General features: G+C 42.3%; 1 long non-coding RNA gene across 2 annotated transcripts; it reads left to right on the top strand.

The window, feature by feature from the left end:
- Positions 1-66,329: 66,329 nt before the first annotated feature.
- On the top strand, positions 66,330-136,531 carry LOC140908609 (uncharacterized). Of its 2 annotated transcripts, none has more exons than XR_012157931.1 (4): positions 66,330-66,529; positions 67,477-67,576; positions 119,679-119,735; positions 135,926-136,531. It is a non-coding gene; the product is annotated as an uncharacterized LOC140908609 (long non-coding RNA). The 2 variants fall into 2 exon arrangements; XR_012157932.1 differs by having other exon boundaries at positions 67,477-69,106.
- Positions 136,532-144,179: the final 7,648 nt, after the last annotated feature.

Below are 144,179 nucleotides of genomic sequence, written 5' to 3'. Positions count from 1 at the left end.
ATGGGCTCTGTTGGACTGTTAAAGAAGGCAGTGTCTCCAGGGAGGAAGCCTTAGTGGTATGGCCCCATACCAGGGCTGTGGGAAGGTAAAAACTGTATACCCCAGAAGAGGTTTGTTTGTTCCATCTACAGACAGTTTGAGAGACTCGGCCACAGGGCTGAGTCACTGAAGACCCACCGAAGAAACCATAAACCAAGGGGGAGCTCTCACGAGAGACGGGTGACAACCCCATTACAACCTGCCACAGGAGCAGAAGGAACAGTTTCAAACCCTCATTAACAGAAGGCCAGACAATTGTCAGTATGTGTGTCCACGCCTCACTCAATGCCTCCAACACAGTTGCACATTCCATGGTGATGGCAGTGTCATGCGTCAAACTTCTTGGCTGCAGTCCTCCAGCCTCCCCTGGGAGGTACAAAACACTATCAAGGACCTTCCCTTTGAGGGGTCTAAATTATCCAGTGATGCCACAGTCAGGTTCCTTCATTCACTTAAAGATTCCCAGGCAACACTATAATCTTGGGTTTCAGAGTAACAGCCGTGTTAGTCTGTATTCGCAAAAAGAAAAGGAGTACTTGTGGCACCTTAGAGACTAACCAATTTATTTGAGCATGAGCTTTCGTGAGCTACAGCTCACTTCATCGGATGCATACCGTGGAAACTGCAGCAGACTTTATATACACACAGAGAATATGAAACAATATGATGGGCTATCACCAGCAGAAGAGTGAATTTGTGTGGGGGGTGGAGGGTGAGAAAACCTGGATTTGTGCTGGAAATGGCCCAACCTGATGATCACTTTAGATAAGCTATTACCAGCAGGACAGTGGGCTGGGAGGAGGTATTGTTTCATATTCTCTGTGTGTATATAAAGTCTGCTGCAGTCTCCATGGTATGCATCCGATGAAGTGAGCTGTAGCTCACGAAAGCTCATGCTCAAATAAATTGGTTAGTCTCTAAGGTGCCACAAGTACTCCTTTTCTTTTTACTATAATCTTGGGGGCATCTATATACCTGTGACAGAGAGAAACTACAATAGATCCCAGATGGCTCAACACTCTCACCCTGTCCACTGCCAGCCACGAGACTGGCTGAACCTCCCAAAAAGAAGATCAGAAAGGGCCATCCTCTACTGTGACCCCCCAGTCAGTAACCTCTTCAAAATGACCATTTTGAGACCTTGGGTGAGAGTCACAAACAATCTTCCACTCCAGATTCTATGCTGCACCTATCCCCTCTCCATCCTTATGGGGATCATTTCTCCCATTTTCTACCTTACTGGGAACTCATCACCTCAGACACATGGATCCTGGAGGTGTTTTCCACAGGTTGCACTATCCAGTTCAGGTCCTTTCTGCCCCTCCTCCCCATTCCCTTTGAGGGACCTGTTTCACAAAGGTCTCTTGAGGCAAGAGGTACAATCCCTCCTAACTCTAGATGCAATCAAAATTGTTCCACTGGACTTCGTTGGAAAAGGTTTCTATTCTGAGTACTTCCTGCTTTCAAAGAAAAATGGAGTGTGAAGCCCTATTCTGTACTTCAGGACTTTGAACACCTTTGTCCACACTCAGCAGTTCAGAACAGTAACCCCATCAGCTATAATTCCCTCCCTAGATCTGGAAGGACACTTATTTTCATATAGCCATGCACCCTTCCCACAAGCATTTCCTACATTTTATGTTGGGCAGGAACCACTACCAGTATCATGTCCTACCCTAGGATTTTCCACCACCTCAAGGATCTTTACCAAAGTCCTCTCAGATGTCACAGCCCAACTTTGTCAGATGGGACTAATTGTATTTCCCTACCTGGATGATTGGCTCCTGAAAGATCACGCTTTTTCTGAGGTACAGACAGCAACCAGCATGGCAAGATCTCTGTTCCATTCCTTAGGCATTTGCCTCAGTGCAGAAAAGTATACGGTCATACCCACTCAATGTATAAACTTCATTGGGGCCATTCTAGACTCCTTCACTGCCAAAGCATACTTACCCCTGAATAGGTTTGCTACAATGTCCAGCCCCATTTCAATAGTAAGACAAAGACCTCAAACCCCAGCAAGGGTTTGCCTGCAACTCTTGGGCCATATGGCAGCCTGTATGTTTGTGATACCCTTAGCAAGTTTACACTCCTGGTATCTGCAAGCATGGCTGAGAACCATCCACCCCAACAAGCACAGTCTATCCAAGTGGATGTCCATACCTCAGAGGGTGTCTGATTTTCCTAAAGTGGTGGAAGGAGCCACAAAAGCTATGCGAGGGAGTTTCATTCTTGCAGCTTCCTCCCACAGACGCCTCCATGATAGGCTCAGACACACACTTCCAGAATTTGGGCAAATGGAGGCATTTGTGGGAGTACAAACAGTCCTGCTTAATAGTAGAAAATCCATGACAAGGAAAACCTACCTGCCTACTTGGAAACACTTCCAGGCCTGGTGCAGCCGGCCTCTTGAGTTCTGCATGACACACATTCTTGATTACTTGCTAAACTTAAAAAAACACAGGATTATTGCTGAGCTCAATCAATGTTCATCTGGCTGCCATCATAGCCTTTCACCCCTCCATTGAGGGGTTTGCAGTCTTCACTCACTTGACCACTACAAGATTTATTAAAGGCCTGTTCAACCTTATTCCTCTTGTCAAGGAGTCTATTCCACCATGGGACCCCAACTCACTGAGGAAACCCTAATTTGAACCTACGGGGAACTGTTCTCCCCTTCATATGTCCCTCAAGACCTCGCTCCTCATAGTCATCACCTTGGCCAGGCAGATAGGGGAGCTAGGACCCCTGATGGCTTACCCACCATAGCAGGTATTTTATTGTGACAAGGGGAGACATCCTTGCTTCCTACCTAAAGTTTCTTCAGAATTCCACATTAATCAGGAAATTCACCTACCGGTGGTTTATCCCCAGCCCTCCTCTTTAAGAAAAGAAGTGAGCCTCCATACATGGGAAGTGTCATAAATATAAAGGGAAGGGTAAACACCTTTAAATCCCTCCTGGTCAGAGGAAAAACCCTTTCACCTGTAAAGAGTTAAGAAGCTAGGATAACCTCGCTGGCACCTGACCAAAATGACGAATGAGGAGACAAGATACTTTCAAAGCTGCGGGGGGGTGGGGCAAAGGGTCCTCTCTGTCTGTGTGATGCTTTTACTGGGACCAGAGCAGGAATGCAGATCAGAATTCCTATAAAGAGTTAGTAAGCAATCTAGCTAGATATGCGTTAGATTCTGTTTTGTTTAAATGGCTGATAAAATAAGTTGTGCTGAATGGAATGTATATTCTTGTTTTTGTGTCTTTTTGTAACTTAAGGTTTTGCCTAGAGGGATTCTCTATGTTTTGAATCTGATTACCCTGTAAGGTATTTACCATCCTGATTTTACAGAGGTGATTCTTTTATTTTTTCTTTAATTAAAATTCTTCTTTTAAGAAACTGAATGCTTTTTCATTGTTCTTAAGATCCAAGGGTTTGGGTCTGTGTTCACCTATGCAAATTGGTGAAGATTTTTATCAAGCCTTCCCCAGGAAAGGGGGTGTAGTGCTTGGGTGGATAATTGCGGGCGGGGAGGAGACGTTTCCAAGTGGGCACTTCCCCTGTTATTTTTGTTAGTCACTTTGGTAGTGGTAGCATAAAGGTTCAAGGACAAAAGGTAAAACAGTTTGTACTTTGGGGAAGCTTTTAACCTAAGCTGGTAAGAATAAGCTTAGGGGGTCTTTCATGCAGGTCGCCACATCTGTACCTTAGAGTTCAGAGTGGGGAAGGAACCTTGACAGGAAGTAAGAAGGGCCTTTTACCTCGACAGGACTAAGTACTTCAGGACTTCTCCTAGGCTTTTCATCTTGATCACAGAACTAATGAATGGGCATCTGATCTCTACACAAAGGTTGTCCAAATGGGTTTCAGGATGCATCTTAACTTGTTATGACACTTCAGGGACTTGTCCCCTCCTCAGGTGAATGTAAAACATTCCTATCTCAGCTGTTTGCAGAGCAGCCACCTGGTGTTTGGTGCACACATTTTCCCAGCACTAAACTATCATACCTGCTTCCAGAGCTGATGTGGTTCTACAGTCTGTACTGAGTCCCCCTCCTCGGCTGTAATTGAGGGACAGCTTGTGTTTTCCTGCAGTGGAGCACCCATAAGGACACTACTTGAAGAAAGAGGAGAGGTTACCTTGTACAGTAACTGCAGTTCTTCCAGATGTGTGCCCCTGTGAGTGCTCCACTACCCGCCCTCCTTCCCCTCTGCCTCAGAGTCTTCTAACTGGACTCCCATGGTTGAGAAGGATCAGGAGGTCTGCCTTCCTTCCCCTCCCCCTACCCCAATATACCTTCGTACTACGGCACAAGGATATCTAGTGTGCAGAAGTGGACCCACAGATGCTGCTGAAGAAAATCCCCATTCAAGAGTCTACAGGTGCAATAACGTCCTGGGGTGGAGCACTGAGAGGGAGAACTCCAGTTACTATACTAGGTAAGTAACCTCTCTATCTTTTCTTTCTAAGGTGATTCTGTGTTAAGTATTAACGTGTTATTTATGATCAGTCCAGAGTGTCTCCTGGAGAGCAGCAAGGTGTCAGTACAGAGCGCCAGTTTGAGTGACTCATTTTGTATTATTCTGGGTACAGGCTGCCTGTTTTTTCTTCCTCTGTCAAACCAGCAAATGGTTAAATAAAAAAGAGAAGCTGCTGGAGATGAAGAAAGCAAAGGAACTTGCAGCATAACAGCAACAGTCTTGGTGATAATCCAGTGGCATGACACAAACCCCAAGAATATCGTGGACCTAAATCTGAGCAGGTTCTGGAAGAGGCATCTCACCTAAGATTGGAGAGTGGGACGGGGTCGGGGGGGAAGGCAGAGTATAAAATATCCTGAACAAAAAACGTATGCGAGGGATCACTGTCTCTTCACCCACCTCTTACCCTTTCTTTGTTCTCTTTCTCCACCCCTGCTCTACTGACAAAGGGCTAGACTTGTTTCTTTGGCACTTTTATCCCCAAGTGAGGGTTGACGAGTAGCTGCACTGTCCCAGGAGGAGCCTTGGCTCAGGGAGGCACAGTTCCACCTGTGCACCTCTTTGCTGTGTAGGGGAAGAGCGAGAATTTAGCTGAAGCCCTTGCAAGGGTGCAGTTTACTTCCTCCCAAGCTCTGCCAGGAGGCAAGACTTCCCCGTCCCTTCCCACCCATCTGCTCTGGGTTGAGCATCTGGAGTGCATAGCTCCTGGATCTAAGATGTGTGTTGCCCTAAAGTGGTAGCACTAGGGGTCTTTCTGCCCTGCACAGCTAGGTTAAGGCTAATCACTAACAATTTGGCCTTGAATTTTTGAAAGGTGAAGACTGAGAGCTGAATTGCAGTATTGACAACCCCAACCCCACTCCCACCTGCACTCCTTCACAGCATTGAAACACAATGTGAGGTTGATTTAGAATTAGAGAAATGGAAAGCAGCGGTTTAATAGCTCTAGAATTTGTGTTTGTTATTGTTTTTCATTAGAGACAGTGAGCTTTGCTCTTTGTACAGCAAATAGGGATAATCCCACCAAAAACATACAGAGCCATCTCTGCTGCTCATCTGTTCAGTATGGTTCATTTTCATCAGGTATTAATTTACTTTTTTTCCATTTAAGAACGCCGATTTCAATATTTTAAACTCAAAATCAAATGTCCAAATACACATTTTAGGACCTTAGCAGTTTAAATCAATACCATTTTATGTAAATATTCCCTCTCCCTTTCCCCCAAGCTTCCATGTCTCCACGTTAGGGTCTGACTTCCAAAGTAAGCACAAAGCATTGATATAAAAAGCCATATGTCTTAACTTGGAATATTTATAAGTGGTTTATAGTACCCTTTGTTCTATTGTATCTGGCTGATCTTTGTTATTTTTACAGCAAGTAATCATTTTAAATGTAAAATGATGTATTAAATTCAAGTATCATGATGACTGATGTGTGCTTTGATGGCTTTTTATTCTAAGATGTGCAGAATAATAATTCTTTATAATATGTCTCTCCACAAGAATTGCTTATTGTATTTATCTGGTCTTGAACATTTCTATAGATGTTATTTTATGACTGTACAGGGAGCTAAAAACCTGGTTCAAACTAAATACTCATACCATCAGCATTAACATATTTTTGGCAAGCTCTAGCTCTCTTAAGTATTTCTGGCTAAATCCAAGGTTTATGCCTGAATGTCAGTTTCAGCTTTTGTCTCAAAGCATAACCTTCTCCCCTGTTTGTACTGTTCACTTACTGGTATTCATAGATTCTTAGGCCAGAAGGGACCATTGTGATCATCTAGTCTGACCTGCTGTATAGCACAGACCTTAGAACCTCCCAAAAAATGTTTTAGGAAAAAACACCCAGTCTTTATATGAAAATTGTCAATTATGAATCTACCACAACCTGTGATAAATTGTTCCAGTGGTTAATTATCCTCACCGTTAAAAATTGACACCTTATTTCCAGTCTGATTTTTTTCTAGCTTCAACTTGCAGCCATTGGATCATGTTATACTTTTCTCTGCTAGACTGAAAAGCCAAATATTATTAAATATTTGTTCCCCAAGTAGGTACTTGTAGACTGTAATTAAATCACCCCTAAACCTTCTTTTTGTGAAGCTAAATAGATTGAGCTCCATGAGTCTATTACTGTAAGGCAGGTTATCTAGTCCTCATGGCTCTTCTCTGAACCCTCTTTGATTTTTGACATTATTCTTAAATTGTGGGCACCAGGACTATACACCATATTCCAGCAGCAGTCATTGCACCAGTGCTTAGTACAGAGGTAAAATAACCTCTCTGCTCCTATTCAAGATTTCCCTGCTTAGGCATCCAAGGATTGCATTAGCCCTTTTTGGCCATAGCTGCACACTGGGAATTCATATTCAGTTGATTATCCACAATGACCCCAAATCTTTTTCAGAGTCACTGCTTCTCAGGATAGAGTCCCCCATTCTGTGAGTATGGCCTATGTTCTTTGTTCCTAGATGTATACATTTACATTTAGCCATATTAAAACACGTTGTTTGCTTGCTGCCAGTTTATCAATCAATCCAGATTGCTGCCTATCACAGATCTGTCCTCTTCATTATTTTCCACTCCCACAATTGTTATGTCATTTGCAAACTTTATTGGTGATCATTTTATATTTTCTTGCATGTCATTAATAAAAAAGAATAAATAGCATAGGACAAAGAACAGATCCTTGCAGGACCCCACCAGAAACACACCCACTGAAAGATGATTCCCTATTTACAATTACTTTTAATTCATTTAATGTGTCATGTTAATTTTGTATCATTACAGTTTTTAATCAAAATGTTGTGCAGTACCAAGTCAAAATATATTACATTAACACTATTACCTTTATCAACCAAACTTGTAATCTCATAAACAAATATCCAGTTAGTTTGACAGTATCTGTTTTCCATAACCCCAAGTTGATTGACATTAATTATAAAACCCTCAATAAATTTTTTATTGAGTCTTGTATCAGCTGTTCCATTTTCAATGACAGGCCTATAACTACCCGGGTCATCCTGTTTACCCTTTTAAAACATTAGCACAATGTTTGCTTTCTTCCAGTCCTCTGGAAGTTCCCCAGTGTGACCCAGGAACTGCTTAGTGCCAAGTGGAAAAGGGCAAAGATGGGATACACAGAAGTTACAAGAGTTTCCCAAGTCTGGTATTTACATTCTGGCTCACCAAATGAGTGTCATGTCAGGCCTCAAATTAAAGCCAGTGTCACACTGGTGATCTGTCTCATTGCAAAACATACGTATTGATACATGTAGGGAGTTAAGTATATACGCTGAAAACTATAAGTTCAGTGTCAAGGGACTGGTCATCAGTAAAGATGAAAAACAGGTTTCCTGTCAGAAAAGAAATGTTTATGTAGGTGGCTGCTTACATGGAAATTAAATATTGTAAAGTTCACAGTGGGTCTCCTACCACCAGTCTGAACTGAATGTTAATGAACGATTGTGAGAACTTCAAAGAAAGAAACTGACAGGAAGAGGAAAACAGTGGCAGGTAGGGGAAGATCCCTATTTCAAGGTGTACATCAAAAGTTTGCTCTACTTTTGTTGGGACAAAGAAGATGGCCAAGCATCCTTCACCTAGAAAGTAAATGGACAGCGTGTTTACTTAATGAAAGAGTGGTCTCAACCTAGCTTGGTTGAAAATGCTGGAGAGCTTTAGGTAAGAAAGGGTTCTTTAAATAGGGGGGGAGGGGTTAACCTGTTAGTTAAGTCTCTAGAAAGCAGACTACAATTTTGTTATGTATGTAACCCTTTGATTCCAGTATTCTTACTTATTATAATTGAATCTCTGTTTTTGATAATGAACCTATTCTTGTTTCCATTGTAAATAATATTTGGCTCAGTTCTGTGGTGTTAAGCAAAGCGATGATCCTAAGTTGAATCATACAAGCTGGTGTATACTGTTTCTTTCGGAATGGCAGGCCTGGTAATTCTGTGAGTGTCCAGTGGACAAGGGGCTAGATTCCACAAGGAAAACTCTGAGGACTTGAGAGTTGGTGTGTCTACTGCTACCTGTAAAAGGGAGCAAGGCCTGTGGAGACCTGGAAGTCAGTGTTTGTGCGGCCAGAGGCTGGGGATTTCAGGAAGCTGATCCACAGCAGACACAGACAAGACTTCCTCATGCTAAGGACAGGTATCTGTGAGGTGCCTCACAACTGTGGGTACCCCTGGGGAATGTTATATCTAGTGCCCAAAGGCTTATTGAAAATCAACATTAACAGCCCAGCAAGATTCTCAGTCAGCTTTTTTAAAACTCTTGGATGCAAGTTATCTGTCCTGCTGATTTAAAAATATCTAACTTTTAATAGCTACCATTTAACATCTTCCTGAGACACTAGTGGAATGGACAGAGTGTTATCATCATCAGATGATATGACCACATAATCTGTTTTTTCCAAATACAGAACAGAAACATATATTGAACATTTCTTCCTTTTCTGCATAATTATTGATAATTTTATTATTTCCATCTAGTAATGCACCATTACCATTATTAGCATTCTCTTTTTGTTAATACACTTTAAAACACCTCCTTATTCATTTTAAATCTTCTGGTCATAGATTTCTCCTTGTGTCCCTGTGCTTCCATTATCAATTTTCTACTGTTCCTAGTTTCTGATTTATATTCGTTGCTAGCAACTTACCCTTTCATCCATTTGTTATGTATTATTTTTATAGCTGTCTTCACCTCCCCTCTAAGCCAGATTAATTTTTTAACCAATATAGTGTTGTTCCTTGATTGTGGCTTTTTGGGGATATTGTAAAGTTTTCATAAACAATTCCCAATTATCATTCATGTTATCCTGATTAAATTCTTCCGCTCAGCTGATTCGGCTCATAATTGTTTTTAGCTTTGTGAAAATGTCCCTTTTAAAGTACCAAGTATATATGCTACTGGTCTAGATTTTATTCTGTTTGCACATTATAAATGTGATCAAGTCATTATCACTTGTACCTAAACTACTATTAATTTTTAGTTCTATGATCTGTCAAGATGAAGGCTAATATAGAAATCCTCTGTGTTGGCTGCAACACCTTTTGAGTTAGGAAATTGTCATCTATAATATTTAGAAATTCCAAGGATGTTTAGTCCTGGCAGCATGCAACCTCCAGCATATGTCATTCAAAATGAATTTCCCCATGATCACATAGCTTTTTCACCTACACATTATAGATAGGTGCATGAGGAGCTGGTCATCCTTTTCCCTAGAGTGATTTGCTAGTCAGTAGCAGACACCAACTAATAACTCACCTTGTGCTTTATCTGTTAGGACACTGATCCATAAGCATTCAAGAAAATTTTATTCCAAGTTATCGGTGACTAGAAAATAGGTAACACCATTTTGACACAGAGTGCTACTCTCCCTCTCCTTTTGCCCACTAAATCCTTTCTAAATAGGTTATGAACATTGGCTTTAATATTCCAATCATGCAACTCATCCCCCCAAGATTCAGTAATATCAACTAGATCAAATTTATGCTCATAAATGAGAAATTCCAATTCTTCTTGATTGTTACCCGTCTCCTAGCATTGGTGTATAGACAAAGAATTTCTTCTCTTCATGCCCTTTGGTTCCTTGATTAATTTTATTCTCAACATCTTGATTTTGTGCTGTTTGCTCATATCTTCCCTGATTTTATCCTTCCTTTTTGTTATTAGTTTAACACCCTCCTGACTACTTTAGCCAGCCTGTCCCTAAGGAGTTTGGTTCCCTTTCTACTTAAGTGGAGGCTATCCTAGATAAATTCAATAAGGAGCATGTGACTGTCAATTCAAGAAGAGTGTGTGTGTATGGGAGGGGGAAATGTTATGAGGTTTTTGAGAACCAAGTTCAGATACCAGACAGGAGTAGGAACTTTTATCTGTGGGAAGAGATTCCCCAGACCTTTGATGAATCTTGTAGTTGTGGAGTGAACAAATAGAAAAACCCCCTTGACAGTAGTATGAAAGGCTGTTAGGGCTGACAGATGAGCCTTGATTGAACTAAGGGGCAAACCTGATTTCTTAAGCTGTAGCAGATACTCTAGGACCAGTGGAAGTGGGGTATATTCAGGCACAGCATTGTGGAATTCACGCCATGGGCAAATCTTATCTACTTTTGAAGGTAAGTAGTTCTGGTGGAAGCTTTTCAACTATTTATTTAATAGTATGGGTTATACCTTTGCAGAGCAGGATGACTCTAGCCCCACGAAACATCAAGGAACCACACATTGAGGCGAAGAATTCCCAGATGACCAGTATCCTGGGAAAGGAGCTGAGGAATGGTTGGGAGATCTATTGGAGGACAGAGAGCTAGATGAAACAGATAAGGGAGCCACACTTGCCTTGACCACATCAAAGCTATTAGAATGACTCTGGCCCTGTCCTGCTTGATCTTTTTATCACCTTGAGGATGAGAGACATCAGAGGGAAGTCATAAACAGTCTGCCCATCAAAGGCAGGAGGAAGGAGTCCCCCAAGGAATTGGGACCTAACTGACCCCTGCCATCTCCCTGCCCCCAAGAAGTAGTTTTTTGTTTGTAGTTATGGCAAAAGCTGTACTTCTGGAAACCCCCAAGTCTGAAAGATTTCAACCAGAACCTGGGGATCAAACGCCTACTTGTAGTCTTTGGAGAAGCACCAGCTGAGCATGTTGGCTGTGCCATTCTGTATGGGCTGGGTAGATACATTACTGAGATCCTTATATGATGCTTTATGCACCAATTCCACAACTTTATTGCCTCAGCGGAGGAGCAGCAGGATCTCATCCCTCCTTGCCAATTGATATAAAACATGCAGGCCACATTGTCTGTCATGACTTTGATAGAGCTATGTCTAATGAGAGGAAGGAAATGAAGACAGGCATTTCTGTCCACTCTGAGCACCAGAAGATTGATATGGAGGGTGGTTTCTTTGGGTGAACACCTGCCCTGTGATGTCAGAGAGCCGAGATTCACCCCCCATTCTAAGAGAGTGGCATCCACGGTCACAGTTACTGTTGGGGCTGGTCGAACAAAAGGCACCCCCATACCCCTACATTATGATAGACCTTCCACTAGTCTAGGGAATGTTTTACTTGCTGGGGAATCAACACTTGCTTGTCTAGACTGTGTCTGTTTTGTAAGTAAACTGTTTTAAGCCATCCCGGAAACAGCAGAGGCATAACCTCATATAGCTCTGTCACAAAAGTGCAAGCTGCCATGTGACCCAGAAATTGAAGACAATTCTTAAGAGGTCTGGGGCCTGTTCTGAATCATGTTGACAAGGCTCAATAATGTCTGGAATCTGTCCATGGGGAGAGATGCCCTGGATGTCACAGAATCCAGGGAGGCCCCTATGAATTGTACGTTCTGACTGGGAGTTAGTGTGGATTTTCCTACATTCAGCTGAAGACGTACGTCCAAAACCAGAGAAAGTATTGTCCTCATAGTGGACAACACATCTTGGTAGGATCAAACTAATCATTAGGGTACAGGAATACCACGATAGCCTGACAATGGAGATAAGCAAGAATGTTCAAAGGCCCTGTCTGTAATGGCTGGAGTCGAGGAGAGGCCAAAGGGGAGCACCCAATACTGAAAATAATACTGGCCTATTACAAATTAAGGGAATCCCTTGTGAAATGGGTGTATCGCTATATAGAAGTATGTGTTCTGGAGGCTGAGGGCTCAAAACCAATCTCCTGAATCTAGAGAAAGAGTTATAGCTGCCAGAGTCACCATCTTGAACTTCTGGGATCTCACAAATTTGTTTAGGAGTCTCAGATCTTCAATTGGTCGTCACCTCTGTTCTTCTTGGGTATGAGGTAATAGTTTGAATAGAAACTCTTTCCCCTGTGCTGAGCAGGTACCAGTTCTATTGCTCCTAAACAAAGAAGGGGGGTTATTTCCTGCCTTAGCTGGAGCTCATGAGAAGGGTGACTGAAGAGGGATGGGAAAAGGGAATGAGGAGGAGGGAGGAAGATAAAATGGATAGTGAGCCTGAAGATTATTACTTCCAGCATCAATTTGTTTGAGGTGGTATGTTCCCATGCATGTTGGAAATGGAAGAATTCATTTCCAATTGGGGGAAGGTGGGCAAAACAGTGAAGCTGGAAGACTAGTGAGAGAGAAGAATTTGAACCCTCAACTGTCCTGTCAAACATGGCACTTTGATGATGATGCCTGTTGTGAAGCCACATCATTTGGGTTAGAGAGTTTCTTTCTCTTGAGCCTATGTCTCTTCCTGGGAGGTTCCATGGGTCTCTGGAATCCAGAAAATTGTATAGGGTGGAATCTTTGGATTGTTTGCAATCTGCTCAACTTCCATTTGTTTGCAAGAGTGCAGATGCCTAATGAGCATAAAATGGCCCTGAAATCCTTAAGGGTATGTAACGACTCATCAGTGTTCTCTGTAAACAACTTTGGTCCACCAAACAGGAGATCCTCTACTGTATTCTGGAATTCTCTGGGGAAGACAGACATTTGTAGCCAGGAAGCCCTATGCATCACCACTGCCATAGAAATGGAACAGACCATGGTGTCTGCAGCATCAAGAGCTGCCTGCAATGACGTTCTTGCCAGTACTTGTCCCACAGCAATAGTGGCATGGAATTGTTCCATGGAATTGTTTTTGATTTGAAGGAAGGTGTTCAATAAACAAAGCAAAGTTCATGTAGTTGGTGAAGTTGTATTTGACCATAAGCACTTGGCAATTTGCAATGTGGAATCTCAGTGTAGTCAATGAATAGGCCTTCCTCCCCAGGAGATCCAGGTGCATTTGGTCTCTGTTATAAGGAGTGGATTTATCACAGTGTGGTTTGCCCCCACTTGTTCACTGCGTCAACAACCAGAGAATTGGGAAGTGAGTGAGAGATGAGTAATTCAGAGTCCTTGATGGGGACATCAGCCCTCTTACAAGTGGGTGTCACTATAGAGGATTTGCCATATGGTCTTTGTGAGTTCCAGTAGAGCCTTGTTAATAGCGAGGGCAACTCTAGACAGTGTGACAGAGGGCAGAATGTCCAACAGAGTGGGTTGGGATTCTCTGACTGCCTCAAGAGGTCAGCTTGCCACCCAATTAACAAGGTCCTGGAACTGCCGAAAAAAATGCAGCAGTGAGGTTCCTCATTACCCAATGAAATCTCTAAGCTGAAATCACTAAGAACCAGGCTCAGTAGTGGAACCTCGGAACATGGCATTTCAGCAAAGGCAGTGGCAAGCACAGGCAGCAGTGACAGTGAGGAGCTATGACAAAGGCGGAGACATCACTTGACAGCTATCCCCTGGTGTGGGAGGAGAACCCACCTGAATGCACTCCTGGACTCTGGGACTTTGCTGACCTTGGACAATAAACCGTGAGTGGGATGCAGCAGAGAGAAAGTGGGTGTGGCATGTTGGAGATATTTATCCATTGCGCTTTCACACTGCACGGTGGGAAATTGAAGCAAGGGACTATTGCCCAAGATAGAGTGGGGCGAGTGTTTACTTATTGGTTGCGTACTTTTGAATCATTGTTTGTGTGTTTTTTCAAACAAATGTTGTGTTCCCTCTCTTTATAAAAATTTTCTTTTGTTATACATAGATTCAGTGTTTGCGAGTGAGAAAATATTGCCTCTTAGAGGTGCCTGGGGTAGTGTCAATGGTGCAAGTATAATGTTATGGTCCAGTATGCCATACCGGTAAGATATTTATAGCTGATATGGCATACTGGAAAGACACAGGAGGAGCCCGCCCCCAGCCCCGCCCCCAGCCCTTCCACTCTCCTGCATCTCCTGAGTCCTCCTGCCTGGGATCTCTACAGCAGAAGTCTTCGGCACAGCAGGAGGAGGACAGAGCCCCCACCCCAGGTAACATGGGGTGGATGTGGATCATGGGGAGGGGACGGGGAAAGTGTGGGGGCCCCAGGGTGGGGGCCGAGAGGAGTCACGTGTGGGGGTCATGTGGGGAGGTCATGTGTCCCCTCTTTGTATCACTCCCACGAGTGCAGCGTACCAGAAAAAAATGATTTCTACTTGCACCACTGAGTAGTGTTTAGTTTTCCCAGATTTCTGGGTGGAGACAGGAGCTGGTTCTCTTTTGAAGTGTTCAGAGGAACACCTAGATATTGAACCCAGCCCTTGTTGCTGCAGATACCACCTGGCAGAAGGATTATAGATGTTCTTGGCAGCTGCATGTGTTGAACACCTTAAAAAATCAAGGCCTAAGCGCTCAAGTTATGGGCCTAAAACCCAAGTCACTCAAAATCAGTGGACTTTGAAAATATAGAGAGGCAAGGAGGGTGAAGAAATATTTTTATTGGACCAACTTCTGTTGGTGAAAGAGACATGCTTTTGAGCTTACAGAGAGCTCTTCTTCAGGTCTTCTTCAAATCTGAAGCTCGAAAGCTTGTCTCTGTCACCAACAGAAGTTGGTCCAATAAAAGATACTACCTCACCCACCTTCCCTCTCTCATGTCCTGGGACCAACACTCTACAACAACACTGTAAGCAACTTGAAAACATTTGTCTAACTAATTCGACTAAGGCTACAGAGGGAGTTTATATCAGCAGTGGGACTAGAGTGCTCAACTAGAGTGCTAGTTTGTTATCGTCTCTCTCACTACTGAGCTGTTTCCCACCCTTGTGGCCAGAAGTTGCACTGGCTGTCCCACAGAGAAGCTGGCTGGGTAGGAACTTGCATTGGCCCGAGTGACATCAATGGCTGTCTTCACAGCGCCTGTTTGTTTCCAAACAGTTTTAGGAAAAAATCCCAGTGACAGACTTTTAAACATAGCCATTGCTTTAGATTATCACATTCATCTTCACTAGCAAAAGGACTAGAAACTTCCTGTTTTAAAAATACAGAGGATGAGATTGTCCACTGCATTTCTCACAATCCAGGGGTGTGGGAGTGGAAGTGTAGCCACATGTTTTGCAAGCCCCATCAGGCCAACTCTGCTAGGCCTTGTCTACACTATGAAATTAGGTCGAATTTATAGAAGTTGGTTTTGTAGAAAGCATTTTTATACAGTCGATTGTGTGTGTCCCCACACAAATGCTCTAAGTGCATGTAGTCGGCGGAGTGCATCCACAGTACAGAGGCAACCGTCGACTTCCGGAGCGTTGCACTGTGGGTAGCTATCCCACAGTTCCTGCAGTCTTCGCCGCCCATTTGAATTCTGGGTACAAATCCCAATATCTGATGGGGCTAAAACATTGTCGCGGGTGGTTCTGGGTACATATTGTCAGGCCCCCCTTCCCTCCCTCCCTCCGTGAAAGCAAGGGCAGACAATCATTTTGCACCTTTTTTCCTCGGTTACCCATACAGACGCCATACCACGGCGAGCATGGAGCCTGCTCAGCTAACCATCACCATATGTCTCCTGGGTGCTGGCAGACATGGTACTGCATTGCTACACAGCAGCAGTGAACCTTTTGGCAGCAGATAGTGCAGTATGACTGGTAGCCATCGTCAACGTAGTCCAGGGTGCTCTTTTAACCAACCTCGATGAGATCGGGGCGCCTGGGCAAACATGGGAGTGACTCAACCAGGTCATTACCCTTTTAAGTTTTGTCTCATGGTGATTCAGTCTTGCCGGCAGTCCTACTGCACCATCTTTTAATGAGCAGCCAAGAGATGATGATGGCCAGCAGTCATACTACACTGTCTTATGCTGAGCACCCAGGAGATGACGATGGCTAACGGTTGTACTGCACAGTCTGCTGCCAGCAAGATGTATAAAGATAGATGAAGTGGATCAAAACAAGAAATAGACCAGATTTGTTCTGTACTCATTTTCTCCTCCCTTCCTCCTTCCCTCCGTGAAATCAACGGCCTGCTAAACCCAGTTTTGAGTTCTATCCTTGAGGAGGCCATTCTGTTTCTCGCAAAGCCACCCTTTGTTGATTTTAATTCCCCGTAAGACAATCCTGTAAGCCATGTTGTCGTCACCCCTCCCTCTGTCAGAGCAATGGCAAACAATCGTTTTGCGCCCTTTTCCCTGGATTGCCCAAGCAGGAGCAAACACCACAGCATAGCAAGCATGGAGCCCATTCAGGTCACCGCAGCAGTTATGACCATTGTAAACACCTCGCACGTTATCGTGCAATTTATGCAGAACCAGCACCTGAAAAACCAGGTGAGGAGGCGATGGAAATTCAGTGATGAGGACATGAACACACTTTTCTCTAAAACTGCGTTCCCCCGCAATTTGGAGATCATGGTGTTAATGGGGCAGGCTCGTGCCATGGAACACCGATTTTGGGCCCGGGAAACAAACACAGAGTGGTGGGATCGCATAGTGTTGCAGGTCTGGGATGATTCCCAGTGGCTCCGAAACTTTTGCATGTGTAAGGGCACTTTCATAGAACTTTGTGACTTGCTTTCCCCTGCCCTGAGGCACAAGAATACCAAGATGAGAGCAGCCCTCACAGTTCAAGAACGGTTTCTTCAGGTATGTTAGCAACAAGAAGAAAGTCAAGGAAAGTGTGGGCCCCTTACTGAATGAAGGAGGCAACCTAGTGACAGAGGATGTGGAAAAAGCTAATGTACTCAATGCTTTTTTTGCCTCTGTCTTCACGAACAAGATCAGTTCCCAGACTACTGCACTGGGCAGCACAGCATGGGGAGGAGGTGACCAGCCCTCTGTGGAGAAAGAAGTGGTTCGGGACTATTTAGAAAAGCTGGACATGCACAAGTCCATGGGGCCGGATGCGCTGCATCCGAGAGTGCTAAAGGAGTTGGCGGATGTGACTACAGAGCCATTGGCCATTATCTTTGAAAACTCATGGCGATCCGGGGAAGTCCTGGACGACTGGAAAAAGGCTAATGTAGTGCCAATCTTTAAAAAAAGGGAAGAAGGAGGATCCGGGGAACTACAGGCCAGTCAGCCTCACCTCAGTCCCTGGAAAAATCATGGAGCAGGTCCTCAAGGAATGAATTCTGAAGCACTTAGAGAAGAGGAAAGTGATCAGGAACAGTCAGCATGGATTCACCAAGGGCAAGTCATGCCTGACTAATCTAATTGCCTTCTATGATGAGATAACTGGCTCTGTGGATGAGGGGAAAGTGGTGGACATGTTGTTCCTTGACTTTAACAAAGCTTTTGACATGGTCTCCCACAGTATTCTTGCCAGCAAGTTAAAGAAGTATGGGCTGGATGAATGGACTATAAGGTGGGTAGAAAGCTGGCTAGATTGTCGGGCTCAACAGGTAGTGATCAATGGCTCCATGTCTAGTTGGCAGCCAGTATCAAGTGGAGTGCCCCAAGGGTCAGTCCTGGGGCTGGTTTTGTTCAATACCTTCATTAACGATCTGGAGGATGGCGCGGATTGCACCCTCAGCAAGTTTGCAGATGACACTAAACTGGGAGGAGAGGTAGATATGCTGGAGGGTAGGGATAGGATACAGAGGGCCCTAGACAAATTGGAGGATTGGGCCAAAAGAAATCTGATGAGGTTCAACAAGGACAAGTGCAGAGTCCTGCACTTAGGATGGAAGAATCCCATGCACCGCTACAGACTAGGGACCAAATGGCTCGGCAGCAGTTCTGCAGAAAAGGACCTAGGGGTTACAGTGGACGAGAAGCTGGATATGAGTCAACAGTGTGCCCTTGTTGCCAAGAAAGCCAATGGCATTTTGGGATGTATATGTAGGGGCATTGCCAGCAGATCGACGGATGTGATCGTTCCCCTCTATTTGACATTGGTGAGGCCTCATCTGGAGTACTGTGTCCCCTTTCAGGCCCCACAAGAAGGATGTGGAGAAATTGGAGAGAGTCAAGCGAGGGGCAACAAAAATGATTAGGGGACTGAAACACATGACTTATGAGGAGAGGCTGAGGGAACTGGGCTTGTTTAGTCTGCGGAAGAGAAGAATGAGGGGGGATTTGATAGCTGCTTTCAACTACCTGAAAGGGGGTTCCAAAGAGGATGTATCTAGACTGTTCTCAGCGATAGCTGATGACAGAACAAGCAGTAATGGTCTCAAGTTGCAGTGGGGGAGGTTTAGGTTGGATATTAGGAAAAACTTTTTCACTCGGAGGGTGGTGAAACACTGGAATACGTTACCTAGGGAGGTGGTGGAATCTCCTTCTTTAGATATTTTTAAGGTCAGGCTTGACAAAGCCCTGGCTGGGATGATTTAATTGGGGATTGGTCCTGCTTTGAGTAGGGGGTTGGACTAGATGACCTCCTGAGGTCCCTTCCAATCCTGATATTCTATGATTCTATGATGATTCACAAGCGAGTGGCAATAGCTCTGTGGAAGCTTGCAAAGCCATGCAGCTACTGGTCAGTTGGTTATCAATTTGGAGTGGGCAAATCTACTGTGTGAGTTGCTGTGATGCAAGTAGCCAACGCAATCATTGATCTGCTGCTATCAAAGGTAGTTACTCTGGGAAATTTGCAGGTCATACCAGATGGCTTTGCTGTAATGTGATTCCCTAACTGTGGTGGGGCTATAGGCAGAACGCATATCCCTATCTTGGGACCGGACAACCAGGGCAGCCAGTACATACGTACTTTTCAATGGTGCTGCAAGCACTGGTGGATCACAAGGGACGTTTCACCAACATCAACATGGGATGGCTGGGAAAGGTTCATGATGCTCGCGTCTTCAGGAACTCTGGTCTGTTTAAATGGCTGCAGGAAGGGAATTACTTTCCAGAACAGAAAATAACTGTTGGGGATGTTGAAATGCCTATAGTTATCCTTGGGGACCCAGCCTACCCCTTAATGCCCTGGCTCATGAAACTGTACACAGGCACCCTGGACATTAGTAAGGAGTTGTTCAACAATAGGCTCAGCAAGTGCAGAATGGTGGTAGAGTGTGCATTTGGATGTTTAAAGGGTTGCTGGCGCAGTTTACTGACTCACTCAGATCTCAGCGAAACCAGTATTCCCATTGTTATTGCTGGTTGCTGTGTGCTCCACAATCTCTGTGAGAGTAAGGTGGAGACGTTTATGGTGGGGTGGGAGGTTGATACAAATCACCTGGCCACTGAATACATGCAGCCAGACACCAGGGCAGTTAGAAGAGCACAGCAGGAAGCGCTGCGCATCAGAGAAGCTTTGAAAACCAGTTTCATGACTGGCCAGGGGACTGTGTGACACTTCTGTTTGTTTCTCCTTGATGAAAACCCGCCCACTTGGTTGCCTCTAAATTCCCTGTAAGCCACCCGCCCTCCCCCCTTGATCACAACTTGCTTGCAAAGGAAATAAAGTCACTATCATTTAAAAACATGTATTCTTTATTAATTGATTGTAAAAATAGGGAGATAACTCACAAGGTAGCCCGGGTGGGGTGTGGGAGAAGGGAGGGAGGGAAGGAAAAGGCCACTTTAAAACTTGTTGAATGACAGCCTTCAGTTGCTTGGGCTGTCCACTGGGGTGGAGTGGTTGGGTGCCCGGAGTCTCCCCCCTCACGTTCTTGAGCATCTGGGTGAGGAGGCTATGGAAGTTGGGGAGGAGGGAGGGCGGTTAAGCGGAGGTTGCAGCGGCAGTCTGTGATCCTGCTGCCATTCATGAACCTCCACCAGACGCCAGAGCATGTCCGTTTGATCCCGCAGTAGCCCCAGCGTTGCCTCATGCCTCCTCTGATCTTCCTGCCGCCACTTCTCCTCACGTTCATTGGCCATTTTCCTGTACTCTGCTATTGTGTCCCTCCACACATTCTGCTGAGCTCTGTCAGTGCCGGACGACTGCATGAGGTCAGAGAACATGGCATCGCGTGTGTATTTTTTTCGCCTCCTTATCTGAGATAGCGTCTGGGACGGAGGAGGGATGCTTGAAACATTTGCAGCTGCTGGAGGAAAAAAAGGGAGTGAAGTATTTAAAAAGATACATTTTACAGAACAATGCCTATACTCTTTCATGGTGAACAACACTATGCACGTTACATAGCACATGTGATTTTGGTACAAGGTCGCATTTTGCATCTTATATTGAGTGCCTGAGGCTTTGGTGTTAGAGATCACACACACACAGTTCTGGGCAACAGAATTCGGAAAGCCATAGTCTTTCAGCTTCTGCAACCTTCATAACAGCAGTGCCCTCCTCTCCCATACCAAACAAAGCCCGTTGAGTTGGCCATTTAGTGCTGCGGTTTTCCTGTTAACGTGTGGCAGCAAAAAACAAACTAACCCCCTCCCCACATCTAATTCTCTGGGATGATCACTTTATCCCTCCCTCCACCGCCTGGCTGGTATCAGGGAAGATCCTTGCTAGCCAAACGCGAACAGCTCAGTGCCAATGCCCCCTCCATCCACCATGTGGCTAACTGCGGGGAGGATTTCTTTTCAGCCACAGGCAAACAGCCCAGTACGAACTGCCACCTCTGAATGTCCCCTTAATTAAATTCCCCTATTTCAGCCAGGTTACCATGAATGATATCACTCTCCTGAGGATAACACAGAGAGATAAAGAATGGATGTTGCTTGAATGCCAGCAAACACTGGGACCATACACTGCCAGGCTTTGTCATGCAATGATACCAGATTACTTGCTACGAGCATGGTGTGGTAAAGTGTCCTACCATGGAGGACGGAATAAGGCTGCTTTCCCGAGAAACCTTCTGCAAAGGCTTTTAGAGTATCTCCAGGAGAGCTTCATGGAGATGTCCCTGGAGGATTTCCATTCCATCCCCGGACACGTTAACAGATTTTTCCAGTAGCTGTACTGGCCACGGATGCATCCCAAGTCCTCAGGGCTACTTAATCATTAAAAAACACTTGCTTTTATAACATGTATTATATTTTAAAAGGTACACTCACCAGAGGTCCCTTCTCTGGCTTCGTTGGGTTGGGAGGGTATTTCAGTCAGGGTGAGAAAAAGATCCTGGCTGTCGGGGAGAATGATGCGCTGTGTGCTCTCCCCAAGCTTGTCCTCCTCCTCCTCACCTAACCCATCTGCAAAATCATCAGGCATGGCAGAGAGTACCCCATCATTGGAGTCCATGGACAGGGGTGGGGTAGTGGTGGGCACCCCCCCCCCCAGAATTGCATACAACTCAGCGTAGAAGTGGCATGTCTGGGGCTCTGTCCTGGAGTGTCCATTTGATTCTTTGATTTTCTGGTACGCTTGTCTGAGCTCCTTAAGTTTCACGCGGCACTGTGTTGGATCCCTGCTGTAGCCTCTGTCCCTCATGGCTTCTGAGATTTTTTGAAATGTTTTGTCATTTCGTCTTTTGGAACGTAGTTCTGATAGCACGGATTCTCTCCCCATACAGTGATCAGATCCAGTACCTCCCGTTTGGTCCCTGCAGGAGCTCTTTTTCGATTCTGGGACTGCATGGTCACCTGTGCTGATGAGCTCGCCTGGCCAAACAGGAAATGAGATTCAAAAGTTCCCAGGGCTTTTCCTGTACACCTGGCCAGTGCATCCGAGTTCAGAGTGCTGTCCAGAGCGGTCACAATGGTGCACTGTGGGATAGCTCCTGGAAGCCAATACCTTCAAATTGCGTCCACACTATCCCTAATTCGAAACAGCAATGTCAATTTCAGCGCTAATCTCCTCGTTGGGGAGGAGTACAGAAATCGGTTTTAAGAGCCCTATATGTCAAAAAAATGGCTTTGTTGTGTGGACGGGTGCAAAGTTAATTCAGATTTAATGCTGCTAAATCCAACATAAACTTGTAGTGTAGACCAGGCCCTAGAAGTGCTGTGGGGCAGTATTTTCACCTTGAAGGGGCAGATCCTGTTTGTCAGAGACTGGCATCAGCTGTCTAGCTCTCCACCACCAGTGAGATGGCATCTGTGGTACAGGGTCTTTGAGGTGGGGCGGTAAGAGGGACCTAATAGGAGGAGTCTCTGGGCTCCACGAGGGCTCAACAAAGTGTTCTGAAGGATGAAGTGACGTGAATCCAAGAACAGTTAGAAAAAAACTGAGATAAGGAATTGTAAGGGGAAATATAATGCCCCATGTTAGTGTCAAACCTGTGACAAATGACAGTTGAATTGTCTAAAAGGTATGGAGCAGGGATGCAATAAAACTATAGCGTTGTAATGCCATGCTACTTCTCGCAATGTGACGTGCCAGATGTGACATGCTGAGTGGGCTTTAAAGTGGAGTGGAATATCTTTCTGGTCAGCTCCAGGACTTGCTATCACTGCAGATATCAGACACTGTTTGAGGGAAAGATTTTATGATGGGAAGGAAATAGCAGACAACACAATTTGCTACGTCGGGTTTATTTGGGGGATAATAGAGCAAGTCTTTATTCTGTTTGTCTCCTTATTGTTGTAACCGAATGAAATCATCTCTAAAAAGCCTGTCGCACTGAGGCATTTCCTGATGCTAGAGACCTTTGCTGAACCTAGACATTCTGTTCTGAATAAAAATAAATCATAGCCCTTGCTCCCAGTACATAGATCAAAGTGAAGACGGCATCCATATGGATATATTGGCAAGCCACTGTTTTCCAGGTGTCACTGTATTCTTTCTCAGTTCCTTTGGGCGGCTGTGAGCTAGATAATTATATTACAGAACAATAACCACACTGAGGACCAGTAGTCAGGGTCAGCAATGGTTATGCAAATCTTGCACAGATTGATCTCACACAATGCTTCACTGGCTTTATGTACCAGCTGGACCTAAACTTTTCCCCACAAAGCAATGGAACAAAATCCCATTCATTGATTTGTCCTTTGAGGTTAAAAAAAGAGTGCCAGCTGCACTTTCATTTTTACAGCACATTTCTTTTCATCATCAAAATGTGAGACAGCAGCAAAAATTATATATGGGGGAGTGGCAGCTAAAAGATATCTCATGAATTTATCACAAATGGGGGGTGGAATTATGGGGAAAAACAGAATTGTTCCATATAAATGCTGTCATAAATAGAGCATTCGTTTTTGGTTTCTGATTTGTTTCAGTTGTGTGCAGTGAAAAGAGAAATAAAATAAACAAAAAGAAACGAGAAAAAAACCCCACAGTTCAGTAAAATATTAAATCCTTTTGATCATATCCTAAAATAATATTTTACATCTGACCGTATATTTTACTGCTTTATGTTGTGAGAAAAACAAAACAAAGGAAAGAGAAACAAGCCATAGGAAGCAAGGGAAAGATGACATGCGAAGAGTGGCGTGGCATACAAGAGAATCACCACATGAAGCCAGGAAATTGTCATCAAGTAGCAATGACATTGGTCTACAGTTGTCTCCAGCACTGTTTCACCATGTCTATCAGAGTACACATACCTCCCCATGATGGCTTTGCAGCCTGATTCGAAGCCCACTGAAGTCAATTAACAACAGTGGGCTCTGGGCTCTCGTCCATAATGATGCAATGACATAGCAGAAGTATCATGTATCGGGGGGTATCCGTGTTAGTCTGTGTCAACAAAAACAACAAAGAGTCTGGTGGCACCTTAAAGACTAACAGATTTATTTGAGCATAAGCTTTCATGGTTTTTACCCATGAAAGCTTATGCTCAAAAAATCTATTAGTCTTTAAGGTGCCACCAGAAGTATCATGAGGTCATAAGTTAACTTTGTTCTGAAGAACAAAATCTAACAGGTTCCAACCCTCACAAGGAACTCTTTTCTCTGTTAATGATAGGAAGGTTTAATTGACAGTTTGCAGTAAAAACTGAATTCATTGATCACTTATTAAGAGGTGCTAGTGAGGGCTCAGGTAGAAAAGCTTATGATTGCAGTGGTTAAGGCTGTGTTTAGAAGAGTGAGGGATCTCAGGGAGCTGTGAAGCTGCTCTTTTATATATAACAGAGCATCTGAACTCCCTTCTTCAGCTGCCACCATGGAGCTTCTTGGTGGATTCATGATGCTGTGTCTGCGTTTGGAAGAACTGAACAAATTTATCCTGATGTTACATCCCATTGACAGTCTTGTAGCGCTTGACAGTGTGAATGAATGTCCATTTCAAGTTGTTACTTTATCAGTGTGTATGCTCTGGTGACATCAAAAGATTTTATGGTTCTTATAAACACATACATACATATTACATCGTTTATATGCGTACAGCACAATGACATTTGCTTATTGTAAAGATTGCAAGTTAAGTCCAAATTATAAAACTAGTTTTGTCCCCCCTCTCTGTCCTGGATTTACTGTAATTAACCTGCTAGAAAACTATTTCTTTCCTTCCTCCCAAAAGTAGAACTTCTCCACTTTCCCCTCCAAAATTATGCTGGACCAATGTCCCAGATTACAAGAGCAACAGTGCTTCGACACTAAAAAAAATCATGTTTTTAATGTTTATTGTCTCATACCCCTGAAGGGGTAGAGATGGGACGTTTAGCCCCTGGATTCCCCTTTCCCAAGAAGTTCAAGGCTGGGAGTATGGACATCTGACTTCTCTTCCCAGCTTTTCCACAGAAGTCCTGCATGTCCCTGTTCAAGTAAGTTAACCTTTCTGTACTTCAGTTAACTTTAGACGCTCAGCTGTGACTTTGGCAGCAGTTTGTGGCCCAGCAGCCGATTTCAAATTTATTTTATTTAAAAAAAAATACAGGATCTGGAATGCAGATTAATGGAAAATGGGTTAAAAGTGGCTGAAAAGTCTTCAAACCGTCACTAAGATATCTGCATGAAGTGAAGCTTGCAGGTATAGAATCATGGAAATATAGGGTTGGAAAGGATCTTGTGAGGTCATCTAATCCAGTCCCCCATGCTGAGGCAGGACCAAGTACACCTAGACAATCCCTGATGGTATTTGTCGAACCTCTGTTCTTAAAAACCTCCAATGATGAGGATTCCACAACCACTCTTGGTAACCTATTCCAGTACTTAACAATCCTTACAGTTACAAAGTTTTTTCTAATATCTAACCTAAATCTCCCTTGCTGCAGATTAAGCCCATTACTTCTTCCCTACCTTCAGTGGACAATTGAGAACAATCACTGTCCTTTTTAAAACAGTCCTTAACGTATCTGAAGACTTACCAGGTCCCTTCTCAGTCTTCTTTTCTGAAGACTAAACATGCCCAATTTTTTAACTTTGCCTTGTAAGTCAGATTCACTTAATCTTTTAACTTTTGTCAGGTTTCAGAGTAACAGCCGTGTTAGTTTGTATTCGCAAAAAGAAAAGGAGTACTTGTGGCACCTTAGAGACTAACCAATTTATTTGAGCATAAGCTTTCATGAGCTACAGCTCACTTCATCGGATGCATACTGTGGAATCTTCTGCAGTTTCCACAGTATGCATCCGATGAAGTGAGCTGTACCTCACGAAAGCTTATGCTCAAATAAATTGGTTAGTCTCTAAGGTGCCACAAGTACTCCTTTTCTTTTAACTTTTGTGTTGCTCTCCTCTGGAATCTCTCCATTTTTTTCCATACCTTTCCGAAAGTGTCACAGTCGAAACTGGACACAATACTCGAGTTGAGGCCTCCTCAGTGCCAAATAGATCAGGCCCTTTCCATTTACTTCAGATATCGTTGGCTCAGTAAGGGTTCCATATGCACAGCTTTGGGCAATTTAAATGTTATCTCCATTAATAAGCAACAGCTACAAAAATGTTTTTCTCGTTAACCACGTTCGCAGAATACCTTGTATTTTATGAAGGAGAGATGCAAGTCAGAGTAGGTTTATTACCAGGAAAGGATATCATGAGCTCTTTGGCTTGAATGAGAAAAATATGAACTATTTTTGAGATGTGTATTTCAAACATGAACAAAATATGTTTTATTAGGATTAAGCTTTTCTAAAATTAATTATTAGATTTATGTCAGACTCCCTGGCCACAATACTGCCTCTGGCTCCAATAGTTTGGGCTCTGGCTCCTCTGTGGCATTCTATAGCAAGGGGCTTCTGCAGGTCCTTATCCCTGATCTAGGCTTATATCAGCAAGAATTTTAAGCCAGCTTTAGCAAACAGGTACTACTCAGCCAGAATATTAATATTTATCAGATGAGTCATGTGATTTTTATTTTCTTTACATGGGGTCATTCTTTTTCATAGACAGCAGAGTTATTGTCCATTCTCACTGAATAAACAGTATTTTTAGTCTGTTATCTCCCATCATTATTGTAATGTTACTTGATAAAACTAAATGCTTTATTTGTTCGGCAGAGTGACAGTGTATTTCCTTAACAACACAACATCATTGTGTGCCTTAGGAAACAGCTGCACAAGCCAGTAAAGTGATGACACATACTTGGAATTTTCTCCATCTCTCAAACACATTTTGATGAATATCCCATGAAATGAATAAAAGCTATCTGCTGTAAATGTCAGGCAGGTGCTATCCAGCTGCACACCAAACATGGAAAGTCTATTTCATGAGAATCTATCTACTGTATCTATCTCCATCCTGTACTGTATCTACTCATCTAAATCTTTTCTATCCCATCTATCTAAATGATATCTATCTAATTAATTAATCTGTCAGATTTGTTTTACTTCCTGCTTCATGACTGTACCATGCAAATCCTTCTTTCAAGAATATAGAGAATAGTTCATTTTGTAGACTCAGTGATGACTGGAAATACCCACTAAGGGATATACAAAAGAGCTCAGCTCCCATTTAGGCACTCCATTAAGTGGCCAGTTTTTCCAAAATGCTCACCCCAGTGGGCGTTGAGCTGTCTTGAAAAACTGACCTAAGGGCTCAAGTACTTCTTATGCATGCCAAACTCTCATGGACTTTATGGGAGCTTTGCCTGTGTAAGGAATATAGGACAGGGACTGAAGAGGAGTTTTTAATCCCTTCTTCCTCCAGTTACTGTCAAAATTATTGTGTTGGTCTCAGTCAGCTCGCAAGCAAATATTTGTTTACTTCATGAAATCTTGGTATTAAATGTGATGGTCTCCGTGCAGGCAGGACAGGGACAGAATAGGTATGGTGTGCCATCCTCTGTCTATACGCCTGCATTTTCTACTGGCTGGTGAGAAGTGGTTAACATAGATGGAAACAGTTTGCCTGAAGAGCCAAAGAGAGCAGCTTAGCCAAGCCAGTGAGGGAAAGGGAAGCTTCCCATTGCCTTCAGCTGAGGAAAGGAAATGTATTCATTGCCACTCGGCAATACTTTAATCATTGCTGGTGATATATGAAAATGAGTAGGCAAAACTGACACACACAGGTGTGCTCAGAGTCCACTTAAAGGAATGAGAAAGACCATGTTGTGTCTAACTCCAAGAAAGGTAGGCACCATCCACCCACCTCCCTGATGATTCTCACTGCCATTTGGGGGACATTTACCCAACACCCACCTGCACTCTACTTGTTCTAGCACATCCTCTGTAGCCGTAGTGACGTAGAGGCCATAACACCAGCTGATAAGTAGGAGAGTTATTTTATTTGCCTTAGGTGTCAGGAAGAAAAAAATCCCTATTACTGTAGTCTGGCAATGAGGGAAGAGGCAAGTTCTTCACTTTCCTGGAGATGATGTGGTGCAGAAAACATAGCCACTTCCCTGCCATTCATGCAGAGTGTCTACAAAAGGTTGGGTGTTTGTGGGAAAGCCAGTGCTTAATTTATGCCAGGGCTGAGCCCCGGCACCTCTAGACTTGGCAGTTCATAGCACCGGCACCTCTGGGCTTGCTGGATCAGTTATGAAAGTAGAAGAACTGGTTGAGCCCTAGCATATCTTTCATTACCAGTTAAGCACTGTGGAAAGCGGCATTCACTCTCAAGTGCTACGATCCTCCTCTCTTCTTCCTAATACCTGTGCAAATTGGAAAAAAACTCCATTTTGTCCAGTGTAATTATGTGTAAAATCAGCATAAGTGACAGCAGAATCAGGCCTTGAATATTTACTGTTCAGTCTACCTGTGACCTGATTTGAACCCAGATATCCATGTCTAGTTGGCAGCCGGTGTCAAGTGGAGTGCCCCAGGGGTCGGTCCTGGGGCCGGTTTTGTTCAATATCTTCATAAATGATCTGGAGGATGGTGTGGATTGCACTCTCAGCAAATTTGCGGATGATACTAAACTGGGAGGAGTGGTAGATATGCTGGAGGGCAGGGATAGGATACAGAGGGACCTAGACAAATTGGAGGATTGGGCCAAAAGAAATCTGATGAGGTTCAATAAGGATAAGTGCAGGGTCCTGCACTTAGGACGGAAGAACCCAATGCACAGCTACAGACTAGGGACCGAATGGCTAGGCAGCAGTTCTGCGGAAAAGGACCTAGGGGTGACAGTGGACGAGAAGCTGGATATGAGTCAGCAGTCTGCCCTTGTTGCCAAGAAGGCCAATGGCATTTTGGGATGTATAAGTAGGGGCATTGCCAGCAGATCGAGGGACGTGACATTGGTGAGGCCTCATCTGGAGTACTGTGTCCAGTTTTGGGCCCCACACTACAAGAAGGATGTGGATAAATTGGAGAGAGTCCAGCGAAGGGCAACAAAAATGATTAGGGGTCTGGAACACATGATTTATGAGGAGAGGCTGAGGGAACTGGGATTGTTTAGTCTGCAGAAGAGAAGAATGAGGGGGGATTTGATAGCTGCTTTCAACTACCTGAGAGGTGGTTCCAGAGAGGATGGTTCTAGACTATTCTCAGTGGTAGAAGAGGACAGGACAAGGAGTAATGGTCTCAAGTTGCAGTGGAGGAGGTTTAGGTTGGATATTAGGAAAAACTTTTTCACTAGGAGGGTGGTGAAAAACTGGAATGAGTTACCTAGGGAGGTGGTAGAATCTCCTTCCTTAGAAGTTTTTAAGGTCAGGCTTGACAAAGCCCTGGCTGGGATGATTTAATTGGGGATTGGTCCTGCTTTGAGCAGGGGGTTGGACTAGATGACCTCCTGAGGTCCCTTCCAACCCTGATATTCTATGATTCTATGTGAAAAGCCTGTGAATAAGCATATTGTGCTAATTCTCTTCCTTTCCCCTGACTAGAAAAAGTACCCAGAAATTGGGAGTTTCTAACTCTGACAGTACCTTAAATGCAGTATTTATCTATCTAGTAATCCCAACTCTGATCTAATCTATCTAATCTGTCCCCATCACTAGACTTTTACAATCTCCAGGAATTCTGTGGATTAAAAGAAATTGGGCTCCTACCTATAAGATTAACCAGGATCCTTACAAATGTTTTGTTGCCATTGACTATTTATACTGAGGAAGTTTTGTCTGGCTGCAGTAGTTTAGGGCTGTTTTTTGAAACCTTCCATAGGAAAAAGATTACAATTATTTCAATCCCAGTACAGCTCTAGTATATACCTAAAGCACTTGTTAGCTCAAATAGCAAGGCTTTCCTAGCTGAAATAATGCAATGAAAAAACAATGGGTTGTTTTTCCCCTGGGGGAGTGTGAGCAGGGTGGTAGCAGTAAGAGTCCACCTTGGCAATTATGGGTTAGGAGAGTCTGGAGCCTCCCACTACTCCAGGTTTCAACCTATGGGCCCTCTTGAGAACCATCAGGCAGGAGTCCACTACCACTGTTCCAGTTAACATTCTCCCTGGGACTCTTCCTATTGCTCTGCCCCACCTTTGAGGTGTGGTGTGGCTGGCAGTTGTCCCTGGTGACCTCATCCCTGGGTCTCAGAAGGGTAGGGAGTCTAGACTCTGTGCAGCAGATCTATCTCTGGGAATACCTTCCTGGCATACTCCCTCTGCAGGAGCAAGTGCAGGTCTATCTCCAGGCACCACTCTGCTGTGTTTTTAAGTCCCGCCTCCAACTGGAGTGTGCCCAGCAGACCTGCAGGGTTCCTGGCCCCAGAATTGTTTCTGTATCTTTAACTCTCCAGTGTGGGTGGGGTGTATCCATGGTATCTCAGGGAGGTAAATGTCTGATGAATGAAACTGATTTATCACTGTGAGTTATCACAGGCACTGTATATAATATATAATATCCTGTAAGTGGGACAGAGAGAAACGTTCTTGACTGAAAAGCCTCATAAACTAGGGTAACCAGATGTCCTGAGTTTAAAGGTTTATTGGGTAAAGTCCCAATATTTGGGGCTTTGTCTTATATAAGTGCCTATTACCCTCCACCCCCTCTCCCGATTTTTCACCCTTGCTATCTGGACACCCTATCGTAAACTGAATTTGTTATGTCCTCCAATGTGTATCAGTTACATGAAAAACTCCTCTTCTGTGTGTTTAATTCATTACTTCCCCGCTCTCCACTCTCTCTCTTAACACACACACACAGTATGTGTGAACACACACACACAGTATGTGGCCAGTGCAAGCTGGTCTCCATATTGGAAGAGAAGGTTCAAGGTCTGGAGCAACAGGTATCAACCCTGCGTTGCATAAGAGAAACTGAAGATTTCCTGGACAGACGTCAGGATATGCTTCTACAGGCACAAGGTTCTGAAGATTCGGAGCAGGCTGCGCAGCGCGGACAAGAGGACGGTGAAGAAATCTGGCAACATGTGACCTCCAGAAGAAGAAGGGGGAATGTCCGTGTACGAGCAACGCGGATACAGGTAAGTAACCGTTTTCATGTTCTCTCCACAGGTACCATTGCGGGGAGTGGCCCAGATGATACGTCTGGGGGAAGGGAGCAGAAGGAGACTCCACCAGTTGAAAAGGATGAGATGCACTGTCCTAAGGTTGGGGGTTCCACTCTCAAGAGAAGGAGGCGGGTGGTGGTGGTCGGGGACTCTCTCCTCAGGGGGATTGAGTCATCTATCTGCCGCCCTGACCGGGAAAACAGAGAAGTCTGCTGCTTGCCAGGTGCTAAGATTTGCGATGTGACGGAGAGTCTGCCGAGACTCATCAAGCCCTCGGACCACTACCCCTTCCTGCTTTTCCACGTGGGCACCAATGATACTGCCAAGAATGACCTTGAGCAGATCACTGCAGACTACGTGGCTCTGGGAAGGAGGATAAAGGAGTATGAGGTGCAAGTGGTGTTCTCGTCCATCCTCCCCGTGGAAGGAAAAGGCCGGGGTAGGGATCATCGAATCGTGGAAGTCAATGAATGGCTACGCAGGTGGTGTCGGAGAGAAGGCTTTGGATTCTTCGACCATGGGATGGTGTTCCAAGAAGGAGGAGTGCTGGGCAGAGACGGGCTCCACCTAACGAAGAGAGGGAAGAGCATCTTCTCAAGCAGGCTGGCTAACCTAGTGAGGAGGGCTTTAAACTAGGTTCACCGGGGGAAGGAGACAAAAGCCCTGAGGTAAGTGGGGACGCGGGATACCGGGAGGAAGCACGAGCAGGAGCATGTGAGAGGGGAGGGCTCCTGCCTCATACTGAGAACAATGGGTGATCAGCGGGTTATCTCAAGTGCCTATATACAAATGCACAAAGCCTGGGAAACAAGCAGGGAGAACTGGAGGTCCTGGCAAAGTCAGGGAATTATGATGTGATTCTAATAACGGAGACTTGGTGGGATAACTCACATGACTGGAGTACTGTCATGGATGGATATGAACTGTTCAGGAAGGACAGGCAGGGCAAAAAGGTGGGGGAGTTGCATTGTATGTAAGGGAGCAGTATGACTGCGCAGAGCTCAAGTATGAAACTGCAGAAAAACCTGAGATTCTCTGGATTAAGTTTAGAAGCCTGAGCAACAAGGTGATGTCATGGTGGGAGTCTGCTATAGACCATCGGACCCGGGGGCTGAGGTGGACGAGGCTTTCTTCCGGCAAGTCGCAGAAGCTATTAGATCGCACGCCCTGGTTCTCATGGGTGACTTCAATCATCCTGATATCTGCTGGGAGAGCAATACAGTGGTGCACAGACAATCCAGGAACTTTTTGGAAACTGTAGGGGACAATTTCCTGGTGCAAGTGCTGGAGGAACCAGCTAGGGGCAGAGCTCTTCTTGACATGCTGCTCACAAACCGGGAAGAATTAGTAGGGGAAGCAAAAGTGGATGGGAACCTGGGAGGCAGTGACCATGAGATGGTAGAGTTCAGGATCCTGACACAAGGAAGAAAGGAAAGCAGCAGAATACGGACCCTGGACTTCAGAAAAGCAGACTTTGACTCCCTCAGGGAACTGATGGGCAAGATCCCCTGGGAGAATAACATGAGGGGAAAAGGAGTCCAGGAGAGCTGGCCGTATTTTAAAGAATCCTTATTGAAGTTACAGGGAGAAACCATCCCGAAGTGTAGAAAGAATAGTAAATATGGCAGGCGACCAGCTTGGCTTAACAGTGAAATCCTTGCTGATCTTAAACACAAAAAAGAGGCTTACAAGAAGTGGAAGATTGGACAAATGACCAGGGATGAGTATATAAATATTGCTCGTGCATGTAGGATGGAATCAGGAAGGCTAAATCACACCTGGAGTTGCAGCTAGCGAGGGATGTTAAGAGTAACAAGAAGGGTTTCTTCAGGTATGTTGGCAATAAGAAGAAAGCCAAGGAAAGTGTGGGCCCCTTACTAAATGAGGGAGGCAACCTAGTGACAGAGGATGTGGAAAAAGCTAATGTACTCAATGCTTTTTTTGCCTCTGTCTTCACGAACAAGATCAGTTGCCAGACTACTGCACTGGGCAGCACAGCATGGGGAGGAGGTGGCCAGCCCTCTGTGAAGGAAGAAGTGGTTTGGGACTATTTAGAAAAACTGGATGTGCACAAGTCCATGGGGCCGGATGCGTTGCATCTGAGCTTGCTAAAGGAATTGGCGGATGTGATTGCAGAGCCATTGGCCATTATCTTTGAAAACTCATGGCAATCGGGGGAAGTCCCGGAAGATTGGAAAAAGGCTAATGTAGTGCCCATCTTTAAAAAAGGGAAGAAGGATGATCCTGGGAACTACAGGCCGGTCAGCCTCACCTCAGTCCCTGGAAAAATCATGGAGCATGTCCTCAAGGAATCAATTCTGAAGCACTTAGAGGAGAGGAAAGTGATCAGGAACAGTCAGCATGGATTCACCAAGGGAAAGTCATGCCTGACTAATCTAATTGCCTTCGATGATGAGATAACTAGTTCTGTGGATGAAGAGAAAGCAGTGGACGTGTTATTCCTCGACATTAGCAAAGCTTTTGACAAGATCTCCCACAGTATTCTTGTCAGCAAGTTAAAGAAGTATGGGCTGGATGGATGCACTACAAGGTGGGTAGAAAGTTGGCTAGATTGTTGGGCTCAACGGGTAGTGATCAATGGCTCCATGTCTAGTTGGCAGCCGGTATCTAGCGGAGTGCCCCAAGGGTCGGTCCTCGGGCCAGTTTTGTTCAATATCTTCATTAATGATCTGGAGGATGCTGTGGATTGCACCCTCAGCAAGTTTGCGGATGACACTAAACTGGGAGGAATGGTAGATACGCTGGAGGGTAGGGATAGGATACAGAGGGACCTAGACAAATTGGAGGATTGGGCCAAAAGAAATTTGATGAGGTTCAATAAGGACAAGTGCAGAGTCCTACACTTAGGACGGAAGAATCCCATGCACCGCTACAGACTAGGGACCGAATGGCTAGGCAGCAGTTCTGCAGAGAAGGACCTAGGGGTGACAGTGGACGAGAAGCTGGATATGAGTCAACAGTGTGCCCTTGTTGCCAAGAAGGCCAATGGCATTTTGGGATGTATAAGTAGGGGCATTGCCAGCAGATCGAGGGACGTGATCGTTCCCCTCTATTCATCATTGGTGAGGCCTCATCTGGAGTACTGTGTCCAGTTTTGGGCCCCACACTACAAGAAGGATGTGGAGAAACTGGAGAGAGTCCAACAAAGGGCAACAAAAATGATTAGGGGTCTGGAACACATGAGTTATGAGGAGAGGCTGAGGGAACTGGGATTGTTTAGTCTACAGAAGAGAAGAATGAGGGGGGATTTGATAGCTGCTTTTAACTGCCTGAAAGGTGGATCCAAAGAGAATGGATCTAGACTATTCTCAGTGATAGCAGATGACAGGACAAGGAGTAATGGTCTCAAGTTGCAGTGGGGGAGGTTTAGGTTGGATATCAGGAAAAACTTTTTCACTAGGAGGGTGGTGAAACACTGGAAAGCGATACCTAGGGAAGTGGTGGAATCCCCTTCCTTAGAAATTTTTAAGATCAGGCTTGACAAAGCCCTGGCTGGGATGATTTAGTTGGGATTGGTCCTGCCCTGGGCAGGGGGTTGGACTAGATGGCCTCCAGAGGTCCCTTCCAATTCTGTTATTCTATGATTCTGTGATTCTATGAATTATGGGAACTGGTAGTAAATAATGTAGCTGGGGAAAGAACAAGGGGATACTGTTCAAGAAACTGTTTTCAACAAGATTTTCAAAAAATGTCCAACCACCTGGACAGAACATTTTATAGTGAAAATTTTTGAGAATATATTTTTTCCATTGAAACTTTTGTGAACAGAGGCAGTTGTAAGAGTTAACCATACAGGATCTTCTGTTTCCCAGCTAAAAGCATGTCCACTAGTTGTTTTGAGGGTTTTTTTAGAATTTTTTTTCATTCAAAGTATAGAAATAAAATCAATAAGGCCCCGTCCTGCAAACTCTTACACAGGGTGCTAATAACTTTAAAATGCTACTCAAAAGATTAAAGTGTGCTGGATTGGGACCTATGTTAGAAATAGGCTGGTGGTAGAATATTAAGGTTCTCAGAATCGTCTGAATTGGCTTTCAGTGTTTATTTATCTGCTTGCCATTGTAGAAGCACCATAGAGTGTCTGTATTGATTTCTGTTTTGCACTGGCAGCAGAAAATCAACCTTTTTTTGATATGAATAATGTATTGTGTTTGCCCCATATTTACATTACATAATTTGTGAGTGAAGATTGAATTGTCTGAGGATATTCAAATACATATGTTACTTAGTTTGTGTTAAAATTAATGAAAAGGAAGACCTTTAAGAAAATGAAGACCATGTGTCTCAGCTTTTTATAGATCCCTTATGCTAATAAATGGCTGGTTTGTTCTTATTCACATTTTCTGTATAGTTAAAACTCTTTTCCAGTTAGTAATAAATATACATAAAGAATTAGAGTTCAATTAATCAGAATTATTCATGATCGATTTTTGTGTTCCCTGCCATTCTGTTTACAAGTTTCCCTTACTCAAAGTGGCCATTACCTCCCATATTTTACAATGGGGCTGATGTTACCAAATGAGTTTGAAGTCAGTCAGTAAGAATGGTCACTCTTCAGTGAGGGGTTTGGAGTGGGGGCTAGTAAAGATGGTCTCATGTTCCCATTGGAACTGAAACCACAGGCTGTCCACAGGGAAAGTGGCTGCTACTTCCAACATTGACATGTTCTCCTAGTGCACTAAGCTTGAAACTGAAATGATGCCTTTTTGAAAGCATTGGAGAGCTATTAGCCACATTACTCTCATTGTGGTGACTAACACTCCTACAATGCTCTCTCCCTACATACGATCATGGTAGTTAAGATCAGATGATGGGCTTGAGCTAACAGTGCCTGTTTAGACATTTGAGGGCTTGTAGCAGAGCATTCTCAACTCTGGGAATTTGCTTCCCATTGGTCCAACAGAGGCCAAGCCTTTTCAACTGAAAGGCACAGTCTACAATCCATAACTTTTATCTGCAGATTGTGTAGAAAACCTGTAATTAGATAAATGGACTCTTTTTTCTTATCATTTAAGGAGGAGGTATAGTTGGGCCTGATCTAAAGCCCCTTGAATTTAATGGATAATGAAGTTTCCATTGACTTAAATGGCCTTGGATTGGGTTCATTGTATGCTAGGATCAGATTTTTTTTAAAAATATTCAGTCAAAAGAGCTTTGCCAGATGCTCAGATGGTTTTTATTTAGTTTTGCAGCCTCAAAAAGTAGTTTGAGAGGTTCCCCAAAACCTCAAACTCCAGAAGGTTTGCTCAACTGTTATTCACCTTTTAAAATATGAAAACGTGGTGGCAGATGAAGATGTGGAAAGATTACCAAAAATATGGTACTAGGAATGTTTGATTTTCAACTTGCTGCACTATTATTGCTTCTAAATGAAACCAGAATTTCATCTGCAGTGTGGTAGATTTTCCAGGGCTCTAGTGGAGATGACACTCTTCAGTACTTTTATAATAACATTTCTCTTCTTGACAGGCACTAATGCTCTTTCATCTTTCTCAACATTCCTTTAGCTTTGGTGGAACTTTTAAAATGTCTTGATGCCATCAGTGATCTCAACACATATTTGGGCATAGTGCTGGAACAGCAATAACTCAGTGTTGCTTCATAGGCAGCAGGGGAAGCACAAGAACAATACATTATTTTGGTTCCAGAAAAATAGTAGATAATCTTTTGTTTTTAACTTTTTTATTACAGGGGTAGCACTACCTCCTCATTCAGATGTCTCCAAAATACTCACTCCTCCTCTAGCGCCCACAAGAATGAGTTTATAGTATAAATAAAGAATAAAACCCAAACTAACCCATCACCTATTTTCTCTGAACCCACCCAGCTGCCAGCATCATCTTCCCTGACCTCACAGTCAACAGAGAGAAGATGTCAGGATCAGTAATGATCCAGGGTTTAAGTACTCAGTCTCTGCAATTTCCTCTTCTTAAGATTCTCGGCACATAACCCCCAAATCTGGCCCTCCCTGCATCCCAGTCTTTAGCACCAAGTACACCTATCCCGGCCACCAGCCTTGTGTCTATGACCTAACTCATCAAATGTGCTGCCTTTCTTCCAGCTCCTGGATCCTTCCAGTCTCTATTCCAGCCATTGCATTCCACCAAAACTGCTCTCACCCAGGGTTTCTAATGACCTCTAAGGGTCTTTACTCCATCCTCATCCTTCTTGTTTTCTCTGCTGCTTTTGCCAGTGTCACTCCCTACTTCTCAGTGTCTTATCCTCCTTACAATTTTGTAACTAAGTCCTCTCCTGGTTTTGATTCTGCCTCCCTGGCCATTTCTTCATTGTCTCCTTCAGGAGGTCCTCCTTCTTTCTCCCACTTTCCATGGGGTATTCTTGGGTTCTATCCTCCCCACACCTCTTACTGTTTTAAACCCTTTCTTTGAGTGATCTGTTTACATGGCCTCAGCTACTGTCTCTGTGCTGATGATTCACAAATCTACCTGGCCACTCATGGCCTATCTCCATCCACTTAGTCCTACATTTCAATGTGTTTTCCTGAAATCTCTTCCTGGATATCTCATGGTCAACTTTAATAGGCAAACCTGAATTCCTAGTCTTCCACCTGAAACCACCCATCTTTTTCCTCCTCTCTGTTACTGTTGACAAATCCACTATTCACCCAGTATAACAGACATGGAAGCTGGAAGAAATCTTTGATGTGTCTCTGTAGAGCTACATATCCAGACAGTGTCCAAACCCCCACAACTTTTCTAAGGACTTTTCTTTCTGTCCTTACACCTAAAACTTTCATCAAGGTTTCGTGATCTTCTCTCTTGATTATGGGAACCTCCTTTTCTCTGACCTGTCCAAACAACCGTTGCAATCACTCTGGCATATACAAAATGCAGCTGTTAAGACTGCCTCCTTAACCATCCTTTTGACCATAATATCCTTCACTGTTAATCTCTTAACTCGTTCCCCCTCCTCCATTGCATCATCCTTCTTCTCCTGGCCTTCTAGCTCCTGCAAAACTCCTCTCATCCCTAATTATCTGCCCTTACTGGATTTTTTTTAACAACACTTCATCCCCCCTACTCTGCCAATGATAACAGCCTCACCACACCATGTGTCTGTTTCTCCCGCCACCACCCCTCAGTGCACATGGAACACCCTTCCTGAGCTACTCCACAAGACCACCAACCTCTCAGCATTCAAGTCTCCCCTGAGGTTACACTTCTACAGTGACATCTACAGGAAATTCATGGGCTAATAATGCTGACACAAAGGGGCAATAGCAGATATAATAATAAGATAAGATATATCTTATTATCTATAGTGTGGCCTAGTAAATAGAACAGTGGACTGGGGACCTGGGTTCCAGTCTTGGTTCTGCCACTGTTCACTTCTGTGTGATTTTCCACAAGTTGCTTCACTTCTCCTGTTTCCTACAGGAGAAATGGGGATAATGACACTGAACTGGGATTGTTTAGTCTGCGGAAGAAAAGAATGAAGGGGGATTTGATAGCTGCTTTCAACTACCTGAAAGGGGGTTCCAAAGAGGATGGATCTAGACTATTCTCAGTGGTGATAGATGACAGAGCGAGGACTATTGGTCTCAAGTTGCAGTGGGAGAGGTTTAGGTTGGATATTAGGAAAAACTTTTTCACTAGGAGGGTGGTGAAACACTGGAATGAGTTACCTAGGGAGGTGGTGGAATCTCCTTCCTTAGAAGTTTTTAAGGTCAGGCTTGACAGAGCCCTGGCTGGGATGATTTAGTTGGGGATTGGTCCTGCTTTGAGCAGGGGGTTGGACTAGATGACCTCCTGAGGTCCCTTCCAACCCTGATATTCTATGATTCTATGATCTCCTTTTGTAAAGTGCTTTGAGATCTACTGATGAAAAGCCCTATATAAGAGCTAAGTATTATTATTTATTTTAAAATACTCTATTAGGATATGTCCAATTGACACCCTTTCATGGTGTATCCCATTCCCCTACTCTTTGCCTGACTGCTTTAGATCCTAAATTCTTCAGAGCAGGGACACTACCTTCTTTTCTGTTTTTCTCATGCCTAGCACATTATAGGCTCTAAAAGAAAATAAGGATAAAAATAGTTAATAACAGTGTCTCTTAGGAATAGAGTTCATCATGTGATTGATTCAGGGAGTGTCTTTATTTTGTTTAGGGCCAAGCTCATTGTTTGTACTAAAGAAAAAAATACACAAAAATAATAATATTGTGAGGTGAGGCAAAGATACATTACATATTTATAATCAGGACTGGATTTTTGACCTATTTTTAAGGTAAGTCTACTTTAAAACTACTCAGAGAAGCACATTAGGCAAGCAGCACATCAAGCAAAATAATTTAAAAATAAAATATTAAAATAGGCAGACACTACCAAACTGCAGATCAAAGCAGAATGCAGCCGTGTACTGCTATGCACTTTCTCTTGACTTTACTGGGAGTTGTGGTTCCATGCTACTCTAAATCCAAAGGGACAGCTCTACCTTCTGTATCCTTCACTTCAGCATTATGTGCATTTAAAAATAATTCATGACCTTTCTGAAGGGTATTAGAGAGATTTACGGAATGCTATTTCAGTTGTCATGATGTAATGGCTACAGTTGAAGTAACATCTGTCCAGGTGTTTTTGATATGTAAAATGTGCAGGCTTTCAAAATTATTTTCTCTGGAATTTTACAAAAATCACATAAAATGCAGTCTCCAGCTGATATAGACATGTTTATTGCAATTGGTCATGGCTATGTTGCATCTTCAACTTTGAAATGCTTTGATCCAGAGACCAGGTATGAAAACCTGACCCCCCTGAGTTTTGCCGTTCACCCTGTGCGCTTTCTTGTCTCTTATGAAACTATAGTGTTCAGCACTAAGTACCTCTTTCATGTATTTGAAACGCTCTAAGAAAGCCACTGTTCCATATGTGGCTAGAATGGGCTGAATTCATCTGAGGAATACGTTTTTGAAACCAACTGATTATTTTTTATCTATTTTAGAATTTTAAATAATATTAGGAAAAATTATTGTACCTCATGCCTTTGTTGAGAGAAAATCAGCACAATAGGTAGATGATAGTTTATTATTTATGATGTGTCCCTTCAGTAAAGGGCCACTGTTCAGTAAAAACATTTTGTTAAATGCATGTAGCATTAAATGATAGTAATATTAATGTCATTTACCTGGACTTTTCTTTTTTTATAATTTATCTAGAAAGAAAATCATGTTCAGTGTTGAACTTTCAAATTTCATTTTTTATAACTGTGAGACCCTGTTGCCTGCACCCACCATTTCTCATTTGAGTAATCCAAATGAATACTTCAGTGGAACCACTTGTTTAGGGAGTTATGTTCACAGGATTGGGCCCCAATGTTCTTTTCCACTGTACTTCAGTAGACTGGCAACTGGGGACTACGGGGGGAGCAGAAAGATATTCCAAGTGGTACAGTGTAGCAAGTCTTAAATGTACAGCAAGCATTACAAGAATGCTCCACAAAAGATGTTTGCATATATAGAGACAGTTCATGTATAGATAATGTGCTGATGGTGCTCAAGAATGTGCAGCATTGTTCATTGGTCCTCTAGGATCTGTATAAATATTTGCAGTGCATGGCAACAGAGTGTTCTTTGCATGGAGCTCTTAACAAAAAATTCAAAGCAAACACAGGGAAATAGTTGGAAGTGGAAGTTTTGACACATGACAGGCTAATTGGCCTGGAATTGCTGAAGAGTGGCAGACTTGTTTCACACTCCGATTTTGGAAACAAGGCTTGAATGCAGCAGAAAACTTGAGGAATTAGGAAGTGCATCTCAAGCAAGCTTCATAAAGAAGCTGGTGAGGAAAAGAGTGGAGAATCTAATAAAAATAAGCAAGAGACACACCAAATCAGCAGAACACTGGGTCAAAATTGTCATAAGAACTTTGGAGTTATGCTAAATGTGCATTGAACTCTTCTGGTTACCATTGCTGTGCATCAGCACAAAAGAAACTGTTATACTCTCAAGAGATATTTTGACACGGTCTCATCTAAGTACCTCTTTCCGAACTGGAGATTTTCCACCGTCTCTTAAAAAGTAGTTAATATAAAAAACAGCAAAGAAGCAGAAAGACTGGAGCAATATTTCCTTTCCTTGCTCAAACACAGAAGATACATCTGAACAACCAAAACCCTGCTTATGAATCACATAAGTTATTATACGTTAGCTTACTTCAGGTCATTTTGAAATGAAGCTTCAGGTTTAATGGACCATCATTTCTACTGGAAGAATCAAAACCAATCTAGGCCTCATCTTTAAGGATTTGGAGATCTTGGGCGGAGGGGAGGGGTGACAATGATAGAGACAGTCTCAGTGGGATTGAGAGGTGAGCAGGGAATGTTTTATGGGGAGTGGCAACCTCAGTAGGAGCAGAGAGCAGTGGGCTCAATAACTGTGGGAATAATTATGGATTCTATTAAAAGCCGGAAAAACATACATGTAAAGGGTACTGTGGAAGGATCAAGGAATCTCAGTGGAAAGATGGTCTAAGCAGGAATAATGGGAAAAGTCAGAGGCTCCCTAATGGATGAACGTACTAAATCTGGTGTTTGTTTTAAATGGACATATCACATTAAAACTCCTATATTGAAAAAAGACTAATTTCTTCATCTGTGTTACAAAGAATACTTTGAATCCATAGGTCTCAATGACTTTATAAAAACGTAATTTACTTTTCATTGTTTGCTTTCTTTTTGCATTATCCCACTGAGGACAATGAACACAGACTAATCAGTTTCATTTTGCTGCCAGTCACCTTCTAATCAACTTCACTTTCAAGTTCTCCTGTTTCCCACTTTCCCGTATATTAACATTATGCTGCAAATTGTAGGTTTCAACACTGCATGGCAATGCTAATTTACTTGCTCCAATCTGAAAAAACAAAATGTTTATAAAGTCATGGAACTTTGCCTTTGGCTTTAGGATTTCTAAAAGCATTTTTGACCCAATTTTGATCCTCTGAATTGTATCTATGTGACTATACATTAGACTCTCTGGTAGTAGCAATGATTCAAGTGTGCACATTTTCCAGCAGATGGCGAAACAGTACTTTAAACTGTACAGGTTTCCTTGGAAGTGGGACAAACATGTTTGTTAAAAGTGATTTCCATCCTGCTTCCTTTTTCTTTGATTTTTCAGAAATACAGGGTTCTTTTCCTCTCCCCTGGATCAAAGCTGATTGTCTTTTTGAAACTTAGAAGAAAACAGGGTTGTACACACAGTAATTTCATATTAGAGTAGGAGTCAAGAAGGATTAACAGGAGATGAGACCAAGTCACCACATTTGGATCTGGTTCAAATTCCAAAACTTGACAGATTCAGAACTGGGATTTTGGTTCTGCCCAGTCTAAAGATACAGGGCAAGATTTGTATCTGAGCTTTTTTAAAGCTTGAGTGTGTTTGGATTTGGGGTTGGATCCTGGCCCATCTGAGCTATTAGCACCCTCTCTCAGATATTAAATGAAATTCTGAACTTTGATGGTTAATTATTCTTTTGACTAAAACACTGTCTGTTCAAATAGAGTGTGCTGTGTTTTACATTTTCCATTTTTTTTACATCAGATCATATTATTCATGTACCTGGCATCATCCAGCCAGTCATCTGTCCCTCCATCCTTATTTAAAATTAAAACAAAGATGAAAAATTAGCCAAAAGAAGTTCTTTAAAAATAATATTGAAATGGTTCATAACCAAAACAACATGTTTTGCTCACGCTCCCTTCTTTTTATACCCATCAATGATTTTAGCAGACTGATGTGTGTCAAATGTATAAATCAGGTGCGAAGAAGGCAGAACTGGACTCCTAAATCAGCAGTCAAAGAGAAAGACACTAACGTGGTAGGTAAGTGTTCTGCCCTGAATTATTCTGGGAGTCATAGCTTTTCCCTTCCCCCACCCTCCAGGGACTATAACTGCAGTTTTGATTTATGGGCTTGTAAATCTGGTCAATTCAGCCCTACGTGCAGAAAAATTGTAGCTGACAGTTAATTCTGTGGCTGTGGAATTGCCCATATAGATACTATCACTGCTGGAAGTATCGGTCTCTGCCCTGACTCTTGCCTAAATACTGTCTTGGAAGTATCACAGAAATGCTAGAAGCCCTAGATATACTCTTGTGATTACATTTCTGTTTGCTTTATGTTGATAATTCAGGGCTGGGTTTTTGGTTTTACTTCCCCATAATGTTGCTGAAACATCATGCTATAAAATTCAGTGGTTAGAGTCAGGCTCTGGAAATCAGTATTTCAGGGGTCTATTATTGGCATTGATGAGTGCAGGAAGGAAAATAGTATTTTCCACAGAAAAAATTGGGAAGAAATGGAAAATGTGGGGCTTTTAAAAAAAAGTGGAATTTTGTTTTTTCAGTGAAAAACAAGAAGTTGGACACTTTTAAAATTGGAAAGTTTTGAATGAAAATTTCGGTGAAATTTTCATTGAGAAAAGGTCATTTTTTGTAGAAAAAGGTTTCAAGGAAAAATTTTCAACCAGCCCCAGCAGTGAGATTGACTGATTCACTGTCTGATGTTGGGCAAGTCCTTTAACCGCTCTCTGCCTTAGTTTCTCCATCTGTAAATTGGGTGGAATACTAATTACCTACCCTAGCCGAGGCATTGAGGCTCATCTACTTTTTCACAGGTATTGCGAGTGGAAAGAGACTACAGGGAGCATCTTTACTCCTTCTGCTGGCACCCATGTATTCATGCAGCAGCAGGGCAAGGTACCTAGCATGCACTGCTTGGGCATGTGACTGCACATTCAAACCTTCCTTTCTACAGGCTATAGCCCATGCTAGCAGAGAGAAAAATAGAGTTCTTCCTCAAAGCAGTAGGAAGGTGCTTTTCAAGTCACATTCTCACAGGCTGTCCAGAATCATTTTGAGAGATCCACTGGCAGCCTGTGGGACATGACTCGTGCCTTCTATTTCCTGTGTGACTCCTATAAATAAAGGCAGGGTTTTGCTCTTAAAGCACTTTGGAGAAAAGGTGCTGTATGAGAACGAAGAAAGTATTGTAAAGTGTTCCAATACCTTCCAGACCTTTTTGTATAATCTGTCAAACAATGTAAAAGTGGATGTATGTATGTATGTGCATACATTTATTTGAGCTGCTTCACGGGGTGCCCTGAATGTCTGAACTTCAGAACTGATGGCTTTTGTTACAAAAAAGGGTCTCCGCCACAAGGATAGATTTTGTAAATGGGCTGGTTTGTTTCCAATATACACCTGCAAGAACATGGAACACACGTACTCTTCGGCACATGACTCACATCTGTATTTGCCTCCAGACGTGGAGGCAACTCCCATTTATAGTATGTGGAGCACACACTGACACTTAGGGCCTGACATCAGAGGTAATGAGCACCTGCAGCTTCCCTTGACTTTTGCTGCTGTTATGGCTGCTCAAAAATCTCTCAAAATAAGGTCCATGTTTCTGCACACTCACTGGGCCAAATTCACCTTAAGTTTACATAAGCTTCTGCCTCCAAGAACCCTGGTGCAAGCCCCAGCTGAGAGGAGATTGCAGTGACTTAGAGTAGCGCTGAAAGGGAAACTTGGGAACATTGGAAGGGGCGGGCACTGATCCGGCACTGATACTCAGGAGCTCAAATTAGTAGAGCTCTTATGCAGTGGCGCTCACAGCCATATGCATGTGATGCAGGGTGCTTACCACTGGAAGCAACGAGGAGGAGCAGCACTGGCTGCCCCCAGAGGTTTGACTCTTGGCAACTCTGTTTTGATAGCAGGGTTGCAAAACCAGAACCCAGCAAATGGTGTTGCAGCCTGGTGCATAGACTTGCAGTGCTGCTCAGGTGCGGCCTTACAGCTGTGGGGCCATGGGACCAAACCTATGAATGGCAGAGGGGCAGCCAATGCTGCATCTCTTTGCTGCTGCTGTGGGGCCAGGCCCTGCACCAGAACTCCCTCCGCTCCCCAGGGGCATGCCAGAACTTGTCCTGCTTCTAGCAGCCCATCTCCCTCTCAGGATTGGGGGGTGACATTGCACCTGGGGCAGGCTGGGTTGGAAGGCAGGAACTGAGCGTGGAGCAGACTCAGTGGGCAGGGGTCAGCAGCTGCAGGGAGGATGGTTTCCCAGGGATTGATGGCATGTACTATAGGAAACATTTCTGGGGGCACCCCTACTCTTATGGATTCCTGAGTGGGAGCTGAAGCTTCAACCCAGCAAAAATCTCAGAGGAGAGAGATGATGGAAATGAGAATCAGACCCACAATGTGCCTTTGAAAAAATATAACCATGACTGTGATCTTTGTATATGTTAAACTGAGACTAGCTAGTAGTGGACTATATGCCTGCCTTCCTGAACTGTAGGTTTTCATGGGAAATGGCACGGCACCAGACTCTCTCTCGCTGAATTTGGAATCAACATTAACCAGTGTGGATTGGGAGAAGCGTTGATTCAAGAAAGAAAGGGTTGAGGCTGTAAAACCACATCCTCACCTCAGGCCTGGAGGAGGCATTGCAGGGGGTATTGCCTCTCATGCCCCACCCAGTGGCCACTCCCAGATAGAGTTTTCTCCTATTTCCCTCACTGGGTTTTACTGTGGCCCAGCCCTCTGGCCAAGTCATGTAACAGTTCACTACTCTTCCAGGATAACAAAAGATCTGACATAAAGTCCAAATGAAATACCCAGAATAATAGTTCTGCATTTCTCAGGCTCCACGGAAGTCCTCTGCTTCTTGGCCTGTTCTCTTCTTTTATCTTGCTTCTTCCCCAGCAGGATTCCCCTACTGCTTCCCTTCACCAGGAACTCTAGCAGTTTACTCCTGCTCCTTTTAGGTCCTATCTCAGGGCTCCCCGCAGAAGTTTACTTTACTCATAGTGGGTGACAGCTTTATTTCCTCAGGCTCTTCCCAGAGAACTCTCCTTCAGGGTCTTCCTTCCGCTACGGCCTTCCCAGCTCTATTTAAGTACCTTTCTCCCTGGTTCACCACCATACCTGGAGTTGGTCTTTCTAATTAAGCCCTATCACCTCAGGTGGGGTCCCAAATTAGCCCTTCTGTTGCCAGCTCATCAATGCGGACGATGGATAGCTGCTAAATCATGGGCAAGACAGAGCCCAGCTTTCCTCAAAAGGCCAGTCAGCCCACCCATGACAAAGTTGTCTAAGGTTCATTTCTGGTGGAAGGTAACTTTCAGGCTATGTGCTGATCGCATGTTGCTGTTTTGTAAAATAAGCTATAGCTCAAACTAGCCAGGTTCAAGCCTTCCACATCGACTATTTCAGTTGGCTGAACCATTTAAAGGATGTCATTGTGAAATGTAGTAGATGTGTTACTTGTACCTAGCATGCAGTCACTCTTTTTTACATAAGAATCAGCATCAAAAGGTTTTAACTGATCTTTTGCTAAGCATTTGTTCTTGTTATTATTTTAGCAGAGACTGATAGAGGGACCGATCATCCCAGGTGCTCAGTACCCTCAATGCAATTGAAGTCACTGAGAGTTGAAGGCATAAGCATCTTTCACAAGGTGCTCAGCACGCTGCCAGTGATGTCCCCAAATGTAGCAAATCAGATGTTAAACTGCTTATGGCCCAACTACTTTCAAACGCAGAATGTTCTCTTAAAATATCTGAATCTATCTATCTGCCTTGATTTCTTCATTTGTAAAATGCGGACACTGATATTTACCCACATCACAGGTTGTGGGAAGAAATAGTGTCTGAGTGCTTTGAAAAGGAAAACGGCTCTATCAACGTTTTTTTATTGCTTATTGACTTATTGCAATTAAGTCCTCAGGGTAGAGTTCAGTCATAGGCATGACTCATGACTCATAGATTCTAAGGCCAGAAGGGACCACTGTGATAATCTAGTCTGACCTCATGCATATCAGTCCAGAGCAGGTAGCAGGACAATGCTCTGTCCAGCCACAGTCAGTAAGTAGGCAGTTAATCTATTTATCTATCTATCCTAGGGATGTCTATTAAGCCCCTCACCAAGTGCTGTAATTACAGAATGTTAGCCTGATAAATTAGACTGCCTGTGATTCCCTTGGACATTAGCATAACAAACACTACCCCCCCGCCACTAAGGGCATCTAACATCTCATAGACTCTGTCTACACTGGAAAATTCACTTGTTGCTGAAGGTTGTCGTCAGCATTGTGTACAGGTGAACCAGTGGTGGAAATGGTTTAATTGTAAGTGGGGAAGGATCCAGCCATGTTCATCAGCATTTCAGACACCGTGTTTGAACCCTGCTTGAAGCAAGTTTTCAGCACCAGTCCTCTGATGCTAGTTGTCAATAACAGGTAAATTTGCTGATGCAGACACAGCTATAGCAGAAAGGAGCTATTTTGTCACCTTATCTCCCTATCATTTGCAATCTACCCACCTGGGAAAAGGGTTCATAATCACTGCAAACCTGACAACTTGTCTCCTATAAATTGCATTATGGATGGTGACTCAACAAAAGGACAATAACACCACTGGAACGTTATGCTGTGCTAAGTAGTGTAAATATAACAATTCAGTTTATTCAATGTCAGTTTCTCCTTTGTTCTTAGATTTCATAATCACAAGATTACTCTGCTAAAGTATTTAACAGCTACAGCACACACGTTTGTATTGTTTTTCCATTATCTATCATATCAAAGACTGAGCCAAAACATTACCCACCCATTCTGATTTTTCAGCAGGGTGTGGCTACAGTATATAATGAGAATAAGGTTTTCCTTGTACAGAATGAAGGTTATGATGTATGGCTTTGATTAGGTCTGGGTATTGGGCAGCCAATGACAAAATCATTCATTTCTCAGTGACAGCTACAGCAAAATATCTCCTGTTCTTTATAGTTCTGTAGGATAAAGCTGAGAATACATTTTATACCCTCCTCTTTATCTGTACCATATGTTGGTGTCTGTAGTTCTCCACGTTACAATGTGTCTTTAAGAAACACAAGGTCAGGGTGGGACTGTACATGGTAGAGATCTGTGAAATGATGGATGTAACCTTCAGTTCTGATCTTACACTGCAGAATGAAAAAATATATATTTTTTAAAATACACGAACAGCAGAGGAAAGTAAAATGGCTAAAAGTATTTTCAAAAATTAAGTGAAATTTGTTGGCAAATTTCATAAACATTAAAAAGCAAATATTAAATTATATTCTGTTTATTTCTTATTCCATAATTTCAGCTTTAATTGAGAAAAATCATTCAGTAAATGATTACAAAACTGTTACAATTTTCAGTAAGAAAGAATGGATTTTTTTCAATTGTTAATGTGCTGGGTGTCGGTGATTATTGTTTGTTTGTTTAGTTATTAGCTTATTTATTTTGCAATGCCCAATAATGTAGTGGGCACCTCATTGGTCACATCTGACATGATCCTTGTGTAAGGGGACTGTTGCCCCCTTACTAACATTCAGTGGTGGTATTTTGGTTGGCTAGCTCCCAGTACTGAAAGGGGAAGGGTCTATGGGAAACCAGGACCCTGAGATTGATAGTCTCCAGGAACAATGGGGAGAGGCCAATGCTCCAGGTCAGCCTGAATGACAGGCGGGCAGGTTAATCAGGGAGTCAGGAGGCCAGGGAGGTCCCGTCCTCCGTGTGAGCTGGAATTGCCTGGGTCAGACAGAATGTGGCCGAGCTACGGAGAAAGCAGGGGCCCAAGCTAAGCTGGGGAGCAGAGCTGTGCCAGATCCAGAGGGACCAGAAACGCAGCCCAGAGAGAGCAGACCTGTCCTGGGAGCAGAGCTGCAGCAACCAGAGCCAGAGGGGCCAGAAAAGCAGCCCAGGAAGCAGGTCAGTGCTGGGAGCAGAGTCACAGAAGCAGCCTGCAGAGCAGACCTGTCCTGGGAGCAGAGCTGCAGCAAACAGAGCCAGAGGGGCCAAAGAAGCAGCCCAGGGAGCTGGAGGCAGAGCAGCAGCAGTGCAGAGACAGAGTGGTGCAGCTGGGGCTGGAGCAGTCTGGAGCTGGGTGCGGTGAGCAGCTGGGAAGACCGAGGGGGACCCTGGGACTCAGCCCAGGGCTCTGCAGGCCAGGCGTGGATCATAACCCCAACAGGGCGGGGGCGACACTGGGAAGAAGGGTCCTACCACTTAGAGCCTGAGAGCGTGTGGCCACCACCAGAGCAAGTGTCCAACCCACAGCATCCCTACAGCACAGCCAGGGCCTGAGAAGGAGGCCTGGGCCTTACAAGGAACAGACTGTGAACTGCCCGGACATTCCAGAGACACTGTTTGTGATGTTCCCTGCCACAGAGCGGGGTGATGTGTTTCCTTTAATCTTTCCCATTTTTCCTTATTCTTTTTAAAATTAATTGTTGATTAAATAACTTGTATTTGCTTTAACTTGTATGTAATGGTCAGTGGGTCGGAGAAGTGCCCAGTGCAGAGAGAGTACCCCGGAGTGGGGACACCCTAGCCCCTGTTCTAGGTGACCACAGGAGGGTTGGGGGTCGAGCCCCCCAAGAATCCTGGGTCCAGCCTTGTTGGGGTTACGAGGACTCTGCCAGACAGGAGAGTGGAAGGGGAGTCCTCAAGGACAGGGAGGCCACTGGGTAAAGGAAGTGGGAGCAAGGACTCAGATCCTTTCGCTAGCCCACTTCACCAGGGTAGTGCAGAAGCCAGGAAAGTTCCCCACAAGAGCGGGACTGTTCCCCCGCTTACACTTGCCCCCAAATTACTTGCAAGCTAATTTCAGGCATGATGCAATGAATGAAATGGAAACAATGGGGGGAAACAGTAGGGAAAGGAAAAGATTTCTATCAATCTGATTAAATGATCACCCACCAAAAGCTCATGCACAGCATAGTGTAGCACAGTGTGACGGAGTACATCAGACCCTCTGAGACTCCTTCTGGAGCTCTTGTGGCCCTGCCACACCCTGCCCCAAAAAAGGGCGGTGGAGAGGGTCCTCCAAGATGCCTAGAGTGGCTTGTGGGACACAGCCAATCCAGGCCCAGCAACATTGTATAAGAAGAGCTCCGGGGCCAGCGGGAGCTCAATTCCTTGCTGTAGGAGTGTGGGTAGTTTGTGGCTGGCCGAAAGAGCTACAGAACTCTGGACAGGGCAGTGCTGCCAGAAGCTGGGGAAAGTGAGAAGGAGCCCTGGGCTGGTTGCTGGGACTCCATTTGGAGAAGGCCCTGAGATAAGGGTAAAGATGATGCGGGGAAGTGGCCCAGAGATTTAGAGAAGTCATGCAACATAGTTAAAGAGACACAACTGATGGCTGTGATCTACAGGGTCCCTGGGCTGGGACCTGCAGTTCCTTGGAGTCCCTCCCATTAGCCATTGAGGGGAAGTGGCCTGGACATTAAGGCACCCTAGAGGGGGAACTGAACTATAGTGGCCCAGCTGGAGAGCTGTAGCCGGGAAGCCCCAAAAGGGTGAAGACATTGTCTCCAGCGTGGGAGCTCTGGGGCACTGCTCTATCCCAGAGCAGGGACAACCTGAGAGAGAGTGTGAAGGCACATGCAGTCAGCCAGCAGGGAGCTCACAAGAGGTGAGTGCACCCTGTTGTACACAGATTTTTCTCAGACCTTGTCTACACTACTAAATTAAGTCAACCTAAGTTAGGTTGACGTACAGCCACTGGAGTAATTACTGTGAATTTTTTTCGTGTCCATACTAGCTCCTTCTGTCAGTGGTAGGCATCTTCACCAAAAATGGGCCATTGTGAGGCAGTGACAGCTGGTGCCTCCTCACCCTGCTCAGGCTTATAGCAGAAGCCCCACTCCCATCCCAGGGGTGCTGCTAGGCCCGAGAACCTGGAGAGGAATTGGGTGGGGGCTGGGGGAGAAGAGAACCAAAGTCTAGGCAGCATCCGGGCTCAGGTTTTCCTTCCCCTCTGCCCCAAATCCCTCACCAGGACGCATCAGCTGGACTCCAGCTGTCAGCCTAGTGGTGCTCTGGGATGTGAGCCCTGTGCAGGGCTGACAGCCAACAGGTGATGTAAGTAGCTGAGGGCTTGTCTACACTACCAGCTGGATTGACTGGCAGTGATTGATCCAGTAGGGGTCGATTTATCTTGTCTAGGATAGATGCAATAAATTGACCGCCGATCACTCTAGCCTTGACTCCGGTACTCCACCTCAACGAGAAGTGCAAGGGGAATTGACGGGGGAGTGTCTCCTGTCAACGCACTGCAGTGAAGACACCACAGTAAGTAGATCTAAGAACGTCAACTTCAGCTACGTTATTCACATAGCTGAAATTGTGTAACTGAGATCGATTTCTCTCCCTCCCCCTTAGTGTAGACCAGCCCACAGACACTTTGTTGCCCTAACTGCATTAACCTAAGCGCTATGCTTCTTGCAGAGATGGAGTTATTAGGTCGATGTAGTGAGTGACTTATATTGGTCGGAGCACCATTGTAGTGTAGACACAGAGTTAGGTCGACATAAGGCAGCTTATGTCGACCTAACGCTGTAGTGTAGAACAGACCTCAGTGTGCAATTTTTCAGAAGTGATTAGAGATAGAAATACCTGGAAGTACTTCCCAGAGACCTATTCAGGGGTTCACCTCTGGGATCTGATGTGTTACCCAGAAGAGGTAACCCAACCATAGGGAAGTAAAACCATGGGTTCTCCTTGCAGGGACAGAGAGATCTGCATGTCCTTGTAGCTGCCCTGATGGTCAGGATGAGGGGAACAGCCTTCAGAACTTGACTGAAGCTATTAGGGAATGAAAACGTTGAGCTGCTCTCACTCATCCAGGCTTTATACTAAAACCACACAACAAAATGGCTGTTGGTACTTCAGGTGCCTCACAATCATCGTTATAGCACCTTTCTTGCCCACCTTGTCCCACACAGTGTGTTCTGTATCTAACACAAACCAGCATTTAACTGTTGCAATATTAGTTACTTATTATCTTTGGAAACCGGAAACAATTAGGAACACAATTCACCTGACAACTTGAAGTGAACATCACTAAAAATCTCAGCAGTTGTAACTGTCTGGTACTGTCTAAAGGTGGGTAAGATCATGCAGATGGGTCCCTTATGCTTGGCTGGATCTAACAGAGTCATCTTCTCATGTTGGCATTCTATGTAGCCATAAAGTACATGGTGGAGATGTTGCTACTTATATCATTGACAGTGAAAATGACTTTATACTTACTAGATGGCTTTGCCATTTATCAGCATATTTGGTGCTGGGGCCTGATTCCCTGTTAATTATTTCAGTTTTACCCTAGGGTAACTCCATTGATGGAAGTGGGGTTACTTTCATGTAAAACTGGAATAACTTTAACTCACACCCATGTGAGCCTCTGTCCGCCTGGAGTGGTGGCTGGGCCACAGACAGAGACTGAGCTTGCTAACACTGTGGATAACAGAAGGGGGTCTTTTAGCTCAGCTAGTAGAGGTTCGTGCTTTAAGATTATGGCATCTCAGCTTCAATCCCCACAGCTGGCAACCCTAGTCAGAGGCTCAGTGTTACAGTTGGCAGACTCTTTCTTTCTCCAAGTTCCTCTACTTGCTAGTTTGAATGATGGTGATAAGGTGATTCAGCTATTATGAAAACATGTGGTAATGAATCCTTTAACCTTTGCTCCCCATTTCTGCTATGATTCACTTCACAAATTTAATATTCATTAAGGGTAAAATTCTGGTATGTGAAGCCAGTGGGAGCTTTGCCATTGACTTCAGAGAGATCAGGTCTTGCTTCAATACATAGTTGTTTCATGTGGCTTTTTTTTGTTTAAATGGAAAAGAACAATTCAGCCACACTGGTGGCGGCTTGATATTTATTCCTTCTTGCCTTTCTGTGAAACTGTCCAACAGGCAAAATGTTCTGGCTTCTTGCTAAGTGTAAAACTTTTCACATGCCTCTAAGAGACCACAGAGCATGTGAACAGTTGCATTCTGGGAGCTGTATCTCTCAACTGTCCTGCTTTCAATTGCTCAGATGTTATCCTCACCAGCCTGTTTGCCCAGGGCTGTTTTGTTTTTCCAAATGGACTCCGGGTAATTCCACAGGCAACATTCAAATATGTGGATTATGTGGTAAATAACTTTGCCTGCTATTCGAGGCCCAAGACTGAGAGAGGTCAGGTAATATAGTATGATAATGCATAAACCCTATTCATTAAACACTGAAAACAACATCTGTGTTCCTTTAATGCTGTGAAGGTTTCACTTTATTAGATGTTGGTTGGTTAATGATTATAAAGTAATGGACCATTATTAAGCAGGTACTTCTCTATAGTACAAAAAATAATAATACTCTGGAGCCAATGGGAAAACAGCATTGAACTGCAAAGAGCATTGCATGCAAACTATTCAAGAGCTGCTGGAGGGGAAGTTCCTATGCTCTGCAACACTAACACTCTTTGCCCCGGAGGCTTTCTTTATTCAGATTCTACTCGTATCAGTTCAAGCCCAGGACAGTTTCACTGGAATGGTGCCAGGGTAGTGACCAGGAACATTTTAGCACTAGGGAGAGTCCCATCTGGCAGCATGGGGAAGCCAAGTGAAAAAGTCGCTGTGTTTGAACCAGCACGCTGAAAAAGAATGCACTGTTGGGGGGCAGCTGTGTGTCACTGCACTTACGACTACAGAGTCTGAGCATTTGGAAGTAAATGCTGAAGGATGGATTGCGTCCTTTTTGAGCTGTCATACATGTTGCAGTGGGGGAGGTTTAGGTTGGATATCAGGAGAAAACTTTTTCATTGGGAGGGTGGTGAAGCACTGGAATGGGTTGCCTAGGGAGGTGGTGGAATCTCCTTTCCTAGACGTTTTTAAGGTCAGGCTTGACAAAGCCCTGGCTGGGATGATTTAGTTGGGGATTGGTCCTGCTCTGAGCAGGAGGTTGGACTAGATGACCTCCTGAGGTCCCTTCCAACCCTGATAGTCTATGATTCTATATCTTGGGGCTGTTGGATGTGGTTGTTAGAAGTACGCTTTTGCCCATGAGCTGCTGTTTTGGGGAATAAAATGCATCTTCCCAAATAGCAGGGAGGGCAGTTATATTTATCTGGATGTGTTTCACAGCCCTATGTGATCATTGTAGACAATGAATGGTACTTTTCTCCTTGGCTGACATCAAATAGCCTATTTTACATGAGTGCTTTTCCAGCACCCACTGATATTATATAACGGGGCAGATACAAGTCTCAGTTAAACTGGTGTAAATGCAAAGTAACTCCACTGTGAGTTTGGTCCTGGCTGTCTGACATGGCTACTAAAAGATTCACGAAATGGACTCTTCCAACTGTTGTTTGCACTAAAAGCAGCTTCCTTAGCTCTCTGTTCTCTAACCCAGCTCACCGACTCCCACCAATGTGTTATAGAGGATAGCGGTTGGAACTAGAGTGGCCTGGAGGAGATTACTCTCCCTCTCGCATGGCTGCCAGTGGCATGAGTAGACCATGAAGGAAGAGTAAGGCGGTGCATGGGGCACAGGCTGGCCTAAAATTAATGTAATGTGTATAGCTTTACTGAATATTTAATATGGAATGTTACGGCTGTACTGAATTTCTGTAGGCATTTCATTTATGTAAGAGCTTGCTGGGAGAATAGGGGAGAGGAAGTCTAAGAGGGAAGCTGTTGAGAGCAGGAAATGCTAGTACCTATCTGTGTAAAATCTGCAGCTAATCTTAGTAAAGTCTGAAAACAGACCTCTCCATCTGAGACCTCATTATTTCCATTAACTCAGCTTTCTGCTAGTGTATTCTCCCCTCGATGCACAAACTCAACTCCCATTGGCATTAATGGGATCATAGAAGTTAGAGATGGAAAAGGCCTATTAGGCAGGAATGTCTGTGAGGGGAGGGCTCCTGCCTCATACTGGCAATGAGGGGCGATCAACAGGTTATCTCAAGTGCTTATATACAAATGCACAAAGCCTTGGAAACAAGCAGGGAGAACTGGAGGTCCTGGTGATGTCAAGGAACTATGACGTGATCGGAATAACAGAGACTTGGTGGGATAACTCATATGACTGGAGTACTGTCATGGATGGTTATAAACTGTTCAGGAAGGACAGGCAGGGCAGAAAAGGTGGGGGAGTAGCACTGTATGTAAGGGAGCAGTATGACTGCTCAGAGCTCCGGTACGAAACTGCAGAAAAACCTGAGTGTCTCTGGATTAAGTTTAGAAGTGTGTGCAACAAGAGTGATGTAGTGGTGGGAGTCTGCTATAGACCACCGGACCAGGGGGATGAGGTGGATGAGGCTTTCTTCCGGCAGCTCACGGAAGCTACTAGATCGCATGCCCTGATTCTCATGGGTGACTTTAATTTTCCTGATATCTGCTGGGAGAGCAATACAGCGGTGCATAGACAATCCAGGAAGTTTTTGGAAAGCGTAGGGGACAATTTCCTGGCGCAAGTGCTAGAGGAGCCAACTAGGGGGGGTGCTTTTCTTGACCTGCTGCTCACAAACTGGGTAGAATTAGTGGGGGAAGCAAAAGTGGATGGGAATCTGGGAGGCAGTGACCATGAGTTGGTTGAGTTCAGGATCCTGACGCAGGGAACAAAGGTAAGCAGCAGGATACGGACCCTGGACTTCAGGAAAGCAGACTTCGACTCCCTCAGGGAACGGATGGCCAGGATCCCCTGGGGGACTAACTTGAAGGGGAAAGGAGTCCAGGAGAGCTGGCTGTATTTCAAGGAATCCCTGTTGAGGTTACAGGGACAAACCATCCCGATGAGTCGAAAGAATAGTAAATATGGCAGGCGACCAACTTGGCTTAATGGTGAAATCCTAGCGGATCTTAAACATAAAAAAGAAGCTTACAAGAAGTGGAAGGTTGGACATATGACCAGGGAAGAGTATAAAAATATTGCTCGGGCATGTAGGAATGTTATCAGGAGGGCCAAATCGCACCTGGAGCTGCAGCTAGCCAGAGATGTCAAGAGTAACAAGAAGGGTTTCTTCAGGTATGTTGGCAACAAGAAGAAAGCCAAGGAATGTGTGGGCCCCTTACTGAATGAGGGAGGCAACCTAGTGACAGAGGATGTGGAAAAAGCTAATGTACTCAATGCTTTTTTTGCCTCTGTTTTCACTAACAAGGTCAGCTCCCAGACTGCTGCGCTGGGCATCACAAAATGCGGAAGAGATGGCCAGCCCTCTGTGGAGATAGAGGCGGTTAGGGACTATTTAGAAAAGCTGGACGTGCACAAGTCCATGGGGCCGGACGAGTTGCATCCGAGAGTGCTGAAGGAATTGGCGGCTGTGATTGCAGAGCCACTGGCCATTATCTTTGAAAACTCGTGGTGAACCGGGGAAGTCCCGGATGACTGGAAAAAGGCTAATGTAGTGCCAATCTTTAAAAAAGGGAAGAAGGAAGATCCTGGGAACTACAGGCCAGTCAGCCTCACCTCAGTCCCTGGAAAAATCATGGAGCAGGTCCTCAAAGAATCAATCCTGAAGCACTTGCATGAGAGGAAAGTGATCAGGAACAGCCAGCATGGATTCACCAAGGGAAGGTCATGCCTGACTAATCTAATCGCCTTCTATGATGAGATTACTGGTTCTGTGGATGAAGGGAAAGCAGTGGATGTATTGTTTCTTGACTTTAGCAAAGCTTTTGACACGGTCTCCCATAGTATTCTTGTCAGCAAGTTAAGGAAGTATGGGCTGGATGAATGCACCATAAGGTGGGTAGAAAGCTGGCTAAATTGTCGGGCTCAACGGGTAGTGATCAATGGCTCCATGTCTAGTTGGCAGCCGGTATCAAGTGGAGTGCCCCAGGGGTCGGTCCTGGGGCCGGTTTTATTCAATATCTTCATAAATGATCTGGAGGATGGTGTGGATTGCACTCTCAGCAAATTTGCGGATGATACTAAACTGGGAGGAGTGGTAGATACACTGGAGGGGAGGGATAGGATACAGAAGGACCTAGACCAATTGGAAGATTGGGCCAAAAGGAATCTGATGAGGTTCAATAAGGATAAGTGCAGGGTCCTGCACTTAGGACGGAAGAACCCAATGCACAGCTACAGACTAGGGACCGAATGGCTAGGCAGCAGTTCTGCAGAAAAGGACCTAGGGGTGACAGTGGACGAGAAGCTGGATATGAGTCAGCAGTGTGCCCTTGTTGCCAAGAAGGCCAATGGCATTTTGGGATGTATAAGTAGGGGCATAGCGAGCAGATCGAGGGACGTGATCGTTCCCCTCTATTCGACATTGGTGAGGCCTCATCTGGAGTACTGTGTCCAGTTTTGGGCCCCACACTACAAGAAGGATGTGGATAAATTGGAGAGAGTCCAGCGAAGGGCAACAAAAATGATTAGGGGACTGGAACACATGAGTTATGAGGAGAGGCTGAGGGAGCTGGGATTGTTTAGCCTGCAGAAGAGAAGAATGAGGGGGGATTTGATAGCTGCTTTCAACTACCTGAAAGGGGGTTCCAAAGAGGATGGCTCTAGACTGTTCTCAATGGTAGCAGATGACAGAACGAGGAGTAATGGTCTCAAGTTGCAGTGGGGGAGGTTTAGATTGGATATTAGGAAAAACTTTTTCACTAAGAGGGTGGTGAAACACTGGAATGCGTTACCTAGGGAGGTGGTAGAATCTCCTTCCTTAGAGGTTTTTAAGGTCAGGCTTGACAAAGCCCTGGCTGGGATGATTTAACTGGGAATTGGTCCTGCTTTGAGCAGGGGGTTGGACTAGATGACCTTCTGGGGTCCCTTCCAACCCTGATATTCTATGATTCTATGATTCTATTAGATCATCCACTCCATCTTACTGCCAGTGCAGGACAAATTATTGCATTACTTATGTTCATTCTGGGAAATAGTGGACCCAGAGGGTTCAAACTTGCCTTTTTCAAAGGTAGTACACATCTCATCATTATCTGGAAAACCAGCCATTGTTCATGTAATGTCTCTGAGATTTAAGAGCAGCTGCTGATTTTCCAAGAGAGTTGAGTATAGAGAATATAAATAACCCAGCAGCCTAAATAAGAGCAGAGCAAATATAATAGGCAGAAGGTGGGTCCTTTTAAAGGATAAGCAGAGCTGTTAGAATGCTAAGGAGGATTACATGGGGATCCATGAAAGGATATTGAAAAATCACGTTGTTGCTAGATAAATACCATTTCAGAGCTGTATATATCTGGCCGTGAATGCATATTTTAAGTGTTGTCATGTTGTAACAGAGTGTCAGAGACTGGGATGTGGGTGGTTGTGCCTAGTTCCTGGAGCAGGAGTCAGGTCCAGTGGTTAGAGCAGGAGCCGGTCGCCAGCAGTAGGAGCCCAGAGTCAGAGCTAGAGTCAGAGGCCAGATGCCAGAGCCAAGGATCAGAGCCGGAGTTAGAAGTCAAGAATCAGAGCTGGGTTTGCTGGAGTGAAGCAAGGCGGCAAGTGTGGGGCAAAGATAGGAGCAGTGATGAGAACAAGCAGACGCAGGAGCCATTTGAGCATCCAGCACCCTGCTGCTGGCCTTAAGAACAGATCTGCTGGTCCTCTCAGCAACTTGGGTGGCTGGGCCAATCAGGTGGCTCAATTGGGGCCCAGCTGTGCTCGCTAGATTGCTTGGGGGTTAAATAGCAGATAAGCAGGCTAGCTGCAGGTGCTTACTTGTGACACAGAGCTAGCTGTTTCCCTGGTCCTTTCTGGTCTTTCTGAGTGCACTCATTCCCTGAATACTGGACAGAACTTCTGGGAATGGTGTCGACCTGCCCACGCCAGCGTGCCCTTGCACACAGGTGCCGGCTTCTAATTTTCCCCAGGGGTGCTCAACCCCTGCTCAGCCTTAGACCCTGTCCACACTCCACCCTTCCCCCAAGAACCTGCCCTGCCTCCACCCCCGCCCCACCTCTTCCCTGCCTCTTTCCGTCTCCTCCCCCGAGCGCACCCAGTCCTGGCTCCTCCCCCTCCCTCCCAGTGCCTCCTGTATGCCACGGAACAGCTGTTCTGTGGCATGCAGGAGGCTCTGGGAAGTAGGGAGAGGAGTTGATCTGCTGGGCCGCTGGCAGGTGAAAATGGGGGGAAGAAGGGGAGCTTGGCTGCTAGTGAGTGCTAAACACCTGCTAAGTTTTCTCTGTCAGTGCTCCAGCCCTGGAGCACCCACGGAGTTGGCACCAATGCCCTTTTATGCATGGTATGTGTGCGGCCATGCCACACGGGGGTCACCATTTTGAGACGCACACCGCCTTGCCCCTGTTGGCATGACCTCACACTCATGGTGTGTGTGAGATTACACCAGCAGAGGTGAAGTAACGCTCTCTTCAAAATGGCATCCCCCATCTGATACTGGACAGAAGCACCTCAGGGACAAACCACCCAAAAAGAGGCCTGTCATGTTCAAAACTGGAGGAGTGGCCTCTCTATGCTCTCCAGTGTCAGGCTTCCTGCCTTTATCTCTCCTGGGTGGAATTCTACAATTCTTCCTTTCTTAGACCTGGCCCTATGTTACACTACCCTGTGTATCAACTGATCTTACCCAACAGCTCTGACTATGTTTGATGCCTGCAGTTCTGTGACAAGTGGTATATACAGTGATCAGACCGCCCTCTTAAATCAAATAATTCTTCAATTTCAATAGTAGGAACAAACTATACCATAAGAAAAAAAGGATTTTTTGAAAAAATAAACAATTTACACACATGTATATCTTACATCTAAAGCCTTATCACCTGAGATGGTGTGACAGGCAGACCTAGCTCCTTCAGACACCCCAGCCAGTACCAGTCTTAGTCTGAACAACTGACCAACAAATACTGCTCCACCTCTGGAAAGAAAGTCTCTTTTTATCTTCCAGGAACCTTTTGCTTTTCTTTGTTTCTGGGCTTTTAGCGTGCTTGTCAAAAACTGGTTCAAACTTGGCTGAATCAAGGGAGATAGAATCTTCACAGCTAATAGCTTGGGTTTTGTCTCTTAACGGCCCTTGAGTGTTTACTATGGTGGCTTATCTCAAATCTTTCTTTTATCTTCCTGCTTGTTTTCCTTACAGCCCACTACTCAACTAAACCAACATATTCACACAGTATACATCCCAATAAGCAGGCCACATACAATATCCATGAATTATTACAGCCCCACTTCCATCACATCTTGATAAAAAACGGTCCTGAGAAATAAAGTTGCCAACCTCTGCCATATGATTCTAGCTCCCCACCCAGAAATGTTTGTCTTTCTCATTGATCCACCATGTTCTCTTCCTGTTTAACAAGATTTGTAATAAGAGAAGTTAGCAATACTTCTGAGCGACAGTTATTTATAGTTTTGGAGTGTTTGGGATGTTTGTTTAAAGTGTGCTGGAGAGCTGTTGTTTTTTTCAGGTAGGTGGCTCATTACTTCATAAATCTGTGACTGAACAGGAATAAAGGCTGGGGAGCAACTGTGCTGCTTCATGCATCATGACCAAGTGGGTATGGGAGTACCTCTCTGGACCAGCTGCTCCATCCATCTGCAGCTGGGTCTAGGTACAGTGATCTACGGTCAAGATCTGTACTGGGAGTATTTTTATAGCTGTTTTATAGCAGCTGGTGTGAATGGCAGTAGAAAAATGAACTATCAACTTCCCAACCATCAGGAACAAGCTAAGAAAGAAAAATAAACACAAAAATGAGCACTTTTTTGTTAGTATGATAGAGAAATCATTTGCGACCTTGTAGTTGAGCATCTCTCAGTATGTCTACCACAAACCTGTGTTGTTAACGCCATTGAAAAATTGCTTCATGCCAAAACTTGGCTTAAAATATGGTTAGAAACACTTGAGTATAAATAAGTTAATCGTTTTAGAATGCTTTTAGACCCTCTTATAACTGAATCACTATTGGCACATGAAATTTACTATTGATTAGTCTATTGTGAAACGATAAATAACCTAATTAATTTGCTTTTAAAGCCAGTTACAGTGGACTTGATAAGGGGATACAGAGCATACTTCTCTAGGTCAGGTGAAATCCAGCCTATATTAGTAGTGATCTAAAATTGTTCGAGTGGCATAAGGGCCACAGCCTGCCAGGTGCCTAGCAGTTTAACAGAGCTAGTTGAAAGTTTTCTGTTATCAACAAAAACAAAGCAAGGGAGAAAAAAGGAAAAAAATAAATTTTAATTTCCCCCTGCTGTTTTTCAAGCAATTCTATCACTTACTTCTTGATTTCAGTAGGAATACTTCTTAGAAGGCACTCACAAGCGAGAAGAATGATGCCCTAGTTGAGCTTGAGGCCCAGTTCCTAGTGGATGAAGGGTAAGCTACAATCACAACTCTGGAATCACACCCACCATCACGGTGACTCAGGCCCTATTTAGAGTTTCACCATAGAGACCAGAGTGAGTGGCAAAAAGTTAAAGGTTATGGGGCTATCCGGGGTTTCCCAGAAATGATCTACTTTAAGCCATGTCGCAGCCCCTAGGTACATTCCACAGTTAAACACAGGAAGGGATGAGATGCTTTGCCAGTCTTTCACTACCAAGTCGTTATCCTACACCATTCTCCTTCAGACTGCACACACTGAAGATGGTACACTATCAGTGTCCCAAGTTTCTTTCCCAGGAAGAAAACACTAGCATTCTCAGCTAGTGCACTTAGTAGATGTTTGCTTGCCCAGTGGTGTTGCTGCCTTTCTTTGTTATGGATGAAAGGGTAGTGTGTGTAAACAGGGAATCAATAGAGTTCTCACTGCCACCCACACCTGCTCTTTGTGAGCACAGGCACCCTAGCACACTGTGCTTATCTTGGACAATATTTGTGGAAAACTTTTGTTAAAAATATTGGGAAGACATCACTGCTCTTCAGCCTCCCTCATAAAATTTCCCTGGATCTTGCTTGGAAGAGGTGCCATACTAGTAATGGCTTTTCTGAAGTCAGTGGGAATCTGCATAGGTGTTAGTCTGGCCTTCCCGAACTGTTTACAAAAATTGAGGTTTGTGCCAGTCTGAGCTGTCAACTAAACTCATTTTAAAGGATGTCTTTTAAAAGAATGTTACACTCCAATAAAGCAAAATATATACCTACCTCTACATGTCACACAGAAAATGCATTTGCTACTGTCTTTGTTTTCAAGTCAATACATTTATTAAAATAAATCTAATTTTTCTGGCTTTTATGGGTTGCATTTCTGGCACTGCTTAGACATGATTTTAGTAGTCAGATATTTAAAACTGGGCTGTTGGCATGAGTCAAAGGATGTCATGCTGAAAACAAAATGGAACGGTGCAAACTCTTTCGTGGTATACTGCAGCAATGCTTTTCAAACTGGATAGATGGTGAATTTAGAAACATTCTTAGGTTGAAAATCTGGTTGTTCTTGAGAATTCAGGCCGAATCCTGAATGGATCTAAATGAATGTAACTCCTGTGAAGTCGATGGAGCTGAATCCATTTACACCAGCTGATGATCTGGCCTTTTAGGGTTAGAATGTTTAAATTGCTAGACCACTTTATTATTTAATAAAAATATCAAGGAGGGGGAGGACATAGTTGCAGCCTACTCAGCATCCCCACGGGCATTGCTAAGAAAAGGGTGAGATAGAAATTATACCCAAGAATTCCAAATGATTATTACCCATTTCAACATGAAAGCAAGTGAAGAGCATTCCTGGGGTGTAAAATAGCCTGAGCTAATAAAATCAGCTGTTTTTTCATCACCATGCACAGCTTAGAGCTAAAGAACTAGAAAATGCTACTGTATATTCTATGGGAAAACCAGATCTCTTTAGTGTTTCCCAGTCATAGTGACAGTCTGTCTTCCCCTAGCTTGGTGCAGAGGGTCAATTTAAATCCTCTAAAGTGCCAAAAGCTCCATCTGCTCTTCCATCTGAAATGGGAATATTTTCGCTCTTTTAAAATTTTTTTAAAACAACTTGATTTGGGCTTTTGGTGTTTGTGTTACAGCACACAGCCCAGATGCCAATAATGAAGAAAATGTATTAAGTGATCAGGGAAAACACAGAGAATTTAAAATGAACAAGGTAGAAAAATGTTAAATGGAAAATGGGAGCCGATTGCAATATCCAACCCAGGTGTGGTTAAGAATTAAAGTGTTTGCCTGAGAGATTCAAACAGATATATCCCATAATCCTACACATCTGGGAAAGTGTTGGTCAAGACAGTCCTGGAAGCTATGCCAAAAACACCTTAAAGATATTCCACGCAAAGATCCAGCCTGTTATATACTACAGCTGCTGTTTATTAGTGATGCTCATATTTTATGTATGCTAGCACATAGGAATTCTCTTACAACACTCTGTGTGTGTGTTTCCACTTCCACTGCTTGTGTACTCTACTGACATGCAGTTTGCTGCATTATTCCATGATTTGCAATCACACAACTATATCTTCTTTAGCTGGGATATAGATAAATATATCTTTAAAAGAAAATGCTTTAGTTTCCTTTAAAGAAGTAGAAAAATAGACCCGACACAAATTTTCCTTGGGAAAAGACATTAAACAATAAAAGCTGCACAAAGCTCTTTCACTTCTCTATTCAAACTTTGTCTTTATTAGGAATTTTGACCTCATCGTACTACAACTGACTTGAAAAGTCAGTGTTTTGAGTTAGTGGAAAAACCATACCAGCTGTGCCAACACATGAACCAGATTCCCTTGTGCAAAAAGATCTCTTCACTATTTATGTTTCTCTGTATGAGAAGATTGTGGCCAAGGAACAATGGGTCAAATGTTCAAAATCACCTAAATGCCATTTTCAGAAGTGACTTAGGATAAGATTTTAAAAAGGATTGTAGGTGCTTAGTTCAATGGGAATTAGGTACGTAAAAACCTTCAAAAATCGGCTTCTTAAGAGAGTTGGGAGCCAGAGGGTCTGTCTACACTGCAATCAAAAGCGTGGTTGCTTCTTGGGCAGGCATACCACCTCTAATTTAGCATTAAAAATAGAAGTGACGACATGGGGTACAGGCTTCCGTCTAGGCTAGCAATGCAAAGGCGTATACAGGGGGACCAGGTGGACTTGTACAGCCCATGCTGAAGCCTATATTGCCCTGTCTTCACTGTTATTTTTAGCCATGTTAGGTAGATTAAAGCTATAAGGGGTATGCCTCCTATATCTGCAATCACATCTTTGATTGCAGTGTAGATAATGTATCCTAAATCTCTTTCAAAGTCATTAGGATTTAGATTCCATTTGAATATTTTACCCCTTATCTAATTTAAGTTTTGAATCTTTTTTTCTTTTCTTTCTAGCCCACCTCACAAAGGAGAAGATACAACTCCCAGATGTCAGAGGCCTGTAAGCAATCTTTGCCTTGGAAATTATTGTCTTTTTTTCTTTGAATTTTTTAAACTTTGCTCTCAACAGCAGGTGTCACTGTCGTGACAGAAAACCTTACAAATACAGGAGAATTGGTCAGCAAATCAAAATTTGCAAAAAGAAAATAAAAGAACTCCAGTCACAAGGTGGCAATGGCAGCAGTTACACATATGATACTCCATAAAACGGTGTACATTGTGTAAGCAAAAGACCTTGGACGCAAAAGTCCCATTCTTCTGCTGGAGATAATAAAGCTTAATCTAGACTATATTATTATTATTTATTATATACAGTGGTTTAACTGATCAATTTCTATATTTAGTAATTGGCTATAATGCACACAACATATGAATATACTATAGCAAACTGTAAGTTATGTAAGCTTAAATACCTCAATCGATAAAGATCAAAATGTCAAAGTCTAAATAAAATATGAATTTGCCATGAGACACAAATGCCACTTGTCCCTGCACTCTGTATGTCATTAACCAAACTTTCTCATCCAGATCTTAGAGAGGAAGACTGTGTTAAAGTACTGTGGTCAGACCTTGAAATTTAAAGGACCAGAAGCTTATTTATATGTAAAATAAACTCAGCAAGAGGTTTCTTGTACATTCTGAATGGCTGTACAAGGGCCAAGTGCAAATTTGAGTTTATCAAAACTGCAATTTATTTCTGACAAGCTCTGGAATTTTTAACAAAAAGTGGGGAGAAAAGTCAATTTTTTCACTAAATTAGTTTTCTGTTTTTGACCACTTTTATAGCTGTTTGAAAAATGTTTAAAATGTCAAAAACCAAGAAAAAAAACAATATTTTTCACAGAAAATTATTTCCATTTTTGAGCAGATCTAGAAATATCAATAAAGGAGAGTCACAGAAAAGCCCTTTGTTTGTCTTCTCAACTCTGGCAGTACTGTTGACTAAAGGGAAATAAAAGTACTATAAAACATTTTCATGCAAAGCTCATTTAAATTGATTAGTGTAGGTTTTGTTAATATCTTCTTTTAAAAATATTATTTGGTGTTTTGATGGAACTGGGGAAACATGAAACAAATAAAAATAAGAGATACATTTAAAATAAAATATAGAAGAATGTTGGGAAGAGAACATAAGAGTTATTTTAAGTTTTGTGTAGATGTTTCTTGAAGTGCTTTCATTTATTTCCTGATAATGTTGGGCACTCATTTTGTTTCAAGGCTCTGACCTACATCGTACTAAAGCTCCTACCCTGCAGAGCTATACTGGTGTGAATAATATGTTCATTCAATGGGACCACTTGCATGAGTAAGGGTGGTAGGGCTTAAGGCCTGTAAGGTTTAAAAGTTGCCTATATATTCCAAAATGGTTTGTTCTTTCCTCTTTGAATAGAGCTGCTATCATATTTAAGCCAGCAGAAGCTAGGTTAAATGATCCACCTTAATAAACTTGGTCTTGGCATGAAATGGCCATGTCACTGAAGCTGTCTGGCAATGTGTTGATATGATTTGATTAAGTTTCTTTGGTTTTTCACTCGAGAAACACTCTAGGGTACATGCTTCATAATAAATACAATACACTAAAAGTTAGCATTAACTGAATGGCACATTCATTAAAGCAATCTGAAAAGTTTTTCAGTCACTAAATTAATTGTGCTGAAATTCAACTAATAAAGCAAAGGTCAGAAGATGTAGTGTGACAATTCACACAGGGGTCTTGAGTGAGTCTGTTTCCCTCCCCACTCCAACCGCCTCCTCTGAAAGGGACAGGGGAAAAGAAGAGAAATGAAATAAACCAGTCCTTGATCCACAGTTCTTTGCATAGGGCCTGATCCAAAGCCTACTGAAGTCAAAGGAAATCTTTCCACCTACTTAAGTGGGCTCTGGATCAGGCCCATAGTACTTACGCACCATGATGAGCAAGTGCAAATGGAAACTAAATGGGGACAGAAGTAAACAATCAACCTGTTGGTTTACTAGTTTACCAGCTCTGTTAATCAATACAGCTTTTCACCGGGACTAATTTGTTCAGTGTCTCCGTTTTAAAGGTATGTGTAAGGAAAGGCTTGTGCAGCAATAATAATGTCAGTGATTTGATTTACTATTTCTGTGGACTTATTTTAGGGTCCATGTAATCCCATCCCCAAAGCAGCTTACGTGTAGCATATACAAGTGTGTTTCTTTCTCATTAATGTTGAAAGACACTTTTTAGTATATTAAGGAGTCTGTTCTATCTCTTCAGTATGCATGTAGTGAGGGGGTGTGACCTTCGTCCAACCCGGAAGGGTAGGAAGCACCCTCTGTGCCCAGGTGGGCGGAGCCAGACCCGCATTGCCCTCCTGCAACAAGTGGAAAGGTGGGACAGGAAGTATAAAAGGCAGAGCCTCCAGCACAGTTGCAGGAGGGAGGGAAACAGATGCATCCTGCTCACTCCAGGCTGCTGACTTCGCTGCCAAACCAAGAGATGCCTTCTCCCGAAGGAGCCTGTGTCTGCAGGGGAGCTGCTGAGACTGTTGCTGGCCACCTCCCCTGAGGAGATGGAGGACACCCACTGATCCAGGTACACCTCAAGGGGAGGGGAGGATGTGGCCCAGGGACAGCCGACTCCAGTCTGGCTGTATTGCAGCCTGAAACATGGCCAGCATGTTGTGGCTGGATCCCATGCTGACCCCGTGGCAGAACACTCCACCAGCGTTAGGGCCCTGGGCTGGGACCTGGTGGAGTCGGGTGGGCCTGGGTCCTCCTACTCCATCCCACCCCACCCCTGGGGTTGCAGCTTCCCCACAGTGGGCCAGGTGTCTGGTGTTAGCCTATCGTCCTCTAAAACTCAGATGCTAGACTACTCACTGCTCTGCCCCTGCCTGAGGGCCAGCGTCTGTGGGCTCCTTGGTGGCTCTGTTCCTGCCTAAGAGCCAGAGCCTATAGAGTGTTTGGGGTTTTGCCCATTAGGGCAGTTGGGACACTAATTCCTAGGCTGCTAATTCTCCCAAGACTAGGCAGTGATCCCAGCTATGTAGGGAGGCAGTGTGGCCTCCCTCCAACCCAGAAGGGGAGGGACGACCAGAGCACCACTACAGTGCACAATGCCCCATTAATATTAACAGGAATCAGCTGTGCATCTAGGAGAGACTAAACCTTTATGTCTTCATGGACATGTTGGATGATTCATGCTAATATTTTTGACTCATTTTAAAAACTAAAGATTTTGGTTTCTGTGATACTAATTCCAGTGCCTTATTGTGACAATACAGTGGTAAGTAAAAAATGATATATTCTCTCAGAGCTGCTACATTCCCATAACAAGCTCCATCTTATTGCCTAGGGATGGTTAGAACATTTGTAAACCACCAAAAGGGATGGCATTTTCTATGGAATTTCAGCTAAGAGGTATTTCTCTTTTCCAAGCAGCTCTGTTAATCTCCCTAAACTACTCACAGTTTTCAATTATATATATATACTAACAACGCCTGTGTGAGGTAGGGAAATAATGTTGTTCTGATTTTACAGATGGGGAACTGAGGCACCGCAAGATGAAGGATCAGATATTTAGAAGGCTCCTAATGTTGCAGACAGGAGTCTAGTGGGAATTTCAGAAGCACGTAAGCAGGTAAGGCACCTAACTCCAGTCAAAATCAATAGGAGTTAAGTGCTTATGAAAACCCCACTTGGTGCCTGTTTTCATGTTTGGGTGCCTATATAACTTTGAAAATCTGCCTGTTGGTTATTTATCTAAGATCACACAGGAAGTCTGTGGCAGAGGAGGGAATTGAATTGTCTCCTGAGGCCCAGACTAGTGCCCTAACCAGTGGACCATCTATCATCTCTTTCATGGGTGGTCCTTTTCTTTTTATGATTGTTTGCAAAATTCTTGGCAAACTTCTCTCCTTCGGTACATGTGGGTGGTTTCCATTGAATTGAGTGGAAAAGGTCTGTATATTTGTACAAAGAATCTGGCCTAATGAATTTTACAAAGTTTGGCAAAAACTCAAAGTCTGGGAGCACATTCAACTTCAGGTGAAAATGTTTGGAAATTAAACCCTGCTCTATACTAGGAGTGCTTTGACGGTATAGGAATACTTGTTTACTATACTGGCAAAGCGTTCCTACTGTACGCATAGTTTATACTGGCAAAACTCTGTTTTTGCTGGGACAGCTTATTCCAGCTCACATGCCCCGCCCCAAGCAAAATAATCTGTATTGGTAAAACTGCAGTTTTGCCAGTATAACTGTACACTAAAGGCTTTTGCCAGCATAGCTACGATAGTCACAGATCACACATCATCACACACCTGGATGACATAGCTATGCTGGCAAAAATTTGTAGTGTAGACCTGGCCTGAACCCATGATCCATTTGGTATGTTTGCCAACTTCTAGATCTGATATGCCATATTTTGGTTTGAAATGTAAGACTCAATTCTTTCTTAATGTAAACTGTGGTGGAATGGGATATGACTGTATCAAATTGTGAAGTTTGTTTCTTACCTGTGTTGAAGTATTGTCTCTGGCTGCATTCATTTGGATTTTCTTAGCTTCAGCCTGTTTCGTGGCACCCCAGATAGCTGCCCTGCCCTGGAAAGTCATTTGACACTTTATTGAAGGACCACCACTGAGAGCCATCTGTATGGGGAGATGTCAGCAAACCAGTAAAGTGTCTGAAACCACTATGGCTTCTTGCTAAAAGCAGCCAAGTCAGCAGGCCATAAAGTGGCCATGTAACAAACTCAGCTTGACCAAGGAAGGAGGGGAGGGGGTTTTGGGTGCCACAGAAAGGGCAGCTTGACCCCATGTCCTTCCTGATAAGAATTGTGTTGACATTACTGATACATACATTTTAGAAGAGCAGGATGTGCCTCAGGAATGTCTATTGGGGCCTCAAGGCTGCAAACTCTGGAAAAATCCACACCTGGTTAATCAATAATCAGAAGGAGCCTCTTGCTTGACCATTGGAACTGCTTGCTTAACAAGTTTTCTTTAAGGGACAAGTCATTCTTTTACTAAATGTAAAGTATAAATAAGGGGGGAAAGTTTGAGGTAATGGGACTCTTCAGGACTGGACTCTTCCTCTGGATGCATCTTGTGTTCCCCACTAGCAGACGGGCTGCTGCTGTGCCACTGGAGAGCCACACTCAGCTTTGGTAATTATCGAGGGTTGGGGGTGTTTTACTAACCTGTTGTGGACGTGTGAATAAATGCTTGAGACTAAGTAAAGTTTAGCTTTAAGTGAAAGCACTCTTGTGTTGTCTTGTTTGTGCCAGCCATCTATCAGTCAGACGACTGTGTCTCCCCTGACTTATTTCCTGACACCACCTCGCACAGAGTAAAAGTTACCAAGAGCTTTCAGTTGAAAGAACCCCGGGTAACACATCAAGGCTGCAGAAGTGTCTCTAGGCACCAGCAAAGCAAGCATGTGCTTGGGGCGGAACAATTCCAGGGGCGGCGTTCTGGCCATCTTTTTTTTTTTTGCTTGGGCAGTTGCGCTCTCAGAGCTTGGGGTGGCAATTTTTTTGCTTGGGGGCATCAAAAAACCTAGAGCCGGCCCTGTAAGGCTGCAGTCTGAAACTATCAATTTTGACTTTCCACTTCTGCAAACCCACATGGAATGATGGTCTTTCTACACAGAGGCCCACAAGGGGCAGGCAAGCATGCTGGTGGGTATGGAACTTCACAGTCTGAATACATGGCCGAGAGATAGAGGCCCTCTTTAAGAGCAAGGTTCTTCTCTGCAGCTGGAGGTTGCCCACTGCCACATGTAAGAAGCGTTTGCAGGAGAGAGAGAGAGAGGGCAGGAGGGTCTCTGCCCAGCCTATAATGCTGACAAACCGTGGACTCACAGAAAGAGTGAACCAGACTAGGTGCGGGTGCATCTCAGGATCTTTGTTTTTTCAAAGATCTGTCTCTTGAGTGCTTAAAGCCCTGGTCTACACTAGGACTTTAGGTCGAATTTAGCAACGTTAAATCGATTTAAACCTGCACCCGTCCACACAGTGAAGCCCTTTATTTCGACTTAAAGGGCTCTTAAAATCGATTTCCTTACTCCACCCCTGACAAGTGGATTAGCGCTTAAATCGACGTTCCCAGCTCGAATTTGGGGTACTGTGGACACAATTCGATGGTATTGGCCTCCGGGAGCTATCCCAGAGTGCTCCATTCTGACCGCTCTGGACAGCACTCTCAACTCAGATGCACTGGCCAGGTAGACAGGAAAAGAACCGCAAACTTTTGAATCTCATTTCCTGTTTGGCCAGCGTGGCAAGCTGCAGGTGACCATGCAGAGCTCATCAGCACAGGTGACCATGATGGAGTCCCAGAATCGCAAAAGAGCTCCAGCATGGACCGAACGGGAGGTACGGGATCTGATCGCTGTATGGGGAGAGGAATCCATGCTATCAGAACTCCGTTCCAGTTTTCGAAATGCCAAAACCTCCCAGGAAAATCTCCCAGGGCATGAAGGACAGAGGCCATAACAGGGACCCGAAGCAGTGCCGCGTGAAACTGAAGGAGCTGAGGCAAGCCTACCAGAAAACCAGAGAGGCGAACAGCCGCTCTGGGTCAGAGCCCCAAACATGCCGCTTCTATGATGAGCTGCATGCCATTTTAGGGGGTTCAGCCACCACTACCCCAGCCGTGTTGTTTGACTCCTTCAATGGAGATGGAGGCAATACGGAAGCAGGTTTTGGGGACGAAGAAGATGATGATGAGGAGGAGGTTGTAGATAGCTCACAGCAAGCAAGCGGAGAAACCGGTTTTCCCGACAGCCAGGAACTGTTTCTCACCCTAGACCTGGAGCCAGTACCCCCCGAACCCACCCAAGGCTGCCTCCTGGACCCAGCAGGCGGAGAAGGGACCTCTGGTGAGTGTACCTTTTAAAATGCTATACATGGTTTAAAAGCAAGCATGTGAAAGGATTACTTTGCCCTGGCATTTGCGGTTCTCCTAGATGTAGTCCTAAAGCCTTTGCAAAAGGTTTCTGGGGAGGGCAGCCTTATTTCGTCCTTCATGGTAGGACACTTTATCACTCCAGGCCAGTAACACATACTCGGGAATCACTGTAGAACAAAGCATTGCAGTGTATGTTTGCTGGCATTCAACCAAAATCCGTTCTTTATCTCTCTCTGTTATCCTCAGGAGAGTGAGATATAATTCATGGTCACCTGGTTGAAACAGAGTGCTTTTCTTCAGGGACACTCAGTATAGCCCATTCCTGCTGGGCTGTTTGCCTGTGGCTGAACAGAAATGTTCGCCGCTGTTAGCCACAGGGAGGGGGGAAGGTTGAGGGGGTAGTCACGCAGTGGGAGGAGGCAAAATGCGACCTTGTAACGAAAGCACATGTGCTATGTATGTAATGTTAACAGCAAGGTTTACCCTGAAAGAGTGTAGCGACTGTTTTATAAAATGTGTCTTTTTAAATACCGCTGTCCCTTTTTTTTTCTCCACCAGCTGCATGTGTTTTAATGATCACAGGATCTTCTCCTTCCCAGAGGCTAGTGAAGCTTAGAAAGAAAAAAAAACGCACTCGCGATGAAATGTTCTCCGAGCTCATGTTGTCCTCCCACACTGACAGAGCACAGAGGAATGCGTGGAGGCAAATAATGTCAGAGTGCAGGAAAGCACAAAATGACCGGGAGGAGAGGTGGAGGGCTGAAGAGAGTAAGTGGCGGGCTGAAGAGAGTAAGTGGCGGGCTGAAGACAGGGCTGAAGCTCAAATGTGGCGGCAGCCTGATGAGAGGAGGCAGGATTCAATGCTGAGGCTGCTGCAGGACCAAACCAGAATGCTCCAGTGTATGGTTGAGCTGCAGCAAAGGCAGCTGGAGCACAGACTGCCACTGCTGCCCCTCTGTAACCAACCGCCCTCCTCCCCAAGTTCCATAGCCTCCACACCCAGACGCCCAAGAACGCGGTGGGGGGGCCTCCGGCCAACCAGCCACTCCACCACAGAGGATTGCCCAAGAAACAGAAGGCTGGCATTCAATAAATTTTAAAGTTGTAAACTTTTAAAGTGCTGTGCTTAAAGTGCTGTGTGGCATTTTCCTTCCCTCCTCCACCACCCCTCCTGGGATACCTTGGTAGTCATCTCCCTATTTGTGTGATGAATGAATAACGAATGCATGACTGTGAAGCAGCAATGACTTTATTGCCTCTGCAAGCGGTGATTAAAGGGAGGAGGGGAGGGTGGTTAGCTTACAGGGAAGTAGAGTGAACCAAGGGGCGGGGGGTTTCATCAAGGAGAAACAAACAGAACTTTCACACCGTAGCCTGGCCAGTCATGAAACTGGTTTTCAAAGCTTCTCTGATGCGTACCGCGCCCTCCTGTGCTCTTCTAACCGCCCTGGTGTCTGGCTGCGCGTAACCAGCAGCTAGGTGATTTGCCTCAGCCTCCCACCCCGCCATAAACGTCTCCCCCTTACTCTCACAGATATTGTGGAGCACACAGCAAGCAGTAATAACAGTGGGAATATTGGTTTCGCTGAGGTCTAAGCGAGTCAGTAAACTGCGCCAGCGCGCCTTTAAACGTCCAAATGCACATTCTACCACCATTCTGCACTTGCTCAGCCTGTAGTTGAACAGCTCCTGACCACTGTCCAGGCTGCCTGTGTACGGCTTCATGAGCCATGGCATTAAGGGGTAGGCTGGGTCCCCAAGGATACATATAGGCATTTCAACATCCCCAACAGTTATTTTCTGGTCTGGGAATAAAGTCCCTTCCTGCAGCTTTTGAAACAGACCAGAGTTCCTGAAGATGCGAGCGTCATGCACCTTTCCTGGCCATCCCACGTTGATGTTGGTGAAACGTCCCTTGTGATCCACCAGAGCTTGCAGCACTATCGAAAAGTACCCCTTGCGGTTTATGTACTCGGCGGCTTGGTGCTCCAGTGCCAAGATAGGGATATGGGTTCCGTCTATAGCCCCACCACAGTTAGGGAATCCCATTGCAGCAAAGCCATCCACTATGACCTGCACATTTCCCAGGGTCACTACCCTTGATATCAGCAGATCTTTGATTGCGTGAGCTACTTGCAACACAGCAGCCCCCACAGTAGATTTGCCCACTCCAAATTGATTCCCAACTGACCGGTAGCTGTCTGGTGTTGCAAGCTTCCACAGGGCTATCGCCACTCGCTTCTCAACTGTGAGGGCTGCTCTCATCCTGGTATTCATGCGCTTCAGGGCAGGGGAAAGCAAGTCACAAAGTTCCATGAAAGTGCCCTTACGCATGCGAAAGTTTCGCAGCCACTGGGAATCGTCCCAGACCTGCAACACTATGCGGTCCCACCAGTCTGTGCTTGTTTCCTGAGCCCAGAATCGGCGTTCCACAGCATGAACCTGCCCCATTAGCACCATGATGCATGCATTGGCAGGGCCCATGCTTTCAGAGAAATCTGTGTCCATGTCCTGATCGCTCACGGGACCGCGCTGACGTCGCCTCCTCGCCCGGTATCGCGTTGCCATGTTCTGGTGCTGCATATACTGCTGGATAATGCGTGTGGTGGTTGATGTGCTCCTAATTGCCAAAATGAGCTCAGCGGCCTCCATGCTTGCCTTGGTATGGCGTCCGCACAGAAAAAAGGCGCGGAACGATTGTCTGCCGTTGCTCTGACGGAGGGAGGGGCGACTGACGACACGGCTTACAGGGTTGGCTTCAGGGAGCTAAAATCAACAAAGGGTGTGCCTGTACATCAAGGAGTATTTCAGGCAGGACTGCACGGAGGGTTCCAATAAGAAATGGTGCACCAAAGTTATCGTTGTTATTGGAACAAGGAGGTTAGCCTGGCCTCTGATTGATACATGGCTAGATTAACCTCGCTGCGCCTTCTCTGTGACTGACTGCAGTGTGATCTAGACAGGGGAGGAGGAAAATGAGTACAAAACAAATCTGGTCTATTTCTTGTTCTGACCCACTCCATCTATCCTTTACATCTTTGGCTGGCAGCAGACGGTGCAGAAGGACTGCATGCCATCCACATCTCATAGCTGCTTGGCAGAAGATGGTACAGTACGACTGCTAGCCATCTTCATCTCTTGCCTGCCTGGCATAAGATGGTACAATACGACTGCTAGCAATCCTCATCTCTTGCCTGCCTGGCAGAAGATGGTACAGTACGACTGCTAGCAATCCGTATCGCCTGCCCTCTCACCATAAGACGGTTCAATAGGACTGCAGGACTAAAGAGAATGACCTGGTCAAGTCACTCCAAATTTAGTCCCTGCGCCCATGTCTGCCCAGGCGCTCCCAGCCGACGTGGCCAGGAGCACCTCGGACACGACGAGGACGACTACCAGTCGTATTGCACCGTCTGCTGCCAGAAGGCAATGGGTTGCTGCTACTGTGCAGCAAAGCCGTACCGCGTCTGCCAGCACCCAGGAGACATAGGGTGACGGTTACCTGAGCGGGCTCCATGCTTGCCGTGGTATGGTGTCTGCACAGGTAACTCAGGAAAAAAGGCGCGAAATGATTGTCTGCCCTTGCTTTCACGGGGGGAGGGAGGGTGGGAACGGGGTCCTGACGATATGTACCCAGAACCACCCGCGACAATGTTTTAGCCCCATCAGGCATTGGGATATCAACCCAGAATTCCAATGGGCAGCGGAGACTGCGGGAACTGTGGGATAGCTACCCACAGTGCAACGCTCCGGAAGTCGACGCTTGCCTCGGTACTGTGGAAGTGCTCCGCCGAGTTAATGCACTTAATGCACTTAGAGCATTTTCTGTGGGGACACACACACTCGAATATATAAAACCGATTTCAAAAAAAACGACTTCTATAAATTCGACCTAATTTCGTAGTGTAGACATACCCTAAGATTAAAGACAATGTGGTTAAGAGATCCCCGCCCCCCCCTTCTGTTTGTGTTCCTTGCTTTCCTGCTGTGATGTCTTCAGAAGAATTAAATGAGTAAACCTAAAGTGACTACAGCCCAGGTAGAACTCTGAGGGAGCATATGTAAGCAACTGAAGTTGCTTGGGAGTGGGGGATGTCTCAGGAACTGACTTCAAGGACTAATGTGACTGGACAGTGGCATCCCACCACTCAAGGAGGGGAGTCAGAAAAGAGGTTTGAGCTTGAGACTATGCCCCAGGGTCACAGAGCTAGAGAGCACATGGGACCCAGCAACTGAGTCCACTCACAACAGACTGGTGACCATACAGATGGGTATTGGGCTAGGCTGTAACAGTAATCTTTTCCCAGTTTATAAACTATATTTCTGCCTCTCACTTCCTGAGTAATCTTACCACTACTTAAAGTACATTAATGAAGAGTCTTTAATGAAGTACAGCTTATCATTACACAATGCCAAATTTTTGAAGAGCAATATAGATCATTCTTAGGGATTCCTCTTCTCCACACTTGTAAAAGCCCCTTGTTCTGACACTTTCCTCCCAACATATGAAGATTCACGCAAAGTACTGAGTCACTTTTATGTACCTGTAACAAAACCCATTTGTATCTTAAATGTGTGTATCATGTATTGTTTGAAAAATATTGCCTTAACTCTTTGTTTTGGAAAGGTGAAAAGCATACATAGCAAACTACTGTGCATCAGTTGTGTAATTAGGAAGTAAAATTCTCTCATGGTCTTCAGTGGAGCCAGGGTTTTACTCTTTGGTTTTGTATCATAGCTGTTTAGAAGAAACTTTGTTATGAATGACTGTGATAAACACATCAGATAAGTTTTCAAACACAGATGTCTTAAAAGAGCATCTGAATCGGAATTTCATACAAATTGGTCCATAGGTACAAAATATGGGTATTTCACACAGATCTGTGCGCCAAACTAAGTGTGCAAATACTGGATTTGGGTCCCCTGTTTAGCTGCCCCCATTTGAACTCAGAGCTCTCATCTCCTGGTCTGATAATATATTCTGTCCTCGCTTGCACTACTGCTGAAGTTAGCCTTGCTAAGCTGGTACATCTCACAGGAAGAATCCCAGAAAATTGCATTCAATGCTATCGTTTTGCATGGTGTTTCCTTCAGTAACCATAGTCACAACAGCATTACCTGTTTCTTCATCTAATGAGAGTATTTTAGTTGCAGACTCATTTGTGCCTTCTATAGAAGAACTATTGTATTCAGAGTTTAAGGAAGGATTCTGATTAGAAAAGAGAACAGATGTTATGATTCATTATCTTTTTTTTTTTTTTTTTAAGGCTCATCAGCCTCAAAATCCAAAACAGATAAGGGCTGGAAAATACAGTATACAGTACAAAGATATCTGGGGGGATGATGTGCGTTCAGCACTTAGTCCCTTAATGAATATTTGTAATGTATGCAAATATAATGCAGTATTCTACGTGTGTGTGTGTCTAGGTCTAGTAACAAAAAACAAAATATTTCGGAGTTATTAGTGTGTTTGTGTTTCCTATAAACGGGCACAAAGGGATAAATTGGCAGGAGTCAGCAGGTCTGTACTGATGTTTTTGATTAACTTTTCAAAGATTGAAGTGCACTGTGGATGCAGATTAACTTTCTTTGCTCTATATGGATTCTTGTTTCCTTTGCTTTGAAATGAATATTGCAAACACTTTGCTACAGAGATTGAAAGGGTGGCATTTTTTTGTAAGTACATGAATCCCACAATTTACATGGGAAGGATCTCTGGAAAGGGCTAGTGTTTGGTCTGCATTATTCCACTCTGTTCACTCCTCTAGACTGTATTTCCTCTGTGCCTAAAGTTGTGTTTTCTAGGTTCTATACAGTATATGGATTGGTAAGAGATAAACCAAATCTGGCTAACGTACATTGTTTAGCCTCTAGAAATATCTTGTAAATACCAAGTGATATTGTATTGCTCATAAAAAAAATAAATCCATCTACTTAATTAAAAATATATATTTAGCTTGCAGTAGCAATGGAGACCTTAATGCAGGCAAAACATATTCCTTTGATCCATATACTTTTTTTTATCCCTGACCTTTGCCCCAGTTGAGGAAGAGTCCCAAACACAGAGTCGACACGGAGCCCTTCTGTCCACATTCAGCACCATGCTTGACCATCCTCAAAATTAATCAGGTGGAGCAGAGCTGGAATATGCATGAATAAAGGGCTAATGTATCTCTTGCTCCCAGAGAAGGCAGGATGAAGATTGGTGCACAGTGAATAAACAGTCATTCCCATATTGCTGCAGCATTTGCCTTTCTGTTACTGATGCTCATGATGTTGTTTACATGCATTTTGTTGCTTTCAGGAGTCAAGAGCATTTGGGGGCCCAGGGCATGGTTGTACTCTGTTTCACATAAGCCGTGGAATACATTGCTCCACTGGCAACATCTGGCTCCATTGCATACTTTATAGGCAATGTACCTATGAGCTTTCAAACTGCCTTAGGGGCAGTATGTGAAGACATTTGTTGAGGGAGATGTTATTATCCTGTTTGCTACTCTAAGTTCCTTTTGATTCACCTTTGATCTTTCAGCATTTCCACACTAGGTTTGGTGTAAATTTCTCTAAACATCTACGTAGATCCTTTTGAAGCTGGGAAGTGGAGGTTCCCACAGGCAGTACCTGTCTTCTGTACAAAGTCAGCTACTGTCCACCAGGATGATCGCATCAGAGGATGCATAAGTCACTTAGATAACCCTTTTGAATGTGAGCATTAATATAACTTGTGTAGCTTTTGTGCTCACAGCAAGAGAACTGATCATTAAATAAGAGCGTATACTTCAGAGACCCAAAATATGCATTGATTTTTAATGCTGGATGCATCACAGGAATCGGCATGGCCATAATTCAGAATAACTATTTAGAATTCAGTAAGGGTCTGATCCTAGTCCCCAGTGCTCAGATACTATATTGATGAATGTGTTATAAATAACTAGAGAAAGAGATTGAAATCACTGGCAAAATTACTATTAACCCTCAGTACATGGAGGACTGGACTCTAAACTTTGAAACTCAGTGTTTTAGGCCTGTTAAGCCTGACTTCAGTTCTGGGCAAACTGGATGAAACTATAGTAAAGAACAAAATTGTCAGACACATAGATGAACATAATTTGTTGGGGAAGAGTCAACATGGCTTTTGTAAAGGGAAATCATGCCTCATCAATCTACTAGATTTCTTTTTGGGGTCAACAAGCATCTGGACAAAGAGGATCCAATGGATACAGTGTACTTAGATTTTCAGAAAGCTTTTGACGAGGTCCCTCACCAAAGGCTCTTAAGCAAAGTAAGCTCTCATGGGATAAGAGGGAAGGCCCTTTCATGGATTGGTAACTGGTTAAAAGATTGAAAACAAAGGGTAGGAATAAATGGTCAGTTTTCAGAATGGAGAGAGGTAAATAGTGATGTCTTATTCAACATATTCATAAACGATCTGGAAAAAGGGGTAACCAGTGTGGTGGCAAAATTTGCAGATGATACAAAATTGCTCAAGATAGTTAAGTCCCAGGCAGCCTGTCAAGAGCTACAGAAGGATCTCTCAAAACTGAGTGACTGGGCAACAAAATGGCAGATGAAATTCAGTGTTGATCAATGCAAAGTAATGCACACTGGAAAAAATAATCCCAACTATACAAATGATGGAGTCTAAATTGGCTGTTATCACTCAAGAAAGAGATCTTGGAGTCATTGTGGCTAGCTCTCTGAAAACATCCACTCAATGTGCAGCGGCAGTCAAAAAACTAACAGAATGTTGGGCATCATTAAAAAAGGGATAGATAATAAAACAGAAAATATCATATTGCCTCTATATAAATCCATGGTATGCCCATATCTTGAATACTGCATGCAAATGTGGTCGCCCCATCTCAAAAAAGATCTACTGGAATTGGAAAAGTTCCTAAAATGGCAACAAAAATGAGTGGGGTATGGAATGACTGCCGTATGAGGAAAGATTAATAAGACTGGGATTTTTCATCTTGGAAAAAGGTGACTAAGGAGGGATATGATAGAGGTCTATACAATCATGACTGGTGTGGAGAAAGTAAATAAAGAAGTGTTATTTACTCCTTCTCATAACACAAGAACTAGGGGGTACCAAATGAAATTAATAGGCAGCAGATTTAAAACAAACAAAAGGAAATATTTTTTCACACAACGCATAGTCAACCTGTAGAATTCCTTGCCAGAGGATGTTGTAAAGGCCAAGACTATAACAGGGTTCAAGGTGGTTCAAAAAAGAAATAGATAAATTCATGGAGGATAGGTCCATCAATGGCTATTAGCCAGGATGGACAGTGATGGTGTCCCTAGCGTCTGTTTTCCAGAAGCTGGGAATGGGCGACAGAGGATGGATCACTTGATGATTACCTGTTCTGTTCATTCCCTCTGGGGCACCTGGCACTGGCCACTGTTGGAAGACAGGATACTGGGCTAGATGGATGTTAGGTCTGCCCCAGTGTGGCCATTCTTATGTTCTTATAGGTAGTAATATATTTGTTGCATGCTCCCTTAATACATCATTATCATGGGGGTAATTTTAGGGAGGATAACTTCCCTTCTATTTTCAGCTCAGCCCTAACTTTGTTTCAGCTCTCACTTGGAAGGGAGGCAGGGAGCAGTCCCAAGTTGCTTCTTAGTGCAGCTCAGCACCATTGATCTAATCAGCTGGGCACAGAGGAAACAGTGCTAGTAACAGTCTCCTGCCATGAGAGGGTGCTCTGTCCTGCTCCTGAACAGGTGGGAGGCTGCTCCCTGGAGCTGACCTCTCCTTGTCTGCTTGGACCCTGAGTGCAGAGTAGGGGTAGATCAGGTGGCTCTGGCCTCATACCTAGTAGCTCCTCCCTCAAACCAGGATGGCAGGGCAGATGCATGGGGGAGGGGAGATACCGAGGCAAAGGGGAATTAGGCTCGAAGGGAAACATTGAGGAGGACACACAGCCACAGAGGGGTGGAATCCTGGCAGGAGCTCACATGGGGGAAGGGATAATGGGGGTGGCTAGGGGTGGGGAGGAGGTGGGGGAGAGGGAGGAGGTTTGAAAGAGGTTGGGGGAAGGGGAGGGAGAACTGGGAGATGGGGAGAGGGAGGAATAGAGGTGGGGCAGAAGTGGAGGAGGTTGGGCGGGGGGAGAAGAGTGGTAAACTGGCCATGTGAAAGGTGTTTTGAGCCTTGGTGTTGGAAGGGTGCAATTGGGAACTTGTGCACCTGGGTCTTCTGCAGGGTTCTTGAAAGGCTGTGTCCCCCCCCAACTTTGCTGGCAGAGTTATCCCATGGATCACTGTAGAGTTAATAGGGGTTAATGCTTTTTTCCCCAAGACTGAGTGCTGTTGAGAGGTTGCTCTATGTTACCTCTTTTCCTGGAGTGATTTTTATTTTTAGAGCAAAACAGTGGCTTTTAAGGGCAGAACACAGTTTCCCAGCCTCAGGAGGACATCGGCAGGATTTCGCCAGTACGACTGTCTGCAAGGGGTATTTGTGTGGGGAAATCTCTTGCTGGCTTCTCCGCCACATGGCTCAAATGAGCTTTTCTTTTCTGATTCCTCACCCCCTTTTTTTTTCTGTTCTCTGGGTTTTGTTCTGCAACATTAATTTTTAGACTTAGAAAAAGCCAAGCTCACATCTTGTTTTAAGGGTCCTTTTGGTGAGAAGTCTCTCGTAGCAGCTACTGGCCATACATCAGTATTCCATCAGGAGCAGTGAACGGTATTTGCTTACTGTATCCCAGAAACGTGGGAGGAATAGCAGATTTCCATTTTTGTAAAATGACTCTTTGGCCACTATAAGTGCTGCAGCAATCCATTTCCTGGCATTACTAGAACAGGGTAGATGTTCTAGAATGCCCCAAACACAGAGGTTGCTGGACTTAGGACTTGGCCTTAGATAGAGCACCACACATTTCCTTCCAGAATGTGGATATACTTTGACATTCAAAGACTGTATGTGACAGGTCTGCATTGGAGCTGTCACATCTCCAACATTTACTGTGTGATATGGTCTAAGTTAGTGTGGCCAAAGATTCATCTAGCTCAGTATCCTGTCTTCTGACAGTGGCTGACTCCAGGTGTTTCAGAGGGAATGAACAGAACACGTAATCATCAAGTGATCCATCCATCCCCTGTCGGGGTAACTCCAGCATCATGCAGTCCCTCAGTGGTCCAATAATATCTATTTAGAATTTTGTTCAGAAAGAAATGCAAAAACAGAACTTAATGTTCTGCATCTATTGTGCAATATATTATCCCACCTGTCGGAGGAAATGGAGATGTTTAGTTCCTTCTCTTATTTTTCTTTTATGGTATAGTCAATTAGATAAATTAAGGAGTTCAGCCATTTGTATGTGTTACTCACAAAATGTTTTTGACTATCATACTTTTTAAGGTGCACTTCAAGTGGAGTGTTATGTGCAGCCTGCCAACAATTCCCAAGCTCCTTCATAACTTCAAATCAAAGCTTATTGTAGAAAGGACCTTGCTCTGTTGGTAAGTGATAGTTTTCGCAAAGATATGTGAAGGAGGCTAAAGTTGTCCAGTTAGTAATATTTTTTATGGTTAGTATGCCCTGAGTTTTGAGCTATTAATGTATTTAAAATGGGGATTAATCCAGATTAGCATGGAAGGAGAGTTGGTGAGATAAGAAGTGGTACTGGACTCGATTTTCTGAAGAACACTCCAAGAGTATACCTAAAAAATTGCATTTTTCCTTAAAGGTGCTTCAACTGTTTAATAAGTGGAAGTGCAGAGAGAGAGCCAAAGGGGTTAACTACTGTTTCTTCAGTCTCAAGGGAACTGAAAACAGTTGGTACCTGCATCTGGCATATTTAATATTAGTTTTATAGGGTATAAGTAGTACTGTTAGGATATTTAATATAGCTTGATAATCAATAATTTCAATATGTTAAGAAAACATAAGTATATATATATATATATATTAATAATAACTATATTATTCGTATCTCTTTATTTCTACTTAAATGTATATGTTTATAATATATACATGATGCTAATATATTCATATCTATTTACTTGTGTGTTATTTGTGATTACATGTATCATTTTATATGAGCACTTGTATATTTATTTTTACTTTTTCAACCCATACTTAAAGTTTATGTATTTATAACATGTGTATGGTAATAATATATTTATATTTATTTATTTGCACACATCATTTGTCACTTCATGTTTACTTTTTTCATTTGTGTATTGGTATAAATATTTATATACCATGTGAATATGAACATTTATATACTATGTACTATTATTTATGCATTCGTCACTATTAAGCAGTAGGTTTCATTCATTTATATACCTTGGCATATGTAGGTATTGGTAAATATAGGTATATTTCTGGCAGACTCCTAATTAATTCATATTATGCATGGGGTGGGTGGGTGCAAGCATACACCATCTGGGACCTGAACATGCTCATATTGGAAGTCTGGTATGTTAAGAGTAAGGTGGGCGGTCTATGTTTCCTTTGTTTTTGGTTTGTTTGTTTTTTGTATAGAGAGGCACTTGGAGGATGCCAAGCTATTGGGTGTCAATTGGAATTTTTCATGAACTCTGTTAAGGTTTGTTCCTGGAATGTATGGGGGCTTACTAAAAACTCCAAGAGAATCAAAACTTCGAGGCTCTTAAAATCAAATGGATGTCAGATGGCTTTTCTTCAGGAAACGCTTATAAGGAATGAAAATGCCAACAGAATTTAAAAACTATGGGTGGGATATGAATATCACTCCTCTTTCAACTGCATAAGTGGGGGAGTAATCAATCCATAAGAGCCTACCTTTTCAATTTATTCAGTCATGGTCAGATATAGAGGGCAGATCCAGGATAATCCAATACTAAGAGATTAATTTTAGGGAGTGTATATAATCATAATGGTGGGAATGAACCCTTTATTGCAGAAATAACTGACATTTTATCCATCAGAGCTGATGTCCCAGTGGTATTAGGAGGAAATTGGAACGCTGTCATGGATGATCTATCATAGACAAATCTCAGTGTTGTAGGTGAAAACTGCAGGCCTTTGCAAACCATCCATTATCCCTGGAGGATATTGGATTTGTGGATATTTGGAGACTAAGAAATTTAATTGTGAGGGTGATTAACAGTTGGAACAAAGTACCAAGGGAAGTGATGGATTCTCCATCTCTTGATGTCTTCAGATCAAGACTGGATGCCTTTTTATTAGATATGCTTTAGTCAAACACAATGTGTGCTTTTGTCAGTGACCAGTCGTTGGGCTCAGTACGTGGGTAACTGCATGACATTTAATGGCATGTGAAATACTAGATAATCTGATGGTCCTTTCTGGCCTTAAACTCTATGAATCTATGAATGTTGGTAATTAAACATAATAGAACCCAATCCTACAGGACATTGGTTATCTCCTCTTCAGCACATTGCAGATTTGGGCCTTAATTGGCAAATTCTTGACTGGGAAAGATAAATTCTTTAGTGGTGCAAACCCCTAAAAGTACTGCCTTTTGTATGGTTGCAAGGTGCTTGTTGAATGGAAATACAGTAAACTTTCTCCGGGAGCACTTCTTTTAAAAATAGCATTTTAACTAAATAGTAATTAATTTAAAATTTTAGAAACAAAAATTTAGATTTACAATATGCCAATGAGAATTGATATCGCAGTAATTGTTACTGATACATTAATAAAAGGAAAAATCTTGAGTAGGCCATATCTAATCACGTGTGGAAAATATGATTAACATTACATGATTTATACTGAAATGGTTTTGATGGCAAAGTAAAAACGTTTGTCACAAATCACCTCAAAATGCACAAGATCTTTGATGTACAGGTTTGGCCTTGTATTTTGTTTGACCAAGAACATCTGGAGCATACACAAGGATTGGCTATTCTTGTCAATGTTTGTTTCCAGAGGGTAATTTACCAGTATAATTATAATGGTTTGGTAAATTTGGCTATGTAGTTAAACGAGCGACGTTTGCATTATCAGTAGGAGATCACTCCTGCCAACAGTGCGCTGTTCACACTCTTGCTTGTTGTTTTTCAGGGTTTTTTTTTTCAACACCTCTGAAAGACAAAAGGTTTGTCATTCAATTGCCAGTGTAGACATAGTCTAATGCAAGATAATTGGTTTGAGAAATACTGAGTAATAGTGGTAGCATTTGCAATTGTGTTCATGAAGGGTTTAATCATGAACCAATCTGTGTGCCTGCCTGGTAGAATATGATGTGTCTGTGGGGTGGAGGGGGGAGGAGTTCCCTGAGCAGGCTACCCACATTGCAGACTAAAACCATCATTTGATTAAAAAAAAAAAAGAATTGTGGGGACATGACTCATATTTTTTGATTTTTTGAGGTTGGCAGCACTGAAATTGTTAGAAAATGGCAAATGATGCTGTCATAAATATAAAGGGAAGGGTAACAACCTTTATATATGCGGTAACATCAAATCCCTCCTGGCCAGAGGTACAGAATCACTTACCTGTAAGGGGTTAATCACTTCTATTAACCTAGTTGGCACCTGACCAGAAGGACCAATGGGGAAAGAAGATACTTTCAAATCTGGGGGGGCGGGGAGAGTGGTTTTGTTTGTGCTCTCTATGTGTTCCGTCTCGAGACATAGAGAGAGACCAAGCAAGTAATCCAGCTTCTACTGAAATGATACATCTAAAATTACAGAAATTGTAAGTAATAGCAAGGAAATGCATTAGATTATCTTTTGTTTTAACTTGTGAATTTTTCCTATGCTAAGAAGGAGGTTTATTCCTGTTTTTTGTAACTTTGAAGTTTTGCCTAGAGGGGAATCCTCTGTGTTTTAAATCTTATTCCCCTGTAAAATTACCTTCCATCCTGATTTTACAGAGGTGTTACTTTTACTTTTTTCTTTATAATAAAGTTCTGCTTTTAAGAACCTGATTGGTTTTTAGGACACTAAAAACCAAAGGGTCTGGTCCGTGCTCACCTTGTTTACCTATTTGGTTGGTATATTATTCTCAAGCCTCCCCAGGAAAGGGGGTGAAGGGGATTGGGGGGATATTTTGGGGAAACAGGAAATCCAAGTGGTCCTTTTCCTGCATCTTTGTCTAACTCACTTGATGGTGGTGGCAGTGCCATCCAAGGACAAGGAAGGATTTGGGGAAGTTTTTAACCTAAGCTGGTAGAAATAAGCTTAGGGGGTCTTTCATGCGGGTCCCCACATCTGTACCCAAAAACCCTGACAGACGCATTTCTAATTTACTAGATTTATTTTTTTAATTCTGATTTATGTCAAGTTGCATTTGGATGGAAATTCAAATTCAGTTACAAACACACAAACAACATTTTTTAAAAAAAAATTAGTTAAATAAATCTACTTTAAATGCGCTATATATATAAGAAAATAAGTTTATCAGAAAGTTTAAACATAGTATTATTTGTAGTTAGTGAATTGATAATTTCTGTTTACCATTGTCCTTCAAGATTTTAGAACTAGTAGATCTCATCCTCTCAGATCTAGTTTTTATTCATAGATTGGAGGAGGAAACCAAGCATTTTCAACTAACAGCTGGTTTCTTAATTTTGAATTAACTAGCTACTGAAATGAACTAGTTGAATAAACTGAAATGAAAATATTCTCTTTGCACCTGTTGGTTTAGCACCTCACCAAATTCTGGTTGCAGCTGCTTAGCTAGCAAATTAAACCAGTTCAGTGGTTTGACTTTCTTTAAAACTTTGCAAGCAAATATACCGCGTAATATTTTTAATTTAATTTAAATTATTTTAATAGGTTTTCATAATTTCAAATTTAATTTTAAATAGGCTTGTTTAGAAAAATAAACTTGTATTTAAATTTGAACAATCCAATTTAAATATATATTTTTTTAATTTAAAAAAATAATTGTTTTTTATCCACCTTGCCTTCAATATAGCATATTGTGGGTGCTGACGTAATGCCAATCAAAATGGGTTTGTGTAAGAAAGATCTTATCAAACTAACTTGATTTTTTTACTGAAATTATAAGTTTCGTTGACAAAAGGAATAGTGTTGTGTCATGTATTTATGCTTCCATAAGGTATTTGAATTGGCACTGCCCAGCATTGTGATTAAAGAACTAAAATGAAACAAAATCAACATCACACACGTTAAATGGGTTAAAAATGGCTGTTGTATAGATCTCAAAATATAATTGCAAACAGAGGATCATCATTGAGCAGGTGTGTTTCTAGTAGTGTCCCGCACGGTTATTGGACCTATACATCTAGAGGAAAAATGAATCCATATTGACAGGCTGGGGGACTCTATTATGGGAATCAGTGACATTGAAAAAGACTTTGAGAGTGGAGATGATTGGAAATTTTCCAGCAAAACATAGTTTCATTAGAAAATGCCAGTTCTCCATATCTCACTTTGTTGAATGTAAGACAGATTTGACATAACTTTTATTGAATGCTACCTCCCCCACAGACTCAGGGTACAGAGAGGCAGACCACTGGGGACCTCTGGGTGATCGATGTGGAGGCAGAGTGGCTGGGCAACCAGCCTGGAAAGCACTTGTCATTTTCATTGAAATTGACAAGATCCTTCACTTAGGGCATAAAGCTGAAAAATTTAATTTCCCCTCTCCCAAAATGGAGTTTTTCTTTTCAGTCCCTTTCTGGGGAAATTTTTGGGTGTTGATGTTTTGTCATGCTTTCGGACAAAACTTTTTCTCAAAAACTTTCACGGAAAGGGATCTCTCCCCTTTTTGGCCAGTCCTAATTGGAACTCATGGTGAATAATCAGCTGAACAGAAGGTCCTAGTGCAACTTTTGGCCAAAAAGACTAATGGAATCCTTGGTATAGGAACAGGGGAATATCGAATAGGAGTAAGGAGGATGTATTACCTCTATATTTGACAAAGATGCAACTGCTACTGGAATGCTGTGTCCAGTTCTGGTGTCAACAATTCAGGAGAGATGTTGATAAATTGGAAGGGGGTTAGAGAAGAGCCATGAAAACAATTGAAGGATTGGAAAACATGCTTTATAGTGAAAGACTCAAGATGAATCTGTTTTAGTTTAACAAAGAAAAGGTTAAGGGGTAATTTGATCACAACCTGTAAGTAGCTGCATGGGGAGCAAAAATTTGATGATAGAGGATCCTTCAATCTATCTCACAAAGGCTGGAAGTTGAAGTTAGATAAATTCAGATTGGTAATAAGGCACTTTTTTTTAACAGTGCGGGTAATGAACCATTGGAAAAACTTACCAATGGTTCATTGTGGTAGATTTACTGGAAAATTTTAAACCGAGATTGGATATTTTTTAAAAGATTGGCTCAAGTTCAGTCAAGAATTATTTCAGGGAAGTGTTATAGAAGAGGGCAAATTAGATGATCAGAATGATCCCCTCTGGCTTTATAATCCATAAATATATTAATAGACTATTGTGAGTGCTGAATAGTGGGATATTATCATAAGTACCTGTGTCAGCCATCAATAAACATGAAAGTAATACATTAACATCTAGTGTTCATTTAGAATGCCCTATGATAACTAAATGAAGGCAAGAATTAAAGTTGCTAATTTTTAGCAAACATACATACCTTTTGATTGATTTATATGTATAAATATAAACTGCAGTTTAATAGTCCCTATATATCACGAGTTCCTTTTTTCTTCTCCAATTTATTCATAAACTTTAATCTCACAAACAAAAGGATCTAAAACATGCATTTTAAGCACGAAGGGTAAATTGTAACATTCAGCCACAGATCTGTGTTGGGGGCACTATAGAGCTGAATTTTTTATAATACAAGACACTTTGCACAAGTGTAACATTATTACCCTTTAACTTAATCATACAAAGCATAGGATTGTAAAAAAATAGACTTCATAACTACAATGCCCCTTATTAGCTCATCCGTGCCCCAGCAGTCCTTGTGGATAATAGGGAGACTCAAGCATCTACCCCCCCAGGAACAGGAGAAAATGTTCAAGGACCAAGAGACCAGGGCAGACAAAGAGGCTGACTACCATCTCGTCGTCTTCACCAGAGGAGGCAGTAATGCTTCCCCCTTCATCTATAGACAATGATTTTTCGCAGTTTCAAGATCATGTTAAATGGATGGCAGGCTCCCTACAGATACCTCTTGAGGAGGTCAAAGAATTCCAACACAAATTGTTGGAGGTCCTTCATTCAGTATCACCATGTGGAGTTGCCATTCCTATCAGTGAGGCTCTGCTGGAACCTGCAAAAACCATTTAGCAAACCCTGGGTACAGTAAAACCCACATGTAAGTGAGCCTATAAAAAATATTATGTTCCTACCAAGATCTCCAAGATCCCATTTTCTCATCCTCCACCTAACTCTTGGGTGGATGACACATTAAATGAATGGGGAAAAAAACACTGATATAAGTCCACCTCTAAAACAGAGACCAGAAGAGCGTGGATCTTACTCACTGGCAACGCTACAATTCTGCATTATGAATTACCAAGCACTTATGGCCAAATACAACTTTATAAATTATGCAAAAATTGATTCCTTTATTCAACATCTTCCTCCAAACCAAAGTGAACAATTTCATGCTACCATTGCTATTGGCCAAGATTGTTACATTGTTACTGGCTAGGATATCTCTTTAGACAGCTCTTCATACTGCACATACTGCAGCCTGTTCCATCTACACAACAGTGTTGTTGCATAGGGCATCTTGGCTACTGTTGTTGGATTTCCCCAGAGAATACGGTAGAGTAGTGTCTCTCAACCTTTCCAGACTACTGTATCACTTTCAGGAGTCTGATTTGTCTTGCATACCCCAACGTTTCACCTTGCTTAAAAACTACTTGCTTACAAAATCAGACATAAAAATATAAAAGAGACACAGCACACTATTACTGAAAAATTGCGTACTTTCTAATTTTTACCATAGAATTCTAAAATAAATCATTTGGAATATAAATATTGTACTTACATTTCAGTGTATAGTATATAAAGCAGTATAAACATGTAATTGTCTGTATGAAATCTGAGTTTGTACTGACTTTGCTAGTACTTTTTACATAGCCTGCTGTAAAACTAGATGAGTGGATGTACTGTGTACCTGTGTACCTCTGGCTGAGAATTATTGCAGTAGAGGATCTCCTGTTTGATGGTCTGAAGTTGTTTGTGGAGAATACCAATGAGTCACTGCACACTTTTAAAAACTGTAGGTCTCCATTATGCTCATTAGGCATCTACACTGCTTCAAACACAAGAAAATTCAGTAGATCGCAAATGGCTCAAAGATCCCACCCAATGCAATTCTCTGGTTTTCAGAAACTGATGGAAAGAAGACATAGGTTCCAGAGGAAAAGACCCTCTAATCTGCCCAACAAACATTTGCAGCAGGCTTCATCTTTGAAGCATCAGTTCTGATGGCATAATAGAGAGTTTGGACACTCTTCTCTCTCTAGCCTGTCAGCTATAACAATTTGTCCACCTCCTCGCATTTGGAGACTGACTCTCCCATTTCCAGATATCATAGGAGTGTATCACACAAATGGGTGCTGGAGATAATATCATCAGGCTACACCATCCATTTTACCTACCTCCCTTCTCCTCATTCCCCTTCCACATCCCTCTTCAGGGACCCTTCTCATGAGTTCCTACTAAGACTTGAGACAGAAGATATATCTCCCCTTGATCATTTAGGGGAGATAGAGCCAGTCCCTGCCCAGCACCTGGGAAGGGTCTTTTACTTGAGGTACTTCCCTGTACCAAAGAAAAACAGAGGGTGGAAATCAATCTAAGATCCAAGACTCCTAAACAAATTCATGAGGTCTCAAATGTTCCGGGTGGTTTTCTGGCAGCTATAATTCCTTTTTTTGGATTCAGGGGATTGTTTTTTGGCCCTCAATCTTCAGGACACATACTTACATATAGCAATAAACCCATCCACCCAAGATTCATGCATTGTGTCATAGACCAAGATCATTTTCAGTACCAGATACTCCCATTTGGTTGACATATTTGAGACTTGGGGATTTCCAGAGTGGACCTCTCTGCCACGGCTATGAACAAAAATGCCAGCTATTCTGTTCAGGGGAGGAGTCTAGGTCACAGTTCCATGGGGGGATGCCTTTGTCCTCATTTGGACAAAGAAGCTGTGTTATGTGTTTCCCCGAGCACCTCTTATTCTCAAAGTGGTGAACAAAATCAGACAGGACAAGACCAGAGTTATCCTAATTGCCCTGATGTGGTCAAGGCAGCCATGGTTTCCTTACCTATTTTGACTAGCTCTTTGTCCAGTGACCAATCTTCTCATCACTCTTCAACTCCTCCCCCCAGGATGTCAGTCACCTGCTGCATCCCAATCTGAGCATTCTCAGCTTCAAGGCAAGGAGTCTTGATGATTTGTAGTGTTAGAGTCAGTCTGTTCTGCAGAGGTGCAACAGATGTTATTAAATAGTAGGAAGGATGCTACGAGAAATACATACTTTCAATAACGGAGAAGGTTTACTTACTGGTGTGATCTCCAGAATACTGTTCCCAAATTTGCTTCACTTCTGCTTATTCTGGAATACTGCAATTAAAGAAAATGGGTCTATCACTTAGCTCTCTTAGAGTCCATTCAGCAACATTAACAGCTTTTCATGTCACTATTGAGCGGTTCTTGCTCTTTGTTCACCCTATAACTGTAAGGTTCACGAAAAGTCTGGGTAACCTCTTCCCAACGGCGCATGTCCCCACCCCAGTTTGGGATCTTACTTTGGTTCTTAAAAGTCTCATGAAATCTCCTTTAGAACTGATGACAACCTGCTCCTTACTGAATCTGTCCATGAAAAGCCTTCTCAGAGGCAATTACATTGGCCTGGAGAGTCGGAGAGATTGGGGCATTAATGGCAGACCCTCCTTTCACAGTATTCTACAAGGACAAAGTTTCCTTACAACTGCACCCCAGGTTTCTTCCTAAAGGGTCTTAATAGTTTCATCTGAATCAGATCATTTACCCACCAGTTTTCTTTCCAAAACCCACATATTCTCAACCTGAAGACCACTTTCTATATTCTAGATGTCAGGAGGGCATTATTCTTCTATCTAGATAGGACTAAATCATTTAATAAATCTCCTGGACTGTTCATTTCATTTGCAGACAGATCTAAAGGTTCTGCTGTTTCTACCCAAAGACTATCAAAATAGATTTTCGGTGTATTATAGCTTGTTACACCCTGCTGGTGTGTCAGCTTGCTCGATAAGGTCATAATCTGCATCTATGGCTCTACTTAAAAAGTCCCAGTATCTGAGATCTGCAGAGCTGCTACATACCTTCTCCAGGCACTGTGCCTTAGTCAGTGCCTCTAGATCTGATGCGGCAGTTGGCAGTGCAATTATTTTGTCTGTGTTGGACTTGATTCTGAAGCTCCCTCCTCCTTATGGGGATACTGCTCAGGAGTCACCTGGAGTACTCATAGGGATGCTACTTGAAGAAAGAGAGAGAGGTTACTCACTCTGTGCAGTAACTGTGGTTCTTTGAGATGTGTGTCTCTATGGGTGCTTCACTACTCTCCCTCCTTCCCTTCTGCTTTAGAGCTTTCCTCTGAGACTTGGTGGTAGAGAATTTTGCAACAGAAAAGCTTCAGAAACAGACTCCAGTGAGAAACTGCTAAGCTTGCATTAATATGCAAACTAGATACCATTAACTTGGGTTTGAATAGCCTGGGAGTGGCTAGGTCATTACACTTACTGAATCTATTTCCCCATGTTAAGTATCCTCAAACCTTCTTGTCAACTGTCTAAATGGGCCATCTTGATTATCACGACAAGTTTTTTTCCTCCTGCTGATAATAGCTCATCTTAATTTAATTAGCCTCTTACTGCACCATTACATGTTCTCTGTATGTATATACATATCTTCTCACTATATGTTCCATTCTATGCATCCGATGAAATGAGCTGTAGCCCATGAAAGCTTATGCTCAAATAAATTTGTTAGTCTCTAAGGTGCCACAAGTACTCCTGTTCGTTTTTTTTTTTTTGATGGTAGAGAAGGAACTGAGGGTAGTTCCCCCGAGCAGCCTGCTATAGCTTCGATTAAGGTAATTTTGGGTGCCCAATCTGAGACACTGAGATCCTGATTTTCCAGAGTACTTAGCATTATAGAGCACGTAATATGTTCAAAGCACAGCTCCCGTTGACTTCAGTTGCAGCTGAGTGCTCAGCATTTCTCGGAATAAGGTCCCAGGGTCTGAGGTCATGCACCCAGAAAATGAGGAACACACACCATCTATGAAAAGTTTGGTTAAAGTGATTTACATAGCACAGATAGGAACTCTGTGGCAGAGGCAGAGGTAGAATCAGAATTCTTCAGGGCTGCATTCAGCTGCATTAAGCATGAGACAATGCTTTCTCTTTCTGCAATTTCCTGCCTCATTCACAACACAGTTCCAACTTTTGCAACAAATTTGGCAGAGATCCTACAGGGAACAGTCTCTTTCACTACACAACCTTGGTTCATCCTTTGTACTGAATGGGGCAGGAGCCCTGTTGAAAAAATAGTATACAGTCATGTCTTTACAGACTGGTTCATAATGCAAACACACCAGGGGAACAAATTAAGTTTGCACATGCAACCTTAATTTTGTTATTTCATAATTTTAAATTCTTGACTTTGTGACCTTAGTAACGTTGTTTAAACATATAGGGTATTTTCTGTGTGTGTAATTTCCTAGCAAGGAAAATTTCTGCCCATATCATTGAAGTCTGGCAAAAATGGAAGTAATTTAAAATATGGTCTTCACACACGGAATTCCCAGGCAACCTTAATAGGTGAGGCTACCAGCCCTGCCTATAATATCACAATCCATGGGGCTAAGAGGGGATGTGGGGAACTCTGGGCATTACTGGAATATAAATATCAAGTTTCTTTGTGGTAGCACTCTCTTGTCTTATGAATTTGTTTAAGCATCGTCAGATTCAAATTACATTGCTGTGGTAATTTATATCTGTTTTCACAGTTATGCACAGGTACTGTAAGTACAAATTGGTTACTCTCTTCCATATTCCTATTAGAATAGGAACTACTTATGCTAAACAATTTTTTCTACCTTTTATGTAGCTGTGACACTCTAAGTATCTTTTCCAGATCTGAGGAAGACCTCTCTGTAGCTTGTAGCTCAAAAGCTTGTGTCTCTCACCAACAGAAGTGGTCCAATGAAAGATATTACCTCATCCACCCTAGTCTCTCTAATATCTATTTATTTCTTATTTCCAGACCAACAGGAGAACATGCATTACTTTGTGCTCCATAATAGGGCATAGGAAAGACACAGTTTCAGTCTTGAATTTGAATGTTTTGTGGTTTCAGCTTAAACATATTTTTAAATGTTATTTGTTATGTGGTAATGGCCTGTTTTTCAAATTAGGGGTGGTTTTCTCAGCCTGATGATATGCGAAATTACATGCCATCCTGCACCATCAACACATAAATAATTCAGATCTCCACTGTACATACAGGAGTACAATGTACTAAAAATAATCAGGACTTTCAAGGCTTATTGACCTCCTGGAACATTTTTCAATGGGCAATGAAATGCTTCATTTTAGTAATAGAGCTTATTAGCTGTTCACATATTACCGTAATGAGTGAAGTATAAATACATAGATATTATAAAGTTCAGTAGTGGAACATTGGGATTGTTTTACTAACATTTTGAAGAATTATCTTTTATTAAGTTTCATTTCATTATAACTCTTATCAAGATCTGTAAATTCCCGACCCTTGTCTTATGCTCCATAAGAAATATATCAAAGACATTTTCTAGTTTCATAAAAGGAAGTCTTTAGTACTCACCTGAACCACATGGTATCTAAAATCTAAACTCCAGTGGCAATTTTCAGGTATATCTTTTTGCAACAGCCTTATGTCTGCCAGGCAAATTTCTTACACAGTAGAGGCCACAAACCAAGGAAACTTAAAACAAATAACAATGTTTTCCCCTCTCAATATTTGTCACTTGCTTTTGTGCCTATCTCCCTACTTCTTTGATGCTTGGAACATATTTGAACTTATCATAGAATCATAGAATATCAGGGTTGGAAGGGACCTCAGGAGGTCATCTAGTCCAACCCCCTGCTCAAAGCAGGACCAATCCCCAATTAAATCAAACTAATTAATTAAAATTTCTTGGGTGCTGGTCAATAGCCCGTGATCAACCCTCCTTAAAACACACATTTTTGGTGATGTACAGATAAGAGCCACGGCAGAGGGTTGTCTACTTACTGAAGCAGGTATTGAAAATCTTGACAATCACATATCTATAAATCCCAGCCCCACTGAAGTAGATGGGAAAATTGCCGTTGACTTCAGTGGAGTCAGGATTGCATCTCATATTATTTATGTCATTTATTATTTGTATAAAATAAAAAAAAACCTGAGGGTAATTAACAAGAACTTTGTTAAACAATTAACACGCTATACGTTATTTGTCTTTTATGCGCAAACTCAGAGATATGCCTTGATTTGCTTGATTGTAAGTCCAGAAGTGACCGGAAGTGGGTAGGTCTATGTACTATTGTTCTTCATCAAACTGTTTCTGCCTTTGCACACACCGTGAGGTATTGACAGTTCAGCTTGCCATTCTTTTAAACAATACACTCAGTTTTGTTAGATCTCATTCATTATTCATCGATAATTAAGTGTTTGTTCAAGCTGTGTCATCTCAGTACTCTTATCCTGAGCACAAATCCTCACCGTGGGACTCTTGGGTTTATCTCTAAATACAAAAGGAGTACTTGTGGCACCTTAGAGACTAACCAATTTATTTGAGCATGAGCTTTCGTGAGCTACAGCTCACTTCATCGGATGCATACCGTGGAAACTGCAGCAGACTTTATATATACACAGAGAATATGAAACAATACCTCCTCCCACCCCACTGTCCTGCTGGTAATAGCTTATCTAAAGTGATCATCAGGTTGGGCCATTTCCAGCACAAATCCAGGTTTTCTCACCCTCCACCCCCCCACACAAATTCACTCTCCTGCTGGTGATAGCCCATCCAAAGTGACAACTCTTTACACAATGTGCATGATAATCAAGTTGGGCTATTTCCTGCACAAATCCAGGTTTTCTCACATCCCCCCCACCCCCATACACACACAAACTCACTCTCCTGCTGGTAATAGCTCATCCAAACTGACCACTCTCCAAGTTTAAATCCAAGTTAAACCAGAACATCTGGCAGGGTGGGGGGTAGGAAAAAACAAGAGGAAATAGGCTACCTTGCATAATGACTTAGCCACTCCCAGTCTCTATTTAAGCCTAAATTAATAGTATCCAATTTGCAAATGAATTCCAATTCAGCAGTTTCTCAATAGAGTTGTCACTTTTATTACTTAGGGAACAGTTAAATGCTGATGCAAAAAGAATACCAGCATCAAATTAGGCCACATTTTGGTGTGGTTTATGATTTTATTCCATTGTGAGCATCTATGTGATATCCATTTCAAAGGCTTATACTGAGATATCAGAGATCTCAATAAGAGAGACTAAACAGCTTGCTTCCCTTCTTCCTGTGCCATCTCAATTAAACTAACGAGGTTGTATTAGGTGTAAGTCAGGGCAAGGTTTAGCCCATGGTTTCCAACATCATTCAAAAGTCTTTGATAATTAAAAAGACTTAGCTGTGGACCATGTGGCTGGGTGCCTGGAATGCACCACACTGAGAATGCCATACTCAGGGCAGACTGCAAGAAACAGAGCAGACAATCCCCCAAAGCAGTGGTTTATTCTATAATATGATTCACCAAACCAGTAACAAAAGAGCTTATGTAGCACCACCTGGTTAATAAGAAGCCAAATACAGTCCCCTTTAGGAATTCCAGTCCTTTGCTCCCATCCAGACAAAAAAGTCTAATATAGTGAGAGGTTACTGAAAACCCAATTCACCATACATAAGGTTCTACCAATCCCAAAGGATCAGACACTTACCCCCAGATCAATATATATTCCAAATCTTACCCAAATATGCTGTCAGCCAATCCTTAGTAAACTGAGGATTTTGTTAATGAAAGAAAAGAAGAGGGTTATTGAATAGCTAATAAATCATATGCATACAAATTATATTCAGTGTTCATAGATCAGGATCATAGCAGTGATGGACTAGACTGCTGGCTTGCAAAAGTATTTCTGGTAAGAGTTTGAAAGGTCTTCAGTCCATAGTTCAAAATGCCCCTTTTAGTTGTCAAGTTACAGTCGAGAGAATTGGAGCAGGAATGAGGCAAAATGAAGATGTCTCAGGTGTCTTTTATATCACCTGCCATGTGCATGGAAATTTACCATCCCAAACAAAGCCCACAGTCCCTGTGTAGGGAAAGTTACTAACAAAGATGGAGTCTGAGGGCAAATGTCCATATCACATGCCCTTATATGTTTTGCTGAATCACAGGGGTGGCCACTGGCTCCTTGCTGCCGGAGGCACTTTCAGGAAGCGCTATCTGGAGAGTTGATTCTTCTTAATGGCCTGTCAAGCTTGAATAGTCCATTCATAATGGGCTGGCAAGACTGGATGTAAACGACCTTGTGGGTGTCACCCCAAGAACAGACATATTTGAGACACAAATACATTGCCATTATTCATAACTTCAGATACAATGATGATACATGGATTTAATCAGGATCATCATACTTTTCCATTGGCACCTTACATCAGTGGTCCCCAACCTTTCTGTGGCCAAGAGCACATTCATGCCTTCAGAAGTGTGTGGCGAGCAGCGACGCTTTTCGGCGGCATTTCAGCGGCAGCTTCTCCGGTGGTCACGCTCCTTGGCAGCATGTTCTCCAGTGGATGTGCTCCTCTCCTCTTCGTTCCTTGGCACCAGCCCTGACGGCAGGCACACATAAATGCCATGGTGCCCGCGGGCACCACGTTGGGGACCACTGCCTTACATGATACACTTTGTAGGAAATTTAGTGCAATTGTCCAACAGCGGTAGCAACAATGATATAAATGGTCATCTTCCTTTTCATACAGCATCACAGACTACATCTGTGCAATTGAAGGGGAAGTAATAGAGATGAACACAAATCAGATCTGAACTTCCACAAACAGAAGCGTTTGAAATCTGGATCTGAATCTAATAGTACAGTTTAAGACCCATATCTAGAAAATAATAGAATCATAGAATTGTAGGACTGGAAGGGACCTCAAGCGGTCATCTAGTCCAGTCCCCTACACTCAAGGTAGGACTAAGTATTATCTAGACCATCCCTGACAGGTGTTTGTCTCCAATGATGAAGATTCCATGACCTCCTGAGGCAATTTATTCCAGTGCTTAACCACCCTGACAGGAAGTTTTTCCTAATGTCCAACCTAAACTGCCCTTGCTGCAATTTATGCCCATTGCTACTTATCCTGTCTTTAGAGGTTAAGAAGAACAATTTTTCTCCCTCCTTCTTGTAACAATCTTTTATGTACTTGAAAACTATTATCTTGTTAATTGGCAGGAGGTTTAATTAGTCAGCAGCTGGTTTAAAACAAACAAAAGGAAGTATTTCTTCACACAACACCCAGTTAACCTGTGGGATGCCTTACCTAAGGATGTTGTGAAGGCGAAGACAATAGCAAAGTTCAAATAAGAGCTAGATAAATTCATGGAGTATAGGTCAATCAATGGCAATCAATGGCTAATGCCAGTATGGGCAGGGATGGCGTCCCTAGCCTCTGTTTGCCAAAAGCTGGGAATGGGGAACAGGGCCTTGATCACTTAATGATTTCCTGTTCTGTTCATTCCCTCTGAAGTACCTAGCATTGGCCACTGTCAGAAGCCAAGATACTAGGCTAGATGGACGTTTGGTCTGACACAGTATGGCTGTTCTTATGTCCCCCTCACTCATAGGTCATGTTTTCTAGACCTTTAATCATTTGTATTGGTCTTCTCTGGACTTTCTCCAATTTGTCCACATCTTTCCTGAAATGTGGTATCCAGAACTGGACACAGTACTCTATTTGAGGCCTAATCAGTGCAGAGTGGAGCAGAAGAATTGCTTCTTGTGTCTTGCTTACAGCATTCCTGCTAATCCATCCCAGAATGATGTTTGCTTTTTTTTGCAACTGTTGACTCATAATTAGCTTGTGATCCACTGTGATCCCCACATCCCGTTTCTGTAATACTCCTTCCTAGGCAGTCATTTCTCATATTTTATATATGCAACTGAGTGTTCCTTCCTAAGTGGAGTACTTTGTATTTTTCCTTATTGAATTTCATCCTCTTTACTTCAGACCATTTATCCAGTTTGTCCAGATCATTTTGAATTTTAATCCTATCCTCCAAAACACTTGCAACCCCCACAAACTTTAGAAGTGTACTTCCTATGCCATTATCTAAATCATTGATGAAGATATTGAACAGAACCGGATTCAGAACTGATCCCCTGGGACCCCACTTGATATGTCCTTCCAGCTTGACTGTGAACAACTGGTAACTACTCTTTGGGAACAATTTTACAACCTGTTACACACCCACCTTATAATAGTTCCATCTAGGTTGTATTTCCCTAGTTTGTTTATGAGAAGGTCATGCGAGACAGTATCAAAAGTCTTACTAAAGTCAAGATATACCACATCTATCACTTCCTCCCTATCCACAAGGCTTATTACCCAGTCAAAGAGAACTATTTGGTGGTTTGACACAATTTGTTCTTGACAAATCCATGCTGACTGTTACTTATCACCATGTTATCTTCTAGGTCTTTGCAAATTAACTGCTTAAATATTTACTCCATTATCTTTCCTGGTACTGAAGTTAAGATGACTGGTGTGTAATTCCCCGGGTTGTCCTTATTCCACTTTTTATACATTGATACTATATTTGCCCTTTCCCAGTCCTCTGGAATCTCTCCCGTCTTCCATAACTTTTTGAAGATAATCATTAATGGCTCAGATATCTCCTCCTCTTTGAGTATTTTAGGATGCATTTAATCAGGCCCTGGTGATGTGAAGACATCTATCTAACTTGTCTAAGTAATTTTTAACTTGTTCTTTCCCTATTTTAGCCTCTGATCCTACCTCATTTTCATTGACATTCACTATGTCCCGCACTTAGGATGGAAGAATCCCATGCACTGTTATAGGCTGGGGACTGACTGGCTAAGCAGGAGTTCTGCAGAAAAAGATTTGGGGATTACAGTGGATGAGAAGCTGGATATGAGTCAGCAGTGTGCCGTTGTTGCCAAGAAGGCTAATGGCATATTGGGTTGCATTAGTAGGAGCATTGCCAGCAGATTGAGGGAAGTTATTATTCCCCTCTATTCAGCACTGGTGAGGCCACATCTGGAGTATTGTGTCCAGTTTTGGGCCCCCCACTACAGAAAGGATGTGGACAAATTGGAGAGAGTCTAGTGGAGGGCAGTGAAAATGATTAGGAGTCTGGGGCACATGAATTACGAGGACAGACTGAGGGAACTGGGTTTGTTTTTAGGCTGCAGAAGAGAAGAGTGAGGGGAGAATTTGATAGCAGCCTTCAACTACCTGAAGGGGTGTTCCAAAGAGGATGGAGCTAGGCTGTTCTCAGTGGTGGCAGAAGACAGAACAAGAAGCAATGGTTTTATTTGGGGAGGTCTAGGTTACAGTGGGGGAGGTCTAGGTTGGATATTAGGAAACACTATTTCACTAGGAGGGTGGTGAAACACTGGAATGGGTTACCTAGGGTCGTGGTGGAATCTCCGTCCTTGAAGGTTTTTATGGCCTGGCTTGATAAAGCCCTGGCTGGGATAATTTAGTTGGTGTTAGTCCTTCTTTGAGCAGGGGGTTGGACTAGATGACCTCTTGAGGTCTCTTCCAACCATAATCTTATATGACTCTATGTTGGATGTCCAATCACTAATAACCATTTTGGTTAAAACTGAAACAAAAAAGTCATTTAATGCTTCTGTCATTTCCACATTTTTTGTTATTGTTCCCCCCCCCCCCCTTGATAACGGGCCTACCATTCTTTTTGTAGAATGTTTTCTTGTTACTCTTTATGTTTCTAGCTAGTTAAATCTCATTTTTTGCCTTTTGGCTTTTTCTAATTTTGTCCCTATATACTTGTGTTATTTGTTTATAGGCATCCTTTGTAAATTGACCTAATTTCCACTTTTTGCAGGACTCTTTTTTGAGTTTCAGATCACTGAAGATCTCCTGGTTAAATTCAGAGTAGCCTCTGTCATACTTCCTATCTTACTTATGCAGTGGAATAGTTTGCACTTGTGCCCTTAATAATGTCTCTTTGAAAAACTGCCAACTCTCTTAAACTGTTTTTCCTCTTAGACTTGTTCCCAAGGGATCTTACCTACCAGCTCCCTGATTTTGCTATAGTCTGCCTTCTTGAAGTCTGTTATCTTTATTGTGCAGTTTCCCTCCTACCATTCCTTAGAATCATGAACTCTGTCATTTCATGATCACTATCACCGTAGCTGCCTTCCATTTTCAAAATCTCAACCAGTTCCTCCTGATTTGTCAAAATCAAATCTAGAGCAGCTTCTCCTTTAGTAGCTTTCTCCACCTTCTCAAATAAAAAATGGCGTCCAATATATTCCAAGAATATGTTGGATAATCTGTGTCCTGTTGCATAGGCATTGACTTTTGTTTTTGCCAGTAGGTGCTTTCAACCTTCTGGTTTCATGATGTGCTATGTACGTGCTCCTGCCACCTACTGGTAGCTCGTCTGTTCTGAGCACCCCCTATTTTTTCAGAGGTTGCTTGAGCCCTGGAGCACTCACAGAGTCAGCACCTATGCCCTGCTGTATTATTTTCCCAGAAGATGTCTGGGTAGTTGAAGTCCCCCATCACCACTAAGTTCTGTGCTTTTTATGATTTTCTTAGTTCTTTGAAAAAAAGCTTCATCCACCTCTTCTTCCTGATCAGGTGGTCTGTAGTAGACCCCTACCATGACATCACCCTTGTTTTTTATCCCTTTTATCCTTACCCAGAAACTTTCAACAAGTCTGTCTCCTATTTCTGTCTCAACCTCAGTCCAAGTATATACATTTTTAATATACAAGGCAACACCTCCTCCCTTTCCCCCCGCCTCTCCTTCCTGAGCAAGCTGTACCCTTCTATACCAATATTCCAGTCATGCATATTGTCCCACCTTGCAGCCAAGCATTCATCTCTAGGATGCACCTCTCTCTGCCTGGGCCCCTACCATTGACTGGAAGGATTGAAGAGAACACCACCTGTGCCACCAACTCCTTCACCCTTATTCCCAGAGCCCTGTAGTCACTTCTGATCTTCTGAGGATCATACCTTGTAGTATCACTAGTGCCCACATGGATGAGTAGCATGGGGTAGTAGTCAGAGGGCCAGATGATCCTAGACAATCCCTCCATAATGTCTTGGATACGGGCCCCTGGCAGGCAACATACCTCCCAGGATGCCATGTTAGGCCAACAGATGGGTGCCTCTGTCATCCTCAAAAGAGAGTCACCAACTACTACAACCCTACGTTTCCTCTTGGAAGTGGTGGCTGCGATTCTCCCAGCCTTGGGGGTACATGGCTTCTCCTCCTCCACCATTGGGGGAGATTCCTCATTACTTGTTTGCCAGGGGAGCATAATGGTTTTTCATCACTGTGGTGGGTGGTTTGGGAGTATGGGTGGAGCACTGTCTTCTGCAGAAGTAACCAGCATCCAGTGTCCTCCCTGCGACAGAGCCATATCCTCCTCCCTCGGTGGTGTGACAGCCATCCTCTGTAGCTGGATAGCTTCCTCAGCCTTGGATGTCTTCATATGAATACTCTCAAGCAATTCCTCACGGGCACGGATGCTCCTCAGCCTAGCCACTTCCTCCTGTAGCTCTCCCACCTGCTTCCTGAGAGAGTCAATCAGCAGACACCTCTCCCACGGGATGGTCCCCCCAGCCTGGCTTTCTGAGATGGGAAGTGCAGGCCACAGTCTCTGCAAATCCACACCAGGATCTGGGTAAGGCATCCATGGTTCGGTTCTCTGTCTGGATACAGGTGCAGGCGAAGGAGATAGGAGCAGTGTTGCACTGGCAATGCAGCCCTTCCTAACCACAGCAGTTTTATTATGACTTTCTCTTACAAACTCCCCTGTTCGCAAAAATATAGAACTGTTAATATATAGTCCATGGGGAATACATATTAGACAATATGCCAGTTCTACTTAGTCTTATGCACTTTACTGCATGTTTAAAATTTACAGAGCCCTTTTTTCTTTTGTCTGAGTCATGCAAGGAAGCCTGTTTCTGACAAATAGGACCTGAACAGGTCACAAAGGGCCATCTCTTACAAGGTTCTGAGTGCCTCGGGAGAGGTCCTTAGTGCCTTCAACTACACTGGCTTCCAGTGGAATCGAAGATCTTACATCTTACAGGATTACACCTTATCTGAGAAACTTTCTTTTGGTCTACTCAGTCTGAGCAGGTCTCCCACTTCTGAGCTGGATGAAATCTAATGTGCTATCATGCTAACTTCAGGTAATCTTCACCTATGAATGTATAGAAATCATGGTAAAAATAACACAGTTGACTTGAGATTATAGACATTCTTAACTGGGAAAATACATTAACTTATGGACGTGTCTTTAATAAAACGGAATTCAGAACATTCAGAAATTGTTGTTTGTGAAATATAAAATAGAAATTACTGTTATTGCTGTAATGTTGATGCTGCATTTGTTGTGAAGCTTCTGAACTCTAGCAATGTAATTTTGTGCTTAATTTCTTGAGCTAAAGAGATAGTTGTACAAATGAACAGTTTGTATTACATTTAAAGAAGTATTATAGCACTGCATTGATGCTGTTTGTGCATTTTGTAGAGCAATTTTAGCAAGTTAAAAGTAAAATGTTTTCCTGCATAAATTAGATTAATCTTGCAAAACTTCAGTCCAGTACCAACTACACAAATTACACATTTTCAGATGTTTTAAAAGGTATATTACCATAATGTTAAATCTTTATGTTATGATTCTTCTGTTGCTGCATATGCTCTGGTGAAGTTTTTCTTTGCAAAGCCCTCTTAATTTCACATGCAAAATTCTTCAGAAGATCTAATATAACACCATAATCCAGTAGTTGCAGCAGCAAAGAGCTGTTCCTCCTGTTGGAAGATCTGAGTTTTGTCTATGAATCTGGGATCCTTCCTTCAATCCTTACTCATGTGAGTAAATATTTGAGTCCATTGATTTCAAGTGGAGTTACTTCAAGTTACAACAAAATTATCTCAGTAGTACTTGATGGTCAACAGTATCAAAGATAGCTAAGAATGTTAGCATTGACATTTGTCCATTGCTCACAAAATACACTTAGTATTTTAAATAAAGTCCACTCCCAGGCTTCTGTTTGTGAGAGTGAGTGAAGCCAAACAAGAATGATGTTGTCTTGCTCTCTACAGCACCCATTGAAGTTTTGTTAAAAATGAATAATGTTTTATAAAACTTTATTATATATATTTAATAAATATATCAGTTAGAGCTGGCTGAAAAAAAATGTAAGGGTGTATTTGCAAATAATGTAAAAATAGTTTATTATTTCAGCAAATTTAAAACATTTTTCAAAATGTTTCATTTCAAAATGTATTTTTCTTTTTGTTTTGGTGGTAGTAGGGAGAGAACACTTCCTTTCACTTCATCTTTTTCCTGGGAGAGGGGAGAATGTTCAAACTTGGTAAAATGAAAAAGACAGAAAGAAAGAACATTTAGATGCAAATAATTTTTCCCATAAAAATATTTATTGTCAACCAGCTCTAACAGCAATGCTTTACAAATGTCAATGAAAGCTGTTTTTAATTGTGATTTAATTGTCCTAGGCAATATTTGAAGTACAAACATTGCAGCACTGTGCATTGCATGAAAACCAAAAAAATAAGTGCCTAGAAATTGACCAGAGACTAAAGTGAAACTAACTAGAGCCCCAATTCAGCATGTTCTTAATTAGGGACAACCTGAATGCTTAAAATTAAGTGTATGTTTGAGTGCTTTGCTGGATCAGGGCCTAGGTGCCAGAAGTTGGTGAGATTTGTCAGTGCTCAGCTCTTAGGATCTTAGCTATTTAGAAGGCTCCTATCACCTTGGTATCTATTCTTATCATGCAAGATCAATGAAATGCAGAAAAGTAACCAAACATTATAGATAATGGACAGTAATTGAAAAAAACCCATCTATTAAGATAATTTTAGGTGTTTAGTACCACATAGTAACAGGCTAATGCATCTGGGTTTGGTTTTGTTTGTTTGTTTTTTCTAACCTGACAGTTTCATTTTTTTAGGTTATTTTTTCTATTTTAATTTTATGGTTGATATTGCTATAAGCTCTCTGTGTTATGTGGATCTCTTGACTAACCAAAACTCTTTCTGGCCTAAATGGGAAGGTTCAGCCGGGTACAAGTGTTGATATTGCCGTGATTAGCATGTGAAAGGGGTCATACACAGTGCAAATGTGTAGCTGCACCTGGGAGTCTTTATCCTGCTAACATTTGGAAAGATATTTGTACTAATATTTGTGATGGAAAAATAATAGAAAATATTGACATGGGGTACAAATATTTGGCTAAAATAAAACGAATGCATTTTTAAAACTCAGAGTGCCAAAAATGTAAAGTGCATTTCCAAACTGCCAACTGCCCCAGGCTTGTGTTTAACCCAATCTGAGTCTTTTAAAAATAGCTTGAGAAAAAAAGGCAAAACACTCCCTTATCTCTTGAGAGAAAAGTTTTGAGAACTACACGAGGGTGCAAAAAAGCAAAAATCAACCAACTTCCTCTCCACAACAACCTGCATTTATCATGCCCTGGTCAGGTAAAAGTATCCGCACAGATTCAGCTGACTTCACTGGGACTTCACAGTGCTATACAAGTTAAACTATGCAAACTTTTTGTAGGATTTAAACCTAAATACTCAAATCTGCAAACTGTCATATGCTTAATTTTAAGCATATGGTTAATCTCATTAGCTTCAAGTTAAGCACATGCCTAAGCATTTGCAGCAACCATGCTTTTGTTTGCAGTAATTGATGTACAGAGCAATCATTTGCATGCACAAATGCATAATTGCATGTATAAGGGGGTAATTAGTGTGGAATTACCAAATCTCTGTGAATAGCTCTTTTGCAGGCATAAACAGGTTTTCTGGCATACATTATGGATGCATATAAAATGTATGGGCTTATCTGTGAAGCCAGACATATGAAAATATGGACATAAAGATTGTATATGGGTTTTGGGTGGGAAGCAGGTAAGGGAAAGGATGAGACCTGTGATGGAAGGAATAAAGGAAGCTATGGAGGAATCCTGTGGTGGAGAGATACGGTGATTGAGTCTTGTTTTCAAGAGACAGCCTTTTCCTCCCTTCCCTCAACCAAAATAACTAACTAAAAGACTGCAGACTGTGACGGTAGAATGCAGTACATTCTAGGAACGTCAGTGGTTCAAGATGTTGTTACCTGGACTGGGGAGTACTGGGAATGGGGTTTAGTTTGCCTCACATACATTATACAGCACTGAAGAGGTTAAGCAAAAGTTGCCCCTTCCTTAGAATGTACTAATTAAAAATGTAAAACCAGAGAAATACAGCTGGATAAATAAAAGCAGCCCAGATGGTATAGCAACCAACTTCTGGCAGGTCTTGCAGCAGACAGTATTCCTGCATATTTTATATCTTAGCCCAGTATGTCACCAGACCAGCTACATCAATGAATGCTCAAGAAGAGTTACAAAATGAAGGGCAGTTGAATGCTGTGAATATTCCCAGGGCATCTCAGTTCCAGAAACATTTTTACTAAATTGCAGGGTGTTTATCCACTATGTAAATTCAGAGTATTTAATAGCCCAGGGTATTTCATACTTAACTCTGGTGGAGTGGTTCCTGACTAAGCTGTACTGTAATTTTTGCAGCAACACTAGTTCAAGTGCTACAATATTTAGGTCAAAATTCACCCCTCGGCTTTGCACACAGAGGTTGACCCTATTGATCTCCCCTATGTATCCACAAGCCTGAGCCAGAGCCCCGAATCAATGGATTCCGAGGATATGTCTACCCTGCAATTAGACACCCGTGGCTGACCCATGCCAGCTGACTTGGCCTCACACGGTTTGGATTAAGGGAGTGTTTAACTGTGGTGTACATGTTCCAGCTCAGGCTACATCTTGAGACCCTTCCACCTGACAGGGTCCTGGAACCCAGGCTCCAGCACACACCCGATTGTGTACACCGTAGTTAAACAGCCTCTTAGCCTGACCCCCATGAGCTTGAGTCAGCTGCCCCAGGCCAGTATAGACATACCATGAGTGAATTTAATAGACTTTGGATCAGGTGTTGCATGTGCAGAAATTCTGAAGTCTGGATCCAACAAGGTATCAAGGTTAAAGTATGGGATTGGGAATGATGAATCCACTCTGCCATTAATTCACTGTGTGACCTTGGTTAAGTAACTTGTCATGTCTAAGCCTCAGTTTCTCCAGCTACAAAAGTGGATAATAATTACAGCTGTGAAAATGATTGAGTTTTCATTTTGAATCGGCCCAAAATGGAAATCTTTTGGTTCTTGGTGAAACAAAAATTTAAAAAATATTTCTTTCAGATTGAAGGAAATGTTTCGTTTGACTCGAAACCAAACACTTCATTTCAATTCTGGGCATATTGAACTGTTTGTTTTTTTAATTAAAAGCAAAGGAAATTTGGACAAGCCATTTATAAAACTGGATGTGTTGGCAGCTGCTGCTGCCATTTACTCAATAGCTTAGTGGTTAGAGCACTCATCCAGGATGTGGGGCACCTGGCTTCAAATCTGCACTCTACCTGCTGTAGAGAAAGGATTTGAACATGGGTCTCTCTCTCTGACGATGATTGTGCTAACCCCTGGGCTAGAGAGGAGTTATACTGAGGTGGGTCTCAATGTCTCCTTTTGAAGCTGTTTGATTTAGTATCAATCTTAATTGGCATAGGTTCTGGAACCCAGATGCCCCCTGCCTGTGTGTGAGTGCCCTAACTGCTAGGTGTAGAATCAGTCTTACACTCTTGCTCAATGAATATCTAAGTAGCTATACAAATCAGAAGGATCTTCAACAGGAGAGACTGAGAGAGACCCAGCGGAGAATACCATCTGGGTGGCTAGGGCAGCTACTTACAGGATGGGAGATTCAAGTTCAAATTCCCACTCAATATCAGGCAGAGCGGATATTTGAACCTGGGTATCCCACATCCTGGGTGAATGCTCTAACCACTGGGCAAAAGGGGGAACACCATCCCTACTTTCTCCAGCTCTAATAATAATACCTAGTTAGCGTAGTGATGTGAGGTTTAATAATGTGTTTAAAATACGTTGCCATTCTCAGATGAAAGGTTCTATAGAAGTGTAAAATACTGTTATTTCCCTGCCATTTGTTCACTGACTGACATACAACTTACAATTTCCCAGGGGCAGCATTTCTTACGGTCACCAGCTTTGTTTCTGATTCTTTATCTGGCCTTTTATGAAGGATAAACTTATTGCTGGATATATCTGTCTAATAGCATCCACATTGTGAGTGTTCATATTGGATCGAGTTCTCTTCTCCCACTGGTGTAAAACTACAGTAAGTCCATTGGTTTAAAAGAAGTACCTTTAATGCCTCCTGCAGCCTCATGGAGCAGGTGCTACACCTAGATAGGTTCCCTGAGGAACACATCTTCATGCCTTGCCCCTGCACAGTGATGTGACTAAACACACTGGGCCAGATTTTTGGCTCCAACTTTACCTGCTTTTTACTGCATCATCTGAAGATTCTCCTGGCAGAGGAATAGGTATGTTGGGGATGTGCGGGAACAGAATAGAGCACACAGTGCTGCACCTTATGTCCTGGCACACTGGTTCCTGCAGCAAGCGTACTTAAAGCAGCCCTTAGACTTCTGTAACTGTTGCCAGGAATTGTCTTGGCACCCTGGGCAGCTCAGGATCAGGGGAGTGGAATGGTGGCTTAGAGCAGTGGCTCTCAGCCTTTCCAGACTACTGTACCCCTTCTAGGAGTCTGATTTGTCTTGCGTACCCCAAAGTTTCACTTCACTTTAAAAGTACTTGCTTACAAAATCAGGCATAAAAATACAATAGTGTCACACCACACTATTACTGAAAAATTGCTTACTTTCTCATTTCTACCATATAATTATAAAATAAATCAATGAGAATATAAATATTGTAATTACATTTCAGTGTATAATATATAGAGCAGTATAAACAAGTCATTGTCTGTATGAAATTTTAGTTTGTACTGATTTTGCTAGTGCTTTTTATGTAGCCTGTGGTAAAACTAGGCAAATATCTAGATGAGCTGATTTATCCTGTGGAAGACCTCTGTATAACCCCAGGGGTATGTGTACCCCTGGTTGAGAACCACTGGCTTAAAGCACCTTACAACTAGCATCACTGAGAATCTGACCCACTGTTTTGTAGCCATAGAACCGCATCTTAATTGGATTAATTGGTCTTTGGTAGTTGTGTATGAGGAGGAGAGGTAACACCTGTTGGAAGGGAATGGAGTGGAAATGTAATGGATTCTCATAATCTGATGAGTAGGCAACATCTTCGAATTGGGAATGTAGGCTAAATGAAGGTGTTATGCTGTGGGGACAAATATCAATGATAGGCAAAGCTTAAAATCTTTAGAATACAGGTGATAGAAAATAGACCAGGAGCCAATATTTTAAAAAACAGAATTACTAAAAAGATATGAATAGCTTGTGGATTCATTATTTGTAAAAGACATAGATTAAAAATATGCATAAACAAGTGTAAAATTAACAACTAGAGAGAAGGCAAGGGTTAAACAAGGGTGAAAAATAAAACGCCTGATATTAGTTAAAATTAAAAAATAAAGGCAGACAATAAATAAGGATTGAAACCAATTTTTTTAAAAGTGGCATTTAACAGAATACATAAAGAGATAATCATGACTAGTTAGGAGAGAGGCTGGGGATTACTTATATATAAATTATATATATTATTATTACTAGTAAATATTGATTTCATTGCACACAAACAAATTGGCAAAAAATATTTCCATCGATGATAATCAAAATTTCTAATAGACAAAGTAAGATAAATGATGCTCAAGAATTTATTACAGTTTGATTTAAAGAAATTTCCTTTGTATACTTTGACATGTAATGCTGGCAATTTGTGTTTTAAAAGTTCTAAAGCTTTAACTTTTGAGTCTGTGTCTGCTGACATTAAATGATTATTGTCTCATCCCTCCCATAATTTTCTGCAACTGTCAAAATTTAAATTGGCGAAAATAAAAAAAAGCTCAAAATCCATCATTTTGCACAGCTGTGAAAATTTAAATAGATAAAAAGCTAAAAATATGCTTTCAAATAAACATTGATATTATCCATTGACATTATTAAAAATGAATTCTGCCAAGCCTACTTGTATATTATAAAAAAGAAGGGATCATCTTCGTCATTTGACACGTTATATCCCTTTTCCTCTACTTTCATGGGTGTTATACTATTTTGGGCCCTGATGCTGCCAGTTTTTACGCATGTACTTTACTTTAGGGACATGTAGTCTAATTCCTCTCAGTAGATGTGTCTTCACTGCAGAGTTAGCATTGGTGTTGCCCCTGATCTCCCTTCTGTCTACACAAAAAACCCTCTAGCCTGAACCTGAGGTGCTTTGAACCCAGGCATGGTTCAATGCAGGGCTGGCTCTACACTTTTTGCCGCCCCAAGCCGCGTGCCAAATTCAATGCCTGAAGAAGGGGGCTGCCACAGAATTGCCACAGCGGGCAGCCAAAGAAGGGGGCTGCTGCCGAATTGGTGCCATGGGACTGTGAAGATACAAACTGCCACCGAATTGCCGCCGTGGCGAAAAAACCCATGCCGCCCTAACAACTCATGGACTGCCGCCCCTTTAAGATTGCCGCCGCAGGCACCTGCTTGGAATGCTGGTGCCTGGAGCCGGCCCTGGTTCAATGTATAGGCCTGAGCCTGGATTTTATGTCCTCCTGGGCTGGCGACCCACCTACTTTGTTGTGGGAATGCAGTCTCATCAAGCCTGGGTGCTGTTAGTTCTCCAGTTCTAGCCCACAATTCCACCTGGGATGTACTTTCTTGTCTAACTCCTTCTTTCTGCATTGGAAATCATCTGGCTCAGCCATTTAATCCCACAGTTGCCTGCTCCATTTCTGATGCATTCCACAGCATTTGAACAGAAATGCTGGCCAAGAAACCCTCCTCCCATCATGCTGGCAGCTGGGCAGAAGCTGGCAGCAGCCTTCTGGTAAAGCTGTGATGTGATATTAGTAAGACCCGTAATTTGTGGAAATGTATCTCGAATGACACCTTTATGTTTAGTGGACAGGAAAGAAATGGCAAGGCAGAGAAGTCAGTCAGGTGTGCTGTGAATTTGCAGACTTAATTCCTTAATAACATTCTTATTAAAAGTTCTTGCAGCCAAACGCTCTTTGCTTTCACCTCCAGAATGTCTGCATTAGTAATGAATAAGTCCACTTGGGAGTTATTTACATAAAAGTATTGTTTTCCTGTCACTGCCACAGACAGCAGCTCCACACTAGGCAAGAGAGACAGAGAGAGAACCCTGAGAATGAATTCACGAGCAGCCCAGTTTAATGAATGACTATGAACCATCCTGACAGAAATCCATCCCGCCCATTGTGGATGCAGTTACATGGATCTGGAATGGCTAAGGCATTGCAATGGGGATGCTCCACCTGTGGTACGTTAGCCCAGGCTAACTCTGCACTGCAGACCTGTCCATTGGAACTGTTCACACGCCTACAGCTAAATATGTGTGTTTTTCTAAGCTCTTTGAATCAGAGACTGTATATCCGACATGTCTGTACAGCACCTCACACATTTTGGGCACTACTGTTGTATACATAATATAGCACCCAATCATGTTTGTGGCACATGCCACAGATGCTAGAAACCAATTTTAGAAATGTTTACAGACTTTTAAAAGGTTGTCTTAATTCTTCTCTCCCATCAGTTTTATACTGGTATAACTCCACTGATCACAGTGAAGTTACTTCTATCTTAGAGCCTGAACCCTTTACAGGGATCCCCACAACTGGATTTCTATTCCTATGTCGATCCCTTTGCAGGATTGGATCCTTACATCTGTGTAAGTGAAAATAATATGACTGTATTATGTAATATGATTGGGATTTCTTTTGTATTCTTTGTTTGCTCCTTTCCTGCCCACACATGGGTCTCAAGTCTATCATGGAAATCAGTGAGTCCCATATTAACTGTAAGTCTAGGACCATATCCATATCCTTGTGCCCTCTTTAGTTTGTATTGAAGACAGAAGGCAATATATGGCCCTTAATCAGGGGACATAATGGAGGCTTATGCATTGTAAGTATAGAGAAGCTTTGGTGAAATCCTATAAGAAAAATGATTCTCTGGGTTTATTGTAGCCATGAACTTCATTACTGTTCTAGCAGAACTAGCAGCATACATTTTGCCATAGTAACTCTGAGATAGTCTTATTCCAGAAATGGTCTCCTGAGTGATTTGGAATAGACTTTGACTTTATGGCCAAATTTTCATGCAACGCTAGGCTGCTTTTTGCTGTAATAAATGTACTGCTCTGGCAGATGTTTTATTTTCAAGAATTTTTTTCAAAATCAACACTACTGAGTGATACTGTGAAGCTTTGATGGTGTAATCCTGACTGAAAAAGTCTTCTGGCACATTTGATAAAGACTTGTGATATACATGCTGCTGTGTTATAAGAGATATACCACTGCACAACCTGCTGCTTGAGTTGAGTGCCCCTTCTTCCCCCAGTTTTGGACATCCTCCTCCAAGCTTCCCATATGGTTTCCCATATGGAAACGCTGAGTTTTATGGACTGACTCACACTTTCTGAGGAGCAAAAGCAGCAGACTCCATACACTTCTGAACTCAAGCAGGAACAGAGACAATCCTTCTGTATTTCAATAAAAAGAAAAAAAGTTGTCAAGAACATGAGACTTTTCTTTCTTCAGCAGTTTTCTTCCCACACACCCCTTTCTTTTTTGGTTGTCTGTCCCTGGATCTTTTCCTACTCCAGGTGATGTTTCCTTCTAAGTGGAGAATTTAAATATTGAAGTGTCAAGATGCACAGCATACACACACACAAGTAATAATTTGCCTAGTGTGCAAACATCTGTTACTGGCTGCGTAGTTAATGGCTTGAGTGAAACAATCTATTCTGCACTGGATACTTTGGATAGTAGTGAATACTTTCCACCAAAATGTAATATTTGCTTTTCATTGAGCAGCTATGGATGACAGTTTCAGATAGTGGCTGAGTAGATGATATATGCTGTATTATCTGTTTTAACATTAAATGTTGTATATTGGTTCCTAATGACACTGATGAAAAAGATTTCTGATTGGCTTGGGAAATGAGGGAGATCAACAGACTCAATACCACCACTTGGTTGGTCAGGAGTAGAGTGTCATGAATTGTTCATCATGAATATTATTCACTGCAAATTTTACTCTTGTGTTTTTTCCAGTTAACAAATTGTCCACAGATTCAGATTTCTACAAATGTATTTATTATTCATTGGTATTTTCCAAGTGGTTTATGTGGACCTTTCTTTAACTTCTCACTTTGACTCCTTGCTATTTTTTTATTCATGGTATGTACGTGGTTGGCTCAGTCAGTCGCTCAGGAGAGTGTCTTTTTCACACCCCTGAGTGATGTAAGTTAGATCAACTTAAGCAGTAGTATAGACCTGCCCTTAGTGAAAGCATACATTCAAGCCAACAAGTGATATGAGCAAAGAACAGGGAATTGGATTCTAATCATGGCACCGTCTCATAAAGTGACCTCAGGTAAGTCACTTACCCTCTCTGTCTTAGTTACCCCATCTGTAATAAGGAGCTAAAAATACTTTATTTACCTCACAAGCGTGTTGTAAAAATTAAATTGTTAATATGTGTAAGAGCTTTGAAAACGAAGAGCCTGCATTTTTAGGAAATTTGCTCTTTTGTTTGCAACTTATTGCCGCTGTAAATACTTGAGCGCCCAAACTACACTTGCAAAATTAGAAGAGCTACGTTTAAAAGGTTAGGCCTAAAATTGTTACATGTAAGTGTTAGCTTTGACTAAAAAAGCTCTGAAGAAATAGTTACAAACTGTAATATTAATGCTTAGCATTTATGTATTGCTTTACATGTTCAAAACACTGTATAGACTTTAGCTGTTCTTCACAATACTCCCGTGAAGTAGGTAAGTAAACATTATTGCTACAGCTGGGTGGGAAATGATGACATATGTTGTGGTTTGAAGATGTGTGTTGTTTCTTTAATACTGTAGCAGAAAGGGTTTGGGGAAGGTTATAGGCAGAAACTCTATAGTGAAACAGGGAAAGTATGTAGTCTCAGCAATAATAGTTCCCTTCTGTGGGATACTGCCTTCTGATCTCTCCAATTGTTCTTCTACTTCTTATCCACGTTAGAGGTATCTAAGGCAATGTCTACACTAAGTTAAGTCGACTTAAATTACATCGATGATCACCTACCTCTGTAATTAAATAGCTTTTGCATATCCACACAATGCTTCTTATGACAGCAGAGTATGTCCACAGTTTGTGCTCTTGCATTGATAGAGAGAGCAGTGCACCATGGGTAGCTACCCCACTGTGCAACTTGCCACCGTCTGCCCATCTGGGAATGGATCACAGTGCCTCATAGGGGCAGTCCCAGCATCCCATGATGCAGTTTTCTTCGTCCCAACATTCCGTGGGCTTCTTATTACGTTTCATGCCACTTTTCAGCAGCCCCTGTAAATTGCACCCCCCATCTCTGTCTGAAAGCATGGATCCTGCACTTCTCTCCAGTCTCATCATGTGCATTATGACCACAATGTGGCTGATTCTGCAGTATTTCATGAGCTGCAGATCTGATAATGACTCCATGGTGTCTGCCCTGCTGTGTTTGCATGGAAAGAAACAATTCAAGATTGCTGTTGGCTTTCATGGAGCAGCCGCACACAGTGGACTGTCGCTACTAGGCTCAGGAAACAAGCACTGAGTGATGGGATTCCATCATGATGCTGGTTTGGGATGATGAGCAGTGGCTGCAGAACTTTTGGATGCACAAAGCCACCTTCCTGGAACTGTGAGCGGAGCTCGTCCCTGCCCTGTGGTGCAAGGACACCAAAATGAGAGCTGCCCTCATGGTGCAGAAGTGCGTGGCAATTGCTGTGTGAAAGCATGCAACTCCAGACTGCTAATGATCAGTCGCTAATAAGTTTGGAGTTGGGAACTTCCACCGTGGGGGTTGCAGTGATGCAGGTGTGCAGGGCCATTAATCGCCTCCTGCTCTGAAGGACTGTGACTCTGGGAAATGTGGGAGAAATAGTGGATGGCTTTGCAGCAATAGGATTCCCTAACTGTGGCGGGGTGATAGATGACATGTATATCCCCATTTGGTCCCCAGGTCATCTTGTGATGGAGTACATCAACAGAAAGGGCTGCTTCTCTATGGTATTGCAAGTGCTGGTGGATCATCGGGGTCATTTCACCAACATCAACATGTGATGTTGAGGATCCTTGGATAATCCTTGGAGACCAGCCTACCCCTTACTCCCATGGCTTATGAAGCTTTACACCAGAAACCTTGACTGCCACAAGAAGCGCTTCAACAACAGGCTTAGCAGGTGCAGAATGACTGTTGAATGTGCCTTTGGCAGATTAAAGGGTCGCTGGCACTGCCTTTTTGGAAGGTTAAACCTCAGTGAGGAAACTGTTCCCATGGTCATAGCAGCCTGCTGTGCTTTGCCTAACATTTGTGAAGCTAAGGGGAAAAATTTCCACAGGGGTGGAACATAGAGGTGGATTTGCTGGCGGCCGCTTTTGAGCAGCCAGATACCAGGCTGTTAGAGGGGCACAATGCGGGGCTATTCGAATCAGGGAGACTTTGAAGGAGCATTTTGACAATGAGGCCCAGTAATAAGTCTTTCTGTAATGCACTGGCCCAGGCATTGTTTTCTAGCAGTGTTGAATGACCTTGTAATAATTGCTGTGTGAGCATAACTGTAGTCTGCCAATGTACAGATTTCCTGTATGTGCCATCTTTGCAGAAAACAAGGATATGTAGGATTAAAAGGCCTTCCCTCTGCATCCATCTCACAAGTCCTTTTATACTAGATCGTGTGATTTGCAGAAAGCTTCACTAAGGGAATCTTAGAAATGAGTGCCAATGTTTCCTCACTCTAATCCTCCCATTCCAGGTTATCTAGGCTTTACCTCATTGTGCCTATAGGACTGACTGTCTCAAATGCACAGAATCTGTATTCCCTGGAAACTCTTCATGTAGGCAAAGTAGGGCAGAATTTTAAATGACTGAATTTCCTTCCTTTCATAGGCTTGTCAGCCTTGTAATGTTTTATTTTTCTTTTTTGTCCTTGAAAATTGCTTTAAATCTGTTTATTACAAGATTGTAATAACTGTGAATTAAGTTAAGTAGTTTGAGAAGTCACAACAAGTTTACTCCACTGTACAATTATACAGCCCACAATTCAGGAAAAAAAAATTTAGTATTTCAAATCTTCCAGAATGTTCTGCAGAAAATATATTCACCGTGTCTAATAAAGCTCTTTCTCTGCACCATCATTATGTTTCTTCAAAGCATTTCCAATAAGAACACTCCGAATTATGTCCCCTTAGCTAGTTCATCTGTTCAGTCAATAAGCAACATTTTATTGCTTTTATGAATTAAACCCACTTTACATCCAATCATTTTGCAAACATCTGTAGCTGAATCAGTCTAGGGAGCTTTTGAAAAATCAATCAGTAGGGAACAGCTTTCACTTCATGTGTTTTTTATTTTAATAAAGTATTTACACACGTTTGCGCCAAATGAAATGGAAAAAAGCACTAACCCTCGGTGCCATATTCTAGCGGTGCAGTGTAACACCGCTTGCAGCTGGTAAAAAGGATGATTGGGCGTTTGAAAAGAACAGCTATCACCATTGGAATAATAGACCATCAATAGTCTGCTTACTGGCCACAAGCTACTAAACCAGAGTTTATAGTGACCAACAATGGACCCCATTGGTGGTGAAGGTGGATGAGCTATGACTGTCAATGCATGGATATACAAGGTGGAAAAGGAGTTAGATCTTTGAAACACATTCAGGAACCAATGGAATATGGTGGAAGAGTTCTTGGGAATGGAGATTCCCTGCTGCAGCCCAAAAAGCCCTCTACATCTCCCCAGTCCCAAGGAGGCAGAGAGAAATGATGGGACAGACTGCAATAAAGCATCAGGGCTAAAGCCCTTGTTATTACTGACTCCAGAAGGAGGGGTGTATTTTGCATGCATGTGACGGGCATGACCCAAGCCCTGCTCAGGGAAGGCCACAACTCTTTTGAAGTCCAACTCAGACCTCAGAGGTGTGTTCTGTGTCACCACATGGAACATGTTGACACCAAATGTTACTGGGTACAAGACAGTCCTTGTCAGAGAACTCACTGGCTACAAGATTGTAATTGCCAGCATCACAGGGGCCTGCCTGACACAAAGTGATGAAATCACTATTAAAGGAGCAACTCTCCTCCATTCCGGGGTCTAGACCAGTGGTTCTCAAAGCCGGTCTGCCGCTTGTTCAGGGAAAGCCCCTGGCAGGCCGGACCGGTTTGTTTACCTGCCGCGTCTGCAGGTTCAGCTGATCACTATTCCCACTGGCCGCGGTTCACTGCTTCAGGCCAATGGGGGCTGTGGGAAGCAGTGCAGGCCAAGGGACTTGCTGACCACCCTTCCCGTAGCCCTCATTGGCCTGGAGCGGCAAACCACAGCCAGTGGGAGCTGTGATCGGCCAAACCTGCAGACGTGGCAGGTAAACAAACTGGTCCAGTCCACCAGGGGCTTTCCCTGAACTAGCGGTGGACCAGCTTTGAGAACCACTGGTCTAGACTGTACTCAGGTGTAGCACTTATTAGACAACCTGTAGCACAGACCTTAACTACACGAAACCCCATGTCCTCACACTTACTTTATGTTCAGGTTCAACACCACCGTGCCTACTTATCTGTCTTTGTGGCCTATATGCCAAAAGAAGACATGTCACCTGTGGAAAAGGACACATTTCTTCCATCAGCTAGCAGCAAAAAATCTGGTCATCTCAGCTGCATGACACATTGCCAGCACATGGGGATTTCAATGCTGTGACTGGCTGTGATTGAATTGAGTGTGAAACCATGATAGATCCCTTGTGCTTCAGGTTCCCCAAATGGCAACACTGCTTCGCTTCTGACGTTATTTGTTGCCTACGGTTTGTCTGTCCTGGGCCTCTGATTAGGCACCTCAATAACCAATGCTGGACTTGGATTTCAAACAATGGACATCCTCCAATGACTAGGTCTTGCCCATTGACAAAAAATGTCTCTGAGCTGAGACAAAGTTCAGAATCTAACATACCTGTGTTTTACTAAGTTGAGCCAGATCCGGTAACATCACTCTACAATTCCTGATATGATGTCATCTACTGTAGTCACTCTGGCTGGTGCAATGGTCCTCAATAGACTATAGAGTGTTTGATGATGATGAATCCTGTATTGGTATATTTTCCTAGTTACATCGCATTTATTATTTTTTAAGATATACAGGCTGTGTGGGAGGCTGGAGAGGAAGGATGATTTTGTGGTTAAGGCAGTAGACTTGGAATCAAGAGGCATGGTTTCAATTCCCAGTTCTGCCACAGATTTCCTATATGACCTTGAGCCAAGTCACTTAATCTCTGTGTCTCTGTTCTCTCTTGGTAAAATGGGGATGATACTTCCTTACTTCCACCTCTGTTTATTTTGTCTATTTAGATTGTAAGCTCTTTGGGACAGGGACTGTTTCTTGCTATATGTTCTTATAATGCAATACAAATGAATAACAGTAAGTTGCCCTCATCTGGTGTTTCCCCTGGTTGAGGTAGGAATAGTAAGGGAAGCATTCACTTCTGAGTAATCTTAGAGAAGAAAAGCACATACATTATGGAGAATATGGGTAAATTATGAAAAATTGGGCTTACTGCTTCCACCTTGCTTAATATACATAGATGGTCTTTTAAAACTCGCTAGGTTTTCCAAAGGTAATTATGAACGGTCATCTCAATACCCACAGTACTCCCTTGTTTTTCCCTCACATAAACTCTAAGAAATATTCTGAATGCTGAAAATACTGTTCCACATTGTAACATTGGATTTTGATCAGAACTTCCCATTGAAGTAAGTCAGTGTTTTTTCTTAAAAATTGATGGCTATGTATGGCACAATGAAAATACTCATTTAGGGCTATATTATTACATCTTTGCTATACATTGAGTAGTATTTTACTTTTGGAATACCCTCTAATTTTTATGGGACTAGTTGTAATATAAGGTCCTATTCAGTGTGAGTAAGCATATTTGAACCTGGTTCTTAGTTATCTAAGGCAATTGGCAAATTTTATGGGCCATCACCATCCCTCTTGCTTGCTGATCTTACATTTCTGGAAATGTAAGGTAACTGCAAATCTCATGCACTGTACATTCAAATTATTTGATTCAATAGTAAATACTAGGTTAATTTGCATATAATTTAAGATCAACAGTGTCAGATAAAATGTGTATTTTATTGTGCTTATTACTCCTAGCATCCCATTAGCACATGTACTAGTAGAAGTCTCTCAGAGTACAGGGCCTGATTCTCCACTACCTCACACATTGTGTAGTTATTTACGCAAATGGTAACAGTGGGCCAGATTCTCAATCCCTGCTTGGGTATTTTTGCACTGCTCTGGTAGCAAGAGAGGCTGGAAAGCTGCCTCAACAATGAGAGCTGAGGATTCCTCTTGCATAGTGGAGCTACTGGCTGGCATAGAAGCAGTATAGCATGCTCTATGCCACTGTTTCCTGTCCCCCACATGGTAATGGCAGGACTATTGGGGGGAACTCACATTCTATGGTCATGGGTGATTTATAAAAACCTTGCTAGACATTGGCACAAGTCAACATTGGGGGTTGTTTGCATCCACACTGTTCCAGGGGTTCCTCTAGGAGGCATTTGTTCAGCAACAATGCCACCTTAAGCTACTTAACTCACAAGAGAATAGCCTGCCTGTGGCATCACCTCTTATGAGAGTACAATGTGCACTCCTTTCTATGGCTGGCTAGGGATGGAGTGGCCGCACCTGCTATTTTTAATCTTTGCACATTTTTTAGCAGGATGCTGTCAATTGGGCAGATGTATAACTGGCCGGACTTGAAAAGGGTTCCTTGCACCCTCCCCTCCTTGTGCACTTGCACAAGACCCTGGCACAATCTGGCCCATAGCAGGAAAACGCAATGTTTGGTGAAATGTAGCTAACTTTTGACTCTGATCTTCCGGTCTTTTTTTTTTATTACTATCCCTTTTACAATATATATGTGTCTTTTTGGTGCTTTTGTTCTCCTAATTATTCAGTTTCTCTGTGATCTTTTGGAGTAACCTTACAATGCATTTAACACAGCTAAATAAACATTACCCAACCTGCTTGAATTCACTTAGCATGTTAACTATTCGAAAAAGATTTTTACAGGTACTTTAATATACGCTGCTGGCGCTTTCTTCTGGAAGGTCATTTGAATGTTGCCTCAGAACTGCTAAATTGTTTATTGATCTCATAATTAATCATGTTTGTGGTTACCTCTGATGTTTGCTTCCATGGATTACTTTTTCAGGTTATTTAAAAAAATGAAATTGAAAAATGATAAAATGAATGAGTTTTGTTTCATGCTTTTTAAATATATTGTGCACTTCAAAAAAAAAATGGAGGGGAGGGGGAGGAGAGGAAGCAGAAAGAAATAACATAATTATTTTTTTCTTAAGCGAAGTTTCAGATCATTGCTTTGTGTTTATATAGAGCTGGAAACTGTATATGTAACTTTTGTTTTGGTTGTCTCCATGAGCTGAGCCTGGGAGATCCAGCAGTAAGAGAATGAGCCTCTACAGTTTCAGCTAAAGCGGTAAGTCCTCTAGTGGTTATCTATAGCATACTTATTTCTTTTGTGGATTAGGCACAGAGGTGGGCACAACACAGACTGAACAGCAGGTTTCCTAATTATGAAGGGCTGAGGCATCATTTCTGGAAGGTGGGATATTCTTTAATCAACATGGAAAAATGATGTTGCTCTGTGAATAGCATCTAAAAAAGGAACCAAATCCATCAATTTAAAAACATCAAGGTCCTATGATGTTGTCTTTCCATAAGCTAGCAAGCTGTCTAAGAAGTTGACATTTAGGTCTCCTGAGTAATCAGAAATGACAAACATTGTCACTGTCGCATGATATCCACTTAAAAGTGGAGCTTTCCCACAGCTGTATTACTTTAAAGGGATCCTCTGGTTGCATTGCCTTTTCTTTAGAATCCCTTTAGGGCCAATAGTGGGGACAAATGCCCATCACCCCCTTTGGTCTGCCCACTCTCTGCACTCTAATCACACATGACATTTCTGGACCTTGGAGAATTCTTCTTGGTGTACAAGAAACTATCGCATGTGGCTCCCAAGAACACTTATGTTCGCAGGATAAAATCAAGCTGTAATGGTATATTATACTGAGGAAAATTACATCTACTAAACCTGCATTCAGAAAACCACTGATATGAGTGAGATACAAGTTGTAAGTGACTGTCAGCTAAAGTCCATTCTCAGTAACGTGGGGATGGCTGTGAAGGGAAACTGCAGTTAGAAGAGACAGCACTAGTGTAGCCTTGTGTATTCAGTGATGTGTGTGATATGTTGGGTTTGAGAAATAGTTGTAGTTAAAAATATCTGATCTGAATTACTCAGAGTATTGGGGGCCAGATCCTCAGCTAGGACAAAACTGACGTAGCTGCATTGACTTCTGTGGAGCTCTGCCAATTTCCATCAGCTGAGGATCTGACTCTGTGTCGATTGTCAGTAAAATACACTGCAATTAGAGTCTTCCTGCACTTACTGTTTTGCTAACGATAATAATGCTGCTACCTAAGAAGCTGCTAGATTAACAGTGCTGGAGTCTGAAGTCTTCTCTTATATAGAGAGAACAAAGAAGAGCATGAGCAGCAGTGCAAATTTCTCCACCTTGCTTGTCTTCTTATGCGGATCAGTATTTCTTTAAGGGTCGCTGTAGCCTTTACTTTAGACACATCTCATTTCATTTTCACATTCATGTTCATAAGTTCCCTGAACAGCCATCAAATGGGTAGTTTTTGGTCACTGCTGATCCATGCCAGGTTTGAAATACTTAATGGACAAGATTCAGCCTTTGCGTAATTCCCTTTCTCTCTGTGGGTAGGGTTGCTTTATACCCATTGAATCATGTTTGAAAAGCCCCTGACCCTATGCAGCTTGCCATTGTAAAAGCTGTAAACTAGTCAGTGATGGAATTCAGAGTTTTGCAAAGAAATATATATAGCAAATGACAGCAATTGTTTATGATTTTTTAAACACCTAAGGAAGAAATCTTGAGGTGCATAAAAGTACTTGCCATTAAACCATTTTCAAAGTGATTATGATAGCTAATGTCTAGCCATTTATATTAACTTTGTCCAGTAGGGCAATAAAATGCATTTTTAACACAATTTATATGAGACACTAATTGCCAGATCTGCAAAGACTTCCGACCTACATAATTTCATTGTTTACAATATTAACTACTAAAGCAAAGAGAATTGTTTGTGACACCCCCTGGACAGAGACCAAAAATCCAGATTTGCATTAATGCTCTAGTGAACAAACGCTCATCCAGGAAAGATTAAAACTCAGAGATGGGTCTCCCCCGGCTCCCTCCCATTTTGCTTCTTCCATCATTACAACCATCTCTGCTGCATTTTCAAATGTTTGATTATCTAGTAAGCATTCTCTTTAAAATTGTAATAAAGGACTCATAACCCATATGTTCCCTACTACAGCAAATGAAAGCATTGCTTGTATTTAGTTGCAGTAACTAAATAGGCACCGTTCATTCAAATCTTCAACTTCCCAGAGATGAAACACAAAAAATAGGTGAGAGCTACAGTGTTCCATCCAATCCAATGCAAATGTATGCAAATTTCTTCATATTAGAGTCATTGTCTAGTTGTCATCCTCACATGGGGCACATCAAAGCCATATGACCTGATTTTGCACCTGCTGTTTAATTAAATTTACAAGGCAGACATTCTCTCTACTCCCGGTGATATACAAATCCATTTTTACTACCGCAGCTTCTAATTTACAAGGTAGTTGACTGCTGTGTTTCATAGTCAATAGCTGCCCAACTGCTCTTTGTTAAAGTGAAGATTAAAATCTGAAAACTGGCCACCATTTGGGTATATGAATTAAAAGAAATATTAAAAGTGATTTCCCTCTTCACCTTTTAAAAAAATGGGGCAAAAGGGAATATATAGTAGGAACATTTCATACCAATTATAACAGCCTAGATATTTTCCCCCCTCCTGCTGTGCAGAGACCAAGGCACTTTTGTCAAATTATCAATAGCTTTTGCTGTTTTGCAAGATCCTTGTTTCGGAACATAGAAATATAGCAGTGCTAGCAGATATGATACTAAAAAACCGGTCTCTCCCCTGCATGGTCATGCAAAGTTTATGGCAGGTATTCATTCTATTGGACTGAAACCTTGGTTAGAGATGATCTCACTCTTTCTGCTGCCATTTTCCCTCTGAAGCACAAACAATAGTTACCTTTCAGTCTCCCAAACCTGCTCTAAATATCAGTGCTATAAAATTCTCTCTTAATCTTTTGACTAGATGATGATCCTCATCTTATTGTAATTAACCTTAATTTTTCTTGAGTGTAATCATTGTACTCTGAGATCCTGCAGTGTATATATACTGTTTTAAAATTAAATTAATACAAATTTAGATATAAAATTTGCTCTGAATATCATCTCAGATGATATTCAACAGTTGCTAGCTGCACATTAGCAGGAATAAAATAAACCCCTTACTAAGAGTAACAAGAAGGGTTTCTTCAGGTATGTTAGCAACAAGAAGAAAGTCAAGGAAAGTGTGGGCCCCTTACTGAATGAGGGAGGCAACCTAGTGACAGAGGATGTGGAAAAAGCTAATGTACTCAATGCTTTCTTTGCATCTGTCTTCACAAACAAGGTCAGCTCCAGACTACTGCACTGGGCAGCACAGCATGGGGAGAAGGTGACCAGCCCTCTATGGAGAAAGAAGTGGTTTGGGACTATTTAGAAAAGCTGGATGAGCACAAGTCCATGGGGCCGGATGCGCTGCATCCGAGAGTGCTAAAGGAGTTGGCGGATGTGATTGCAGAGCCATTGGCCATTATCTTTGAAAACTCATGGTGATCGGGGGAGGTTCCGGATGACTGGAAAAAGGCTAATGTAGTGCCCATCTTTAAAAAAGGGAAGAAGGAGGATCCTGGGAACTACAGGCCAGTCAGCCTCAATTCAGTCCCTGGAAAAATCATGGAGCAGGTCCTCAAGGAATGAATTCTGAAGTGCTTAGAGGAGAGGAAAGTGATCAGGAACAGTCAGCATGGATTCACCAAGGGCAAGTCATGCCTGACTAATCTAATTGCCTTCTATGACGAGATAACTGGCTCTTTGGATGAGGGGAAAGCAGTGGACGTGTTGTTCCTTGACTTTAGCAAAGCTTTTGACATGATCTCCCACAGTATTCTTGCCAGTAAGTTAAAGAAGTATGGGCTGGATGAATGGACGATAAGGTGGATAGAAAGCTGGCTAGACTGTCGGGCTCAATGGGTAGTGATCAATGGCTAGTTGGCAGCCGGTATCAAGTGGAGTGCCCCAAGGGTCAGTCCTCGGGCCGGTTTTGTTCAATATCTTCATTAATGATCTGGAGGATGGTGTGGATTGCACCCTCAGCAAGTTTGCAGATGACACTAAACTGGGAGGAGTAGTAGATACGCTGGAGGGTAGGGATAGGATACAGAGGGCCCTAGACAAATTAGAGGATTGGGCCAAAATAAATCTGATGAGGTTCAACAAGAACAAGTGCAGAGTCCTGCACTTAGGATGGAAGAATCCCATGCACCGCTACAGACTAGGGACCTAATGGCTAGGCAGCAGTTCTGCAGAAAAGGACTTAGGGGTTACAGTGGACGAGAAGCTGGATATGAGTCAAGAAGGCCAATGGCATTTTGGGATGTATAAGTAGGGGCATTGCCAGCAGATCGAGGGACGTGATCATTCCCCTCTATTTGACATTGGTGAGGCCTCATCTGGAGTACTGTGTCCAGTTTGGGGCCCCACACTACAAGAAGGATGTGGAAAAATTGGAAAACGTCCAGCGGAGGGCAACAAAAATTATTAGGGGACTGGAACACATGACTTATGAGGAGAGGCTGAGGGAACTGGGATTGTTTAGTCTGAGGAAGAGAAGAATGAGGGGGGATTTGATAGCTGCTTTCAACTACCTGAAAGGGGGTTCCAAAGAGGATGGATCTAGACTGTTCTCAGTGGTAGCAGATGGCAGAACGAGGAGTAATGGTCTCAAGTTGCAGTGGGGGAGGTTTAGGCTGGAGATTAGGAAAAACTTTTTCACTCGGAGGGTGGTGAAACACTGGAATGCATTACCTAGGGAAGTGGTGGAATCTCCTTCCTTAGATATTTTTAAGGTCAGACTAGACAAAGCCCTGGCTGGGATGATTTAGTTGGGGATTGGCTCTGCTTTGAGCAGGGGGTGGACTAGATGACCTCCTGAGGTCCCTTCCAACCCTGATATTCTATGATTCTATGGTTTTCTTTTCTACTTCTCAAGAGAGAATGGAGAGAAGTGGTTGCCATGGTGTAATATTGTATTCACAAACAGTGAGATGTTATCAACAGACTATCGTTAAGATAAATAGCAAATTGTTTTCCTTTATCCTTGCACATATTTCATTTGAAGTAACATCATTTTTTTTCTCCAGTAACATAAAGAAACTGAGGAGATATAATAGAACTGAGATGTTCTGCTATGTATTTTAGAAGTTGAAAGAGCAAAGAGTCATTTCACGGAGTTGACTATAGGTGGCAGCACATGTTAAGATAAGAGAAACAAACTCCTAAGAAAAGTTAGAACAAATCCGTATAAATGAATCAAGGCTTTTTCCTGAAAATTTCTTGTGGGCTACATAGGCAAGTCCATGAGAATACATTGTGCTTTCTGGTGATACAGATGCTTAGCATCACAGAGTTTAAGCGAGAATAAGTATGCAAATGATGCATACAATTCTGAATATTATGGACCTGATTCTGTCACCTTCATTCACACAGAGAAGTGACTTACGTCGCAATCTTACTTCACTTCCTATTGAGTTCAGTAGGGCTTCGTACTGAATAAGATATTAATCACTGTAAGAAGGGTGGCAGAATCTGGCCCTTCATTAGCAAAGACACTGCACATTATCATAGCGATAAGAGTTGCAATTTGGATAGTGCCCTATATCTCACTTACAAACATTTGCCATACAGTAATACAAAATAACATGATGGGCAAGACTGATTCTTACGGCTGAGCCCTGTGTAAAAGGTGGTCTATGGCTGTACTGCTGCCCCAGGAGAATCTCTGGGGACAAATTGTTCTTGGAGAGCAAGTGTTCCGCCTCCAAGAACTGTGGTTCCTATGAGATCTATAGGATGCCAGGACCCTCCATGTGAATGCCCTGTGCCTCTGCATCAGCTGAAGTCGGTTTCTGACAAGTGCAGCTTTATTGGAGCCCCACTGCCAGGGCTTTCCTTTGACCCGTTGCTCTCAGGACCTAAGCCTGGGGTTTCTCCGAGTATGGAAGGAACCTTGAAAAAAATTAATTTAGCCCAGTCTTCATTAGCTCTTCTAGATTTTCCCAGGACATGGGTGGAACAATGCTTGTCCCCCAGCAGAGTCTTCTGCACCCCTTCCCGCACTTGCACCCTCCCCAGCTGTAGATCTCTGACCCTGTAAGAGGGTGGTGGTGTTTAATGAAATTCCCTCTGTATGGGAATGGAGGGTGAGGAGGGTTCCACATAGAAAGGAACTTCCACAAGCCTAATCACCTAGGGAGATATCCAAAGGCAGAAATCTGGCAGTTAAATCCCCAACTCCTCTGACTTTCAATGGGAGTTGAGCACCTAATTGTCCTTAGTGTCTTTAAAAACGATGGATCTCCTGTATAACACAGGCCATAGAATGTCCCTGAATAAATTCCTGTTTTAAACAAGACCATATATTTTAGAAATGCTTCCAATCTTGATTTAAAAATTGCCAGTAATAAAGAACCCACAACAACCCTTGGCAAGTTGTTTGAATGGTTAATTACCCTCACTGTCCTTATTTCCAGTCTGATTTCATCTAGTTTCAACTCCCAGCCATTGGATATTTGATTGAAGAGCCCATTATCCAATATTAGTTCCCCAGGTAGGTACTTATAAACTGAGATCAAGCCACTCCTTAATGTTCTCTTTGTTAAACTGAATAGATTGAGCTCTTTGAATCTATCACTATAAGGCATGTTTTCTTAATGCTTTAATCATTCTCATGGCTCTTCTCTGAACCCTCTCCAATTTATCAATATCTTCCTTGAACTGTGGACACCAAAACTGCATATAATATTCCTATAGCAGTCACACCAATGTCACATATAGAGGTAATAAAACCTCCCTACTCCTACTTGATATTCTCCTGATTATGCACCCAAGGATAGCATTAGTTCTTTTGGCCACAGTGCCTCAATGGGAGCTCCTGTTCAGCTGATTACCCACCATGACCACCAACTCTTCTTAAGCATTACTGCTTCCCAGGATGGGGTCCCCCATCCTGTAAGTATGGCCTACATTCTTTGTTCCTAGATGTCTGACTGTGCATCTGTCCGTGGTAAAACACATATTGTTTGCTTGCACCAAATGAACCAGATCATTCTGTATCAGTGACCTGCCCTGTTCATTATTTAGTACTCCCCCAATCTTTATCAGTGATGATTTTGTTTTCTTCCATGTCGTTGATGATAAAAATGATAAATAGTGCAAGGCCAATCCTGCAGAATGCCACTTACCACACCCACTCAATGTTGATTCTCCATTTCCAAATAAGTTTTAAGATTGCTCAGTTAGACAGTTTTTAATTCATGTTAATTTTGTATCATTCTCGTTTTTTAATCAAAATGTCACGTGGTATCAAATCAAATGCATTACAGAAGTCTAGGTATAATAAATCAACTCTATTACCTTTTTAAGCAAACCTGTGATTTTATTAAAAAAGAAAAAAAAGTTAGTTTGAAAGGATCTATTTTCCATAAACCCATTATTCTCCTTTAATTCTTTATCATTCGAGTCCATATGAGCCATTTCATTATTTGGCCTGGGATCGATGTCAGGCTGACAGGCCTATAATTACCTGGATCATCCTGTTTAAACTTATAAAATATTGGCATGATCTTAGCTTTCTTCCAGTCCTCTGGAACTTCACCAGTGTTCCAGGAATGATTGAAAATCAAAATTAACGGTCTAATGAACTACTCAGCCAGCTCTTTTAAAATGCTTGGATGTAAGTTATCCTAATTTTAAATGTCTAGCTTTAGTAGCTGCTGTTTAACATCCTCCTGAGTTACTATTGGAATGAAAAGTGTTTCTTCATCATCATATGATATGACTACATCTTCTGGCTTTTTCACAAATACAGGACAGAAATATTTATTGAACATTTCTGCCTTTTCTTCATTATTATTAACAATTCTATCAGTGCACCAGTACCAGTTATAGGATTATTTTTGTTCTTAATGTACACCTCTACCCCAATATAACGCTGTCCTTGGGACTCAAAAAATCTTACCGCGTTATAGGTGAAACCGCATTATATCGAACTTGCTTTGATCCACTGGAATCGCACAGCTCTCCCCTCCCACTGGAGCACTGCTTTACCGTTCAATATCCCAATGCATGTTATATCGGGTCACGTTATATCGGGTAGAGGTACTTTAAAACCTTTTGTCCTTAACTCTGCTGGCTGTATATTTCTCCTTCTGTCCCTTTGCTTCCCTTATACATTTTCTGAAGTTCTATTTCTGATTTATATTAGTTACTATCAACCTCCTTTTCCATTTATATAATATTGTATAGCTCCCTTCACTTTCCCTCTAAGCCAAGTTGTTTTTTTAACCAATGTGGTTTTCTTTCTCGATTGCGGAATTGTGGCTTTTTGGGCATTTACTAAAAATTCTTAAATAAGTCCTAATCATCATTCACATTTTTCTGTTTCAATTCTTTCTCCCAACTGATATGGTTCATACTTGTTTTCAGTTTTATGACATTGGCCCTTTTAAATCATCAAGTATATATATTACTGGCTTGAATTTGTTTTCTGTTTGCAAATAACAAAGTGGTCAAGTCATGATCACTTGTCCCCTAAGCTACCACTAATTGTTAATTCTGTGATCAGTTCCTTTATTCATCAAGAAGAGACCTAACATAGAATCCCCCCATGCAACACTTCTTGGGTTAGGAAATTGTCACCTGTAATATTTAGAAATTTCAAAGATATTTTAGTACTGGAAACATGAGACCTCCAGCATGTGTCCCTCAGATTGAAGTGCCCCATTTTCATACAGCATTTATTTCACTGCACCTTATAGGTAGATGCTTCAGGAGCCAGTCATCCTGTTCCCGAGTGTGATTTGGTGGTCCATAGCAGACACCAACAGTAAGCCCTCCCAGTCCACTGGGCTCTGACCCAGGGTCCTTTGGGCTACCAGTAGTCTGGCAACCAAGACTGCTTAAGGCTGTCCTCCCTGGGCCTCTTCCTCTCATCCATCCCCGGTAGGAAAACCCAAACCACAATAGCTAAGTGGGGTTTACCAATGTCCTAGATCCACTGGATGCTTCTCTCTCTGGTTGTCTCCGGAGTGGATCCTCTCTTCCCTCACGGAGGCGCCTTTGGGCAGCTGTTTCAGAGTCTTTGGCTCAGCTCGACTGGAGGTGTGGGCTGCAGGTCCGCTCACCTCCAGCTCTGCAGCTCAAAGGATCTAATTCCCTGACTTTTAATTCCTCCAGCAGATGGAGCATTTGCTGCAGCTGTGGTGGGATGGGGCTGGCTGAGCCCAAAATAATCCCTTTACCCCTTGTTGCCCAGTGTGGGTTTGTACACCCCATCACAGTGCCACTCCCCTTCTCTTTTTGCCCACTCAGTCCTTCCTAAATAGATTATAACCATTAATTTAATATTCCAATCATGTGAATCATCCCACCAGGTTTCAGTAATACCTGGCTAGATAGAGTGACCAGACAGCAGGTGTGAAAAATCGGGACGGGGGTGGGGGGTAATAGGAACCTATATAAGAAAAAGACCCAAAAATCAGGACTGTCCCTACAAAATCGGGACATCTGGTCACCCTGCAACTAGATGATGTTTGTTACCCCAGATCCTAGTCTGGTATCATTCATATTACTATTTTAAACATGTAAATAGGTATTTAAAGTTATGCACATGCTTAACTGTGTTGCTAAACTGGGCCCAACATCAATAAATTGCAGCCTATGTATTGCCTGCAAATGATGATCACCGTCTACTGGAGCTGATCAGAAATTTTCTGATGAAACAAATTTTGATGGAAATTGCCAATTAGTCAAGCCCAAAATGTTGCTTCAAAACATCTGTGTTTGACAAACTTTTGGTGAATCTAAGGCAAGGTTTCCATGAAACCCTTGTACGACCTTCAGATTGGCAACCAATTTCTCCCTGTTAGTCCAAATCAAGTCTAAAATGTTTGTACCATGTACTTACTTCCTCAGCCTTCTGAAATAAAAAGTTCTTGCCAAGGCACTCAAAGAACTTACTGGACATTTTGTGTTGTGCCATATTACTTTTACAACAAATGTCTGGGTAGTTAAAGTCCCCCTTACTACCAGGTCCTGTGATTTGGGTATTTTTGCTATTTATTCTAGAAATGCCTCGTCCACCTCCTCCTCCTGATTTGGTGGTCTAGAGTAGATCCCCGTACCATGACATCACCCTGGTTTTTCATCCCTTTTTATCTTTACACACAGAGTTGCAGCTGGTCTGCCTCTCACCTCCTTCTGGACCTCAAAACAAGTATATTCTTGACATACAATGTAACGCCTCGTCCCTTTTACCCCTGCCTGTCTGTCCTGAACAAGCTATACCCCTCAATACCAATATTCCAGTCATCAGATTGGCCCCACCAAGTCTCAATGATGCAAGTTAAGTCATAATTTAGCTTATGTGTTAATACTTCCAGTTCTTTGTTTTTATTCCCTATACTCCTTACATTTGTGGCAGATTCTCCCACTGTTTTCCCTCTTGCTGCTCCTATGACCCTATTGCAATTTTGGATTCCTTTCCCCCTCCTCCACAACATTTAGCTCCCCATTAAGATCACCTTTTTATACTTACCTGTGGGTTTTTGTCACCTGCACCCTCTGAACCTAGTTTAAAGCCCTCTTCACTAGATCAGTGAGTCAGTGTGTGAAAATGCTCTTTTCCTTCTTGGTTAGGTGAAACCCATCTCTTCCCAGAAGCCCTCCTTCCCTGAACAGCATCCCATCATCAAGGAAGCCAAAACCCTCCTGTTGACAACATCTTCGCAGCCATGCTTTCATTTCTACGATTCATCTGTCCCTGCTTAGGCCCTTACCCTCAACCAGAAAGATGTACAAGAAAATAAAAATGTCATACTGGATCAGACCAACGGTCCATCAAGCCCAATATCCTGTCTTCCGACAGTGGCCAGTGCCAGATGCTTCAGAGGGAATGAACAGAACAGGACAATTACCAAGTGCAATTACCAGGGCAAATCCCCTCTTGTCCAGACCCAGCTTCTGGCAATCAGAGGTTTAGGGACACCCATAGCAGGGAGTTACATCCCTGACCATCTTGTCTAATAGCCATTGATGACCCTATCAACCATGAACTTACCTAATTATTTTTTTCAACTCAATATACTTTTGTTTTTCACAACGTCCCCTGGCAATGAGTTGCACAGGTTGGCTATGTTTTGTGTGCAAAAGTACTTCCTTTGTTTGTTTTAAACCTGCTGCCTATTAATTTCATCGGGTGACCCCTCATTCTTGTGTTACGTGAAGGGGAAAATAACACTTCCTAGTTCACTTTCTCCACATCACTCGTGATATATAGAGCTTTATCATATCAGCCTTAGCCGTCTCTTTTCTAAACTGAACAGTCCCAGTCTTTTTAATCTGTCCTCCCATGGAAGCTCTTCCATACCCTTAATCATTTTTCTTCCCCTTCTCTGTGCTTTTTCCAATTCTAAATATATCTTCTTTGAGATGGGGTGACCAGAACTGCACCTGGTATTAATCGTATGGGTGTACCATGGGTTTATGTAGTGGCATTATGATATTTTCTGTCTTCTTATCTATCCCTTTCCTAATGATTCCTAACACAGTTAGCATTTTTGACTGCCGCTGCCCATTGAGCAGATGTTTTCAGAGAACTATCCACAATGACTTCAAGATCTTTCTTGAGTTATAACAGCTAATTTAGACAGCATCAATTTATGGGTGTGCAGTTGGGATTATGTTTTCCAAAGTGCATTATTTTGCAGTTATCTATATTGAATTTCATCTTCCATTTTCTTTCCCACTCATCCAGTTTTCTGAGATCCCTTGGTCATGGACTTAGCTATTTTGAGTAATTTTGTATCACCTGCAAACTTCACCACCTCACCGTTTACCCCTTTCTCGAGATCATTTATGAATATATTAAACAGCACTGGTCCCAGTAAAGATCCTTGGGGGACCACCTATTTATCTCTCTCCACTGTGAAAAACATTTATTCCTACCCTTTGTTTCCTGTCTTTTAACCAGTTAGTGATTGATGAGAGTATCTTCCCTCGTATGCTGTGAGTCTTCCCTTTGCTTAAGACCTTTTGGTGAGGAACCTTGTCTTTCTGAAAGTCCAAATACACTATATGACTGGTCTACCCTTGTCTACATGCTTGTTGACCTCCTCAAAGAATTCTAATAGGTTGGTAAGGCATGATTTCTCTTTACAAAAGCTGTGTTGACTCTTTCCCAACATATTGTGTTCATCTATGTCAGATAATTTTGTTCTCTACTATAGTTTCAACCAATTTGCCTGATGCTGAAGTTAGGCTTACTGGCCTGTAATTGACAGGATTGCCTCTGGATCCTTTTTTAAAAAATTGATGTTACATTAACTCTCCTGGAATCATCTGGTTCAGAAGCTCATTTAAGTGATAGGTTACACAGCATAGTTACTAGTTCTGCAATTTCATATTTGAGTTCCTTCAGAACTCTTGGGTGAATACCATCTGGTCCTGGTGACTTATTACTGTTTAATTTATCAATTTGTTCCAAAGTCTCCTCTGTTGAGACCTCAATCTGGGACAGTTACTCAGATTTGTCACCTAAAATGAATGGCTCAGGTGTGGGAATCTCCCTCACATTCTCTGCAGGGAAAACCGATGCAAAGAATGTGTTTAGCTTTTCCACAATAGCCTTGTCTTCCTTGAGTGTTCCTTTAGCACCTCAGTCGTTCAGTGGCCCCACTGATTGTCTGGCAGGCTTCCTGCTACTGATGTACTTAAATTTTTTTTGCTTTTTAAAGTTGCTCTTCAAATTCTTTTTTGGCCTGCCTAATTATACTTTTACATTTGACTTCCGAGAGCTTATGTTCCTTTCTATTCCTCCGTAGGATCTGACTTCCTATTTTTAAAGGATATCTTTCTGCCTCTAACCACCTCTTTTGTTTTGCCGTGGTAGCAAGCCTCACACTCACTTTTTTTAATTTGGGGCATACATATCATTTAAGTCCCTATAATAGTGTTTTTAAAAGTTTCCATGTAGCTTGCAGGCATTTCACTCTTGTGACAGTTCCTTTTATTTTCCGTTTAGCTAGCATCAGTTCCGTGTAGTTCCCTTTTTTGAAGCTAACTGGTACTGTGGTGGGTTTCTTTTGTATTTTCTCCCCTACACGGATGTTAAATTTAATCACATTGCACTTACTATTACCGAGTGGTTCAGCTGTATTCACCTCTTGGACCAGATCCTGTGTGCCAGGTTCATATCTGGCAGTATCATTAGTGCCCACATGGATGAGGAATATTGGCTAGTGGTCAGAGGATGCATGCCTTGGTAAACTTTCTTTAATATCTGGGAGGTGGGCCTCAGACAGGCAACACACCTCCTGGGACATGATGCCTACACACCCCCTCAGAAAGGAGTCACCAACAACCACCTTCCTACATCCTCTCTTCTTTCCTGCCCCACAGCTCCTGGGCTCCCAGTGAGCTGGCCCCCCTCCACTCTGTGTTCCCCACAGGGAGCAGAGGAAGCCGCTTGGGGCTTCTCAGCTGCCCCCTCCCCCTTCTCCTGTCCTGAAATTGACAAGAGAGCGGGAGGAAGGCTGTAGTGTAGACACTGACATAATTAGGTCAAAATAAGCTGCCTTACTAACTGTGTAGTGTAGACCAGCCCTCAGACATCTCTAATCACTGGTCTATTTATTAAAAAAATTGCACTGCTCTCTCTTCAAAGAGCCCTGCTAGAATTAGTTGCTAATTCACCCAACTGCAGGGCACCTTAGCTCAGACAGTCAGCAGCCAAGCCTAGATATCAAACACAGCAAATGAGTAAACCAGCCCAGTCCTACCAAACTTGATGGCAAGTTCCCAGCACAGAAAAGTGCTTCACAGTTAATCAAGACAGAAATACCTCAGAGAGCCTCCCAAGCTGGCAACTCCCTTAGCCTTCCAGCTGCCTTCATCTCACCTACACCTCTAGAAGAGAGAACAGTAAATGTTGATACCCTATTTTATAGACTGATGCATTGAGATAAAGAAAATATAAGTCACTTGCCCAATGCCACACCACAAGTCAGTGGCAGAACTGTGTTAAGATTTCAGGAGTTCCTGGTTTCTTGCCCATATTCAGTTCATTAGACAAAACTGCTGCATTTCTTTAGAATCATAATTCGAGCCATGTGAAAGTGTTGAAAGTGTTTTTGTGAATTTTGATTCAGAATGCTCCCTTTTTCATTTTCAGGTGATTCCATACCATTGTAATTTGCTTTTCTGCTAAAAATGGGAACAGTGGTTATTATTCACTGCAAAGCATGCAAAAATCTGTAAGGGCAAATTGTTAAGCAGAAGTGAGGTACTGGGCATCTTGATGTTTTTCTTGTGTGTGATATTTAAGGTTAGAGAGTGTCAGAAACAGACAGACAGACTGTGTTTAATATGCTTCCTGAAACTTAACTCAGTATGGGCTCTTGCACATAGTGCTTCAACCATTAGTGGACACCTTCAGTATGAGGTGCTGTATTAGCCACACAGCTCAGCAAACGTGAGAGTCCAGTAAATTGAGTCCCATCATTGTTGCCAATTTGCCATTAAGGAAGAGGGATGTGGAATGTATATGAATTTAGACTGGAAGAGAGAACAAGAAATAAGCCTCATACAGCAACAAACACTAGCGGCAAGAACAAAAGAATGCGATTTTAGATGAGAAGGTATATGACCCATCCTACACAAAGACATCATAAGTGGTACTAGAAAAGCTGGCCTGTTCCCCACTGGGATCCCATAGTGTTCCCAGAACATTACTGATTCTTATGAGGTCAGCATACAGACACTCACGGATGATAATATTGATGTATAAAGAGTCAAGCAGAAGGGTTAGACAGAACATCTGGCCTTGTCTCTAACTAGAATCCCTTGTATTTGGTGTAACCACAAGTACTGTATCTGACCTGTACACCCATCAAAAGCCTTACACTGAGTATCTGCCATGTTTGGGGGAGGGGTGTGCTCTCTATCGATTTTAGAGGAATTTATGGCTTCCGTTACCATACTATCTGAGCACCTCACAATATTTAAGATATTTATCCTCCCAGCACGCCTATGAAGCAGGGAAGTGCTGTTATCCCCATTTTACAGAGGAGGAACTGAGGCACAGAGAGATTAAGTGACTTACCCAAGGTCCCACAGGAAGTTTGTAGCAGAAGAGGGACTTGAACTCAGTCTCCTAAATCCCAGGCTAGCATCCACTCGGCCACCCTTCCTCACTACTTCTTCCTTTCTTGTTTCTCTCTCTTTTCCCCTTTCCCTAACTGGGTATTTTTCCTCCTGGGTGGCCACCCTGAAAATACAGAGAAGACAATCATGTCTGCCTCATATTCTTGCTGAATGGGGAATGTACTGCAAACTGCTCTTTGTCCAAGGTTGTTTCCAACAGACTTCACTGACACTGTTGGAGGGGGGAGGGGAGAGAACAGCATTGTTTGAAAACAGATTATTCACCGATAATCTTTAATTCCAAGTGAATCTTAACCTGATCATTGCCTTTAGTGTTCCTCTTGGCTCAGAATGACAAGTCATCCCAATCTGGTTTGTTTCTTGATGGTCCTTTTTTATTAAATGCACCTGCATTGAAAAATGGCCATCCTGCTTGTAAAATATATTAATTACCTTACTGGAGTAATTGTGTGTGCTTCCTGTGGTGAGAATTGGCAGCAGTTGAAAAAAATTGTACTGTGACTGGCGGGAACTGGAGCTGAAATAAAGATAGGGAGCACGTGTGGCAGCAGCTGGAGATAAGACGCATTACTCGGAAACAAGGGAAATAGAAGCAATATAGTAGAAGCAGTCACAGCACTTAACTGAGTCAGTAGTGGCAGAAAGAAAGCTTTGTTAAAAACATGGACATAACTTTTAAATAGAAAAACAACCTTCAGTGCATCAAATGGACAAAGGGGTAGAAACCGTTCAGAGCTGAGATTTTCACCTAAGTAAATACTCTTCAGTATGCTGTGTGATAGCTTTGTGATTAAGGCAACAGAACTAGAAAAGTGCTTGAGAACATCAAGTTGGATTATTCCAGATCTTCCTTAGTTAAGTGGAGTGATTCTTTAATTTTACAGGTAAATAAAGACATGGGCTTTATAATCATTCACTGCACCTTTAATGGGAGTTATTAAAAAAAACTACTTATACATAGTGTAATATTGGGAGAACTTCAAAAGTTGTAGGCAGGTTTCTCAGTTTCAGTAAGCTTCCAAAAGTTCTCCATGTTTATTAAAGTATCTGAGTTTCTTTGGACAAGCAATGGATTACGAAATCTCATGAAACAGATATTCTTATGTGGCTTTCAGTACTTCCTGCTTCCAGCTAGGTTGGATGTACTATGATAATTATTTTTCTAATGGTATGATGTTTTTATTTCAACTTACAGGTCCAAGTGGACATGCCTGTGGAGTAAGGAAGATCTCAGAAAACTGTCATGCTCAGAGTTTTCACAAGAGTTTGAGAGTCAGCTGTCCCAAACGTGAGACCAGATTTCCAGCCTGCATCAACCCTTCTCTTATTTTTTCTCACTCTGGTGCATGCACTCTTTTGTGCAAAAGTACATTTGTCTAGACCATTTTGTTCATTTGCCCTTGCAAATGGGCATTTTGGGTTCAAATATGCTAGTCTGGAGATGAAGGAAACTCCCGTGCAGTCAGAGAGGGGGACTGAATAATCTAACAATTTTTTTCCATGTTCTAATTTCTGTAATTCAATATATAGGCAAAATTAGAGGCCACTTTTTTGAAAAATTGGCCCTTTGTATGCACCATTGCAGTTAGTTTGGCAGTTTTGAACTGGAGTCATCAGCCATATCTTGAAAGGATAAATGCGATCTCCTGCAGCATAAGATGTTTGCAATAGGGCTGTCAAGCAATTAAAAAAATAATTGCAATTAATCACACTGTTAATAATAGAATGCCATTTATTTAAATATTTTTGGATGTTTTCTACATTTTCAAATTTATTTATTTCAGTTACAACACGAGTACAGTGCTCACTCTATATTTATTTTTAATTACAAATATTTGTGCTGTAAAAAAACAAAAAAAGTATTTTTAATTCACTTCATACAAGTACTGTAATGCAATCTATTTAGCTTACAAATGTAGAATTATGTACAAAAAACTGCATTCAAATATAAAACAATGTAAACTTTAGAGCCTACAAGTCCACTCAGTCCTACTTATTGTTCAGCCAGTCACTCTGACAAACAAGTTTGTTTACATTCGCGGGAGATAATGCTGCCCGCATCTAGTTTACAATGTCACCTGAAAGTGAGAACAGGTGTTCACATGGCATTGTTGTAGTTGGCGTAGCAAGATATTTACATGCCAGATTTGCTAAAGATTCATATGTCCCTTCATACTTCAACCATCATTCCAGAGGACATGTGTCCATGCTGATGACAGGTTCTGCTTGATAACGTTCTAAAGCAGTGCAGACCGTTCACTTTAATCATCTGAGTCAGATGCCACCAGCAGAAGGTTGATTTTCTTTTATGGTGGTTCAGTTCTGTAGTTTCCGCATTGGAGTGTTGCTCTTTAAAGACTTCCGAAAGCATGCTCCACACCTCATCCCTCTCAGATTTTGGAAGGCACTTCAGATTCTTAAACCTTGGATCGAGTGCTGCAGCTATCTTTAGAAATCTCACATTGGTACCTTCTCTGCATTTTGTCAAATCTGCAGTGTAACTGTTCTTAAAACGAACAACATGTGCTGGGTCATCATCTGAGACTGCTATAACATGAAATATATGGCAGAATGCACATAAAACAGAGCAGGAGATATACTATTCTCCCCCTAAGGAGCTCAGTCAAATTTAATTAACCCATTATTATTTTAATGAGTGTCATCAGCATGGAAGCATGTCCTCTTGAATGCTGGCTGAAGCATGAAGTAGCATACAAATGTTTAGCATATCTGGCATATAAATACCTTGCAATATCAGCTGCAAAGGTGCCACGAGAACACCTGTTCTCACTTTCAGGTGACATTGTAAATAAGAAACCAGCAGCATTATTTCCCGTAAATGTAAACAATCTTGTTTGTCTTAGCGATTGGCTGAACAAGAAGTAGGACTGAATGGACTTGTAGGCTCTAAAGTTTTTCATTTTTTTTTAGTGCAATTAGGTAATTAAAAAATTCTACATTGTAAGTTGTGCTTTAACAATAAAGAGATTGCATTACAGTAATTGTGTGAGGTGAATTGAAAAATACTATTTCTTTTATCATTTTTACAGTGCAAATATCTGTAATAAAAATAATATAAAATGAGCACTGTATACTTTGTATTCTGTGTTGAAATTGAAATCAATATTTAATAAATGTCAATTGGTATTTATTGTTTAACAGTGCAATTGAAACTGCAATTAATCTTGATTAATTTTTTTAATTGTGATTATTTTTTGAGTTAATCACATGAGTTAACTGCGATTAATCGACAGCCCTAGTTTGCAATGATTACTTTCCCCATCTGTGCCACAAATAAAGAATAACAATGCATATTTTTGAGCCTGACAATGTATTTGGCATCATGCGGTACACAAAAATACAATCCCAATCATCACTGGTAGTGATACACAAACACACACATGCACACGCTGGTTCCCCACGACTTCCTCACTACTGAATCTCTCCAATAGCCTCACAATTATGTCCTTGCTTACTTATGTGACCTAGTTTTCCTCTTTTCCATTTGTCCTGCTCTACCTACACCACTCCACCAATGATCACAATTACAGCTTTTTTCTGTTTCGTTCACAACCATTTCTATTCATTTTTGCACACCAATCTTTGCACATGAATTATCCTTCCAGACCTGGTGTGCAAAGCCACTACTCTCTTATTTAAATTCTCTACCTCTATCAGGTAGCCAACAAAAAGAGAATTCACAAAGTGATGTATTATGTCATTCTATTTGTATTCTTTTGTTATATATTAAAAGACAAAAGTACTCCTCCATGATGCTCACTTGTTTTTGCCAGGTATTGTTTTTGTTGTAACATCTTTCTATCCCACAGTCCTATTTCTGTCACTCTGTTGCATCATCAGCAATGTCTATGGTCTTCTTCCTCTTCCTGCTCCTCCTCCTCCTCCACTCCCCAGTTTCGCCTGAAGTCTGAGCTTGAGTTTGGGAAAACTGGGAGCTACAGCAGTGCTGCTCATCCACAAACTGCTGTCAAGCAAACGCCTATTTTGTTTTGGCTACTCTGTATCGCATGGCTGTTTTAATGAGATGTTACAGAGCAGCTGGTGCTCTGATGCTAGCAGTTAATTTGTGGTGCTCTTGCTTAGGATGGGATTTGCAAAAGTGCGTCGTATTGACATCAAAGCATTGACTTCAATGGGATCAGAGTTAGACCTGTGTGTGAATGCTTTTGAAGGTCCCATCTCTAGGGCTGCGGTCACTACTTGATCCCAAGTGCTGGTGCACGGGAGGTACCTTTTCTTACCTCCCCCCCCCCAACAAAATATCCCCATTAGGCACAAGATTTGCTGCTTGCATTCCACTTGCAATCTTTTTGCACATTCTTTTGAAGATGAGCTGAGGCTGTTACCAGCACTTTCCCCTGACTATCACAAATACAAAGAGCAAGTTGCATCATGAAAACCCTTTGAGATTTTATCTCAAAATGTGTTCAGTGTGGTGGCAAAAATCAGAACAAGAGGGACAAACATAGCCCAAATGTGTAGATAATAAGACAAAGAATTTTACTTCTTAACCTCTTACAGGACAATTTAATTTTCCGGGTGAAATCCTGGCTTCATTGAAGTCAATGACAAAATTCCCATTGATTTCAATAGTGCCAAGATTCCACCCTCACTAATTAATACCCAAATTGTCTTCTCTGATTGTGGTGTGCCATAATTAATACAAAGATGTCTTTTCAATCTATTTGAGCATAAGCTTTGGTGAGCTAGAGCTCACTTCATCGGATGCATTCAGTGGAAAATACAGTGGGGAGATTTATATACACAGAGAACATGAAACAATGGGTGTTACCATTCTCTGTGTATATAAATCTCCCCACTGTATTTTCCACTGGATGCATCCGATGAAGTGAGCTCTAGCTCACCAAAGCTTATGCTCAAATAAATTTGTTAGTCTCTAAGGTGCCACAAGTACTCCTTTTCTTTTTGCGGATACAGACTAACACGGCTGCTACTCTGAAACTTTTCCATCTATGATTGCCAGTATAATAAGAGCTTGAGCTCTGCTCATGCTTTGAGCTCTGGAGGTCACTGGTTCAGTCCTCAGTGGGTCAGCCATGTTTGTGGGGTCATCACACTACACAATACAAATAATAAGATGGACACTAACATTTTGTTTCTTTGGCCATTTATGTGCACGTACTGTCTTAATCTGAGTGAGGTTTATGTTCGAATGTACATTGTGTTCATTTGAAATAGTCCTCTAAAGTTGAGACTGTAATAAATGAGATGAACCGAAAAATGCAACAGTTAAAGCCAGTCACAGGACTCTCTTCATATGAAACATAAATGCAGCAGAAATTCAGATGTGAAAGTTATTACTTGAATTTTTACCAAATAATATCACACACACTGGCAAAAAACATGAAAACCTGGGGTTCTTTCAGTTGGAACAGAGAGGGACAGAATGTTCGGCTTCTATGGGCACATTGACAGAGGAGACAGAAGATCACGATCTGAATACAGTTTTGTACAAGTCTTTCCCAATCACAGTATACAACTCCCAGAACATATTGAATCGGAATCCTCATGGCTAATTCCCATTCCCTATTCACTCAGTTACTCCTATCACAAGGGTTGCAAAATATCCTTTGGCATGGATACTCTAAATAGCCACAGTTACTTCATCTTCCATCAAGCAGCAATCCTACATGTAGCCATATGAGCCCCATTTCTGTAAACATTGTCCAGTTTCCCAAGCAAAACAGCAATCTCTTAGCAATGAAGCTTTCTGTGCTTTGTCCCCGGACAAAGATACACACATTTCCTCAACTTCCAATCAAGTAACAGCATGTTCCAGTACCATAGTAACGCAGGTGCACTCTGCTCTGCACTTCACCCAAGTTAAATCAGGCAGAGGCTTTACAAAACTATATGCTGTCAACAAGGCAGTGGGTAAACCCCGCAGGTGATTTCTATTGAGAAATTGCTTAAAATCAAGATTTAGAGTGAAAGTAAGGGCAAGGGGAAAAAACAAAACAAAAGGCAACCTGTCCTCCAGAACCAATTAACTAACAAACCATTAATTGAATTACAGATAACAACTAAAGTGAACTAAGTGTTACAAGATTACCTATGACTTCAACAGAAGTTCTTTCATGTAATTCATTCACAGCTTCTGTGATCACAGCAACCTGCAGTAATTATTTTTTATTGTAATGAATACACGTGGTAGAGACAACAAGCATGATTACTGGGAAGTTCTAGGACTAACACCTTCTTTTAGAAGATTTACCTTACTAGGGGTAATTAGGTGCCTTACCTTATCTGTGGGCCAGTCAAGAGTAAGCAACATAAATGAACAGATAGGCACACACACAAAAAAACCCTTATGTTAAAAGAACTTTATTAAGGTTGCAAAATCAAGCACTCGAGTTAGGAGATGCCAGAATTAAGGTTGCCTGCTGTGTATACCATTACATAATTGCACACATAATCTGACTAGAGCAGAACTTTTGTTTCTGAGAGCCTAAATCCAGTTCTCATCCCTGATTGAAGGGATACTGTCATCTTGAATATTCAAAACTGACCTACATTTAAAAGGTGTCAGAGTAACAGCCGTGTTAGTCTGTATTCGCAAAAAGAAAAGGAGTACTTGTGGCACCTTAGAGACTAAAATTTATTTGAGCATGAGCTTTCGTGAGCTACAGCTGAATGCATCCGATGAAGTGAGCTGTAGCTCACGAAAGCTCATGCTCAAATAAATTAGTTAGTCTCTAAGGTGCCACAAGTCCTCCTTTTCTTTCTACATTTAAAAAAAACCCAGTTTATGATTGAGCACCTTTTAACTAGTTTTAAAAATGCTTTACATGCTTTATCACAAGCGCTGGGGTCTTTTGCTCTTTATCTGATGTTTAGTATGATCCTACTAAACATATTGAGTCCCGCATCCTCTCTCTCCTCTCTTCACACCTGTTTCCCCTCCCCCTCCCCCATGCCTGCCATGCTACCTAGTGACTTTTCTGTTCCATTTTAAGCTGTGGTGTTGCTGTTCCTGCTAAACAACCTCTTTCAAAGCCTGGGGAACAGCATGCACATCAGCCCCCAGAGAGAGAGAGAGAGGGTGCATCATGCTATTGTATGAGACAGGAAGTGCTAACTTTCTAGAAAACAATGAAAGTGACTATAAATGTGTAAATTAAACCAAGGGAAAATAATGGAGATTTTTTTTCATTTAATCTATTTCAACTTCTATTAATAATAGAAGGAATAATATTTTCAGATGGAAGTGTAATTTTGGAGGTGATGGTGTCTTTTTAACATATACAAGTCATTGAAGAAAACAACTGTATTCTCGCATCATTCTTTTCTTGTTTCTAAATGCACCTTTACTCTACATATTTAAGATATATAACAACCCACAAGGGGGATGAAATCAGATTACATACTGTATGCATAAACCAGAAAAAGTACTGATTAGAGAGAGAAAAGAATGTTTGATCAGATTGAAAAATGTACAATGAAACTGCAGAGATCTGAATTTTTAAAGGCTTATTACCATACTGCTGTGCTCAGGGATATGAATACGCATCAGTATACATTTTAATTAAAGCATAAAGTTTTAAAACTAAATTCTACTGAGTTTTTACTCAGCATACCCGGAGGCTTCCCTCCCTTTTGAAAAAAAAAAAAGTGATTTTATTGGCCTGGATTTTTTTTTTTTTTTTGCTAGATATTGCAAATGGCAATGTTTTAAAGCTTCTCCAAATCAGAAACATCTTCTCAGATTTATATCATGTGTATGAATGTTTGAAATAATTGTTTTAGAGTCATTGTAACCCTACTTGATTGTTTCTAGTAAAATTAAAACCTAAGATTTAATTTAGAACCTAATAGTTGAAAAAAACCTCAAAGTCTAAATAGGCTTCAATTTAAGGACACAATTTTATTGCAAAATATATGGCCATGTGGAAACCTCTATTTGCACGTGCCAATGAGTATTTTTGGCACACTTTGTTCTATGTACATACGCACAAACTGCCAGTGCATTTTGAGTACCTATACGTGAAGACATAACCATAATCATGATAATTCAACATCCTTCTACCAATTCTTGCTCAGAACTTGTGTGGAAGTGGCTTTCAACTGCAAGTAATTGAAATCATTATTAAGACCCTGTCTTTTAACTCCAAAGTTGCTGACTCAAGAAACTTCTGGATATCTGATTCTGAGGCATTTATTTGGTTATCACTGTTCCCAGATTTCCAAGATCCTTTACAATATTTCCTTTCTTATTTATTAAGGTAAGCAGTATTGTGAAATGGACAGAGCAAGTGACAGGATATCCAAAGAGTGTTGTTTCTGAGTCGACTATTCACTCACTGTTTGACTTCAGAAAAATAATCATACCAACCACCTGGAGGGTTTAAGATTCTTGTTAAAAGGAGCTACACAATTTCAAAGTATTACAATTACTTCTTGTTGATTTTTATCCAAATTTTGTTTTCAACAGGATCAAGTTTATTTTCTTGACTTTTTAAAAAACATTGCTACTTTAAAGAATCATTTTATTATTGTCCTAATTACATATAGTCTCAAGCAGTGATCAGGGTAACAGTCTAGAACTTCCAAAGACTTGGGGAGGTACTTAGCTTTCAGCATGTGAATAGTCCCAAATTTAAGCATGTGCTTAAATCATTGCAGAATTGCACCCTAAGATTTCAAATCACAAATACATTCCCAGTTAGGCTGTAATAAACCACTTGCACCAGGGATGTGCATTCGCACAGTGGGAAGGAGAAAGAGATTGAGTAATCCATTCATTCATTTTCCCATTTAAACAGATTCTCATAACCAAAATTGAGCCAGGTGACAGCACCATTTGAAGTTTGCTCTAAGATTCCTGGTGGAAGTGTTCACACAGGCCTCTTGAAAACTCTGTGATTTCCTTTCTTCTGTCTACAGAAGTTTCAAAAATCTAAACAGGGATCATGAATAATAAAATGTGACAGAGCCAACCAATCACATTTCCACGAATAACAAATTGAGAATAGTTGGAGACATAGCCAAACTGAAGTTTGTGACAACCCAAAGGTTGAAAAAATGTTTACGGAAAGTATACTTTGAACAGTTTTGAAGAATGAACAAATTAGTCTGTTCAGGGATTCTTCCCAAGAAGGCAAAAAGGGCAATAATGCTTTACCCAGTTGTAGTGAAAAGCTTTTTGAAGGATTTGGAAGTATCTTCTCTCTTTTTTTCTCTCTCTTTTCCCCTAAGTTTGCTCCATTTTAAAAGCAAATAAACAAATTATTAAATAAGTATTGCTTATGTATGTATAAATCCAAAGGATAAGCCATTTTTTCCAGGTAGTAATCAGTGCAGGGGTGCACTCCTTCAGAAACAAAGACATCATTCTATTCTTCACCTTGAGTGTAGAAAAAAGGGCCTGATCCAAAATGCACTGAAGTTAATGCCGGGAGTCCCCTTCA

The sequence above is a fragment of the Lepidochelys kempii genome, chromosome 3 (genome assembly GCF_965140285.1).
Source record: "Lepidochelys kempii isolate rLepKem1 chromosome 3, rLepKem1.hap1, whole genome shotgun sequence".
In the NCBI taxonomy this organism is placed as follows: Eukaryota; Metazoa; Chordata; order Testudines; family Cheloniidae; genus Lepidochelys; species Lepidochelys kempii.
This window is presented reverse-complemented; position numbering and strand designations above follow the sequence as displayed.